The sequence below is a fragment of the Ciconia boyciana genome, chromosome 7 (genome assembly GCF_034638445.1).
Source record: "Ciconia boyciana chromosome 7, ASM3463844v1, whole genome shotgun sequence".
Taxonomy (NCBI): Eukaryota; Metazoa; Chordata; class Aves; order Ciconiiformes; family Ciconiidae; genus Ciconia; species Ciconia boyciana.
The window spans coordinates 7,690,197-7,834,375 of record NC_132940.1 but is presented as its reverse complement, the minus strand read 5'-3'; the positions used below and the strand labels follow the sequence as shown (position 1 = coordinate 7,834,375).

The following is a 144,179-nucleotide window of genomic DNA, read 5'->3' as shown; positions in this document are numbered from 1 at the left end:
AAGCAGCTGAAGTGAAAAAACATTTATGTATTTAGGAAACAGACTGTGCTTTGACACATTGCCAAATTAGATCATTCCTACAAGTGACATGAATAAGGCAGGCAGATTTCATCATGACAAAGCACCCTCACTTATAAAATAGTAGAATTAACTATTCTTAATAGAATTTTCAGTAGATTTATGCTAGTACCAAAAAAACCACTGAAGAAAAATATCTGCTATGTTGTGAGAGTACGACAAAGACTATACAACATATATGAACTTGATTTTCTTAGTGACTTGAAGTCATCTTCTTAATTACCTTAGAAATAATTAATGGAACCCAAGGGTCTGCAGACCTCAAATTAAAACAATTTCTCTCAGTGCAACGGTTTATTTTACTAAACAGAAGAGAAGCACGTCCATCTTTACCACCATCAAAACCCTAGCAGAGGTCCATATACAAACTGTCATCTTCCCACTCTCTACCCTACATACTTCTTGATCTTTCCCATCTCATTTCTTTACTGCCACTAGAAAAAAAAAGCCCTTAGAATTCCCTCTACAAATCAAAGACAACTAATACCAATTTATATCATGGTTCCAGCATCCTAAAGATCTGCTCCATTCTCATCTGCCAATAAAGATGAACAAGAGAGACTATTTCCATCTCAGGACGCTAAGATATGCAGCTCTCTGAAACACATCCAGAAGGCATGACGGACAGACCTTTCACAGTCTTGCTATTATTAAATGCACTCATCCGAGTGAACAAAGAGTAGAACTGTTAAACAGTATCACAGACATGCTAACCATTTATTTTAGCAAAGCAGACTATTACCACCTGGTTTTCTCTTATGCACTGAATTGTTTTTTAAAAAGCAGTAAGTAGCACAACTGAATCTAAGGCAACTATGACTATTCCTCCTTTACCTACCTCTGCAGGTCTACTATTTCATTGTTTAATGTATCAAGTTCTTTAATTGCAGAAAAATCTGCTACAGAATTCAGTCCTTGAGTACTCTGAAAGATAAAAAATAAATACTGTTAGTTTATAGTTTATGCTGTCCAACAACTATATTCACTTTACTTTTTGTGACAGCATGAGCTATCCTCTTGTAACCACCGCTGGTAGCACTGTATTTCAAATCTTCAATCTTAAAAAACCCAAAACAGTCCAGATGCTATATTAACAGAACACAACATATATCCAATGCATCTAGTAATTCAAGCAGAGTTTGTCTCCTGTAAACTCTTGAAGACATCTTCCACAAAAGCACAGGACCACCTGATCATACAAAAAAAAATCTAGTTCTAAAATGAGATTTATCTTTCAGTTAACATTTAGCTGGCTTCCTAGCATTCATTTAAGAGTAGTTTGGTTTGTTTACTATAATATTTATATTTCTTCACTTTGGTGATCCTCCCATTGCAGAGTATAGACACTTATTTGCAATGCTTTAAGTGATATCGAGCTAGTTTAACGTGAACCTCCAAAGTACTGAATGAAACTTTGATAATACGAAGTCATAGGTAAGTTATGCCCACGAGTTCCCATTTACTTAATGTCTTTATAATAAGACAACAACTATAACACAAATTATTTGTTTAAAAAAAGTACACATAAATGACTAGAGAACAAATGCTGAAGACACAAAGTAGCAAACACCGTAATTGTTCTACTGTGCCTTATCACAACATGAACATGTTTAGGAAGCTATAGTCACTGTAACTACCTTCTATAAATACATCAGTTCCTTCAAGTCTTGAATAAAGTCACCCAGGACAAACACAAAGTTCAGAGAAAAAGTATGTACATATAATTAAAAAAGGCAAGCAATACACCCAAAATAACACAAAAGTCTTTAAATGCTGAAGTTTTTCTAAAGATAAATCAAGATGCTATTAACTACATGTTTATTCAAGCTTATACTCTGGGGAAAAAAAAAAAAACACAACCAAAAAAAGCCAACAAGAGCCTTGAAAACACCTAAACAGTAAGTCTGAGCACACTGTGGCAGAGAATGTTATTCAGCAGAACTGTAGATTATTCATGCATATTTTACTAGAACAAATGGCATGAACCAAGAATAAAAAAACCATACAGCTATTCTTAAACTGGTTAGTGTACAGCTTCTCAAATGGGCAAAATAGCTATGAAGTTCTATCCTGTTCTAAAAGAATTACACAAGAGTTTTGCGGAGTTGCTCATGGTGTTCCAATGAGAAAGTTTTTACTTCTCCTAGGAAGGGGACAGCAGGAAAACATGGAGCTATTAGCTACAAGTACAAATTCTTTCCAGGCCTCCTCCTCTCATCTTAAAGAAATTCTGCACACTAACGCCAGGATCAAACTTGAACAAAATGTAGTTCAATCTTACTTTCAATTGTTCAGGAGAACTGGTGTGGGGGAGGAACATAAAAGCCAACATTTTTAGCTTCAATACACAAGTTAAAAAAAGATGAAAGTTAGAACTATTTGCTGCCGTTTACTACACTGCAACATGCATGCAAACAACGCTTCAAGTTTTTAACTCAAAACGGTAATAAAAGTCAATTCCTGTCAAAATTCTTTAAGAGGAACTTGCATGTAAGTTTAAGTTCTATGGCTGATAATGCAAGCACAATTTGGTGACTGCAAACAGTTCTAGGTAAACAAACACAGCAACAAGTACTAGACTGCTGCTGTGTCCCATTCGTGGGATCTGCATTCAGGCCTCGAAATTGAAATAAAAGTTGCATTACTGTGGTAATAAAATTCTGTAAGGAAACAAAACGTTAGGTAACAGCAATATCACACATACGCGTTCTGAACATCTACCAAGTAGGATCACAAGTTAACTTTCCCTAGTTTAAAAACATAATGGATTACCATTATACTTACTGATATTTCTGCTACTACCTTTATATTGGTCAAGTCAGAAGATGAAGCCTAAAGTGGGGTTTTTTTGTTGGCCAGGGGTTTTTTTTGTGTGTGTTTTTTGTTGTTCCCCCCCACCCCAATGTAAATCAACTGCACTTCAAGAAAACCAGAAAAAGCCTATTTCTGCCTACTGCTCTTATTCTTTGTGTTCAATTCTTGAGCAATAATCTTGGACAAACAGGTTCATTCATATCAACATGACAACACCTCTTTTGAAAAAGCTCAAAGTGAGCTGCATGTTCAAGTTCAATCTAGTAAAACAAATTCTTGGTAAGGATTTACAGAGCTAACTAAAGGAACTCTTACCTTCTTTCACAATATTCTTACTCTTATCATTCATGTTAGTAATGCAAAAAAAACCCCCACACTGATGTCTTTGAGAGCTCTATAAAAACAATTTACACACACAGAATAGCAGTAACCAACACAGAATAGCAGTAACCAACACAGAATAGCAGTAACCAACACTGATCTCATCTAATGTATTCTGATCACTACATTTTCTGCAATATAATCAGTAAAACCATGGGTATTAGTCCTAATGATAGCTGTCACATTGGGTTACTACTCTGTCACCACTTCCCCAGCAATTTCAACAGGATAAGACACAGCATTTTCTTTTAAGTTTAAGCAGCACATGTTACCAACAGCCACAGAGGTCTGGGTTCAAGGAAGAACCTTGGGGTTCTTCCAGATGAACAGCAATGGAAATCAGCAATAATTTGAGATCACAACATAACTGTGACACTTCAGAGAAGTGCTATGCTATTTCAATGATTATGTAAGAGTCTTAGAAGGATGTTCATTATTAAACCAACAGACAGTAAATATTAGAAAAGCAAAGATTCTCTAACCTTGAGAAAGCAGAGTTAACAAACTGACAGAATAATAAGGATGAAAAGCAGAGTGGTGCAGAATGGAAAAAACAGTCCAAACTAGAAAAGAGACATAGAAAGGAAAGCAAACATACAAAAAAGATTAGTAGAGTTGCAAATAAAGCAATTACTTTTTAAAAACAGAATGTAAAAAGAAATTAGATACCAGTTACAGAAACTCAAAAGTAGTGCCAAATTTTGAGTTTCATTTTTTCAGGTGCGAATTTTTCATCCTGTTTAAGAAAGTTGTAGAATTAGGTCAATGTTTCGCACAACCAAGAAAAGGTAACCCACATCAGACTTCGTGATGCGTAGAACAAGTAAGAATTTGTGATGACCTCTACCACTCTGATAAATACAACTTGAACTGCTGAGGTATAGTCTACTGCTGGATTAAGATAATGGCAATCAACAGACTATGAAGACATTTAAACTATCTGAAGTATAAGATGGAGGACCATTTACTTCTAAAACTTTAAATATATAATTCTAAACTTTATTTAGTTCACATTGTTTACAGACTTCTTAAAGAAATGTAAAAAAGGTAATTGTGAACACATTAGGAGAAAAACATTGAACTTGTGTATGTTATTTCAAATGCAAACTACAATTTCTTTAGACAGGTAGTAGAAAGACTATTCTTTCAAAATAGAAAATAATGCTTTCTCAACATAAGATCTCTCTGCTTGGTTGGCAGGTGTAATAAATGACAGCTTCATTTTGAAACATGAATGGAACAGTGTTTTGTCAATTCTTTGCACTTAAGACTTGTTTTCTTACTGATATTATGATAAATTTAAGGTATGCCAGTTCTTGAGGTGTTTCTCACGTACCCTTTGAAACTAACATTCTTTGTTTGAAATTCCAAACCCATCCTTACCTTCTGTAAACTGACACCCCTGTCTGAAGGTGGAATCATCTCTGGAGTCAGAGCCTGAGGTGGATCAATGCCCTTTGTTAATTTCTGATTAATTAAATAGAAAGCCAAAGCAAACTGTTCCTTTGAAAGTTTTCCGCAGTCCTTTGTGTCACAGAGAGCCCTGTACAGAGATGCACATGAAATAAATCAAATCCTCATTTCTGTAAGTATAGCCCTGTTTATTGTACTTTCTGTCATTTAAAAACGTGGAAATTGCTACTGTACCTCTCCTCTTCTAAAACAATGCAATATAGAAGTAAGGCATCGTAATAAACAGGAAACATTACTCAAACATACACAACCACCTTCTCTTTGCATCTCTGTGCAACCACAGCTCTGTTATGGTAAGTTCTGATCTGGTGAAAGGCAGAGTCAGGGCTATGAGTCACTAACACCACCTGAGGATCTGTAACTGAAGTTCCTTCTAAATTAAAGAACTTTTCACAGCCAACACAAGTTTATCTGATTTTCCTAAATTAGAGGTTATGTTAACCATACCTTGAAAAAAAACCTTTTTCCTATCAGAGTGCTCTGGGATAGCTTATAATGGGGAAAGAATTTAAAAAAGCAGTGCACGTCACTACGAGCTGTAATGAAAGACAAACAAGTTGCAGAATTAAATGGGCCATAAGTCCCACATGCTAAGAATTTTATACAGATAATTCTCATTACCAGTATATGGATAGCATCTGTGTTTAGATATATAGCAACACTATGAGGTCTTAAATACAGGGATTTAGCTGAAGTGCAGTATTTGTTTCTAACAATCTGTGTCCAGGTGCTTTACTTCCTCCTGTAGAAGAGGATGCATAGCATAAACCTTTTTTCCCCCTCCATTTCTGTCCAAAAGTAGAAGCAAGTAAGTTACCACTGCTGATACAGAGGCCATGTTATTATATACAAAAAACACTTTCACTTTCCAGAAATCTCAACATAGCACTTTTCATGAAAAGTGCTAGGAAGGAGCGAGAACCATGCTATCGTCTAAACAGCTGTAATGGAAAAAAAATCCCTACCAGATATGTGCAAGAAGAGCAGAAGGCAGTCCTGTCTTCAAGAATAGTTCTCTGGCTTCCACACCTGACACAAATCCATCCATGTCCTTGTCAGTTTTCACAAAGATCTCATCATACTTAATTTTGTCTGCAGGCGATACAACCCACTGAAGGGGGGTGGGGATGGAAGGGAAAAAAAACAAAACAAAAACAAAACCCACAATACTAAGATATAGGCTGTTCTGTTTTCAGACAGTTACTTTCAGAGTTACATAATTCAAGGATTACAGCACAGATTTTAAAAGTGATATAGATGCCTAGTTCACGAACCAGTTTTATCCTCCAAAATAGAGATGCACAGAGATCCACAAGCAACTCCAAAAGCAGAAGCAAAGTATTTACATCAGTGAAGAACCAAGGCTGGCAGATATCCCTCTGCCTCTTTGCCTATGTATTAGAAGTCTTCCCTGGAGCCCAGATCTCCTCCGAGCAGGGGCTTGTGCCCTCATCACTGTGCTCAGACACAGTCCTGCTTACTGTCTGGCTCCATCAATTTTTTTCCTCTTTACACAGCTGGAGAGCTTTAGCTGGAGGGACTGAAGACCTGCTCAAGCCCAGACTGTTAATAGTTGGCACTTTCTAAGTTGTAGAATTTACCTCCAATCAAGGTAAAGATGGGAAATTAGAGCCAATTCTCTTCAACAATTTTTCCAAACACTAAGCTACTATAAAGACTTTTTTTTTAAGTGAAAATGCTTTCAGGTGCATGGTTGTAGACGCTAATTAATTTCAGCATACAAGGACACTTAGATGAATCCCAAATGGTGCTGTACACAAAACATACACTGAAACACTCATCCAGAATGGCATTGCTTTGTAATACACACAGCAAGACTTACCAAGTAGACTGCCAGATTAAAACCTTGGCACCTCCAGAATTAAGATGCCAGTTTCTTACTGATTACTCAAATATGGGTACCCAAATGTCCAAGCAGTATCTTAGGCATTAAGTACTATGGTTCTTACTTTAGATCCCCTTCTCAGTTTTTTTTTTATTTTGCATAGAACGAGTAAGTTATAATCTACTTGGAAAGACATTTTCCCAAATTCTGCATTCTAAAATGACTAGGATTAAATAAGATGCTTGTGGGGGTGGAAAGCATCAAGCTTCTTAATAATTACATTTAAAACACCAAATCTCATGTGTTTAGGTGGATATGCCAGACCTTTTGTCTCCTTTTCCCATTGCTTGCATTTATCTATCCCATTTTCATTAATGTCTTCTTCAAATTGCAGGCATGCGTGCACATACAACTGCACACACATGCCTGCCATAATTTGTTTTATGAATTTGTCCATATTCAAGTCAGCCTTCAGCCAGACAACTTACTTCTGCAGATGTGTACCTGAACTACGTTTTTAAACTGTTTTCTTAATATTCTGACCTTTGGGTTGAGTTCAATGCCTTGAAATAATTTATTTTTAAAATATCTTCAAAATCTTTACTAAATATTATTATTTTATCCAACTGTTTATATCTGAAGGCATCTAGAAAAAGCAGAAGATAAATTTCATACCTCTCCACCTGATCTTCCCTTCAGCCTCCTCAAATTCACCAACCAATCAATAGGGCAAGAAGGAAACTAAAAACCTGCATCAAGACTCTTCATACAGGCAGTCTCCAAAGCACAGCATTAAGAGCAGAAATCTTCTAACTCCAAGTAACTTCACAACTATACCTGTGTTAATGGTGTTTTGGCAGCTAAAATGCCTACAGGTGGCAAGGACTGATGAGACTCTTTGGTAGACATTGAAGATGGAATTAATGGCATTGCTCCTGGAACACTAATAGGTTTTCTCTTGGATGGTGGCACCAAAGCTGCAGGCAAGGACATTGGCACTGGTTCTTTCTCCAAAGCACAGTACACCAAAAACATGGCCTGAACAAGAAAACAAGGTGTGTGGATGTAAATATATAAGAAATAAGTATACATATAAATTAAAGAATTAGTTAAGAAATAACTTTGTAGCATTTTTTCTATTATGTTTCTGCTTTACAAGCCCCCTCAACTGAATTGCAGCTTATTGCCTTCTGACCTGTGTTTATCATTACTACTTTCTTTTGAGGTTCAGTGCTTAGCAAATGAAGTTCAGTATCTTTTAGAACATTAAAATGATTGTCCTAAATATTACCAAGCTTTACCACCACTTGTGGAATTTTATTTGGGAGAAGACTTTAAACACTTAATTTTAATGTATTCACTGTTTTTGCAGGAGTCGCTCCACTTAATGACTATTCTTTTGTTCTGGTTGTACATTTTAATAATTTTATGACTGTTGTTCAAGACAGAACTGCATCTTAAATAAATGTTATAATACTTTACAGATGATCAACTTATCTCCAACATTTGCCTAGAGCATATCAATCCTCTGATCTCAAAACTAAAAGTCTGAAGAATTACAGCATAAACACAGGAAATCGAGTATAGTAACAGTTAACTACTAGGGCCTAAAAGGAATTGCTTTCAGAAGAAACTGAAGCATATAGGTGCCTGAAGATGACTAGAACAATATTCAAAATAAAGCAATTTTTACACTTTTATGCTTTCTCAAAAATACACGTGACAGCAGAAAAAGGTAAATTCATCTTATTTACATTACAAAAAAACCAAAGCAAGGTTTTGACGTTGTCCGTAACGTCAATTCTTGGCAATTAGACAGGTATTTTTAACTTCCTTTTTATTTTATTTTTAATTTTTACTCTGAAAGGATGAGCAATAGTTTAGTTTGTAGAAATTAAAATTAAAGGCTGGCTTTAGTACCACCTGAGGGCAGAAAGGTCACATTACTTTTCCAAGATGCTTGCAATGCAGTTAAGATATTTTGTTAGCTTTTCCAAACCTTTAAACTTAGGTTAGATATTTCTCTGCGTAAAATGAAACCCTCTACTCCAGAGTGAATGTATAATTCCTTCCTCTCCAATCCACTTACATGCAAAAACAAGCTGCAAGTTTTGAGAAAAAATTGATGCATGGTTACTATCACATTCAAGACTTACAGAGTCTTCAAAAGCAAGAGCCTTCCACTCTCTTCTCACTTGCCACCTCTTGGGGGAAGTGAAACATATTTACTGCTTCTTACATTATTTAATCAGTCCTGGCATTAAATAGTGTTAAAATTCTAACTTGCTATGAACTTTTGAAGAATGTATACATAATTTCTTTAAAATTTTCCTCAAAGGTATCTTGAGGCATTCAAGTACTATAAACACTGATGGTTAAGGTAAAACTTATTCAGTGAAATCACTCAGTCTCTCATGGGACAGCAGATCACAGGTATAAGTTTTCAATGGCTCATTTAGCCCACAAAGAAAGTTACTGCTGTGTAATGAGAGACATTCAATAAACTGACAGAAACATTACCTAGTACTAAAACTTGATTAAGGTCTCTGAAAAAAGGCAATAAATGAACGACACAAACAGTCAAAAAAATAATACATAATGCATCTATTTTAAACCTCTGCCATTAGGCTTTCAAAATCCCAAGAGGCAGAAGATACTCACAACTGCAAACTCATCTCGATCCAGCATTCCATCACGGTCAATATCACTCAGTTCCCACACCTACCAATAAAAAGCAGAATATAGGGATGTTTACCTAAACTGCAGCAGTTTCCTATTTAAAACCTCATTAAAAACAAATGCGAGAACAGCCTCCCTCCACCATATCCTAAGTTCTATTAAGATGAACAGCATTAGTTTTCAGTGAGCAACATACATTCATATAAACCATGCAAAAGAAGAGATATTCTTAAGTTGGAGACAGAGCGCACAAACAGCACCCTGCTCTACACCAACTGTTAAAGAGTACACATAACTGACACACTGTGGTGAGAGGCAATCTATCAAAATAATTTCCCCCCCAGTTTAACAGTTACACGTGTGGCCACTCCGTAAGATAGCATTTAAAAGTTAGGCTTGTTACTACAAATCTTCAAGTTGAAAACCAGATATTGCCGAGTGTAGCACAGTTACTATTTGTGAATTAACAATTAAGTAGAAAGATATTCTTACTCGTCCTAAGATATCCACTGGCAGTTTTGAGTTAAGGAGTACAGGTTTCACCTTATCACCTGACAACAGTCCATTCACAGGATTTAGGCTGTCAAAAATAGCATCATACTTAGCCTTGTCTTCCAGCTGCAGGGGCAGAAGAAAAATATTACTTATGGACATAGTCACACTCCTAGGCTAAAACACAGCAGTTCTTTCAAACATATTAACTTTTTTTTTTAAAGTTACAGTTGGAAACACACAGATTGCAGTTCCTGATGTTTAAAAGAAAATATGAAAGAGATATTATCTCTAAGTCAGCTAGAGACTCATCCAAAACCCAGTGAGATTTATTCTTCAATTATTTTCATGGCTTCAGGTAACTACTCCCAAAAAATCAAATTTCTACACACAAAGAGATTTCCCAAGGAACAAGTGTTTTTATCAAGTTAGGTCTACTAGCCCAACTACAGATTTGATATATGAATGGTAATTTATCACACTTTATAAACTATAGTTACCAGTAGCATTATATTTTTCTCAAAGCGACTTATGTTTTCTTGCAAACCACATCATAGTTCTAGGTAATAGCCTGATCTTTAGTTTACCTTAACAGCCCATGGTATATCACTTGATGCTGTTCCACTGAGCAGCAAAGGACTACTAGTATCAGTCTAAAGAAAAACAGGAAAAAAACCCACATTAAAAGAGAAATGGTTCTGACCTTGCAAAACCACTCCCTTATCTGAGAAGGTGCTCCTTCTCAAAGCCAGAACTGCATTTTAGTCACTCGTACCTTAGTTAAGGATACCAACATTTATAGCAAGAAATTTAAAATGTTTCTTCTGTTAAGGACAACACTAATAGAACAAATACCATATATATTCAAATTATACAAATTTTTATATTCAAATCCCCACTAGGACACGTAGCACCTTATTACACATTGCTTAATCTGAAAGTGATGTAGGGCAATAGGACCCTACAAAGGGGAAGATACGTCTGGTATTTATACCAAACCTTCCTAATGGTTCACTTAAAAGCAGTTCTTATTAATGAGTTGATATGTTCAATTAAAAAAAAAAAGAAGTCTTACAAATCTTGGTGGAGGAACAGGCAAATTAAGACTACTCAGGGAAACATCCAATCCATTCTGTGCACATGCTACAAGTCGTAAAGCCACAAAAAATTCCTACAGGAAAAATGAAATTTTAAAGGATTTATTACATGAAAATACTCAAATTTCAGAAGAATTATGAGCTTTTCTAGTGTTGCTATATATACAAAGGATTGCAAATGGCTTCAAAGGGGTCCACAAAGCAACAGAAAGCAGGAGTCAGCAACCGCTGAATTCCTCCAGTGAGGCAAAGTTTGTAATTACTAGCTCCAACCATTTAGTAGCTTCCTGGCTAATGTAGCCAGTTCTCAGCACTCAGTTGTTCTGCAGCAGAGCAGTGAAAATTTAAAGTAGCAATTACAGCTGTTTATCTTAGAGGAACTGAGTTGATCCTGAAGGTGGCAGTTGATGGAGGGGGAGGAAAGAAAGGTACAGTACATGAGAAAAATGAACCAAAAGGAGAAGTCTGAAAAAAAAATTTGTTTGGTAGATGCTACAAGCTCCTCCTTTTCCTACCGTGGGATGAAGCAGCTAGCTCTCCACAGGTCATTATTTAAGTAACTATACTTCAAACCAAACAGCAACAGCAACACACATTAGAGCTTTTCAGTAGCACTGCTGATGTGCAAGTCTGACTGCCATAATGCTCATCGCTACAACTTTGGAAGAACAACTCCAAACAGAATGTACCGATGTCAAGTCCGCCAAAATTAGATACATAAGAATTTTAAAGATTTTACTGGAATTTTAATTTCTGCATTGTTTCCTCCAAGATTAAGAGAAAAGGTCACCTTTGTAGTAAATACAGTACATTAACCCTTAAATTACTTCTCCGTATATTGTATTGCACAACTACACAGCAGCTCATTTTATGACTTGAAGAAAAACTGGTGAGGTAGCTGAAGGCTGCTTAATTTATTCTAGCTTACACTGAAGCAGGAAGTACATATCTAGTTCCAACTAGAAAAATCTGAAAAAAATCAGTTAGAAAAACTGCTTTCCTGAACCAGAAATCTTAACTTTTATCTTATTTCAAGGCTTGCTAATGGTTAGAGTAACCTCATGCATCATATAAATAACCATACCTGTTTGCTCAGGATACCTTTGCCATCAGTGTCAGCTAAGTCCCAAATCTAAAACATAAAAATAATAGACACAAAGTGTTCCACAGCATGGAGAGGAAGCTGGCAAGTTCTCACTCCATTTAACAATGCATTCTAGGATGAAAGTTCAGGTCTTAACTTTCATGACAGCACTTATTCGTGGTGACAAATTTAAATATTATTTTAATTTCCACCACAAACTACATACACAGTAGAATAATCAAGGATACTGAAGTTGGAAACTATTGGATAGCACAACTGAAAACACATTAGGGAAGATCACGTACTACCACTAAGTATTTTAATTTACACAGATACTAACTGAAGCAAGAGACAGGATAATTAAATAATTGCCATTAAATACCTTTCCAAGTACTAAATCTGTCAATCCAGACTTTTTCAAGAAAACAGCTGCATCAGAAGCTAACACTCTTCCAGCATGAGCAGAATCAACCTGGGGGGAGAAAAAATACTTCACATGACAAACTAGCTTTTGAATTGATGCAATCTCTTTACGCAGGCTCTCAAAAAGCCAGTAAAGAAGAACGCTCAAGTTAACATAGTCACTTTGCGAACAATCTTCAGACTTTTTTAAAAAAAGAAAAACTCCCTTTCACTAAAAATCTTGTTACATTAGAAGCAAGATATTTTGAACTAGTTGCTCCAGATTTAATATTAATAGGCAGGCTTTGGAAATTGACATCTTAAACTAACACTGCCAAATTTAAGATATATTATGCACATATATAAAAGCATCTTTCACACTCTAATATATTTTACAATGTTCCAGAAATATACACTATTATCCTCATGTGTCAGTAGGCAACTAAGACACAGCGAGAATAAGAATTTTGCCTAGATGACCCAGTCTGGGGCAGAAGCGAGGAAGGTAACCCAGGTCTCCCAAGTCACAAGCCAGCACCCCACACAAGCTTACTCTTATAGGTCATCAATGATGATTTATATTAATTCCATGTAACAACTGAGGAAAACACACATATGCAAGCAATTAAATTTCCACTGCTCTAAGTTTCTAACCACTTATTATGCCTGGATTTTAAGGTCTCCAGTAGAAAGGTTCAAGTACAAAGGCCCAAGAATTTCTCACATTATGCAGTAGATAGGGAAGCTCGTTCACATTAGGCCATCATCTGAACCTATCTAATTAGCCCTTTCTAATCACGGGATTTTCTTCTTGATGCCTGCAAAACATTTGATTTGTAATGACAAAGAAGTCCCAGAGTTCGATTACATTTAATTGTCCAGCTCTGAACTCATTACTGTTATTGTCTGAAAAAGAAGACTTTGCTTGAAGATACCTTTACCACCCTAGAAGAGTAAAATGCTTACTCCCTAAAGTGAAACTTATTTACACAATGAAGAAGTTGGTGGTAGTTTTGGCAGAATATCAACCAGCATGCATTTCTCCCCGGATCAACAAGGAGATAATTAAAATAGATTGTTATTCAAGCTCCTAAATGAAAACAGTACCTCAGCTATACCTTCAAGTAGAAGCAGCAAGCAGTAAAACTTATGTCACATACATGAGGACAAGGAAAACAGAGGAAAAGCAGTGAGTCCTTGAGAGCCTAAAGCAAAGGGATGCCTAAAAAGGGCACAGTATGAAGAAGAGGACTAAGGTATCTTCAGTTAATTCAAACTATCAGGCTTACTACATCAGACAGGTAGCTGTACAGGTCCTACCAGATCTAGAGATCAAAAAATATATTACATTTTATAGATAAAAATTATTTAATATTATCTTCAAACACAGAGTCTTCTCATCTATGATCAGCTGAGACGCCCTGAAACTGAAGAATTTGCAACATGATAAGCATTTCAAAGGATAGGAGAGAGGCAACTGAGGTCACTTACTTTCCAGCACTTCCTGGAAAGAAAGAGACAGAGAACCAAAACTGAAATCGTACAAATAAATGAGCATGCACAGAAAGAATAATTTGATGCTAGCATTAGATTTCCCAGTACCCCCTTTTGAAGATCAATGCTTTTTGAGCACTTGCTGAACACTGAATCATCATGGCTGTCTTTGAAATAGCCTGAGAATGCCTAGTGAAAACTAGTGCTTTAGACAGAACAGCAAGGTTGGGAATATACAGCAGAACACTTGATGATGATGACGCACTGCATCATTCACAGTCTCACAGCTTTGTGTTTTAACAAAGACTATACTCAATATTTTGTTTGGAATGTAAGACCAACCTTCCAAGTTCACAGGTGCAGCACACACAAGGCACTGAAAGCAAACTGCTCCCAAAGATTGGCTTAGAACTAGCTATTTATCATTTGGAAAGCATGCTGCAGCAGGTGAGGGTTGTCTTTAGACACTTCTGCTTCTAAAAGTGAACAAAAAACTCTGAAAGCAATCCCAAAAGTATAATCTAATATGAAAGTGAAAACACCTGGCATTTTCAACATAACTAATATGATATTAATTAGGAGAGGTTGTTTCCTATAACTGAGGATTCCCTGATCAGGGTAATAAAATTACAAACACTACAGACTTGTAGTTAGCCTGCTCCTCAGATTTTTAAAATATCTAATTCAGTCTGTATGGGAGAGCTGTTCATATTATGTGCAAAAAGTTGCCAAGACACTGTATCAAATCCCCTTTTCCGATAGTGGAGTCGACCTTGCACATAAGCACAGTAATCCTGGCATCCACTCAGAAAACCTCCAGCCTAGGACTTTTCTATACTTTCGGGAAAGTCACAAAGCAACACAGTATCAGCTGTGTTTATTTTTCATTTCCTCACTTCCAACCCAGAGGAAGGTGACTTCAAGGGATTTAAGCAGGATTCTTCTTTAACCTGATATGGATACAGTTTCTTTTTGTGCAACTAATTCCCCAAATTTTAGTAACTTTTTTTTTTAAAGGGCTGATTTCAATTTCTGTACCAATTACTAAGTCTTGCATGCTGGGATGGGGGTACTTACTCAGCATTAAAATAGTGCAGAAAACTGGCTTATGTTTGAGTATTGCACTGAGAAGATTACTGGTGTTTGTCAGGTATACACCAGCTTGGTAGAGGTTTTCTCTGATGTGCAAAAAGCAGTTTTCATAGCTGTATTGGCCAACAACTCACTTGTTGCAAGTTGTTTTTTGTAGGGCCAGAAATTATTAAAAGTTAAAAACATACTGATGTCATTAGGTCACAAGGTAACAGTGAGAAGTACTTCAACTCAGGATTCATCAAGAATTCATCAGCAGCTCAGGTATACTGCTTACCTGCTACCTTGCATCACATGATTAAGTAATTTCCTGTTACTTTATCACACATTTAAGTTTATCCTTTAACCTCACCCTGTTGAGAGTCAGTCTAGAAAAGGTTAATCGGAAAAACTTATAGAAAAGGTTAATCGGAAAAACTTTTATTTGAAAGAAAAGTGTCCCCATTGGAAGGTTAAGATTTCAATCGCATTCTAAGTACAAAGCCCGGGATTATACCCATTTCACAATACACATTATGAAAGATGAATTACTTTAAGTTTGTGATAGAATTGGAAGTGTACTAAGCATCAGAGCTATTTCAGGTGATGAACTGATTCTCAAGTTGCATGGAATGCTCTGAAGTGCTTCTGGTATGAAAGAATAAAAACATGCTCTAGCAGCACCATAGGACAAAGTGGGAAATGCCTTTCTAACATTTCTGTTCTGAAAGTTGACATCTCCTTATCTAAGGGAGGGAAGGAAAAAGTTATCTAGTGCAACTGAAAGTCTTTAGACACAGTACATTTGAAAGCTACTCTTTAGGACAAACACTTGCAGAAAAGAGTTTGGCTGAGCAAGTCAGAAAATTAATCCTCTGGAAAACAAATCCATTGGCACAACTTCACTAACAGTAACATCACATTTAAAGAATCCCCATTCCTGTATACGACTGAGACTGCTGGACAACAAATAGTCCTCCAATTTCACTAGGCTATATATTCCAACAAATGCAAGATGTTAAGTGACTTAGGAACCAGTATCATATTTGTGCTCAAATTAAGCTTCTTTATCCAACTTTTTGCTTCACACTTCAGTGGTTAAGCAATTGTAATCAAGAGGAAGAGACAGACGGGCATGCGGCAAAGATGATACATGACAGTGATAGCCAGTAGTATTGAGCTAGGAAACCTAACATGCAAAAGACCTAGTTCCTTGCCTTTTCTTGTGACCTTATAATGATCACCATAATATGGGATTCTCCCAAGGCTTTTAATCCAATGCCTACAGATAGACACACAGTGGATTTGTCCATCAGATTGAAGGAAAACTTTGTGAGGGTGATACTATCTCCTTCAACCTTCAGGAGCCATCTGAACTTAGATCAAGGTAAACTCCCCCTTCTTGTTTAGCAATTTCAAAATTGCTACTCTCCTGCAGTGGAGAAAAACGCTTGTTAAAGTCAAACAGAAAGCTCAGACTTTCCAGGCATCATAGCCTGATACACTGTAACTGCTGTTTTACACACTTCATAATGGGACTAATCCTCTAAGCACTATCTAAAAATAGAGCGTGGCTAGAAATCATGGTCTTCTTTCTGAGTAGATAAGCTTACCTTCTAATGTTGACACCCAAAAGAAGTTCCTAAATAAAGAGGTCATACACACTATATCCTGCCTTAGGACAAACAGACAGGAACATTACCAGTTGCACAAAGGAGAAAAAACTTCCTATAAGGTTGATTTTTACATGGTTCATCAATTACTCATCAGATCTTTATATTAAAAAAAATAATCTATTTTTGTTTTATACAATCATTCATTTAGTTTACATTTCCTTAAAAGTTTTCATATATCTGTGTTTGTATAATAATATATATTATGCACATGATACAAAATACTGCTATGCTAGAGAAGCTGAAACAGCTATTTTTCAAAAAAGCTGTATTTATAGGAATTAATACACCTTATTTTTGCTAGGCCTAAATATAAAAGACAGGTGATAAATACAATTTATATTATTATATTTTATTTTTATATATATTAAATTATTTTTACATTATAAAGTCAAAAGATTTGTATCCGTTGAGTGAAGCTGCAAGAACTACATGCATTCTTCTGGCATTCAGTGGCCAAATTTCTCTCCCTATGAGAAATCCAAATTTCTCTCCCTATGGCATCCTGTAAGAACCTCTGGGGATACTCAGAGAGATGCAAGTCTTACATAATGCTAACTGCACTACAAACACAAGAAATTCAGCTTCACTTGTAAAAAGGAACAAAGAACATATCAATACAGTATTTTGCAAGAATTTACTCCATTTCAAGAGCTAACAGTCTGTTATAACTGTAAAGTGATGTATGTCATGCATACCTGGCAGTTCCCTAGCAAATTAAATAAGTCATCTTACAACCAATATTAAATTTATGCTGATATAGCTCAGACCTAAGTGTTAGTTACTATAAAAATATATTTTAAAGCAGAATAATTTTCCTTGAACTTTTGTTGTTTACATACTGTTGGCCATGCTGAAGTCCATAGCAAAAGAATAGTCTTTCTTTTAAATACAAAATAAAGTTTGTTCTCTCAAAAAAACATACATACCTGTCGATAGAATTTCTCATACACAGGATTTGCACTCGATAGCTGTAAAAGAGAGAGAGATAAAATTAACCCTAAAGTTCCATATTTCAATTCCACTCTCCCTGCATAAAGATATAAAACACTTTTTAGTGGTCTTCAAAGAAGCATTAAGCATTTATATAATTCTATTTGTTCTGTAAAATGATGAGGACTATGACAGCTCTTCATGCTCTAACTTTTAGAAGACTAACTCTTGTTTTGAAGTCAGTGATGCTAACCACTATCAGATTAATATCAGACAGGTCACCAGGTTAGGCAGTATGAAACAAGAATTCTTAGGCAAGATCATCTACAGGCAAACGAAGAAACCTGAAATGATACAGGCTAGGAAGTGCTCTCTAATGAGTACAAAGCAATACAATTTTATTCTGTTATCCACCGCATCATTCTTTAGAATTTAGTGTCATACGCAACTAGTCTGTAAAATTTTCAGATATCCGAATTAACTCCCGGATTCACAACTAAATCCACAGCAATGGTAGCAAATTAAGAGAGTAGTATATTAATTTAGGTTTTTGTAACTTGAATCCTTGCCAGACATAACTTCTGCCTTAATTTCACTGCCATCTACCAGACATTCAGTGCTCACCTAAACTTAGGTGGACAAGGATAAAACAGCTTCTTTGGAAAAGGCCTTTTGTTTATTAATTTATTTTTAAACCATTCTTAGAAACTCTAAAAAAGCCCATGGCCTGAAACCATGCAAAACCTAATATTTTAGCCTACACCAAATACCCTTGCCCAAGAGATTCCCAAGAAGTGTATTGTTAGGGTTACCTCTCTTCCCCGACATAAAAACAGGCACAAAATCAGATACTATTTTCATGAAGTGCATGTTGCCTAAACTAGATTGTGTACGTGTTTGGGTGCATTTATGCAGAGGATAACCCTAGAATTATCGCAATGTGTTGCCCTCGCAAACCCAGCAGGAACAACTGAGCATAATACAAGTTAATTACACAATACATACTAAAAAAAACCCCAAACCACATAACTTTGAGTATCATCCAAAAATAGAATTCTCCCCCTTAAGAGGAATATGATCTTAAACCCCAGGATTTACAGACCTTTGTACAAACTGAGTCCAACAAGGTAGCTTCTTCAGCTTTAAAATTTAGAAGTTTGCATTGAAATATGGAAACCAACAGTATTCTAGATGTTGTGAATCATACAGTTGTAGAAGACACTTTACTACAGCACATATAAATGGTGACAGCTTAAATAAAACCACATACATTTTCCTATAGCAACAGCTAATACAGTTTCTCTTTTGGCTAAACACTTAAATGTTCACAGGTGCTGATTATCAAAGAATATTAAGAGGGGAAGTCTGGTAGAAATCAGGGTTTTAGTGTGATCCTGTTCAACTACAGAAAGTGTGCAGTATCACCAGAACATCCTGAAAGATAAATTATAGAGAACAGATAGAAATATCAGCAGAACTTTCATTCAGACCTTGACATCTGCTTGTTCAGCAAGTACGCTGCCCCCGAGACACTCAGTTTCTTTTAAGAGCCACATGGTATTTCTGATTCTCTAGTTGTTTGGGTTGGGGGGTTTTTTGGTGGTGGTTTTGGGGGGGGGGTTTTGTTTGTTTGTTTTTTGCAGGGGAGTGTCTGGTGTGTTTTTATTTGTTTGTTGGGGGGTGGGTGGGAAATACTTCTCACATAGCCAGACATTAAAAATTACATATGCTGGGAAACCATCATTGGTATTGACTGCAATACCTCCATTTATATAGCTTAACCTTGCTCTGACTTTGCTCTGGTACCCAAAGGCTTGTATTATTTAAGCCATGAACTAAGCAGGCATTTACACATCCCTTAAAATAGCCTGATGAAATATATTCAAGTTTTGCCAGAGCTCTGACTACCATAACACCAATATAACAAACAACACTTTCAATCACTTTCCAGCATGCTCCAAAGCATGCTATATTTTCTTAACTAAGCTTCAAATGCTATACCTACCAACCCAGCTACATTTTGAATAGCAATCTAGAGGGGTAGTTCTAAACATTCACGTATTTTACTTACCAAGTATTACTTCATTATAATGTAAAAGTATAGGCACAGAATCAAATTAAAGCTATGAGCAAAAGACTAGAACAGAGTTGGCCAGCACATACGCTAGAAGTATTAATTCTCATGCATCATCCCTCTTGCCCAATATCACCCGTTGTTCAGCCAAATGTTTCATTATTACAGCCAAACCAATCATTGTCACTCCTGGACAGGAAACATTGTGAAGTCCTGCAATGAAAACACTAAGTGCAAAACAATCTTTTCATTCAGTACTTAGAGTACAAGCCAGTAATTCTTATTTATTTCATTAGTGTTTCCAATATTCATTTTAACATCAGTATCACTGCAGTAACTGGAATTTCCTGTGATGCCAAATAGAATAATAGTAGTAAAAAAGTTTCCCAGGCTATTTTACTAGTAACAGACTTGTTTTTCCTTCAAAGTACACCCCACAACAAAACAACAGATACAAATATAGTCTAGGATGTTCTTCCGGGATAAGAAGAAAAACACTGCTACCTATCTTTCAAAGTGCTGCTGTAGAATTTACCTGGGAATTTTTTTTTAAAATGGGATTTGTAACAACCAATTGCATAGAGTAAATTCAACTTGTTTTCAGTGCAAAAAGGAGGGAGGGAGAAAAGGTCACATTCCACAGCACACAAAAATAGAAATACATTATTATGATTCCATTTAGAAGTTTACACTTCATAAGAGTAACGTCTGTTCTAGTAATTACAACCTTTGTTACAAACCTATGAACTTTAAAATACTAACCTAGGAAATAAAAAACACCTTCAGGGACATCCATCTTTTTCATCTTCTGTTGTCAATCAAGCCTTTATATCCCCATGTTTTCACCCCTCTGGCACATTCGCATTTAAGTGTAATAAGGTACTACTACCAGTCTGTCCACCCCATCCATCCACAACCTTCCTTCACACAAAAAGGTTTAAAAAACAACCAAGCAAAAAGCTGTCCATTGAGAAAAAGAAAAATAACTTTCCCTTCCAACCCAAATGAGACAGAAGGGGAGAAACAAGCTATTCTATCTTGATTAAAATCCAAAATACTGTATTGTATCATGGCGCAACACTCTAGGATTCATTTTAAGAGTTTCCAGGCCAAACGACACAATCTGGTTGTAAACGTTCTTCATGCAGCCAGACAAAAAGCAGGCAAGTTTAAGGCAAGCTGGTTTTCTTACAATGCCCTTTCCAAACAATAATCAACTTATCTCTTTTCCCTCTACTGCTTTACTGTCTGTTCTGAAGTGTTTCATGGTAAAGCTTTCTACCACTTTCCATTATATAACCAAGCACATCTCCTACAGCAATAACAAAAGTAAAGATAAGAAAATATTTATTATAAATTTATATAAAAATATTACCAAGTACTTCAAGATTCAGCACCTGCATTCCCATTGAACAGCTGAAGCAAGCACAAAAACTCTGCCGCCTTCTCTCCGCATAGATGTCTATCACTGCATAATTAAGAATGGTTCGGTTTAATTTTCAAATCGTTACAGGAAACCTCCACCATCTTCTAATCAGTACTGAACAAAGCCTGTATAAGATGAAAGAGTAGCTCCACTGCCTTTTTAGATGCAGCTATGCTCTAACATGGTTGATGCAACATCAATAAAAAAAAATTAAATTCTATCTGCTTGAGGAGCAGTCAGCCTCCTCTATACACAAGTTCAGACACACACGTATGCATACTCAGATTTCCTCATCTTTCATGGAGGACAGAAAGAGGAACAACAGATCTCTCACTCCAGTAAAAAGAACAAACTAAGATCTTAATTTTATCATTTTGTTGATCCCATTAAAAAAAAAAAATCAGAAGTTTGCCAGAGACCTCAAAAGCTTTGGCTCTACATTATATATAACATATATATTACTATGAGAATATCATTCGTACTGTAAGTATTTACCCTACTTATTCCAGTAACAAGATGTTAATCCTGGCAATGCATGCATTAGATGGATATCTATCTAGCTTAGCCTCAGTTGTAATATTCGATGCTTCCCTTCAATGACAAAGCAACAGCGTTCTGGACTCCGTGACACAATACTGAAGTCTAAACTGAGACTCGCAGCTAATTAGGATACAAATTGATATGACATGGCTTTGTCTTGTTTACCAAAGCAGCTCATAACTACTTTAAGACGACTACCACTTTTTTCACAAAAAACATTTCATTACATTAGGAAGACAAACACAAAAAGTTATCTTCCTATTCTTCCTGAATATTTCTTTACAGTCCTTCCCCGAACTGTGAGCTTCCCCCTCAATCACACGCAAGCAGTTTTTCAGAATAAACAAAGTTCAATTTCCAAGAGCAACAAGAAGTTTTTGAATGTCCATACTACACCAGCTTTCAACAAACATAGCTTCCCCACTCTCAACATGCATTTGCTGCATCTTCAGTTTTCTGTTCCTTCCTCCCTAAATTAAACAGGCCAGATAAGCAACCATCCTTGGAAGGTCAAAAATACAACTCCTCATATTGGCTATAGATTAATTTGAGTTTTCCAACAACAGATGACAATTTGCAAGATAGGAACAGTTCCTTCTCACTGATGTTGCTAGCTTATTTCCAAACTAAAGGCAACCACAACAAAACATTGACCTGGTAGAAGTTTCCTTAGAAGTTCCCTATTAAATTCACAGTTACGCTCAGATCATAACACTTAGCAAGCAAATGCAAGTGGCAACAAGATGTTGCAGAATCGGTTCAAAATGGGGAGATAAAAGATACTTCAGATTATTACTAAATTGGGGGGAGGCAGGGAAGCTAATCACCTTTGTTTTGCAACACTTTCAAGCATACTTGGTGTAATAAATTTCACTACAGCTACACGGTCCTGAAATATTTTTACTAATCGGCCAACACAATACAATTAGCACCAAAAAGTTTCAAATTACTTAAACAGAACTTTGACATTCAAATAAAGCATGCCCAGCCCTCTCAGACTGCAGCTGCAAAGTCATCTGAAAATACCCTAGTCTCATTTGGAAATACCCAACTTCCTAGCCATGTTAAATCACAGTCAAACCAAACGTGGGAAGGGGAAAAGAAACTTCAACACAATTATGAGCTTGACTGCAGGTTAATATGCCTCTTATTCTCTGCATGTGGTCTACAGCAGAAAGTACCGATCTGCATACTTTTTATTGCTGGTGCTAGTAACTGATCTAATTGCAGCCAGTAACTGTGCCCCCCACCTCCTATACCATCATTTTCACTTCCTCATGCTCATCTTAACAGATTTAGAACACTTAATAATTTGTTATGACTTTTCACAACCCTGAAATTCCAGAAGTTAGAACCTACATTGAAGAAATTATCTTTAGGCTTGCTTGACTTTCTAAGATGATTCTTAAGCAACGCAAGAAGAAAAAACAAACAAACAAAAGAAATCCCCACACAAATGCTCAACAACAGAAATAGCTTCCTCAATTTAACCACCGATGTAAGCTGTAGTCACAATGGTTTTAAGGATACTGGCCATTTTTCTGCTTCTGTCAACTTTATCCCATTTGTATTTAGTCCCCCTTCCACGTGACAAAAAAAGTAAATAAATTCTACAATGAAAGGATTACGCAGCCTGTAAGCAATAATGTATTGCTGTAGAACACACCAGAGCAGACACTCCTCCCCTCTCCCCACATAAAGAGCCAGAACAGCCCATGCCTTTAGACCAACACCATTAAGGCTGCTGGTTTGTGAAAACTTTTTTCCTCTTCAGTAAGGAGATGTTTTAAACTTTTTTCTTTTGCTTGAAGGCTGTTGAAAAAGAGACACAGAAAAGGCTAACCTAAAATTTTTTAATATTAAAGCAAGCTTTGACAGAAGGTATTATACTTCATAACTATATATCTTTAGACCTTTAAAGACACATTTATTTTCTCCATATACTTGAAGTTCATCTTTTCACTAAACTATCCTCCTTTCTTTCCTTGATATAGTTGAAGATTTTCTCAAAAGTCAACTACATAAGTGAGTAAGTGCAAATTGAGTAGCCTTGCTGCCAACTTTTTAAGTTTACTTCTATGTGCTTAAGGGATTCACGCTTATTCACCAGCTTTACTTTCTGTAAATGTGACAGTCAATTATCGGATTGAAGCATCCCAAGCAGGAGCGTGTGCACTGACAGGCCTGCCTCAGGCTTATGTCAGGTAGGAATGCAAATTTCTAATGTCACTGCTTAGTGGAAAAAAAAAAGTACCAAAAAGTGCAGTTTATTAGCTATCAAATCTCTAGGGAATAAGAGGCAATCCCAACAGTATGAAGCAATTCTACTACCATCAGGAAAAAAAAGGCAAGCAACAAAGATTTAGGCAAGGTGAGATCACCCGAGCACCAAATGGTGCCAAGATTCTCCAAGTTCATTATTAGGCACCTGTACAGGCAATATGCAAAAATGGTGTCCCCATACCATGGGGCCCACCAAAAAAAAAGAAGAAAAGAAAAAAGGTAAAATTACTTCCAAGCAATATCTGCAGAGTTAAGTTTCTGTTAAAATGAGAAATTAAGCGCTCCCTTCCAAGCTAATCTTCTTGCACACTGCCCACTAACACGTCGACGCCGTTACCTCCAGAGACCCACCGGATCCTGTCTCTCCCCACGCTGTCAGTTGCAGAGCTCCGGGAACCGAGCAGGGAGGCTGGGCCGGCGGCTGCCCGCACAGACACCGGGGCACAGTTACCTAACCCAGAGCTATCGCGTTCCAAACCCTCAGCGAACGCTCCCCTTGTCTCCGAGTTCACCACCTGCCTTCGAAATCTACGGGGCGGGTTTATTTTGTTGTTTAAACCAGACGCCTAGTGTCTTTATAGAAGACAAAAGACCAACCGCGACTACAGCCGCCGCAGCCCAGACCTCTGCGGGCTGCCGGGCGCGACCGCGGCGCTGCCCGCCCGGAGGGCCGCTCCCCAGCCGGGGGGACGCCTGCGGCCGCGCCCACGCCGCGCTCCGGCGGGCCGGGTTCGTTCCCCGTCCCGGCCCCGGGCAGAGGCACCTGCAGTCGGGCGGGATCTCGTTTCACGCCCGCGGCGCCCCCGGGTCGCGGGTCGGGGCTGCCCGCCCGCCCCCGCCCTCCCTCCCTCTCTCCCTCTCTCCCTCACACAGACACACCCCTGCCCCCCGCCGCGCCTCAGCTGCCACCTGACAGCGCCGGCGGCCGTTAGCGCGGCGGGGCAGGGCGCACAAAGCCGCGCCGCCGAGGGGCCCTGTGGGGAGCACCGAGCCACTCCCCAGTGGCGTCGAGGCGGCCCCACCACCCGCCTCAGCGCCACGGGAGCGGGTCAGCCCCAGGCCCCGCTCCTGTCCGACCCCCCCCACCCCACCCCCGGGAGGCGCCAGGCCTCGGAGCCCGCCGGCAGAGGGAGGCGAGCGGCGGGCAGGGGTGGGGAGCCCCCTCCCCGCGCGGAGGCCGGCGGGAGGTACCTGTGTCAGGGAGAGGTGGGCGGCCATGCTGCTTCCATCATGCACCGGCCGGGCCGCAGGAAGGACGCGCCGCGGCCCCAGCACTCACGGCCCAACTTCAGCAACTTCCCCAGCTGGCCCCGGCCAAAACCCGGCGCCGGATCCCCGCCCGCCCGACGGCCGGAGCCGGAGCCTCCTCCGCCAGCACACGGCAGCGGGAGCCGCAAGCAAAACCGGGCGCCGGAGCACACTCGCCGGAGCCGGAGCCCGAGCCCAATCGAGGCAGCTGCAACAAAAACGCGGAGCCGGAGTTGACGGCCTGATATGGTGGCCCAAATCCCCGCTCCCAGTTCCTAGCTTTTCCCTTCTCTATTGGCCCTGCTTCAGCTGTAGATGCTTCAAGCATTTTGAACGGTGACAGTCCCCTAGTTTAGTCATGACACAGGTGGGGGAAGTCCCAAAACAGGAGGTGCATCAGGTCTGGGCTCGGTTGCAACAGCATCGGGCACAGGGCCCGGGAGGAAGCAGTGTGTGAGCCCAGCAGGATGTGCTGAGCCGGCACGTCCTCGCCTGGCTCAGCAGCAGTGAGGGGCAGCCCTGCGCTTGGCCTCTTGCCTTTCTCTGCTCACAGGAAACTATATGCCCGCCCAGGCAACTCTTGGTTGTATCCATGCATCTCCCAGTCGGACTGTGCTTGGTGGAACAGTAAGGGGAACAGTGGGTCTTCTGCAGGGGAAGCAGAAAGGGGACGAGCAACCCTTAGGAGAGGAGAAACCGTGAGACAACATAGGCAGCAAGAGAAAGAGGAGCAAGCTGGAGTGGGAAGCCAACTGCACCACATTCTCCTAACCCGTGAGAAACAACTGTGTACAAACTGGCTGAAAGCAATATTTGTGTCACCACTTACTCTCCTGCTCTTTCTCCCGGTTAGGGCTCCAGCTTCACTCAGACAAATTTCCCTCTGCCACAACAGAGCCAGGGAACAGGAGAGCATGAACTGCTCCTCCCATACCTGCTCACACCCACACACTATCAACTACTATCATGAGCTCTTTGCACTACCACATCATACATCAGTCACCAAGGGTAGAGGGAAAACATTCCTATTTTTTTACTTTACCCCAAGATGGTTTAGGCACAAATTTAAACTTGAAATATGCATTCAGACCAATAAGAGGAAATTATCTGGAGTCATACTTGATTATTGGACAGGTTTCATAATGTGCTTTGTTTTCTTTCTCTGTTCTTAATTCTTTACCACTCTGCATTTTTTTTGCCCTCTTCAGCTGTTTCATGCTTGTGATTTCATGCTCACGCCCCACTTCTGCATCCTGTCATTCCTCAGCTGGCAGTCATTCTGAGCTGCTATTTCTCATCATCCATCATGAAACATGTGGGATCCCTCCTTCCCACCTATTCTCGAATAAAGGTTTTATAGAAGCTCTGCTTTACCGACCTGTTTCTCAGTCCTTGTTTCAGCAAGAAAAAGAAGATATGGAGGGGGAAAGTACAAAAAGCAAACAGAATAAAAATATTCACACCATTCACATAGTCACTGTCACACCTCTACTCCACCTCACACTTATTTCCTCCTAAGTAAAATCCCTAGAAAGTAGCACAGGCTATTATATTTCTAGGTTGATTTTTTCTTCTTTGATTAAAATTGGAATACTATCCCACAATAATTAATATCTGGAAATTAAACCAGATGATTGTAAAACTACAGCTGTGTCTCCTGGGGATAGCAGTATTTGAGCCCATTAGTATTTGGGAGGGGGCCCCTTGGCAGAGATTTGGAGGGCCTGGGTTTCTATTAGCTGCTGTGATCTCGCATGGATGCCCTTTGCTCTGTCAGTTGTTCTCTCCTTCTCTCAGTCTCCTCTCCCTGGGAGAGGAGAACAGCTACAGCAGACTGGTGGCCTCTCAGGAGAGAGGTTATGCCCAGGCTGATGTTCTTCTAATTTCAAATAGAAGGAAAATGCAAAACAAGTTAATGGGACCTGGCTCTGGAGTTAGACGCTTGATGTTGAGAGCTGTTGCGAGCAGGATTTTGTGGGCAGGCTATCTGACTCAGCAGCTGTGTTCTTGCTGCTGTTCCCTTTCTCTCTGCTGGGTATTGCATCAAGTGTTTCCCATCTGGTCCAGTATAGACCCACAGCTGCATCGAGGCTACTGAAATAAGGGTGTTGAGTCAAGGAACACCAGGGACTGGTACGGGTACTCACCTCTCCCAACAGAGCCCTTCATGCAGGGCAGCCTTACCCACAGCATGATTAAATGTCCCATGTCCCCTCCGAGCAGAATGCGCTGTCCAGGAGGTATGTCTGCTCTGTCCAAATGACTGCCCCTGAGGGCCTGACCTTCCTGAAGCCTCTGAGTTAGAAAATAAATGCAACAAACCCCACCATTTTGCTCCCTCAAACTGTGAAGTGCACAGCAGTCTGCTGATCCGGAGAGCCTTTTCACACTGCTGTTGAGCTCTCCTAAGCAGCAGCAGCAGCAGCAGCAGCAGCAGCCTACGAGTTGCACTTGCTGCTTAGGAACTAGCAGGCAGTGCCATATACGTGGTTACGTTCCTTCACACCCTGGCCATCCATATAGCACACTTGGCTCCTCTGAGAGGTGGATGGACTTTCAAAACCTATGGTCATCATGCATGACCACTCTGTCCACAGAGTGCAAGAATTGCTCAAGGTAACCACCGTGGCCTCAGCAAATTAAAATAATAATGAGTTCCATTCAACCAACACTGGATTGGTGTGGTCACAAAGATCTTTGCTGTTGTTGAGTGTTCCGTGACTCCCACAGACAAATATTGTCCTGGATGCCTCCAAACACCTGAGTTAAAACAACTAGCTCACAGCCTCAGACATCTCGATAATAATTACAACAGCACTTGTCAGCCTGCTGACAATGAATTATTGTACTGCAGATAAATCTAGAATCTAGAATGTCAGCTCCCAGAAGAAAATAGCTATCTGCTTCTAAGCTGGAATCGAAATGTCATCTCCTGACACAGGGTCATAAAACTGCACTTCATACTTCTTTTCTGTCAAGAAAAAAATTAGAGCCACTAAAATTTATCCAAAACCATTCGCAAGTTTGCAAAACAACGCCCTCCAACTACTTGCCTGGCTTAGGCATGAGCAGCTCACTTGGGCTTGGTTAGGGTGGAAGGGCTCCTGAAATCTGGAACTGGAGGACTTACGAAATGTACCTCTCCCTTTACTAGCTCCTTAGTGGAAACCCTGTTCTTCTGTCTCTCCCTTTGCTGACCCCATGAATCCTGGCTTTTTGCAATATCTCCTGCACTGAGAACTGTGTAGATGTGGAAGGGGTGGTGGGATTGTGTGCTGGGTTTTTGGGAAAGCTTGTTAAGAACATAAGAAAGTCAAAAGGTCAATGAACTAGGTAAAAAATTAACAGTTTCATTTTATATCTTCTCACATTCAGCAGGAATTCTCCTGCAGGAAATGTTTATCTGTAATCTGCTCTGTAATAACTGCTAGATGTTGATCTATTTGTTGTAAGATCCTCTAGTAGAGGACACTTTTGATACCAAAAGGACATGGAGAACAGTATTAGCATGCTATTATTTGTAGTTATAATAGGATTTTCTATGATTCTAAGTACTGACATTTTGGCAAATGGGTACCAGATCTCAGTGTTCTTTATTGTTTCTTTAAAAGGACAATGCACAAGGTTAAGTCTACACTGGACAAACAAGTGACTACTAATAAATCAAAACCAGCCAAATGGCTTGTGAAGAATGGGGCTTGCACCAGTGCAGCTACAATAGCAACAGCACAACCGTTTTGGTGCAAATCCCCCTTGTAAGACACGGCGTGTGTTTTATAAATCTCTTATGATCACCAAATATCTTTGTTAGTAAAGCTAATAACATTTTAATCATATCCACTGGTCTTCCTGGAAATAACATCTTAAGTGTCCATCCCTTCCTTTATTATAGCTTTGTTTACATTATGGATCAGCACACAGGAAGCCCGTTTTTTTTTTTCCCGAACAACGCATAGGCATTTAGTATGACTTGTCTTGCTTGTTCTAGGAAATGTATTATTACAACTCATGAACAGTCGGGAGGCTGACTAGAGGAATGACTCGCTCCTGCCTCCTGCATACCTGAACATGAAATGATGTATCCAGCTTTCTGGAATTTCAGTGCAAAGCAGATTAGTAGCTCCAGTATTACATATACAGAATTAAGGATCTAAATGTCAGAAGGATTAAACCATTTTGAGTTTTCCAGAACAAAAGGAACCATATGCATGAACATACAAAATTCTGGCAAAAAAAGAATTATTATTCTATGATGAAAGAATGAAATGCAAGGGAACTGGCTCACAGGTAAACAGAGACTATTTTATGTTGCACAGGTTTCAGAAAGCCAAGCAACAGCCATGCTCCTGATACAAAACAGCATTTTCCACACTTAGATTATTGAGATGCCTCCTGAGAAATGAGGAAGATCATCGTACAAAACTTTGATGACCTTTTGGACTGAAGGTACCTTTTATCAGAAATCTCAGAGTACTTTCCAGGACTAGTGACACAAGTTGTTTTAGGAAGTCACAACTCCAGGCGTGACTTTAACTAGAAATACACCCCAGGATATGCTTTATGTGCTCTATACATTTTATGCAGCTGCAAGTTTTCTAGACGTAGGGTTACTGATAGGCTGGTATGTTTTAAGGCCACAATAATACAGCCTGACCTTCTTCATCAGATCTTCCACAGAGATCTGTTAATTTTTTGCATAAAACCTGTAATGTGTGAGTCCTACAGTGTATCTTCTAGGAGGATGTCTACTTACTAGAGTATGTACACTGATCATTATGAAAACTGCAGAGGAATAATCTGCTAATTCCTCTTGTGCTGTGCTCTTGGCTCCTCATGGTGGTTTGCAGACTTTCAAAGTTATAGCTGCCTTGAAAGTGTTTTAAAGTGGGTTGTGGGATGATCAAATGTATACAAAACTGTAGCAGCATTAAAGAAGCACAAACTAGGATATTAAGCTATCTTTGCGTATTTCTTCATCTGAACAGTGTTTTCTGTTCAGATGTTCAGAAATACTTTCATATATCTGAATTTAATTTATTCATCTGGCAGTTTTATGTCACATAGAAACAGACTACAGTACAGAATAATTGTACCTCTTTGTTTTTGTAAAATGATGTCATTTATATTGCAAATATTCAGAATCCCAAAGGGCAAAACTATTTTTGAACTGTGAGAATTAGAAAGAAAAATCTTGAGTTTTTATGAAGAGATTGGAATGTTACAGTTGATAATAATCTGAATAAGGCTCGAGTGAATCTCTTCAAAACAATTAGCTTTGGTGGAAGAGTTGGCAAATTTAAAATGCAGCACTACAGACCCATCTATACCATTTAAAAATATACACAATTTATCTTTTCATTAAGACTGTAAGCATATTTTCTCCAACTAATTTGTATGAGCCAGTTTCATGGAGCTATACCTCATGCCCCAAAAGAATCAGAGAAAATGTAGATATATACAAGAGGTCAATTTTGACCTCTTTATAAACTAGACAGATGACACACAGCAGAGTGACATTTTTCACATAGGATTTAATTTTTAATTCAAGATAATATTTGAAACCCAGAAAAATCTTCAACAGGCACTAATTTGACATGATGTCCAGCTAATACAGCAGTTGGAGATTTAGTTGTTCCTTGTACAGATTAATATATGCTCTGACAGAAATAGAATAAGCAATATCACTGCTGAAACAACAACAGTCTTCATTATAAATTAAACACATCAATATTGTAATGTGTATTGTATATTCGACCAAAATGAGGGTTGAAAACTAATATGTTTACAAAGTGGTGGGCAGAAAGGCTTCTACCAACAGTTTCTTCTGTTCCCTTTTTCCCTAGGTATGTTTTCTATACTATAAATCCAAGGAATGCATGGCTCGCCTTTCTGAAACAATTTCAAGTCTACTATGTTTTAAGTAAATAGAAAATATTTAAAAACCCCTATACACTGAATTCCCAGCATTCCCCAACCTAGAACTAATTCACTCTGCACTTCACACTAAAGATTATTAATTAATTTCAGAATTATAAGATACATGAAGTAATAAGGTAAAAGACCACGTTATTGACCGTTTGAATTTTTTTCTTCTCATGAAATGGTTTGTCTTTAAGACAAACTCATGACTATTTATGGCATGATGCCATTTTTATGGCATTACTGTAAATCTTGATACTAGCAAGTGTTTCTTCTTGAGACTTTCCTTTTTTGTCCTCCTAATTCTTTTTATCTTCTTATATATTCTTACCTTCTTCTCAATTTTATTTCATTTTCATCTAGTCTTAATTACAATCATAACAATGTCAAAATGGTTTGGAAATTGTGAAAATAAAATAACACTGATGCAATACTGTTGGTCAAAAGACAAAAAAACTAACTTTCCCAAATCACAGTAACCTACTACCTGCAACCCAGTCTTCAAGCTCAGCAACGATTCAGGTATGAACACACCAAAACACTTAAAACACACGTTTAAATTCATCCTTATTCAGGACAACACAACAGTCGTGTTTCATTTTACACTAGTAGTTAAAATGTTCCTAAATTTAAATCATATTCTACTCTGTTTCAGCAATAACCTCTCTCATATATGTGAACTACAGTGACAAGACCACTGGTGACAGAACAGAGATCTCAGCTGGGTTATAGTACTGTGACTGACAAAAGTACTGTGAGGAGATGAGTCAAAAGCCTTAGCAATAGTGGAAAATCAACCTTATTTGAAAAGGTGTTAATGATTTTGCCCTCAGAGTAGACAAGGACAAAGATGATTCCACCATGTTAATTAACCATGATTAAGCCACATTTAAAACTGTGCTAACTAAAATATATGTTTTGATGCCTTTGTTACTATGGAAAAGATCACAAATTATTGACAAATATAGTGAGAAGCAAGAGCAAAGCATTACTTGCCTACATCTGTATCAGTCCTGTGTGCTGTAAGGAAGACTGCAGGTTGCACTTTGTGAAAGCTATCAGATATCATATTGCAGCGTTCTTTCTGCAGACAGAAGGAATTTGGTGTGAGTCTGTAGGAATCTCTACAGGTACTCTTTCTGCTGCACTCCCCCTTCTCAGAACCACAATCCTGCTGTGTGTCCATAAATGAGAAATCACCATATGGGATTATTTTTGATTTACAGCTCTGTAGCAGGGAGAGGAATCAATTTTGTTACTCAGCCAACTATTGCACAACACCGGCAGGCAAAATGTCCCTCTAAGCACAAAACATATAATTCCACTGGTGTCAATATTTAAGACTGAGGAATGTTGCTTTAAAACCTCTCTCTGTTTGCTGGACTTCTGAATTATCAACATGTAATTGAATTCTTTCATTCTTCTAAATCAGTTTGGTATGATCAATAATACTAATGTAACTTGATACATGAGATAGCACCTAAAATATTTTCCTTTATGAAAAAGGTTTTAAACACATACAATAAATATCACTACTAAATATCAAAGACGGAATATTATCTCATGGCTGTAAAGTATGGGTGCAGTGAATAGTTCACAATTTAACATATGGTCTTGTTTGGTTGCACCCATAATGCAATTGAAACATGAAATATCCTTAAAGATGACCAAATTATTTGCTTAATGGCTGATTTGTTTTCTTTTTTTTTTTTAATATTGAGTTGCAGAAGTAATGCAGCAGTGATTCAGCCTTGATGGATCTGTTTAAGGTGTGCACGTGACTGATCAGACGCAAAAGAGCATTAATTGAATTTGAACTCCATCAGCTGACAAGGACGGTCTTACCTCTGTGTCACCTTATGTTTCTTTCCTATTATCTGTAATAAAAGATATTTCATCAGCTTCACCTGTTGTGTTCAACTGATGCAGCTACAAAAGTCTGGTGGCCATTCATAAAAAAAGGTTCTTTAACTGAGTTTTAGTAGCAATTAAAGCAGCCATGGAAAATACTTCCAGTGTGATAATCACTGTGACTGTGAAAACTACACCATGGATTTCAGTAGTTTCACAACAGCTTTTCAATCAAACTCGCTCAGTTTACAAATAAAATTACATTTACATATATACTGGCCTTAAAAATGCACTCCAGAATCTGAAAGACAAGCTGAGTTAACTCCCGCTGTTATTGGTAATATTAATTTAAATGAGATGCACAAAAGCTGAGAAGGAATTGAAGAATGTATCGGTACATTGATATATAAATATCAATTTCAGATTATCAAAATTACTGATGATGATGCACAAGTATCAGACCAGCCAGATTTTTCAGACTCCCATGTCAGTTTAATTTGTGTAAACATGACAAACAAATTTGTCCTTCTAAAGGACAAACCCCTCAAGGTGCTCACAAGACAAATAGGTATGATGTATAAAAATGACACAAAGAACACTGCAGTCCAAAAGAGGAAAGTATTGAGGTTTTAGGTATAAGAGAGAGGAAGAAGCCATACAAGCTAGATAAGATCAGATAGCTAGATGAGTTTTGCAGAAACAGAGGATGTATTCTTCCTAAAAGAATCTCCATGATTCAAAAGGCATTCAAATTACATCCAAAACTGAAACATTCTTGACTGTCAGTCTCTTCCTGTTTACTGAAGAGATAGAATTTGTTCCTGTTCAAATCAAGTTTACCCTAGTGATTTTCCTTAGAGAAATATTTGTAAAAAATGATTTAATGAATTTCTGTCTTCCTTCCTTGTGATAGCATTAGATGATGGTAAATTACATACATACAGATGAGCATGAGAAAAAAAATACTTCAAAATCATCAGTAGAGATATTTAGTTAACTGTAAAATGAATATATAGATGAGTTACTTAATTTAACTCCAATTCTCCTAAATAGGGAATAAATCCAAGGCTAAAAATTAGCTGTGGGTCTCCTACATGGGACTACAGAACAAATCCATTAGCTAGATGGCACAACTGTCGTCCCAAAAATACAAACCATACAGGTACCTTGTAGAGATCAAGGTCAAGAAAACCTATATTATTGTATTTATAAATGCAGGTATCTGCTGTTTATTCTTGCTTTTCAGTATCCCTATTTTTGTAGTTGGGATTCTTAAGTATGCAAGATGTCTGTTAACTCTAAACAACAAAAGTTAGTGACAGGCCTGGATGATATCACAAAGTTTATTGTATTCAAATAAAAGTCAATATAATATCTAATCCTGATAATTTCAAATCTGTTCTTCCAGTGTATGGAGTTCCTACAATCGCAATTTAGTAATCTACAGTTATCCTCAATATAGGATTGAGACTTGCGTTTACAGAATAATTTAAAAGATTAAGTGAGTTACCAATATTGTCACACAGACACAGGCTTTGAAAAACCTTGGTGTGATAGATCTCTGTCTTTTGCAAAAATAAAGCGCAGGAAACAAAGCTGATATGCATGGCATCTCAGAAAGAGCAGTTACTAACTAAAAGAATGAGACAGAGGACCTGGGGGTGGTGGTGAAGGATTTTAAACTGTATTTATCATGTGCATTGGACAGCAAATTGGAGCAGATCCTACAGCCAGGCTTTTTTGCTGCCAGTGAGGCTTGAAAGGGGAAAAGTATCCAAAAATTGCTTCAGGATATGGATGAGGAAACTTTTGATCAAAGTCTCTGATAGAAGCACAGAAGCTTGGATTGCTTCTTTGGCTTTCTAAATCACTGAATAGGTATGCTTCCAGTCAGGTAATTGGGAATTACTGTATTTTTAATCTAATTCCTACTCCAAGAAATGTGGTAGAGGCAGGACAGTGGGCTTGGCCTATATAACAACTAGCACAGATGAAAGCCAGCCAGATGGCATTAGTCTAAAAGAGTTCTCTTCCCCAAAACATAGCACCTACATCCTTGGCACATTCTAAAAACAGCAGAGAATCTCTTTCTCTTCCCTTTAGCATTATCATACAGCTGACTTTTTTACATATCTGCAGTTCTGTCCCCTGCCTTTGTAGCTTTGTAATAACTTAACAAATTGTTCATATGAGAAAAGCATTTATTCTACTAGCAAGATTCAAAAAGGCAAAATTTTAATTAGACTTTTTTTGTCTTTCAGGTACCTCAGTTTTGTAACGTTGCTGAAATAATGTTCATCAATTCCTGTAGCTCTTTTCGGATTGCTAATTTAAAAAGTAATACAACTTAATACTTGAGTAAGCAATGTAATATAAAGATCTATTTTTGATCAGATGAGCAGATTAAATATATTACAAAAAGTAAAATTCCTAAAATTTTAGATGTGCAAATTGCACATATACAATTATTTGATTAAATGAATTATGTGTGCTACTTCTAGCAGGAATAAATATTTCCAAGCACCTCACTCAACCTAATGTCATAATTAGACTCTTCATGCACATTGAATAAGATCTGCCCAAACAATATAACAGATCTACATTTGGTCAACACTCTGGTCACAATTTATTATAGACTGTATTACTTAAGTCTGATCCTCATCACCAGAGGACTCAAACTTTGCTGATAATGCAAGCAATATGGGGTTTTGGCTAATGTGAAAACCTATAAAAAGGAAATATAATAATCTAGAAAGAGAATCTATGACAAAATTACATTTATCCCTCAAGTTTCCTGGCTGGTTCTAGATTTACCATTACTTCCATCACTGCATTATGTGAGCCAAATTTCCTTCTCTCATACACAACTGCACAACTGCTACCCAAGTCCATAGTTTCAGTGTATTCCATGAAGAGAAGATGGTCTTATGTCAGTATCTACTGCTTATAAAGAAATGTCTTCCATCTCCAGCCAGCATGTTATTCAATAGCCGCAACAGAGCTGCACAATGCTGATGAGAGGGAGGTAATGTGTTCCACTGAAACCCAGACAAGGAAATGCCTAAAACTGCAAGCTGACTGAAAGAGTAAAAGGAATTGAGTCAGCATTCTGGGGAAAGGAAGGAATAGGGAGGGGTGGAACAAGCAGTATATTCTTCCCAAAAAAAGTATGTTCAAAGCAGATAACATATGAAAAAGATAAGTGCTACTAGTATGCCATAAATAATACAAAATTTACCTAATGCACCATTAAAGTTTATGGATCAAATCCTCTTTCCTGGACAAGATGTACTTGCATAACAAAGGCTCTCAGAGAGTTGGTTACAGCTTTCTGATTCACTACCCAGTTCATCTCTAGCCCTGTAATGGGATCGGAGATGATTCATTAACGGAGGGAGCCAAATTGCAGTTTCTCTACCCTACAATACCTTTAAGACACTCTTTAAACAGGCTGTAAAACTGGTTACTATATCAGCTCTTAGTCCATTAAGAACTCTTCAGTCTGAAAGAGAAATTTCCTAGCTGGGGACCTTGGGTGGTTTTCTCTTAGTTTGCACTGCCTGAGCTCTGTACAAGGGACACAGGACAGTGAATATGGCCTAAGGCTTTCCACTTACAACCTTCCTCAGGTTTCTCCAGCTGTATGAATGCTTCAGTTTCTCCAAAATAAACATAATTTAGATGTATGATTGCACATCCATGTTTACAGATCGCTAAACTGCAAATCCAATTCAAATTTCTTGTGTTGGGGGGAACTGTATCCCTGGATGCAATGTGCCCTCTGAGCATGCATAATTTGAAACAGATGGCTCAACAGATGAGCTGCCAAACACACAAGGTCAATTCAAATGCCATCCAAAAGTAAAAGTTAAGTGGGATAAAAGTTCTCCTTGTCCCACTTTAGATAAACAGGGCCTATCTGCTTGGAAGATGCTCTTTTCTCATTTTCTGCCTTTCTACTTATTCTTTTCAAATATGGCATGCTCTAGAAAGCAAATTCAGTTTTACCAGCTACCAAGATTTTATAATATATTTTCCAATTTTTTGTTTGTTGTTTTAATAAAGCTCCAGCCTCTGGAGTTAAGAGCTTGCACGGGTTATTTGAGCTTTAATTAAAAAAAGCAAACAAGAAAGCAGCAAAATATAGGACCTTTCTGGCCTTCAAGGTTGCCAAGAAAAGCTTGAAAATGTGAACCCTGAAGGTTCAGAGACCAAAATTTCTTTTTAACTTACAGTTTGGTTGGCAGGGCTTAAGCACAAATAAATAATTTAAAATGCCTGGAATATGAAGTCTACTGATTTCCCATTTAAACAATCTGATATAGGAACAGCTACCAGAAAGTTCTCCCCAGCTTGTAATGCTTCCTAGCCTTTCCACAGGACCCCCTGCCAAACACTTGGTCCATGGCTTGCCTAAATGGAGGCATTGTTCCTGCTGCCATTATTATGCCTTAGGCAATGCCTTCACTGTAAAGTAAACCTGATTTAAAGCTACCATATGTCTCAATTTTCCCAGATATGCCAGTTTTTTCCATCTGGATTTTTTTTTCTGAGGACACACACACCCCCCTATGTACATCTGTATCTATGAATCTGTCCATCTCCCCAGACTCTGTATCTAGTTATCTCAATTTCTTAACATCAGGAATCCTGACACAGTGCATTCAAAAAACCCGGAGAATGGCAGATTGCATACTGCAGTGTTTCTCTGTGCATGAAAAAAATCGAACATTTCCAAGAAGTAATTACACCATCTGAGCATTCATTGTACAGAATATGCCCATGTTGCTACTGGGAACAGAAATGACAGCCGTCAGTTGAGTCAGTCAAGCACTTCTAAGATCAGTTACATTGCAGAGTGCTACCTATGCTTCACACAGTCACTGCATCAGCTGACACTGCACTGATTATCCCCAGAAATCTTTGAAGTACTACAATGCTACAATTAAGGATTTGTGGGTATACAGGCTTCAAGCTAAAAACCACAAAGAAATTGTAAGTTGAGTTAACTCTGCAGCCAAGACAAATACTCAGGGTATAAGATTGGTCCACTACCTATAAGAAAAAGAACATTGTCCTCCTCATGTTTTAGAAATTCAGTGAAATGAGTAAATTTAATGCAGCGACTCCATAGTGATTAAATGTAGGAGACATCACCCCTGATATTTAACAGATTAAATTCCCATCCAAAAGTGTAAAGCCAAGTAGATATAACATTTCACAAAATCACATAGGATTTTGTTTTGTCTAAAATTGTCAGATATGTAAAACAAAATCTAAAAGACTGATAAGACAACAGTTCAGTTGCTACTGATTTTGCTGTATTCAGAAGAGCTGCATCTTTTCTCTAGTTGGCATACTAGAAACAGCATAATTAGAACTAGTCAGCATAAACTGGAGAGTGTAATACTAATTACAAGCTCCTCTTTTCTTATGCAATATGAATAGCAGAGCTTAACTTTGGCTATTTACATGCTTTAATCTTTAAGTCAATGGGATAAATTTTGCTCTTGATTATGTACATGTAACCACATCAACACCAATGGAATACACAAGTATGAACAACTTTTGGTCTGTTTGGCCTGAACTGGAAACACCCGACTAAACTCATGCTTTCGTTTGTTCATATCTTATTTCAAAAGACTTAATGCTGCTAATCTACAAATGATATTGCAAACTTGACCAGTAAATTAAAACAAACTATCTATTGTGTATATCTCAAGTAAATACACAACTGTAAGAAACTATGAAATCGTAAACATTACCAACTTCAGCTTATGCTACGGAAATCAAAGTTTCACTGTATGCTGCAAACTATTCTTATAGTTAGATTTGCTTGTTAGTATATTCCTCACAAGTTTATTTTCAAAAATTAATTCTCTTGGGCAATGGAAAGCAAATTATTCAACTCTCAATTTTTTTACAATTGTCCAGAGAATTCGGTTAACTCCAGTAGCATTTACAGATTTTAATATTAATGTTATTGTAGCATTTGCTTGGAAGTTACATTGCAGTTACTGTTCAAATTAATTAGTTTAGCAGGGCACTGGGAAGTACGAATAAAAGACTGAACTTTTGAAACTTGGAAGCAAACAGATGCAACAAGGCCTGGATTTTCATCAAGTTCTTGGCTTACAAACTGAGTAACAGAGCTGCGCTGTGTGTGCTGCTGCCTACGAGCTGAGTAGGATTCCCTTTGTTTCAGTCCATGACATCTGGGCTTATTTCAGCAGTTCTGAGCAACTTCAGCTTCAGCAAAAGTCAGTGAAACTGCTAAAGTTAAAAAATGGGCAAAATAAGGCTCGACTACTACAATGTAAAATTAGGCTGCAACGTCATTAAAGATCCCCACAGAAATTCCACTCTTTTACTGGGAAAAAAAAAACCCAAAGCCCTTCTTGAAAGGGTACCTATAGAGTTCCTTATCTAACTCCGTGAAAATAACAACATAATGTAAGAATAGAGGTAGTGGCTCAGAAGAGAGGTCTAAATATCCCAGTGTCCTGGCTGCAGCAGTGGCAATAGCTAGTAGCTATGGAAGATGGTTGGAGTAGATAAGCATGTAGTGAGACTGGCCTCGTGTACTTCCCAAACCTCTAATAATTTACAGCTCAGAAGTCACCTGAGCTGGAGTTGTTTAATTGGTGTGAGTGGTTGTTTTAGTCTAGACAGCTGATGAATGTGTCCTGTAATATGTCCCAGACTTTTGTCTTCACACTGCTAAGGCTGGAAACCTATCCAGGGTGGGCGAGGGCTTTCCCCTGATCTTTGAACCTGGGTTTTCTTCCTGCTGATACCGAGCTGATGAAGCTGCAGGAGGTGCTGCTGTGAACCAAAGTCTCACTTCATCTGGAAATCAGATGTGGCTGCATCCTGCACATGAGTCTGCTAGTTCAGACATAGCCGGAAGAGTCTCCTGTCAGCTCCTGAGAGCTGTCCAAGTAGCAAAACACCCATCCACTCTCTAAATTGAGGTCCAAGTGCAGATCATGGTTTTTGGGGGGCAATTTGAGTTTATTCTGCCAATTCTAGTGGCTACTTATTTTTCTTCTACTAAATCAGTTCTCCGCTTCTTTCTCCATTTCTCATGGAAGAGAGAGAGTTGAGTAGGATGACAAAATAATTTCTGCATTTTCACTTCCATCAGTACAAGGAAGAAGCAAATCCTTCAGGCAGGTACCAAAAAGGATTATTTTAATTCTCAGATGAGAAGAAAAAGACTTTTCCAATTTTTGGTAGGATAAACCTTGCTCCCTTTGTCTCCCATCCTTATACAAGAAAGAGTAACCCTAAAGAAAGATCTTTTTGGCATCCCAAAATCAGGGCAGTATTAGATGAGGGATTATACTGCATATAGGGCTCCTCCTATGTACAAATCACTGGGAGTGATTCTAGATCTAAAGTAAAATGATTTGGCCTTAAATCCCAGAATGAAATGCAGAAGGAGCTGGAAATCGATTCTAAATTGACACAACTGAAACTCAGTTTTAACAGATACCCCTTTAATACTTCTAGCTATGGAAATAAAATGAATAATAGAAGCACTCATGGGATAGTGCTCATTCTGTATACTTGTGTTTTATGATTGATTGCTCAGCTCTAGGTCTCCTTGCCTTTAATTTTATCCTCCCTTTCATCTCCTTAGACTTCCCATCTAGTACCCTACAAGTTACCAGAGTCAAGATTTATGCTTAAGTCTAATACATTATTTCTGCTATTTACCTGGACAAAAAACAAAGAGAAGAAAAAAGATATTTTTCCTCCAGATTTTAATAAGACTTTGTGCCAGACAGCATGGATACTGTTCATAACAGCCTGATAATATGCATATATTTTGGAACCTCCTTGTGTATGTGTATACACTAGCTTTAAATACTAGCTTTGATACTGCTGTATCTATTAATAACAAATAAATATAGTGTATAAAGAAAAAATAAACACTTCTTACTGAAAATAAACATAGCATATAATCCTTATGATTAGGGACAATACTCTTTAAAATATTAAATCAGTTCTTACCCTTTCCCTTGCTCAATTTGCTACACATCAAACTCTACTGTAAATAGCCTAAATTTTGTGAGAAGACAATGTATCTATTGCATTCTTGCAAAACAAATTGACTGCAAAGAACAAGTAACCTTATTTGAAACATATTAATAGGCCAAACACTATGAAAAGAGGTGATGGTGGGAAAGTTTTGGGAAAAGAGATTATACTTACTTGCCTTTTTGTACCACAGCTGCAGTGAAGTAAACATTCCAGTTGAGCAGCATTCCTCTATATCTTTTCAAAGTCTCTGTGGAGACTAAAGTAGAAATCACTTATTTGTGGCTGAGAAAATAGCATGGACTTCTGCATTAAATTTTAAATAAATTCTGCCCACAGGATGATAAGATGCTTAAATCAAATGATGAGACATTACCCATCTAAGCAATGCATTAGGAGTATAAAATGTGATTCAGCATGCTATGAACGCTAAACTCTTGTACTCAGCAAAGACATCAGGCCTGTTGTTCTCAAGACTAAATTATGATGTTGTAAGTTTTATAATAAAATAATACTAAGATTACAGTGAATCATTCCCTCTGCAAAATTAATTCCAGCATTTTTCTAGTTGCTAGATTGATTTTCTGATTACCAGAGCTCAGCCTATGTGCAGATGGAAAATAGCTCATATAACTGCTTCTTCGGTATAAAGGCTAGGCACATCTTTTAATTCTTTTGGACTAGATTTATAGTATATTTAAGTTACAGATTTTGTTAGAAGGTGCTTTTCCTGTTAAATTTGTATTGCTGTTAATGCGTTCATCTCTGAACACCAAAAGATCTCAAGTGTGACCGGGATATGTGGGAGGAATTCTCTGCCCTCTGTGTAAAGGGAGTACAGAACATACCCACATTTCTAAATGGCAAAGTGCCTCAGCAAGTTCAGAAACTTACTCCTTGAAGAAATGTTGAGCCCTAAAATGTCAGTTTACATCTCTTGCAACTCCCAGATAATGTCATTATGTCAAACCGTCCTGCAAAACTGTAACCTGAATTTAATTCTTTTATGAGACCACACCAAAATTTATGTTATTGTTACAAAGCTACTCAAATTTACAATGCCCTTAAAATGTATTTCTCTGTAGACCTTGTAACAGGATTTGGTCAGTAAGTGAGTCACTTGAATTGCTTAACTGAATACCTTCGCACCCTGTTTTTAACACACACTGCAACATCTGTCAGACTTTTCCTAGTCCTGTAAAGTATTGGTGCCAGTTAGGTGAGTCAGCTGCGTCTTTGCTGCATCATCCCCCAGCAGCCTACCCATACAGCACTACTAGGGAGGATTAAATAACTACAGATAAAATAAATCTTAGCTTCAGAATTGTCTTTATCTATTTTAAATGCAAGAGAGATTCTTCAGCCCTTTCTTAAATGGTACCACATTTTGGCTGAACACATTCCATGTGTTTTGGGGAAATGGCTCGAATATCATAACACTCTTCCAGTGCAGCTCTAAACATGCCATCAAAGGATGACAATCTGGACAATAATAAGGCGGATCTTTATAATGTTCACAAAGAAAAGTCCCTTCTCTTGTGAAACCTAGTCCAAACACAGCCATAAGCTATAAGTAGAAACAGAACAGGGACTCTGAGGCCTGAGGACATTAAATCCGTACAGCCTGTGGTAGTTTGATTTTTTCTGGTGTATCCTAATATGGACTCATTTAGAAGACTCAGAAAGGTCTGCTTAGCCCTCAACGAGGTTCCTCAACCCTGTCCTAGAGGAATTTATGACAATTCATTAAGATCAGAGAAAAACTAGATTAAAATGGACAGGACTGGGAAAATGTATTGCTAATGGCTTTTATTTGCTGGGATCATACAGGAATTGGCAAGAAAGGCCCAAGACAGAATTATTTGTTTGCCTCAGAAAGACACAGAACCAACTACTGTCTTCGTTCCACTGTATTGCTGATTTTTTTTCATAAACATTTGTATTAAAAACAGTGACAGTATAATAAATCTATTCAGAAAACCTACTTACTATGGCACTTATTGGCACACTTGATTTAATTATCCTCTTTTAAGAATGACTGCTTGTAGGGCAAAGGTGATTCTCTCCCATCTATCTTCCTCTCCTTAACACCCTAAACCAAACATAATTCTGAAGAAATAAAATAAAAAATATTTAGGCTCTGACATTGTTCCTATTCTTCGTGTAGTTGGCATATGCATAGAGGGACTAGAAAATACTTTTAAAGGACAGTAGCAGGAGACTGAAGATGACACAGAAGGCTTCATCTTCTACTTGACTGTAGCATTTGTTACCCATAAAAAAATCAAATGGAGGAAATTTTTTCCTGAAGGTACAAATAAAAGACATTACTTGCTACCAACAAGCAGAAGAAGAATCATCCACCATCAGGCTAAAACATAATTTCTTAATTATGATTATTATGTTGTCAGTAGTTGACACAGTGACCTGATAGGACAAGAAATACAAAATGAAACTACCAGCCCATTTCTGAAGTGGGAAAAGAAAAGGAAACAAAATGACATTTGTTCTCTTCTCAAATGGCTTCCTTATGTTCCACAGAACACCAAGCAATTGCAGCTGTTGGGAGAAGCTAAAGCTACTTTCACTGCTGCCAGTCACACTCCCAGATACCCTTAAGGAAACCCACAAGCCACACAACTTCATCACTGAGGTTCTTCAAAGTTAGTTCTGCTACAACTTCAGGAAAATTGACAACAGAAAACCATTTTCCTCTTAAAGAATCAGACTTTCAGTATATTCCTGCTTCTCATTTACTCTATTTTGGTATTTACTCTAAATCAGCAGTACTTTCCTCTTGGCTAGAAATCATACAGATTTAAATTGTAATGGCCAAAAAACCTCAGATGTAATTTAGTGGACAAGCATGCACAAAGGAAAAGAACATAGAAGAAATTTAAAAAGTAGGGTCCAAGTTGGGATGTCCTGGTAAACACAGTAAGGACTGGGCATATCTGAGGTTTCCCCCTACATTCCTGCTGGGACAGTCTGAGTACTCCAGAGGCCACTTTATGGGCTAAACACTGTGGCTGGTCAGGAAATCTGTGTGTGGCTGGGACACTACAGCAAGATAACTTAACTGAGGCCTCTGTGTGGCAAGAGAGTGATGCTGGACAAGATTTTCAGCTGATAGAGCAGTGTAGAAAACAAAAGCAGCGCAAGGTACCTGCTGCTTTCCGCCCAGTTCTGTTGATCTCTGTAGTACGTAATTCTCTCAGATGACAGTAAGTACTCTAGTTAAAGAGGGTGACATATTAGTCTAATTTAAGTTGTGTAAAATATGGAGAACATCACAATAAAACTGTCTATAATTACAGAAAATAACAGCTCTTTGTAACTGTTCCAAATTGGATACAGACGGAACATGTTAAAGCAAACTGAATTTTTCTATTAAGGAAGTAACTTACTAACTTCTATTTCAAGTAATATTTTATTCAAAATCATTGAAGCTGATGATGTAATATACAAAGTATATAAAGGTAGGTTATATCACAGTTGTGGCCAATTGTTGTTGATCAGTTTGTTGAACTAAAATGTTTGTGCTGATCTTTCAAAACAATTTCAATGGGCACCTAGAATCTTTATCAGAAGGATCTAGCTAATTAAGCTTAATCCCTTCAACAATGCCCTCATGAACCATGTTCAATAGACACTGGAGTAATCGGATATACACATACAAAGAAGACACATCACCCTGGCATGTCAAGAAAGTACATAAAACTATGATATTGTATCTTGAATGCTGATAACAGACTATAATTCCATATGTATTTATTCCAATTTGTGTGGGTTTGTTTGAAAAACAATGATTCTCTGATCTCTGCCAAATTACCTAAAGAGAATATCCATACTACATTTCTAAAAGAAACCTCGAGATGAATTCCCCTTTAACATCTGCTAACACAACGTTTCCATTTAGTCTAGGGTTTTAAGGTTTCGCTAAATTGAGCTAACTAAAATACATGCTTTTTCTAGTGGAGACAAGTCTTTGGCACATTTCCCCTCAAAAAATTCAAAGAGAACAAAGAACTAGTAAGATATGCACTGTATGCCGAAGTTCAGCAAATTCAGCCCCTGGCAAACCAAGGTAAATAGAAATCTCTTCTGTCAAGAATTTCTCATTGAGAATGCTCTGCCTACAGACAGCTCTTTCATGGTTAAGCCAAGAGGTTTTTTGCACAAGCTCTTTGCATTGTTTCAACTCTTGTGGTATAACACAGTCAAAGTAGTGATCTGGGATAATAAAGCTCCAGTCCAACGACAGCTTTAAATGGTAGTACTAGTAATGTTCTGGCACCATCTGATGTTTTTTGTTTTGCTTGCCTGGGTATAATCTCTAGGCAGCCGCACTTTGTTTAGTCAGTGAAACTAAAGAAGAAAACAGATTACTAAGGTCATATGCAGCTTGAAAAAGAATGTTATCAAAATTAACAAGCTGGGTTTCAAGACTGAATTGTGCATTAGCTAGATTAAACTGGTAACACCATGCATAAACACAGCACCAGGTGACTCCAAGGGGTATTATAAAGTCAACGCTATAAATTCCACTTGGTAACAAACTAGTAAGCAATGTGACATGTGAAGTGGGAAGATGAATTAGAAATATGGAAGTATTTCTTATTTTCTAAAATCAAACACAGAAGCTCTGCCTTTGAGGCAGAGGGGTAACCGGGGTGATTTTTCTATTAAAATTAGCTTAACTTAGTATAAAGTTGCAATGCTTTAAGACACTAGACCTATCTCAGCCCACTATAAAGGGATTTTTATATTAAAATCATAAAGAGAAAAAACTGGTTTTAAAAGTGATTCCATGAATACTGTAAAGATTGCACGACAAACACAAACCTCATAGTAAAAGCACTATTTCTGCTGCTATATTGTTGATTCCTAGGAAGAAACACAAGTATCTCTGGGTCCTTTGAAGTTTTTATGTTAAAGTACAACTGAAGTTACGTACTTATGTCAGAGATCAGTGCCAAAGAACATGCCTTGCACTGAACAACAGATTTGCAATTGTCCATAGCTCCTGGGGAATTCATTCCACATTCTTGGATCAGACCACAGGAAAGCTGTGTCCCATTTAAATAAGCCTTACCCTTAAAAGGTTATCTCAATTCCTGAATGTTTTTATACACCCTGGACCCTGGCCATATAGCCCCTTCACGAGCAGACCCAGGCACTTGGACTCGACTGGTAAGCCCAACAGGTGCTTTGGACAGGCAAAGGGACAAGCACAACAGCGAGAGAAATGAAATGGTGCCGTGGTGCCAAGTATTTTAGGGGACAGGATAACGCCCTCCCGCCCTCACGCAACCGAAGCACCAGGGCGTCGTGCCCTCATCCCACCACTGCCACCGCGCAGCCCTCCCTCACGCCTCGCCCTCTGCCTCCCCTGAACCGTGAGGGGAAGCCCCGCCACTTCAGGGACCAGATCGCTCGGCTAACACCCACAAACCCAAGCCCCCCGACTCTCTCCGGACACCCACGCTCCTCTCGCCCCCGGCTCTCCTCACCACACACCACCTCGCCCTCGCCCCCGCCCGCCTTTCCGTTGCCTCGCCGCGCCCCGCCTCCTCTCCAGCCGTTGGGCTGCCTGCCCCTCCCCCCGCCGACGCGCGTCCCCGCTGCGCGCGCAAACCACGCCCCTTCCCCGCCCGCCCTCCGGGGAAGTGTGGCTCCTGACCCCGCCCCCTCGCTGCGTGCCCCGCCCCCTTCCCTCCTGGCGGCCGCCGTGTCTCTCCCCTGCGCCCCTCACCGAACGGGCGGTGTGTGTGTGTGGTGGTGCCGGTTCGGTGCCTAAGATGGCGTCTATCATGGAGGGCCCGCTGAGCAAATGGACCAATGTCATGAAGGGCTGGCAGTACCGCTGGTTCGTGCTGGACTATAACGCCGGGCTCCTCTCCTACTACACGGTGAGGGGCAGCGGCGGGCCGGGCGGGCGAGGAGCCGGGAGACCGGTTGAGGCGCAGGGTGGGGGTGGGGAGGGGACTCGGGGCGGTGTGAGTGCTCGAGTGGCCAATGGGGAAGGAGGAGGCGGCGGGATCAGCCAATGGGGTGGCCCTGCGGGGAGATTTATCGGTGGGGGCGAGCGGCTTTGTTATTGTTGGCGGCCGGCGCGGGGGGAGGGGGCGGCTCCGGGGCGGGGTCGTTGGGCGGGAGCGGCCGTTGCCCCCTCGCGGGGAGCTGCCCGGTGGCTCCGGAGCCGGCGTCGCCGGTAGCTTCTCGGGAGCCCTAGGTGGCTCGTGCCGCCCCAGGGGCCTCACGCTCAGCCCCGGGCGGGTGGCGATCCCTCTGCCCCGGGGGAGCGGGGCCGACCGGCCCGCTCGCTCCGGGTGGTCCGGAGCCTTGCTCGGTGATGGCCTTGGGCTCCTGGGTCCCGCTGTCTCAGCGCTCCCCTCTCTTTCCAGCGGGAACTTGCTCTCGCCCTGCTTTGGCCGCTCTGCCCGGGCGACGGGCCCCTGAGGGTGTCGCCTTCCCGGGCGGCTCGCCTCGGAAACGTCTGCTCGGAGCAGCGATGTTCTCTGTCACTTCTTACCCGGGGGTCAGGGACACGTTATGGCTGCACGTGCCGAGTTCACTACCGCAACGGCATGTTGCTTCCCAGTTGGAGATTGACTTCCCTGTTTCCGTTGAGGACTTCCTACTTTCAAGCACCAACTTTTAAAGTGCAGTGTATTAAGAAACAGGGATGTTTTTCTTGACTCCTTTTTTTTTTTTTTTTTTTTGCGTAACCACTGACTGATCCTGACTCGCTAGCTTGTTCAGCTTCTTATATTAAAATGTGAATTAAGTTACAAATATTTTAAGATTACAAATTCTTTTTTTCAAGGATATGCCTTTAAATGAGAAGGGTAACTGGCTGAACCGTATGCATGCACAGATACGTTTTCTTAGCATGGAGCAATTACTATCAGTGTGTCAGTCTGGATAAAACACATACAAATTTACCCAGTAGTAAATTGCAATAGATTTACAGCAAATAACTTAACTTGGAGCATCATGCTGTCTGTGAAGGTATATGTATACAGAAGCATTGCATATAAAAGTTTTTTTCCCTAAATCTGGATTTCCAGCCCTACTAGGAGAGAGAGCTTATCTCCCCAGACCTAGGAGTTTATAAGGCTCTCAACATAAAACAGTTACAGACTCCCAAACAATTTTGGTTCATGTAGGTTCAAAATCCCTCAGCTGGAATATGGATGGAGAAATAAAAGTGCTTTTATAGTTGCTTTTTGATAGCTGTTCAAATGTCAACTGTTTGAGATGAATTGGTAAGTGTAGTCTAAGTGGAGGTCCAAGGTGCAAAGTCATTTAATGCTCAGCTACAGAAATAGAAACATTTGCTGATGACTAGTGCGTTTAATTCTGGTTATTGCACTGACTTTCATTCTATGGGCTTCAGCTTCTTAATAAAAATCAGTTCTTATATTTCATTATTTCCTATGATTAGGTATCTCTACGTATTCATTACACTTTTATTTTGTATAATTTATTATGTTCTCTGTTATTTTAATGACTTTTAGTTCACAATTTTTAAAATCTTTTTTTAAACTACCTGTGCTAAAAAATTCAAGTTGGGTTCAAGAAATCAAATCGTGTTCTCTGCTTTGTGTGCCTTTGCCACTAAGAAATGCCTGCAGTTAACATTTACTTTAGAATGCTTTCCTTATCCATGTGCTATCTTTTCTGCACATATGTCTGTAAAGTATTTGTTATGCCATTCTCTAGACATCTGAATTCATTCTTGTACCTAAGGGTGTGTATCGTGTTGAAAGACTGGCTGCCAAAAGAACTGGTCCTTCAGCATGCACGCTTCTTCATGTAAGCTGGCATGATTACTCATAGGGCTGTAGGATCAGCTGGAGCATGGGCTTGAAAGATAATTCAGATTGAGTCCCAGTTGACCGCATGCCTCACAAGTACTAATATTAGCATTGAGAAGGTAGTGGGATACTCTTTCTTTCAGCTCTACCTTTAGTTTTAGAGTCATAACTCCTGAACTGTAGTTTGTAAGGCTGTGGTACATAAGCAACGTTAATTTGGAAGGTTAGCAGCTTTGGGGGCTTTATTTATGTGGGGAAATGGCCTGTTGTGATGCTGTATATGCAGACTTGTATTTTGAATTAAAGGTTTATCTATGTAATCAGGCTCATGTACTCCATTCCCTCTGGGCCACTTTCAGGCTGAAGCAATATAGTTGCCTTGCTCTGCTTGCATAAGTGTAACCGAATGATTTTTGAGCCTGAAACTGGCCCTTCCCTATGAGCGTAATGCATGGGTGGGGTAGGCTGAGGTTGTTCCAACCTGGCTGCGTAGACATGCAATCTGGAAACAGCTTTGCTGATAGGAGAGATTACAATTAACTGATCAGCTTTTACCTGCTCATCACCTCTTGCAGACTCCTTAGTCCATTTCAATCCAGCAAGTTGCGCATGTAGGAGGCACTTTCTCCAGTAGATCCAATAGCCAATTAACCTTTGGCAGAGGAGCTGTGGAGAACTGCAGGGTAATAACTGATGTGACTGAACTTTCCATCAGAGCTAGATCCAGAAACGTATGTCTCTTCATAGGTGTGTCCTTGCACTGTTTTATTTAGTCGTCTTTGGTAGTAACTGAAAATAGACTGCAGAAAAGTACCCTTAATGTGGAATAAATGTTCAAACAGAGTTAGTGTGCAATAGTATTGCACTTGTAAAAAAATAAAAAGCACCTAAATTAGTATGCTTTGTCTTTTGGTAAAATGAGTAGATGTTAACCTAAATATGTTTTGGCCACGTACATCAGAAGCAAATGAATTCAATTAAATTTACATTTCTGACATGATTAGAACCTTCAAGGAGCAAGGCCAAAGATTTTACATTCAGTCTGAGTCAGGAAAAAAATGAGAATTTAATGTTCACAATTATTTCTGTTTTCATTTGTGTATTCCTTCCTCTATACTTAGTTGTATTACAGGGAACACTAGTAGTACTACTTGCAAGTGTGAATGCAAATGTTTCTCACATGCATTTCCAAGTTGTCTTACAAAGGTTTTTTACAATGCCAAATTGTTTGCTTTTTTCCCACTTCTTCTGTAGTTTGTGGGTTTTTTTCTCTTTCTGAATAGAAAGGTACATCCTCAAATTTGCTTTCTAATTATGTTTGTTTAGATTTATTAATGAATTATATACTTCAGAGAGTATGATTGGGACTTGTCATCCAAATATTGTCTTTATGTGGTTTTGCTTGAATAAGTGATTGTCCAATATCAGTAAAAGGTTACTTTTTTTCTTTTTTTTGAAGAGCAAAATATGAAATAAATGACTGTGTGCCATTTTGGATCAGTTTGACCAATGGTTTGACAAATGACTTCTTTTTTCCCCTCAATATTCTTTGATTTGTGAATTCACCAATGTTTTGTCTTGAAGGTATAGCAAATGTAAGTCTACTGAAGCATTGTGGTTTTTTCAGAGTGTAGCTGGCTGCACTGACAATATTTAACAGAAAAGTCTCGAAGTGGCTCATTTGTGCCTTCTGCTGGCACAGGAAGCTCCTGTAAAGTTGTTCCGTGAGGTGGATTCCAGCTGAAAAATAACTTTCTGCTGATTTATTTTTTCAGCTGAATTTGTTCTGTCGTTTGTTTTCTGAATGTCAGTATAAAAATGTATGTTGGCATTATAGTGGAAGATAGCATGAAGACAAAGAAGTGGCTAGGGAGGAAGAGGGAGTTGAACGCAATTTGCTTTTTGTTTGTGTTTTCTGACGGAAGTGCTATCTTAAATACACATCAGCTATAGCCTTGATTACCCTTGGGAATCCTGTAGAAATAATTCAGAGAACGCCTCAAGGTTGAAAATCTGATTTAAATTCTTGTTTTAAGTGTAGCCTTTAAATAAATATTTTAATTGTATAATAAATTGAAAGCAGAACTTGCATGGCTGTGCAAACAATGCTAAAAACAGGGCCAGTAGATACGAAGGTCAGTTCCTTAAAATATTTTAAAACTCTGTGGATATTTGACATATGGTGGTGTTGAAAGCAGAACTGTTCAAAATGTTGTAGACTTAAACAGCTGCCTTGTATAGTGAATGAGGGTTGCAAGAAAAAATTGTTGTGTATGACAACTCCATCGTGTGTACCCTTGAAACAAAACTGGGTAGCCTCCCATCATCTTAATGGTTCTTGCAGCAATACATGCCTAAATAATAGATTTAAATTAAATTTAATTCAATTTAATTTTATTCTGTTGTTGTTTCATTAATCATTCCATCAAACTACTTTTAAAAACATATGCTGGTTGAATGCTTTCAGCAGCAAAATCTATGTGAAAAAGTCATTAGGAGGAAGTAGTTGTGGTGGTGTAAAAATATTTTTCTCCTCATGCTTTTTAAAGATTGCTGCTAATTAGCAACTTTAATACTGGCTGTACTTTATTGAAGAACTGCTTGTGGATTGTGCAATCCAGATATTGAGGAGGGGGACTTAAATTTTGCAGCGGTTTAATGAACCTTTGGTGGTGAACTGAAAACAAATCTTATTAACTTGATTTCAAATGATGCCTCTGAAGCTGGAGTCATGGCTCAGTGCCCCTGTGGTAGAGACTTTCATTTGAATGCGTTTTCCTGCTTCTTCCAAATACAGTTTCTCAGTCAACAGCTATGTGCAAAAATCCCAAGAAAACAGGAAAAAAAAATCTGCTTTTGCACAAACATTCCCTTTGAGGTCTCTGCTTTCCGTTCTCAGCTGAGGTTACACTTTTTCCTGTAATAACTTGATCTGTCACATGCACTGCAAACAGCTTGGTGAATCTAATAAAAACAGACAAAACTATAAGCAAACTAGGTATAATAAGAAAAAGAATTCTTAATTTATGGACACAGGATAAAAAATATTGATGGCTATTATGCAACACTAAATTGAATTTTGTACATAGTTTTAACTTTGTATCACAGGTTTTGATGCACAGAATAAATTGTTACAGGATTATAATTTAAGTAGCTGAGTAGCTGCATCCTCTTTAGTAGTTAAGTTATAGGTCTGGTTTTAGGTCTCCCAATACTTGATGATCACTTTGCAGTGCATGTCATTGGCATTTCTCATCCAATATAAACATATTGTGCTTGTTCAGATTTGTTAAAAAATATTTGATGGGTTAATTTTGTACTGGCACTCTGAACTGCGTGTCGTCTGTCCTCTCAAAGCCAGCCATGTTGTCTGCTCCATTAATTTCATGAAGTGTAGTTGGGTGCTCATGTAGGATCTGGATCAAGATGGGTACAGTTTGGCAAATCAGAAGAGTACAGATCATGTGCTAACTGTGGATCCAAAGAAAACCAGTTCAGTACTAAATCTGTTCACTTACCTGCAAAATCTCATCTACTGCATGTTTTTTATATTTTCTTTATTAGGTGTGCAAAATAAAACCAGTAGCAATCTAGGGGATCAATTTTTGTTGTTGTTGTTAGATTACAACTTAGTTTAAGGTTTCTAGCTATTTAAAAGTCTTTCCTCCATGCAGGTTGGGAATGGATCAGTTAAGCTGAATCTAATGAGCTAATGAATTGTCAGGTGACAGAGACAATTTAATGAATAAGCTTTATTTAAAATAACTGAGAATTATACAGTATGACCTTTTAATAGCAATTACAGTATGTAGAAATTTGAAAAGATCAACATGGTGATCAGATACCCAGTCCTGTTGCAGATATAGGCTGTTTAGTCTGTAGCTGTGCTTCTTGGGGAAGAGGCTGAAGGGAGGGTCCTGTGATTGTGCTGTATCTTTTACACCTTGATCTAGTCAAGGCCTTTATTATTAATGTATTAATTTCTTGTAGGATTCCGTAAGCAGTGTAATGCTTTCTATGTCAGGAACCATAAATTGTTGCCTTACCTTTTTCAGGTATACATGGCATCTATTGGGGTTAAATGAGCCCCAGTGGCATCCTTTGTTATTGTTGCAGTGTTTTGGTTCCTGCTTTATGGCTGCATCCACAAAAGTCAAAGCTTTAGCTACAGAAACAACATGGCTGTTAGATGTTGTCCCTATACTCGAGGAGATCCTCTTCTGAGACTGGGGTGTGCCTTGCAACGGAGCTAGAAGAATGGTGGGCTTACCAAAAATTAACAGCATGTTAAGTTTTTAAATTGTTGGCTTTTATTACTGCTTGAAAAATAAGGGTTGCCTTAGCATTTGATGAGAACAATGACTATTATGGAAAGTGGTCCAAACTAAAGCTTCTCCTGTAGATGTAGTTAAACTGCAAACATCACTGTTTATAAATAAAGCTTGTTCCAGCTTCTTCATCCCTAACGGGAAATAAATGTCATAAGTGGTTTTGCTCATCTGTGTACTTATGTTAGAGATTTCCTTGACAGCACTGTGTGAGTCAAAAATGTACCTCTTCAAGTTCTGTGCACTTCTGCACAAGCAGAACTTGTGCTTGAGAAGTTTTGGAGGCAGACAGCAGCTGGGTTTTATATTGAAATCTTAAACTTCCAATGCAACAGCTAAAACTCAAATTAAATAGTAGTAGTTCTAAGGATGAAGGAGGGCTGGGGGGCCTTTGGGGGGTTAGGATTTTAATTTTGTTTTGTTTTGTTTTTTTAAATAGACCCAGGCATTATTTTCATTTCTCGAAGAAGTTGTAGGTTACCTGAAATGCCTTATGTTAGATCAGTTCTGTATTTGATCAACTTCGCTGTGTGGATGTAGAAAAGAAACCAATAAAGGCCATATTTTTTTGGGAGATACCTCCATTCCCCCTGCAGTAATACTGTATAGCTTTGTTCATCTTTACAAATTTTTGAGTTTCAGCTGAAATTTATCTTGTGTTGCTGTCTGCTTGTAACCTATTCAAGTTCATTATCATCAAAATCAGTACACTGTGTATTGAAAGTTTATGGAAAATGTCATTTTGTCTGGTTATAAAACTGATCACTGAAAAAAGACAGCTGCATATTAAAACTTTAAATATAAAAAGAAAGTAAAATGTGACTTTTTTACTAGCCATTCAGAGATGTCTTTCTGCTGTATGAGATTTTGTTCGGTGAAATGGAACCATTCCTCAAAACAGTTACAGGATGGCTTTATTTATCCAAGAATACTTGACCAAGTATAGGACATATTGGATACCCATGCCTAATTTCAACCAAAGGGTAAAACATAATGCTCTAAGGGGAAGCTGAAGCTGTCTGAGTTGTATTTTTTATAAAAGCTTACTTTTGGAGGGGGGGGTGCAAATCTAAAATGTCAGCTGAGTTATGTTTTAAAGTCCTCTCCTGCAGCAATCTGTACGAGATTTGCTGTATTCCAATGAGAGAATACAGTACTATGTGCCATGATAGCTGCATGCTTTAGTGCACAAGGAGTTCAGATATTGGAATGATAGGCGCTTTATTCCACTTAGGTAGAATGAATTAGATTTACTGCTTCATTATAATTGGTATTAACCAATTAAAGCTCTGTCTGAAGATGGCGAAATTGTAAGTGTATAGGACCACACTCTGAACCTGTGATTTATCTTGTGAATCTTTTTGCAGACTAAGAACATTATAATGTTTAAACTTAATTTCCATTCCATTAAAATGTGGTGTACAAGAAAACAGACGGCTTTTACAGTATCTTTTGCAGTTGAGGTGATAGTCATTCCGCACAGTGGAAATCAGGGTTGTTGGGATTCTGCCCTCCCTTGCATTAGGACTAGCTCTCATCTTCCCTGCACTTAGCTGGTTGAGGGGTCTAAACCAAACCAAACCAAATGTCTCTTCTGCTACCTTTGCTTTTTGTCTGATTTGGTTCCCTGCCTGTGCTCAGTACAGCAAGCTGGGAGGGCTTTGCCTGGCATGCCAGAGGGCCTGGAGTGTGTGATCTGGAAAGTCAGACCTGACAGGTTTCTTTCAGCTGCTGCAGAGTTGCATCCTCAGTCCAGGTTATTTTCTTTCCTGCTAAGACAATGCCAATATTTCTTCTTGAAACCACCAGAGGGAGTAATAAGCTCTCAGTAGTGTCCTCCCATTTTAGGCGAACACTCAAGGCAGTGAATATAAAAAATAAAAGTGTACTCTAGTGAGATGTGTCCCAAGTATATACAATTTCTGATAGAAAATTATTGGAGTAACTTTGTTTCTAGATTCTTTAGTGGTTTTGAACTTTAAAAAAAAAAACCCACCTTCAAAAAAATCTTCCCTACGTAGAAGTTTTCATTCAGGAAATCTACAAAGAAACTGTATATCTGTAGAATACATTATGGATGCACTGCTTGTCTTTACATCCATTCCATTTTGACCAGCTAACATATATTGATGTGAAAACAAATAGATTAATACTGATGGTTTCTAACATTCAGAAGTCAACTCTGACAAATTAGAGAGTGAATTGAGTGAGAGATCAGCAAAAACGTAACTTTATTTGAAGCTGTGACTGCTATATTTTTAAATTATCTTTAGTGAATAGGACTTGCTGTGACTCCTTCATGCTTTCCTTGTAGCTATATCTCAACTATGTAGCAGATGGAAAATAATTTGTTGCTGTTAAGACTGATAGTTCTGGTTCCTGTCTTTTTTCTCACTGATATCAATAAGATTTCATTGTCTAATGGCCTCAGGGAAAATAGGGCTGGTCATAATCACATCGATATATTGTCTAGATGGAATTGTTAAGATACTGTTGGAAAGAAGTGGCTATTTCAGAAGATGACAGCAAGAGAACCAGTTCATGAGACACCAGTGATAGCTGTGTTTTCATGACCTGAAATAATATAGTTTGAATATTTGGATGGTAAGAGAGATGATAAGATAAGAGAGGATGATAAGAGAGGATGGTAAGACTACGTTTGCAGATAAGGCTACAATGGCATGTAATTTATCATTTAAAAAACAGAAAGTGTGTGTGTGGGTAGTTAAAAACGAGAAGATGTTTTCCATCTATCAGAAAACTGAGTATTTAGGATGTCCAAAATGTTTTCTTTTTTTCTTTATCTGAAAGAGTTTGTATGTGTGCTACTTGGGCTTGCAGATATTGCCCAATAACACTTACGACATTGGCAGAAAGTTACTGACAAATCTACCTGAGTCAGTGCTGGGAATAGCTGAAAGTTCAAGGTATCACAATTTCAAGCTAGAAGTGAGTTGGCTGTTTAGAATTGCCTGTTGGGGGGGGGTGTGAGTTTTTTTTTTCCCTGGAATTCCCTTGTCAGAGCTTCAAACAGATACTAAAGAAGAGATTCACTAATTTAGCTGCAAGGTGAGCTGGTCTACAGGTTTGGGCACTGGTTATGGACATAGGAATCCTGTTTTCTGATCTGGGCTCTTACTGCTTAAATGGCTATAAAAATAACTTTTCTAACTGTTGTAATGAAAGCAGGCTGTACTATCTAGGAAGTAGACATAGAAACCTGTCTAATGTTTCTGATGAAATTTATATCTATATGAAAAGGGGTATGAATCTGGGAAACTTGCTGGCAGAAATATTTCATTTGTACAATTCTGCCTGCACAGCTGGGTTTTGTTATATGGATACTTTTCTGAGAGTAGGAGAGAAAGGAGGAATATGTAAATTAGCGTACTGCCACTTTTTAATATTCCTTAATTCCTTTTTTCTTCACTTCTTACTTTCTGTAAAGGGGTAGACTGCATCTTCTAAGTATTTCTTCAAGGTATCTACAAAACTTCTTGAAGTGGGATATTGTATTCTTATTTTTTTGAAGGATTACTTGTTTGATACCATGGTGGTGTACTTTCTTTTGTGTGAGACCTAACATATTCTGTAACAGAAGTTGCATCTCATTTAGTCAGTCAATAAAACATACAAAAATGCTTTATTCGTTTCTCAGTTGCTTTGAATAACTAACTTTCTCCTTGCAGTTCTTACTGTATTTGTTAATCCAGTGATCTGGTTTTTTTCTGTTTCAGTCAAAAGACAAAATGATGAGAGGATCACGCCGAGGGTGTGTTAGACTCAGGGTAAGTGTTGTTTTATTCAGTACTTAATGACCTACTGTGTATAATATGGCTTAATGGAGAGAACTGCAAGGAGACTTTTGAGGTTTGGGCTCTATTCCTAACTCAGCAAAATACTGAAATAGTGAAAGTATTTAAAGAAAGAAAACATTAGAGGTCAAGTGGCATGCTGGGCTAATTACATTCTATAATTTTATACATTGTATAAAAACATTATATGACAGAGTAAGATGGGTTAGTAGTAGTATGCTATGAAAAAGTTGCTGTTTGCAGTTCTCGCTTCTTTGTGTGTGGAGGTATGTATGTATATACATATATGTTCTGTACCTACAGAAATCATTGCAAAACTGTTTCCTTCTGTCCTTCTGATTTGCCTTTATTCTCTTATGGTGTCCTCTGTTCTGCCAGTTTGGACACTCTTTAGGCCTGCCACTTGACTGTGCTTGAGCTAAGTAAAACAAAGGAGGACTGGAAAGGGAAGGAAGAACATAGCAGGCAAAGTTTTTGAAATATCATCTGAGGGGGGCATGCGAATTGGGGAAACAGTGATAAGAAGATGCAGAGTGGGAAAGCTGAGTGTTACCTGTTTGAGGGACTCCGACTTGGGACAGTTAACCTTGAATGCTGCTGTTGTAGCTTGAAGTGACAGTACTGAAGTGAGCTGGGAATGCTGGGATGTCTTTGCACATGCCCAGTTTCTACCTTGTGGTCGTGCACTTACCAAAAATATTTCTTGCACAAGCCCGTTTTCTATTTTTTTTCCCATCCTCATAGAATCTCTGGTTCCAGTATGCAGTAGTCTTGTGAAGAGCTGATGTAAATAGGGGGAAGGGGTCAGGAGGATAATGAGTGTGCATGGGAGCATTTTGAGTCTTGAAGTAAGAGAAGTGTAGGGAAGGTGATCTGTGGTCTGACACTCAATGTGATGAGTGTTGCAGCAGAACTCTGCTTCTCCCAGTTATTCCTTCCTTCTGTTGTTACTCCTTTCTAGTCTTTCTGTGGGCCTAATAAAGGGGTACCAATAACCTTTTGAGATTCATACAGAGAAACTCCATTCATCTGGATTCCTGATTACTTTTTTGCACTTTCCCCTGTTTAATGTATTGGTATCTTAATTTAGAATTTCTTTAAGGGTAACGTAAACTCAAACCGCTGTCTAGAACATTACATTCCCAAAGATTCATGAGGACTTTTTTTGCATTGTGTAGAAAAATTTAGTGTGAAAAACTATGCCTGCTTTAATACTGTTGTGAGCCTGTTAATGTGGAGGTTGGTCTCAGCCTGTCAGTTTAGGAAATATTAAAAGTGAACAATCTGTTTGATATTGCATGATCCATTTTTATATGTATTTAACGTAAAACAATCCCTTTCTCTTCCCCCATCTGCCAGTCTCCCACCCAAAATTACTCTTTGGAGTTTTCTGAAGATTTGCTGACTCCTCCATCCTTTCTCTGAATATGTGTGGGTTTTGTTTTTTTTTTGTGAGGGAGAAAGGAATCTTTCTTTTTTCTACTTTTGTAAAGCATCTCTTCTGGCAGATGACAGTGATACTGATAGCTGAACAGATGGGCTTCTGCAGCCTGAAATTCTATCAAAGAGGTTTTCTGTTTAGAGTCATTGTTGATTTGTAATTGTAGGTGTGAACATAAACAAACATGTAATTTAAGCAATTTGGCTAAAATAATTCTTTTTTTCTTGAATGGATTTTTAAAAGCTTGTTCCTCACCTTTTTGCTCTTGATACACGTTTCATAGGCCTGAAGTTTCATCTTCAAATTCTTTTGTTGACTGTCATAGTGTGTTTAGGAAGGTGTGTTCGTAGAGGAATCTGTGTCATCTATACTATGCTTAGGTCCTGCTTAAGTTGTCTGGAATATACACTTAAACTTTGGCACTTTAGTTTTTCTTTTACTTGTCCATATGTATTATCTACATGACAACAAAAGCATCTTCTATGCTTACGCTCAGACCCTTTGCCTCAGCATTGCAGTTAGTGTGTGCACTTTATGCAGCTTTGTGCTGAGATCACAGACAGTGGTGTGCTCTTCCTCCTCCTCAGTTTCCTCCCACCACGCAGGATGGAGGCAGGATTTAGCTGTCCTAGTCTGACCTTTTTAGCTTTACATTAGTTTTACCTGTATTCTGTGGGGAGAATATCTTGGTCATGTTCTTTGTGTGTGACTTACAGATTTTTGGTATAGCTGGTGAGGAGAATGATATTGTACAACTTGCGGTGATCTTCTGATTTGTTGTGTAGCAAACCGTGTACTTAAAGTGCCAGACATTTTTTATCTATTGGTCTATTTTAAAAAAACCCAAAACATTCTGGCAAAATGAATCTAGCTCATCATGTCAAGTCACTGGCACACTGCATGATTACCAGATAGTCTCCAAATGTAATGACTAGTCATCTGGTTGTTGTTATGTCCTGGCACTGAAAGTATTCAGAATTATACTGGCTTGGGTACACTTTTTAGGTGCTTCTTTTATTGTGATCACAAAGCTGTCCTTGAAAAGCCTATATGGAAGGTACTCCTTTGGAGAAGTTAAGTGGTACATTTTTGTCAGTGGAGGGAAAAAAAACAGTTTGAGCTATCCTTTCCTGCTGTATAGCCTTGAATTACCTATGGTTGGTGCTATTCTTAAATAGGACCTCTTCCTTCCACTGAGTCTTGTGGTGCCTGTGATAGTCCCAGCCATACGTGAGCTGCTACCATTGACCAGAAGCCTCATATAGGGGCTATGAAGAATGTGTGTGAATAAGATTGATTCAGATGCCCCTGCCTCTAAGTCTGTACCAAAACAATTCTTATGTTTTGGGCAGCCTGATATTTACCTAACCCCCTACTCTGCAGTTGTTGTATGATACTTGGCTGAATGAAATGAAGCACTTGTTGGAATTGTCTCACAGGTGCTCGTACTACTGTTGCTTGCTGTTTACTTGGACAGCAAGGACAGAATTTACCTTTTAAATATGTGGACCTTCCAGTGATGGATGTCTGTTTTGTGGGAGGGGGAAGGATAAAACAGATCCAGATCCTGTGTCTCCCGGAGAAGAGAAACTGAGTAAATCCATTGGTGATTTTTTAAGTATTTTGAACTAAATGTTATAATTTATTGGAGTTGGCAGAGGCCTGGAATGATTTGTTTTCAGCATCTTCTCCTCCTGGGTGAAAAACTCTGTTAGTTATTAAGTGATTGGGGGGGGACAGGAATAAAGATGATGTGGATAGATTTGTAAATAGCTGAGCACAGATGGCCTTTAACTGTATAATTTATTTGAATTTCCTTCTAATAATTCATGAGGAATTAGAAGACAAAGCTAGCTGCTTTTGATATAGCTAGCTGCTGTTGACTTACTGATAATATTTACTTAGGGACTGAAAACTAGATCATGCAGTATAGCAGTGACATGACATGATGGGCCAAATTAATTTTGCTGGAATGTTTTATTTTTTTTATAGACTGGTAGATAAAATCAGGTCAAGAGCTTCTTTTTGTAGAGTATCTATGAATTAGTGTTTTTGTACATGGAAAGTACTACAAAGCAATATAAAATATTGCTCCCCACTCTTCTTTAAAATATAAGTTGTAATGTAGTAGAAAACTGTTTACTATAATGCTGCTGTAGCGTAAAGCCACTTCCATTACAAAAATAAAAGATGCATATTATTATCCAGAAAATAACAGTTTTACAAATAATTACTGTTCTTTTCTGCAACTAAAAATTTGTTATTTTAAAAAAATGACTTGCATCCTATGACTAAACAGAGAATCTTTCTGCTCTTTACTGTATTCAATTTGCTTCTAATTTGTCAATGCTTTTTAAATTCCAGTGGTGTAGTGATAGAGTGTATGCTGCTGATGTCACTGCTTGCCTTATCAGGATTTTGTTCTTTGTTTCACAGGGAGCTGTGATTGGTATAGACGATGAGGACGACAGCACCTTCACAATAACTGTTGATCAGAAAACCTTCCATTTTCAGGGTGAGCTGAAAGAAGAGATTGTTTTTTTTTTCTTATAATAGATTCCACTTGTATTTGATGGATGATTTTAAATGTTTGGCAACAGAACAGCATGAATGAGCACACTGAGAACATTCTGGATCCAGGGGTGCTGCAGGTTAGACAGGGATTTACATCTGCAGTGGATACATATGTGCTAGAAAGAGACTGTAGCTCTGTCAGGATTTGGAGATTAAAAATGTAAAGAATAAATCACTCAAGGGGAGAAAGTAATGGGCTTCTGATTATGGGTTTCGCTTACAAAACGTTTCTGATCTTCGTTATCAAGATACAATTATGCATTTCTGTATGAAGAGAATCAAGACTGGTCTGAAGGTTGCAATTTGTATCCAAATAGAACTTAATGCTCAATTATGAGGAGACTAGAGGCAACATTTGGCTTAAAGGTGGAGCTTTGCTTCAAGATTTACCAGCTTGCATTCATTTCATCTACATTTCTGTGTCTTGTCTGCCAGTCACCATTTCTCTGCTATTATCCTTTTATTCACATTTACTAACACCAATGCCATCTGCCACTGCTATGTTTCGTCATTGCATGCTATGGTTCACCGGTAGAAAGGGTAAGGTACTATATAATTGTTATGTACTCCTTAAATTATTTTATCTGCAGCAGTAGGACAAAATACTGTGATAATATTGACTAGAGAACTTCTTTTTTCTGAATGTTAAAATCCTAGGGAAGTGTGATGAAAATATTTTTCAACTAACATTTGTTAGTCCTTTTGCTTTTCCTCTAAAATGTAGTGACTAAGTCATTTAATTGCTTTGCGTAGAGCTAGAAACTGTAAATATCCAAGAGGCACATTTGCATGTAAGCAGTCATATTAATTTATATAAACTGGAATAATTCTATAATCTATATTGTACTGTACATATTTTTAAATCAGTGATTTGGAAATGGGAGTTATCATTAATACTGCTGTGTTTGTGACAATATTTCTAGTGATAAATATTAAATGTACACCTTATTGTCACTGGTATCTGTATTCCTTGAGCTACAGTTCCTCCTAAATGCTGCTGCTGTACCCTGGCTTTTCACTGCATTAAGCCTCATAAACATACCTTCATAATGCTGAGCTCACAGTAATACTTAAATCTACTGTTCCCAAGGATAACTGATAAAATGCAAGCTAATTGCTAATGCAGTAATGCAATGCCGTACTGTGGCAGTCTTTCAGTACTATGAAGCTAAATACTGCTGAATATTTGAGAACTTGATACAGGTAAATCTAGAAATCTCTCATCTTTAGTTACTAAGATATACTTTTTTTAACACGTCTTACTTGCACTGATTTCTTATATGCTATATTCTTTTTTGGGTAGTCAGATAGTAGAAGACTGACAGTATTTGATACAAGTAATGTTCTGCTCTAAGTAATATTGATAATTTTTGAATACCAGTTTTGTCACATAACATTTCATGCTTTATAATCTCAGTTTCTGTGCATTTCATATCAGGTCCAGGAGTTGTGTATGCTCCTTTGGTGTAGGACTAAGATCTTGTACACTATTTTCTGTATTATGCTTTTTCTATTAGCATATTATGAACATAACATCCCTGATATCTAGCAAATTGTACTGATACAAGGACAGTATTAGAATATGTGGCTATAAAGCAAAAATGTAAAAAGACAGGTAAGATATTAATGCTGGGATATTTCAGTATACAACAGTTCTGTGGAACTATATCTGTAGAGCTTATGGTCACTATAAATGTATTCTCACCTCATGCAACCCTTATGTCATACATATATAAAATGTTTGTTCATTATATTAAATTAATTCAGTATTACACAGGCTTAAATTTATGTGAAATATAGGTCACTCTCTGTCATGAATGGTGAATAGGTAATAATGTAAATACTACAATATGTATTCTGAGACTACATAGGATATGTAGAACAGATTCTGGGAATAATCCAAGAAAACATACAGTATTCCTAACAATTTCTTTCTAAGATTTTTTTTATACATGATCCAGGTAGAGCTTTTGTTCTGCGAGATAGTCATAGCTATATATACATTCACCCTTTATAAAAGAAGTCTTGTACAAGAAAAGACTGCTTCAGAAATGGCAACTTTTTAAAAGATACAATCTCTTCCTTCCTTCTTACGGCCTTCCATCATTCTCAAAGACAGCCAGGGATCCAAACAACTGGGAGCCTAGTTGGGAAAATGACAGAACTTTAAAAATACCAAGATTTCAAAGATCTGCTGACCTGTGTGTAAGTTAGGGTCCCATCTGCAGTTTCTTGTTCAGGCTCTAGAAGAAAAATGTTTTCTTGTACTTAGACTTTAAGTACTGATTGGTGAAGGCTTGAATCTTCTTTGGCCTCAGTGAAATTTTGCTGACAGGCAGTGATAGAATTTGAATTTGGGAAAATAAGGAAAAACTTCATACTGGATTCATTAATTATTTCTTAATGTCAGTTGCTCAAGGGCAAATAAGATGAAGGGCAAATAAGTAATTTAAAGATGTCTGATCAACTTCTCACAGGGATGTTGTTTCCATATGTGTGTGTAACTGAATTTCTGAAGCACTAAACCTCCAATGTCTTCCACTAAGATTTGCCTGTCACTGGATCTTGGGAAATTCTGAGTCTTTCCAGTGTGTGGTTCATATTTTGTTGCTGCCTGTGATGATCTCCCTCTATTCTGTTTGCAGCTGTGCTTCCTAGTAGCCATCTCTGTATTGAACATTAGTAAAAGTTAAAAAGTTTTTATTACAAAGAAAGTGTAGGCTTTGAATGATGACTGCATAAATATCAAATGGTATCCATATACTTACTACCTGGGTATAAAGTAAATAAGTGAATTTAATAAATATGGGCAATAAAACAAACAGCATGTTTTGGTTTTACTGTCAGCTTAACTTTAGCTCTGCTAGAGTGCCCAGCAGATTTTTTCCCTTCATTTTATTGTTACGTACGACTGTATTTATACCTGTTCATACTGGAGGGGGAAGGGAAAGATAGAATGTCCACAGAAATTTTAAAATATATTTAAAAGTAATCATCATCTCCTGATTGGTCCTTCTTTGGTCATACTGTATATCCAGTTTCATGGCTTGATTCTAAGGCTTCTGAATTAGGTAGATCTCAAAGCACTTCCTCATGGGTTTGTTCAGATTAGATGCAAAAATCCATTCAAGTTGCTGCAAGACATTTGGGGTAATATTCTTAGTCTAATGTACCTTCTTGTCAGGAAGCTCTTTCTTGATAATATATATTTTCTTGCTGTAGTACATGTACCTGTTCTAAATGTTCCATAACCTTCAAACACTGTGGGAGGGTTTTGTTTTTGTTTTTTTTTTCTTTTAACATCTTCTTATCATCACCTAGATATAAGCTCTTTCCATTTGGAAAGTCAGTTCTTCTGTCTTTCATATCACTTAGCTGCTCTTTCTGCTCACTTGGATGCTGGTGGCTTAAATTCATGAGTGTGGGAACATGATACTCAAGATAGTCCGTCAAGGGTATTGTTGCTTTATTGATATTTGAATTGCTGTCTAAGCTGAAGCTTTTATTTGGACTGAAATACTTCACTAAACACACATTATATGCAGAAACAAGAATTCAGATTTTTAAACTCCTACCTGAAAACCCAGCTCTTCTTTTTACAGCTTGCAGCACAGTTCCTTGGAAGGCAAATCGGTCCTGTCTCCACTGTTTTGTGTAATAAAGGATTGAAAGATTGGAAGCAGTCCAGTGCATTGATCTGACATGATTTTGCTTTAGCTTTTGTCTTTCCTTTCCTATTCCTGCCACAAATGTATCTGAGAAATGAAGCATGAATGTTGCTGTGCAACTTATTCTCCTGTTACATGAAAGCTGTCAGCTGGTAACGGTAGATTTCTCCTTCTTCCCAATTCTGCCCCAGTTACTAGCTTGATTTGTGACTGCCTACCATCCCAGCTGAGAAAAGAGGGAGATAGGCACAGCAAGAGGTTGCCTTAATGCTATAAAAGCAGGGAAATTTTGTTAATGTGGGACACAGCTATTACTAAGGATATACCGGGGTCCACAAAGGCCTTAGTTGCTGAGCAGTATCAGAATTTGAGATTTTAAGTATTTGTATTAAGTATCAAAGTTAAGTATAATGGCTTTAGACCTGCATTTCACCACTACTTGGGGAAATAGTCAATATTTATACTCTTCTATAAAACCTTAGCATTGTCCACTAAATAGATGACAGGAAGCTGATTGCCCTTGTGGTATAAAGAGGCACTTTAGTCTATCAGATTACCCAATTTAAATAAAAATTCATAAATTGCAGCCTTTTTCCCGAAAAGTTTCGAGAGCTTTTTTAATTTGATATTGAAAAATGCCTAGAAAGAGATTTTGGTGTGAAATCTTGATCTGTGCTGGTTTCCTCAATGATGTTTATAACTGCTGTGACTGCATTGTTTGCCCTAAGCTAACATTTTTCAGGGCCCTTTGGGGTTCTGGTAATGCTGAAACAGTGAATTCCTCTATGCGGTGCTTTTATATTGCAGAGGAGAATGAGCAGCTATGTAAATCTTCCAGCCTTGTCTCTTCATACATTTCCATCAGAGCTGTGCTACCTGTCCTCCTCCCTTTTCGTAAGAGAAATGTAACTTCTGCTTTGTAATCCTGACCAGATCTGTGCTGCACAAAGTTCTGGGCTGCATCTTATCCTCTCCCGACTGGCAAAACTGCAAAAATTCCTCTGCAAACCAGAACTAGGTTTAGCATTTGCAGTATGATTTTTCTGTCTTCCTCTCTCTGCAATCTACCTGCTTTTTGCTACTAATGTATTATACTAATATTTTGAGCAGTTGGAACTTGTGACCAGAGCGCAGACAATGGCGTGTGGTTGTGCTTTTACAGTTTCATACAGTTCCTTCTTGCATCCACAGCATCCTGTGTTATAAGTGTCTATTTTCTAATCATACTATGAGTATGCCATTTTTAATGGGGCTATCTGCACTCAATTTTTGTGGTCATATATAAACACCTCTTGGTTTTCCTTTTCTTGAGGTTGAAGTAGCAGATTTCGAAATGTATGTTAAACTTGAGATTAGCAAAGAAAATAATACCTTGAAACTGTATGTGTGATGTGTCCAGTTGTTTTCTTTTTTCCTTCCTCTGGAAGAAACAGCATATTTATTGCTTGTTACTTTTGGCATCAATATGAATCTATTCTCTCAACTGTATATATGATACCTGGCAACTATTTTGGAAAGACGAGCTTTCTCAGTGTGAGAAAAAGGTATCCTGAAAGGGAAGAAATGGTCAGGAAAGGTCTCACTATAAGGAGAGGAGGAATACTGAGAAGTTCAACACTCTTTTCCTTCTGTTTTAACAAGGAATTCCAAGTAGCAATAAGCTTGAGTTTGACCTGTTAAATTGAGAACTATATTATTGGCTAAGGAAAATGGTTAGATTTTTGTTCTTCTATTTTTTTGTGTGTTTTTTTTTTTTTTAGTTCAAGCCAAAATATGGTTTCTACCTTAAACTAGTAGTTTCTGGGGTAGTTCAGTGTGATCTGCAAAGGCTTTTAGATGCAAACATACCTTGAAAGCCATTTCCACAGAATATACTATATAAAGTATTATTTAGTGTTACTACAATTATTAATATTTAAATATTGACGTTCTCTAGTGAAACCCCAGATACTTGCAGATTGTCCCACATTCAAAAATGTTTAATTACTAAATTACACATTGTGTATGAATTCCCAGAGAGAACTAATAGCATCTGGTTCGTGTATTTCCTTCGTCACACAAGTTTCCACCTGAAGGTATGTTTATGGGCTGATTATAAAGCTTGCTAAAAAAGCTTTTGAGCTTAGGTAACAGTGAAACAGCAGTTTAGTTGGTTTCTCAAGATCACAGATTAATCTTACTAATACATTGTACCCAGGAGACCATTTGATGCTTTTCCTTTGGACAAGATTAGACTTTCTCTTTCTCTCTTCTGACTGCACTGGAGTCTTCAGTAGGTACAGAGAGAGCAGACTGGTCGAACACCTGCAGGACAAAATGAGGGTTGATTTATATGTGTGGGTGGAGAATGGCATCAGGAGGAAGATTAGTAGAAGGGAAGATAATGATTGTGACAACTCCAAGATTATGATACAGAGGAAATAAGGTACTGAAATTGTGTTCAACCTACTGACAGATGTGGAGCTGCAATGTGGCAGAAGGGTATTTGTAAGCAATGAAACTATAGTATTTTGGTAGGCTTGTATGAAACCATGCTTCATCTTGCATGTTTTTCTATGGTTTGAAAAGCTTTCAGTGACTTTAAAAAGACATTTATTTAGCCACGGAACAGCCCATTGATGTGTGAATTTTCCACTTTATTGGGCACTACTGATAAAATCTCTCTCCATTGAGATTAGTGGCAAAAATCCTATCGATCTCAATATAGTCAGAATTTCACCTCTATCATCTGGTTATCTGTGTGTAAAGATACTACATTAGTTCTGCACTTGGCTGAGAAAATACAGGAATTTTGCGTAAAAATCAGTGGAAGTTTTGTCAGAATGAAGGCTGCATAATTGACTCTATTGACTCTGTGGGTGTAATAGACTTTTTTTACTGAGTTCTGCCTGTAAGTAGGTCACAGTGAATGAAAATAAAATATGCATTTCACTTTGTGACAGTATGGTGTATTTATAAGTAATCTAGTGATTTTTTTTAACTAATTATTGAGGTTTTTCTTTCATCCTGATGCCCATGTAGATGCACACAGAAAAAAAAAAGCAACAGTATTCTAATTCTGAAGTGATATGTTTTGTATATTCTGTCTTCCAAGTACTGCTGTGCATGACCTAGAAATGCTAGTGGTAAACGCTGTATCGTGGAGCAGAGTTGTTAAACTTGTTTATATCTAATCTTTAGATGCTATCAAGCTTAGGCTAGAAAAAGTAATCTGTTTTATGCTGTACTTTAACATTTGGTATACATTATATAAACATGTATAATCTCTTCACAACAAAGTAAATAGTATAGAAACTCTAAATTACAAAATTTATTCTCTGTTTGGGAAATTAATAGAGGCTGAGAACATTTAATGTAGTTGCATTTCATTTGCCATCTTATCCTCATAGAATAGAACTTTTTAAAATCCCTGCCATACCTGACTTGGCAGTTTGGGAAATTCAGAGCTAAGGGACTATTTTAGGAGTTGTAAAACATCATTTTTCTGAATTACAGAAATTACTCAGTAGAAGCAATGATTCTTGTCTTTAGTACTTTTTTCATTCTATAATTTTCTCCTTGGTAAAATAATTGCTTTTCTTTCTTTGTCCCTCCTCTAGGAAAGAGTTCAGAAATTTTTTTAGTAAAAAATGGATGTTAAAATATCTTATGAATAAGCTCAACCAGACAGATCACAAAAATTGCTCATCTTTAAAAATATTATAATTATATTAAATCTCACTGTAATACAGTTACATACTTTTCAAGTGTGCTTCTCTGAACTAGTCATAAATAGGACTGTGATTGTGTTAAGTACCCTGTGATCATCTCAGACATGCCTGGGATGTCACAATAAATTATACAGGTACCTTTCGAAGGATGCGCTATAGACACAGGGGAGTGAAAGGTTAAGCATAGGAGAACAAATTGTAATCTAGCTCATAAATACTAGTTCTACTAGAAAGATGTAACGGTAGCTTAACTGACATAATCATGGTAAATTTGCAATGTTTCAGCCATTAATCATAGAATCATAGAATCATTAAGGTTGGAAAAGACCTCTAGGATCATCTGGTCCAACCATTTGATGATTCCAGCCTCTTGCATACAGCAGTGAATATATAGCTCTGTGTGGATTTAGCTGGTTCCATGTGTAAATGTTCACTGGTAAATTGCAGTAAAAACTGAGTTAATGATTCTGGCACTTAAAATAGAGAAAAGCACAGGGACTGTTACTGTTCTCTCAACTGCAGACGGTATTCATATTTTTGTGGATAGTTGATGCCCTAGTACAATTTGAATTTCAGCTGACAAGGTGACTATCACATTAACCCATGGTGACTATTAGCATTAATCAGACTAAGAACCACAGTGAATATTCATGTAGTGTAGTGGGCTCCTCTATTTAATTTCTTTTTCTAATTAAAGACATTTGAATCACTTATAAACAGCTGAAGTAACACCTTTATGTTTAAATGCCAGGTATTTCTCATGTAGATGTCTCAGTGTTTCTTATTTGTTTTTCTTAATACTGTTATTCTAGAGTCAGTCTAGGAAAATGTAACTTGTCTCTCTCTCTTGCCCCCTACCCTTCTTCTCTTTCTAGCAGTTTTGTGTCAGGAGGGACCAGATACCATTCTTCCATTTTTATATAAGCACAGATACTAGTGAAATTCCTTGGAATAGATAATAATTGCCTTATCCCAAATAAGTTGTTAGAAAGAAATTCTGGAGTAGCTTTCCCATAGGGATTAGGGGTGGAGTTTTAAAATGGAGCATGATCAAATCGTGAAAAAGGTTGGAGTGATTTCAGGGTACTTGAGACAGGAACACAGGACTAATGAGCAAGGCATTCTTGTCCCCTATCTGCTGAAGAAAGGCTCCAGCATTTGCTGATACAGAGTGGATATTATGTAGTATGCATCACAAACTTTTTAGCTGAAAAGATATTAGAGCTTTTTCTTTGGCCAAAGTTGCCCTCTTTAAATGAAAAATGGCTTGGATATCTAGCTTTCCCTACAGATGGGTGGATAATGATCTCTGACCATTGTGTGTAGATTTTTCTCATAAATTGTTTCTGAGTGTGTTGGCTAATCTCTTTTTTGAATGTTCCCATTGATTTTTTTTCATCAGTGATCTTTTGGCAGCTGTTCAGTTCTAAATTGCTTTTACCATTAGAGAGCTTTTAGTTGCACCTAATCTCACAGCAGCCATTTTGATTAGATTTAATATAACTTTTCTCACCGCTTGCTTTACTAAAAACTTCATCCTACTGTTTTCTCCATGGTTTTCTTAAAAGAGTGTATGGAGGAGAGCCGGGAGGATCTGCCGTTGATGATAGATGGTCTGAAAGTTAAACCACTGTCCTGAACAGAGAGTGCTTAAAAGGTTACAATGCTGTGTGTTTCTGTGCAGTAAGGAGTCTTCTCATGGCAGTGTTCCTGGATTTATCATGGCCGAGACTTTGTCTGAGTAGCAGGGTTGATGAGATTCATGTGTTCTACCTAAGGATTGATCATGCTGTGCCAGGAGTTTGCAATGTCTAGTATATGAGGAAAAAATACAGCTTTTTTCCTTCTGCTGAACCCTGGTAGAGCGAGCTATAAAAAGGGCTATTGGAGGAATAGAAGCTTCAAAAGTTTAGTTTATTTATGAGCATGGGAAAGCCAGTTTGGCTTTTGAACTGTACTGATTGGTTGGTTTCTAGGTCTTCCCTGTTGCTGTAAGCCTTCTCTGTTCTGTTCGTGCTTCATATACAAGTCTTAATGTGATAACCTTTATTAATGGGCTACTGTATATTGAGATTAGTATTTAACTAATACAGTGACCTCTTTTTGCTGGCAATATGGAAGGTCGTAGGAAGTCTGTTGCAATACAAGGATTAATTCACTGGTCTGCAGCTTGATTGTTCATTTTTTAGTTTAAATAATCATAGGCAAAAAACTTGAATACAGGATTTTGTATCCTGTGAATTACTTACTAGCTCCTCAGTGACTTGTACCCCAGTTCCTCAGTAAGATATTCTCTGGGACTGGGAGATGGTTGATTAAAATACCACAGAAAAACAGAAAACAAACCCAAGAAACCTTACACACATTGAAATATGTTAACCACTGCCACTTCGAACACACACTTGAAAAGTTGAAGTATTGATACTTTTGAAGTACTGATAGATTAATGACACATATAAAGGTGAACATATAAAGGTAACTTTATATGTTCACTGTTCAGTGGTGACTGGTCTAAGAAGCATAACCTTGATTAATATGTCTGTAAGGACTGGGCAAAGAGGCCTGTTCTTGATAAGCAGAGCCAAAGAAGCTAATAAGCATTAAAATTACTGTCAGAGGAAAATATGCCTGATTCTAATTGACTAATTCAGTAATTGAAATTACTGTTATAGTGTAAGCTATGCTGTGAAAAAGAACAGGGTGTTTTTGTATGTGCATGTGTGTACGTAATGTGAAAAGAAAAATTATAATTTGCACATTGCATAATATATTTGGCTTAATGCAGTCATCTGAGCAGAGTTCGTAGGGTTTCTGTCCCTTCATCCGGTCTAGTTTCACTGCATTATAAACTTGTCCTTCAGCTTTTCAATTAAAATACAGAGAACTAGTAGGAGGAACCCCTGTACGTTCGAAGTTCTTTGTAATGAGTTTTTGAGAGTATTACAGATGGCAAAATCCAGCTTTTTAATAGTTGCTGCAGTTCCTGCAGGAAAGTTATTTACCTGCTGTTCCAAGTCACATTTAATTACTTTAACTTCTTCCTACAGGCTTCCTTTGTGCATATGAGAGCACTTTGGGTAGTTACTTTCCCTTATGTGTAGTTTTTATTTGTGCAGGTTAATGGTATCATTACCAGAATACCTGTGGCAATTGATCACGCTTTACTATTTTAAAAGAACAATGAATAGGGATTCACTTGTAGTAACTGGGAAAATATGTATTTTTAAAAAAACTAGCTAGATTTCAAACTAGGATTTTACTTTTACCTTGCGTGTAATGGAAGTTTTGCCCTGCTACTTTGTGAGGCCACCTCATCAGTTAGACTCGGAGCAAGTTTCTATGTTAAAAAGACATTTTTACATATTTCTCACAAACACATAAATTGTCAATCCTTTCCTGATGGTTTTGTTAATTTGACATAATTAGTGTATATATACTGAAGTAAACAATGCAGTATGTTTATCTTGATATTGATAGGGTTTTCTTTGGGGAATCTAGAAAAATCTACAGCTTCCTCCTCCTAAAGGCAGGTGGCCATAAGAGAGAGATTCTTCTGTGGATTTCTGATTCTCCTTCCCTCATCCCTTCCTCTGGCCAATTAAATACCCTTTATAGGAATGGATGTGTGAAAAAGTAATAAATAATTTCCTAAAGGAGGGTTTATTTAACATATTTTGAAGACCTGTGGTGGTTTTGAGTACGGATGGGTTTGGGCTGCAGAATTCCAAAGAATAAAAGCAATGGAAACATCAGGGTGAGAAAGGGAACATTGAAAACAAAGCATTTTGAGGCTGTACATTTCAGTATAATAACTTACAGATATTTCCTCTGAACTCCATAACAAATAAGTCAGATAGGAATCTTAGTTCTCTGATTCATAATAGGTGCTAGCTCACTTAAGCTTTCCTTGCTTTTAGCAGGCTTCCTGTTTCTTTTAAATACCTTCCACTTGAATGAGGAACTAGAAACAATTGTCAATAACTATTCTAAATCTGTATATGGCCCAGTTTGTTTACAGTCTATTTAATGACTGTGGATTTTTCTCTTCTTTCTTCACCTGGAGTCCACTGACTCTGCTCCTGTGGGTTTTAAACACTTAGAGCACAGCAAGGAACTCTTTCAAACTAGCAAAGTAAAGGTGGCGTGTCTGTACCGGGGTAGCGGGGGAAGAAAAGCAGTATCAGGGGGGGAAAAAAAAAAAAAAAAAGAAGTGATGATAGTCTATTTTGATCTGTTCTTCATGCTCCTTCTCCAGCTCCTCTTCTCTTCCTTGTCCCCCCAGTCTTGAAAGCCATCCACTGCCTCCTTTAATCATCACTTAATATATTGCTTTCTTAACTATCACCATCTGCAACTGAGAGGCATAATCATCTTCTCTTGTCATTACTTCCTGACTTAGATTCTTATTTAAAACTGTATGGTGGTCTGTTGCAGAAGTATGAAAATATTATTGTGTGTGTTGTTGTTAACATAGGATTCAAGTTCTATTTAGTTTTAGAGTAGGATAGTCTGGAGTTTAAAAAATGTTTATTATATATTTCAGATTATTCTCTGTGCTTCATTATTCACACTGGTGACTTGTTAGAGTTGGTGTTTGTCCTGGCTTATGAATCCATACCTGAAAGGCTAACTTATTCAATGTTACTATGTCCACACTGAAGTAGAATTACTGGATAATTTGTTACATGTTGAACAGCTTCTCATAACTAAGAAAATTTTAAAATTACTTAATGAATTAAGTGAGGAATGTCTGTGCAAACACTCTTCTCATGTATTCCCCTAAAGACAGACAAGGGACAAATAATCACAAATAGCAATAATGCAGAACTCTTCTTATATTTATCATATTCTTATATTTATTTTTTTAATTTGACATATATGGTACAGAGTCATTAGTAGAATAAAATTTCTATCAAAGCATAAAAGCTTTTTGCATGCATGTTTATTTAAAACATCTCTCCAGTACCATAGAGTAGGTTAACACAATACTGTTACAGAGCTGTAACCACAGAGAAATAAACAGGATATTAAGACAACTGTGGAATTATGTCCTTGGTGACTTAACAAAGATAGTATGGTTTAATTTCCATATTTAGGGAGGACATCAGATCTGTTTGCTTATGGCTTTTAGTATGCTGCATATAATTTAACAATATCTTTTGAATACTTTTTCAGCTCGAGATGCTGATGAGAGAGAGAAGTGGATTCATGCTTTAGAGGACACCATTCTCCGCCATACCCTCCAGCTTCAGGCAAGTTTCACTTTTAACTTGTTTTACTTTCTTTTATTCAAAGCAATGAAATACAATGGCATGACTGCTAATATCAAACATACCTTGTATATACAACATCTGGCTGTTCTATGGCCTATACAGTCAGATACAGTATGACACAGTATAAGTACCAGAGATTAGGTTTGAGTCTTTGTGTTACTATTTTCTTGTCTTACCATCATGAAAAGTCAGAATATGACTTCTTCTTATTAACTCATATTTTTAATTGGTGGTTCCAGACTGATCGTTGCACATTTAGGTTTTTGTGGGGTTTTGTGGTGTTTGTGGGTGGTGTTGGGTTTTTTTTTTTTTTTTTGTGTGTGTGTGTGTTAAACTGGGAGTTAGTCCTTTTTGGGTCAAGCAGAATGAGACATCTGGAAGCCCGTTGTGTGCTTGTACACCACCTAATTTTGAAATTAAAATGAGATAGCAGCATGGAACGTCTTTCTGGATGACAAAAATGGTAAATAGCTTATGTTCGAATCCACTGTGTAAGCTGGATATTGGTAGTTTCCTGGTTCTGAAAATAGATGGTTGGACTGAGGATGGTTCTTAGCACTAGTTATCTAAGATCAGTTTCTGGCAATGTTCTGGACTTGGACATGACTATAAGGCTTACTAATCCTTTATTTTTGCTTTGGAGAGAAACCCAAATTCTTCCTGAAAGGGATTTTCTCATACTCGATTTGTACCACAAAGGCATCTGATGACAGTGTAGAAATCTTAAAACCAGGTGTTCATTATTTGTGTTGAGTAAAGGTTTTGTATGCTTTTGGAGTATGGCAAGAGAATTAGGTCTCTTAACGATTGACACTGTGTAAAAAAGATACATTAAAATGCCTAATATCACAGAAAGAGAAGAAGCTTATAAAGACTGATTTAGATGACATTTGCCCCATCTAAAGAGTTAGAACAAGCCTGAGTTTATCCCATCCAACTTTAGGCACTTGTGCTCTCTCGGTCAATTTACTTTAATTTCCTGCTAAACAGTGGTTTTCAACCTTTTTTGACTTCTTAAAGACCACTACAAATTTTCTAGTGGACAGCAGATCCCTGGATAAAAATTCAAGTTTGACAATCAGCTTTGTATCCCTAGTAACACGTCATGGATATTTTAGAAGTAATCTCTCCATCTGGACATGGTAGCTGACTGCAGACTGGAAAACTCTGCTCTGCAATGAGTGTGAGGAGACAGAGCTTATCTCGAGGACAACATATGGATTTAGAAGGGCTGAGCTGCCTCCCAAGGGATGCCTCTTTCCCCATCCTCTCCTTGGAGGCAGAAAGTGAATAGGTTAATGTAAGCAGTCCTATTTAGGGTATGAAATGAAGTAAAAGTAATCTGTGCAGTTTTCTCCACCTGGAAGACTTCTTATGGATTGGAGATAGAGAGTACAGAAATAAAACACCAGAATATACTGCGGTTTTATCAAAACGTACGCTTCCATGCTCTCTAGAAATTGTGATCGTAGTTTTATTGGCAGACATAGATTTCATGATTGCAGCTAATAATGGAACTGTTTCCTGTTACATAACCTGTTCATGTTCCAGGAGTTTTTCAAGTAAGTAAGGCATATTTAGGCAAAAAACCCTAAGTTAGTAATTTACCTAGTAGTGTTTGAGGGAATAATTAAAAATCTAGAACTGATTACTAAGAAACATATCCTTATCCCTCTTAAATATGTTCAGCATGGAGCGTAACACCTTGTGGGCCACTGGTGTGTGCTCACCATTCATTTTCAAGAACTGCTTTCAATGTGCTGGTCATACAAGCTTTTTGTTTCTGAGGCCCTTAATTTTAGACTAGCTGGAATACTGTTCACTTACACACCAGTTCAGGAACTGGCAAGGCTTGCAGTCTTCGTTGACACGAGCTGCTGAGCAGAGACTGATTTAACAATGGAACAAGACTATGCAAAATATCTTTCTTTGATGAGTTAGGAAGAGCCGTCTCGATAACTGTTCACCTGCCCAGCACTTGTGCCTCACTCATGGGATGTGCAGGCGGAACGAAGCAGCTCTGTTGAGCCTGGGCAGAAGTTACGGAGGCTGCCTGCAGGGCCGAGCACCGGCTGTCTCTCCAAGCAGAAACCCCTCAGTTACCCCTCAGACCCAGCTGGGTCCTGTTGGGCCTTATGAGCGTGCTCTCGACTCGGCCGCTGCTGAAGCCAGCGGTGCCTTTGACGGAGTGACCCCGAAGCCGCCTCCCGGGCACTCCGGGCCAGCGCGGAGCGCAGCGCCGCCCCGCCGGTTGGCCGAGGGGCCTCGCCCGCTCCGCACGGCGGCTTTTGTTCAGTGACGGGACGCGCGGCGCTGAGCCCGCCCTCGCCCCGGCCGGCCTGCCTTCACGGCGGGGCCGCCGCTCCCGGGCTGTCCCCTCTCCCGGCGACCGCCATTCTCCGGAGGGAGGGGCGCGCCCCGCTCGCCCACCAATCGGGGGCCGCCTTACTCGTGATGCGAGCGGCGGGGCCGTGGCTGCAGCCGGCGGGGTGCCCTTCCCTTCCCCGCCCCGCCGCCGTTGCTCCCCCCGCCGGAGGCGGAGCGGCCGGGGCCCGGCGGGCGGCCAGCCAGCCAGCCCCGCCGCTCCGCGCGGAGGAATGGCCGGCGTGAGTACGGGGCAGGGAAGGACGGGGGGGGGCAGGTGTCAGGGCTGCCGGGTGCCCCCTCCGGGGCAGGTCCCCAACCCGCCGCAGCCCCGCGGCGCCTCCCTGACTGGAAGCCGAGCGCTGCCTCCTCCCTGCGGCGGCCGAGCGGCTCTGGCCGCTGCCCTGCCCCTCCCGGGAGGCCGCTCGGGGCAGCCCCGGGGAAGAGGCAGCAGAGATCGGCGGTAGGCAGCCGCCCGGGGAGCGGAGCTCGGCAGGGAAGGCGGGCACGGGCTTCCTGCGCAGGGCGACTCGCGGAGTCTCCGGGAATGGCTTTGATTCCTTACCGGAGTGCCGCCGAGTTTCCGTGCGCCCTGCGTGCTTGGAGGGATGTTTTCATCCGGTTACAAGAGCCCGTTGTATACAAACACGCCTTGGCTTCAGTTAACATTTAAAACAAAACGCCACTTCATGCACCATGCACTTGATGTTCTTTTGCTTTCCTTTTTATCTGGACAATAAAGTCAAATGAGTTCTTTGGGAGGATTATTGGCTCAACGGGTATGGATGGGGGTTTGAGTGCTGTGGTTGAGATTATTTTCTGTAGGGGTATTTTCTTAGGTTCTTAGTTTCTGTTGCAAACAGAAACGTGGTTATCTGTCATGTAAAACCTTTATCCATCTGTTTTTGTCCAAAATGATACATCTTTTCTGAGTGTTTTTTTCAGATTTTCATGCTGCTTTCAGTCTGCCTGTTCTGTTACTGGAGCGTTCAGGTTTGGAAAATCAGACTTTGGTTAAGTTTTCTTCATAGTGTCAAACACACATCTGTTAGACATGAGAAGGTATACTGAAACCTAGGTAGTTCGTGTGTTGTGTGAACCAAATCAGAAAGGATAAGGAATCAATGCGAGGTGGAGAGGTGAAGTGGTGTCTGGGTGTCCTCTAGTCTGATTAGTCTTGCCAATTTTATTTTTGCCTAAATGTCCAACTGTGTTCTCCTTCAGTCTTTATAATGGAAGTGTTTTTGAAACACTTAAAAATAATTAAACACACCTTCCCCCAGCCTCTGCGCGCCCCACCCCCACCCCCCCAACTTGCAAGAATGAGCTACAGTCAAGGAACTGAGGAATAACTGAGTCATAAATATATAGAGTGAGTAAAGGGGCTGTACCCCCTAGCTGTCCAGAGGGCTGACAATTAGTAATGTTGTATTCAAATGAAATAAGAATAGGGTGGAAACATTTCAGATATGCCTGTAATCTAATTTCTCTGAATTTTGAAACTGAAATCTCTTCTTTTGATTCCTGTGTTTTTGTATGTTCTTATATAAAGGCATTACTAAAAATATGCGTAGTTCTTCTATTATTAGCTTTGTCTGTTGAAAAGCCCTTGAACAGTAGATGGTGCGATCGTATTGGAAGTACCATTCTGAATCCACCAGTGTTTTTCCCCTTACCCCTCCCAAGACACTATTGTTGTGGCATTACCAGGATAGTGGCTTTGCAGTGGTAGCACACCAGTTGCTTCATACTCACAAGAGATAAGTGGAAGGGTGTGCATGGCGCAAAGGGATATTGTGGCTTGGGTTTCTCATTTGTCTGGGCAGAGGTAGGAGGGTGATAAGTTATCTCAAATTTTCTTTTGTTCCTCACCGGCATCTTATGTCAACCAGCAACCCCATTCAGACAGGAAGTGCTTCTAGTCGTCTTGTTTAGCATAAATGCCCTGCTTTCCTCCTCTGTCGTTCAAGGGGCACCCTAGTGCTGTATGTACTTTTTGGCTCTGGAATTCTCCCATGTGAAAACGCCTCAAAGGTAACTCATGTCTTTTAGGACCCCAGTAACACAGTAACTTTCTTCTTTGATCTGAAAAGTGTAGGACCACTGTTAAAATATGAATGTACCTAAAAACCACCAGTAACTATAATCTTCTCATGCCTTAAGGGAATTCAGTAAAAAACAGAATAAACTTTACAATTCTAAATGGCTGAATGTATGCATGTATTCTGGTAGTGTTAGGATCCTATCTGTAGGAGTCATGCTCACCCTGAGCTGGAGGGATGAGCTTTGCCTTTTTTTTTTTTTTTCTTTTCTTTCCCCCTCCTCCTTCCTCCTGTTAGCTGAAGCTTTCACACTCATTCTTGCCTTAAATCCCATGTCTTGAAATGTACTTTTCCCCTCTGCTGTTCTAGTGCTGTTAGAGCAAAGATGTCTTTCATGCTTTCTGAGTAGATATGACAGTGATAATCCACATTAGAGAGTCTTTAAATACTTGCAGGCTACAAAGGATTTCCTACCCAAACTTATGAAAACCCTTCAGGTAATGCTCCAAACTATTTCAGCCTCTAAGTGGATTCATTGTAGAGACAAAGGAACTGAAATCACTGTCAGTAAAAAGGTGGGCCTTTTCTTACCACCATAAAAGTGAAAGGAATTTAAAAAAAAAAATTGCTCTGTAGCTTGATACCTCTGTAATTTAAACAAGATGCTTACTTCATAAATAGCAAATAGTAGGGTAAGAAGACTATATTCTAAGAAGTGAATCTGGGATGGTTGCTGTGAAGAGTGATACAATGGCTTAAACATTAAGAGTTACATCATGGCTTCACCAATACTTAAGAGTTGGTACTGCTGCTGGAAGCAGTCCTGTCTCGCTTCTCCTAGCAAAAGGGAAGAGGCAGTGCGGCAAGAATAGCTGAATTTGGAACTGGATTCAGAACTGGCCCAAATTAAAACTACTTTTCCTGCTGCCCTCCCTTTCCGAGTTTAGTTTTAACCCGGATTAGTTTCCACATTGCGTTGATTATGTGGCAAGGTAAATGTTTATGCTGACTCAAAAGAAAGAGTGGAGTTAGAGTGAGAACAAACAACAGGGGAACTGATTGGTTTCTCTTTACTTATGCTGGTGTAAAGTGTTTGTGAAACTGTGTTGCTAGTAGCGGTTCACTTAGTGTCACATTAACCAGGATTTTTGATGACCTTTCTAAAGCTGCAAACAAAAATAAAAGATAGAGTAAAACTTTCTTGTATGTTTCTTTTAAGTATATTATATTGTTACTCACTGGCTTTCCAACGCTGTTTCTAGTGTGAGTCAAGAATGTTTGCATAAAACTAAGAACAGCTTCTTTTAGGTTAAGAATATATTCAATATAGATGTGTTTCAAGTGCTGCTGGAAGGTCATAGAGTTAACAGGCATGCTGCCCTTTTTCAAATTTTCCTAACAAAGTAACTATGATAGTGAATAAGCATGTTAGCATGTGTGCATTATCTACATTCATCATAAATTATGTAGGTAAATGAATGGGACTGTAGGATATACTTAGTATTTGTGAGGTTTCAGAATTGTAACCTATGCTTTAGAGAGAATTTTACATCAGTATGTAAATACTTCTGTTTTTTGAACTCTGTTTTCCTAGAAGACCTGATAATATCTATAGCTACACAGTCTTTGCTAAGCATTTGGTGTTTTGCAAAGCAGAAATACTTTTTTTTTTTTTCCTTTTTTAGAAGTGCAATACTCTGACTGTTTGGAAGACTCGTATGCCTTCCAGAACTCACACATTTGTTTTTAAATTTATTTTGAGACATTTACATTCTGAGCTTTAAATATTGCTTAAAAATCTAGCAGAGGAAAAAAATATGGTTGTCTTTGCCACAAATAAAAAGACAAGAAGGTGCCATTGTTTAGTGGCTTACTAGTCAATTTGTTGTTTTTCTTCAGTTTTCTGTCAGTGATTCTTATAGGCAATGTCCCACTCGACAAAATCAGACATGCTGTAGCAGGGGATATGTTTCTGATGAGGTATTGTGGATGGAGGGGAAACACTTTTATTTGCTTCTTTAAACTAACTTCCACAAGATTTTTTTGTTGGACTTGGAATCCTAATTAGATGAAGAATATAGCATAAGTATCTTCAAAAAGATAAGAAAGTCTGCTCTGTACAGCTTTCTCTTTTCCTCCCCCAGTAAAGCTATTCTACAAGGACAGCTCTTGTCAAGTCTTTGCTGTTGCCTATATCTTTTTCTTTGTTTTCCTGCCTTCATTACTGTTCATTTTCCACAGAGGTTGTTACTGTAATGCTTTTATTTGAGAAATATGTTTGAATTTTTCTGGTGTGCTTCTTCTAAAGATGATGCAATCTTTTCATCCCATCCGGCTTTGAAAGAACTAGTTTAAATTAGGCTGGAATTACTTCTCAGCATGGACAAGTTTTGAATACAAATGCATTAGTGATATGCGTGACTTCTAATTTGGAGGACAAAGAAACAATATATAAACTCCCTTAGTGCTAGCAGTTCTGTAATGGAAATAAGGCTCATAATATGTATTTTTAATTGGGTTATATTTTGTTGTTGCCCTCCTGTTTACTGCCTCCAAAAAAAGGGTCGTGTATGAAGAGAATAATTTTGCAGGACTCCTAGCGTGAGAGTTCTTTACTCAACCCCAGACCAACATGTAAACCCTTTCCTAGGATTACCATCCTGTCTGCTCACTCCAAGTTACTGGGCATCATGCAGATCACACTGGGAGACCACTGACTGGGTAGGTCAGTGTGCTGCTGGGCCCCGCTTTCTCCTTTCTACTTACAAACATTAGGATTGGCATGTGCCCTATAGAGTCTGGTCTTTAAGCTTTTGATACGTCCTGAAGGGGGCATCCCAGGAGTTGTAGGAGGGAGGGAGGGATGAGGGAAAGAATGCTATGTTACCTTTTTCTCTTTTCTCTAGAGTTGTTATCAATACAGGTTTCTTTGTGGAGAGGAGTCAGATACCAAATGTACTGTTTTGGGAGGTGGTGGGCAGACTAGAAGTTATATAAATTACTTGCTTCTGCAGCTATTTCATCTGGTAATATAGCTGTTAATTCCTTAAAACCTACATGAACGCAGAGTAGTCATTATTTGAGGGGAATAAAATGCACTTACAGATAGATCTAGTTATTCAATGGCAAAACAGGTTATATTACTTTGGATTGGTACAGACAGCAAGAAAGAATCAGTGTATTTCTGAAGATCTAAAATAGTCTGGGTTCCTATTCTTTTTCGTAATTTGAAGATACTTATTTTAGAATCACAGCATAACTTCAGCTGGAGAAGACCTCTGGAAGTCACCTGGTCCGAGCCCCTTCTCATTGTGAGACCAACTTCTACGTTAGATCAGGTTGTCTGGGGTCAAATCCAGTTGAGTCTTGAACTCTGTCCTCCAAGGGTTGGCAGTTCAACAATATCTGCAGGCAACCTCTTTTGTCAGTTTATGAATAGGTGAGCAGCATATAATACAAGTTTTTCATAAAAATTTGATTACTAGTTCAGATGTGCAGTTTCCTAATTTACATGTTCAACAAGCTATTAAATGCCATTCTGTTGACTCTGTTCACCTGTTTCTTTTGAAGCCTCGTTTCCTATGTGGCAGGGGAGGGAAGAATGAGAAAGGGTCCCCTTTTTTCCTCTACTGTGTCTTTGGGTGACCAGATAATGAAGAAGTTAAGGATTTGTTATGCAAATCTGCACTTTGTGTATCTCCTTGTTCTAAATTACTGCTGAGTTTGAAATACTGATTGATTTTGTTTCCTATTTATACACTGTTTTTTTCTGTGCTATTGCTAATCTTGATATTTTTAACTTTCCAATTATCTTTTGGTTTTCAATTTTCAAACTATGTGAGAACTTACAATTATGAATCTAATCTCATATAACACAGACTAGTGTTTTTACTAGCACTTTTTTTAGTGCTAGTAAACACAGACTAGTAAATTTGCTCAGTAGGTTACCAAATTTCATCTAAACTGTCTTTGTACAAACCAAGAGCAAACTAGTGAAGTGCTACAGCTTTAAGTACCTGTGCTTCTTTTCAAAATTATTTTCATGTTTCATCTCTGTGCTATGTCAGCTTGACACTATACTTGGTTTTATGGCTTTCTCTTTACATTGATTGAAATTTTAACTTTCTAGTAGATCTTTTTAGGTCACAATTTTCACTCTGTGTTTGATGTGGATGTCTGCTCAGTTGTAACACTAAATGTTTTCATCAGCTTTTCCCTTAGTGCTAAGAGGCTGAAATTTAAGAATGGCATTTTATCTTTAAGCCACCACTAAAAATACCAGATTGTTACATATTAGTAATCATAGACTGATGACGGAAATAAAAATCAGCATTTTGATGCAGCATACAGATAGCTTGCACCATAAACTATATTTCTGTGTATAGTATCTATAGCAGAAATTTTCTGTGTAGTTCATGCAGTTTTGGTATATGAAACCAGATCTCCAGAATTTTTTTAACTGAGCATGCTAGACCATTTGCTGAAATGATGGTGTTGGTTGCTAGCTGTACAGACAATTCTGTATTCAACAAGGAAATAGAATACTAATTTCATATAGTTTCAGATCTACTTTCAGTGTAATTTAAACTTGACTAGTTTGAGGGAGTGTCAAAAGTTTCTTTATTGAGAGGACTTTCCCTTCTGCCTATTAGTGTCTTTTTGATAACTTGTTACACTGAGTGATTTTTGTCTCTTCTTAATTTCTTGGCATAGTCAAAATAGTTGCTTTCTTTTCTTCTCCTCCCTCCTCCTTGTTTCAAAACACTATTTCTAAATTTGTCTGGTGTGGACTGTCTAAAACAGGGTGAAGTATCTTTTTTTTTAATGCTGGTTTACAAACTAATCTGTATGGATAGATTTACTCACGTAGAACTGTTGTCAGTGGGTGTTAGTCTGTAGCACAGTTTAAGATTTGGCAAATGAATAAAGAATAATATCTTCTACAGTCAGTAGATGGCTTTGTGTTTTAGGGCGTGCATGATACTGTGCACACAGCTTGACAGGTATAAGAGCAAGTCATTCCTCTATTGCACGCAAGTGTTCACGTCTCTAAAGAGCCAGCAATAAAGCTCTTAATATGATGGCCCATCACCATACAAAAATAAACTATCTATATGGACAGAGCAAACAATGTCAAAGAAAATGTTATAGAATTTTACAAATATGGATTGCCCATCTTCCCCCATACAAAAGGTTTTTTCCCCACTGGCTGATCTTTACATATTCAGACTCTTGAGATTCTCAGCAGTCAAGACAGCACAGTTGATAGTTTCATAAGAGTTTGAAGTGAAGATGTCATATTTTAGATCAATGTGAATACAGGTGAAAGTATTTAGGCTAGTAGGAAAGTCTTGTGACTGCTGCGATGTTCTCAGGATTATGTTTCTGTTATAACTGATGTTTGGTTCTGTATCGGTCATGTTTTTTTCCTCATATATTTAACTTGCATTGTACAATTTTTCTAAGCTGGGAGTGCTTTAATATTTGTTTTGCAGTTCCATTTGCATTAAAGGTATTATATAAATAAACCTTAAATGTGTTTACATAGTGTATGTGCATGAAGTCAGAAGTAATCAATTTCAAGAATCCTCTCTTTTCTTTCCTGTAATTAAAGATGTGGTAACCCAGTGGGAGTTTGTTCAGGTCTTTAAATACATGGTTTATCAGTTTAAAGGTTGGGATTATGTTACATGCAGAAGCGTGCTTTGAATCTTATGTTATTAAAGGAAACAAATTTGCAAGCAAGAAAATATAAAAGTAATCATTCTCCTGGCACTAATAGTTCGTCCTTGTTGGCATATGTGTAACAAAATGTAAGAAATCAGATATAGTGACAGGGATGCAAATTACTATAGCTGTAAAGGAACTAGGGCAACCAGAATAATAATTTAGAATTTTTCAGCTCAAAGGTGGGTCCATATTTAAGAAGAGATTTAGCACTCATTAGTTCAGTTCTTGCCTACGAAGCTGTGAGTTGAGCAATATTGTCTGAAGTGTGAAAAGTGCAGTCATCCAATTTGGTATGGTTTTGTCTTCCTTAACTGAAATGTAAGAATATGGAATCATAAGACAGTCTTCAGAAAAACTTGAGTTCTCCATTATATTTTCCAAAGAAAAGTTAATTACTGTAATGTAAGGGGATTTGTTCAATCATAAGTAATGAAATACTCTGGTGTGTGATGATTATACCCCCACTGAAAATGTGTAGCAATTTACTGTTACTGATTTAGCTGCAAATAGAAGACAAATGTGTTCAGCTGTGTGCCTCTGTTTGCACATGGCAGGATGAGAAGCAAGGCAACATTTTATCAGTCAGTTGGCAGGCAAAACCATATTTTTGTTATCTTTTTTCCTCCTCTGATACTCTAATTATATTTGATTTTTTAAAAATTATTTATTTATATCTAGGGTGTGGATTCAGGATTTGTTCCCAGTGTTCATGATTTTGACAAGAAACTTACCGAGGCTGACGCTTACTTACAGATCTTGATAGACCAATTGAAGGTATGGTAACTAACTGGTGTATTTACTGTATTGAGAGTCTGCTTGTCAGTATGGTTTTCAAGGTCTGGTTGAAAGGAAGCTCAACAGAGGGAGAAAGTCATGTCTTATGCTTGGCCCGTGTTCTGGTCAATGTGGAGGCAGAGCGAGCTCATCTGGCTGAGTTGACCATGAACTGGAGAAAACATACCTTTTTTATATATGAAGTATGCTGATGATAGAATTTTATTTTCTCTTTCCCCCTAGCTTAGGATGTTACATAAGTTCTAACTACTTCTGAAATAAAGAGATTTTTACTAGAAATATAAAAATTAAAAGTTATAAGCTAAGGGCTGAAATAAGCTGAAAATGGCTTTCTCTTAGAATGGATCTTGGGATTGCTAAAATGAGTTAGAAAGTTAGAATAACTCAAACAGATTTGATAGAATGGATTACAATGGCTGAAACATTCTTTTGTATATATAGCTTCATGGAAATGGCAGAGATTACTTAAGTTTAATTTTAAAACACAATTAAATCATTGTATTGTTCATAGCATTTTAGAATTTATCTTGAGAGAATTTTATCAAGTAATATGTAACTACAGTTGTAGATAGTTTCAGACTGTTGCAGTAGGGATAGATAATCTGTTCTTTGTCCTTGAGTGAAAACATTCTCTAGAAATTTTGTACAAATACAGTTCTTTTACACTTTGTACATATATTTTAAGAGTAGGTGGGAAGGTGAGGAATTATGAGGTCATATCTCTCAGTACTCACCTTATTGAGAAAAACAGTTTTTGCTGCTGGTTAGGACACTTTTTCCTGTGACTCAGCAGGTTGAAATTGCTGTTAAGATTGCTTCAGTTCTGCTGGTTCGGATTTTATTTTTCCTGATACAATGGGCAAGTATTGCATGTGGGATATTCAGCAAAAATTCAGTTGCAGGGGAGGGTGGAGAGGGGGAGGAGCATACCAACAAAAATGGAGGTAGGCAAAAGAGATGCAAACAAAATTCAAAGCTAAACTGCAAAGACTTGATCAGGAATTAGCTTTGTCTCCCACTCTGGAGCTGTCTAGTGCTTCACTGAAGGAAGGTATTTAAATTTTTACACCTTCTAATTGTTATTTCAGGCCACCGGGGGGGGGTGGGGTGGGAATTAGTTAATGAAAGAAGAGTGAATTTGAGGATGGACAGAGACCAAGACTACAGTCTTTTTTTTAGAACCAGAAATCAGCCCTCAAGGGAAAGGGAGCACATGAGTAGGTTTTAGGTAGGCAGATGAGTGAAGAACTGTAGCTCACCTACTAAAAATTACAGTCTCTTGTCTGAGCAAGGGTGGATGTGATGAACTTTTGAGCATTACCCTTAATCTTTTTTCTTCCTTGGACAACTTGTATTTAATGGTTATTTGTATGTGCACCTTGGAGTGCTCTTGGAGGCAACTTTTAACTGTTTCAGCTCAGCTTGTGTTAAATACACATACAAACTTTTCAGTAAGAATTTGTTTCACTTTGCTTAGGTGCATCTCATAGTCCACTTTTAAGAAAATAAATAGAAGTTAATGCTGGGAAATCACTACATATCATTGCAAAAGAAGTGCTTACAAATCTTAGATGATTTGAATCATGTACCTGAATAACAAGGTACCTGGAAGGGTTGATAAGGGTTGAGGCTGTTTTGGTAAGCACTCTATATGCCCCAAAGCTCTTTGCTGAAATAAGAGAAAGGCAGTTTGAGTTGTTCTGATGAGTGTCACTTTTGTCACTTAACCTCACCTTTTTGTTAAAACCATGGCAGAACCATGCCAGACTGAGCTGTGGAACTAGCTGGGATCTGAGATTTGGTCTCTTGCAGGATGGGATAATGTGAGAAATTAGTTACAAATTTTTAAAATCACAAATGCTGTAAAGAAATGTTAGGCAAAAACTGCTTTGGGTCATAATACCAAGATTATATAACTTAAGTACTTATTAAATGCTTTTGGTTTTGAAATTTCAGTGTTTGTGGCTGATATTATATAAAAAAATAACACTTTCAGTATTTTCACAAGTATCTCTTTCTTTTAGCTCTTCGATGAAAAACTCCAGAACTGCAAAGATGATGAACAGAGAAAAGCAAGTACATTTTGTCTTAAATATTGCTGATTTTGCTTAATCAGATGGTTTTGTGCATCAATTTGCTATAGTCTATAGAAATTTAAAGTACAGTTCAAATTCATCAAGTTGTCAAAATCACTTAAAGCAATTTGAATAACTGATAATATTCTTTGTGTTGTGAATAGGTTGCAAACAGAATTTTTAGTAATACTGGGTGTCATAACATTAAAAAAGGTTTCAGTCTGTAGGAAATGATTACTTCTCTGTTATCCAACCGTCGAAAGCATTTTTAATTTAAAGTTACTATTTTCTAATCTTTAACAAGGATGAGTGTTTAATGTTTGTAGGAATAGCAAAGCTATTCTGAAGGGGAAAAAATACTAAGAATCATGTATTTCACAATCAGTCTGCATCCTGTGTAGTTCTGTGACTAGCATGCCACATGTTGGAAGTCTGAGAAAACCATAATTTTTAGGTGAGGATGCCAAAAATGTAACTTGCTATGTGGGGAGCACTACTTTTTTAGCAAGGCTGTAGTTCACTTAAGTGTTGAGTATTTTTTTTGCATCCCCTCCTATTCCGTTTCAAAGTCAAGTTTGTAGGTCAGAGTTCAATCACTATGTTTAAGAAAGGCTAGCACATACTTTGGTGGTGTGGGTTTGGCATGCTGGTTTTGTATGTTAATTTGTGCAGTGTGCAGGAGGGATTTAACAATTCCTTATGAAGGGTTTATTACTGAAGAGTTGCTTTTGTTTTCAGCAAATGCAGTAATTTCAATATCATAAAGTAGCGGTGTATTTCATCCTAGTTCTCTCCTTCTCCCAGATTTCACTTGTCCTTGTTTTCATAAACAAGCTTATGTTCTCTTGGTGTTTGGTTTCAGTTTTGAAAACAGTTTGATGCTTTCTGTGATAGTTTACTTCTTTATAACAGTTGTGACCTTTCAGGTGTTATCCGTCTTGTTTGATGTGTTATGTGGTGTCTTAGGGACTTCACAAGTGATGGTCTTTCTGGAGTTCTTTTGCATGTACAGGCTTTTAAAATAACTGAAGTACAAGTGTTCTCTGTGTAAGCATGTTTAATCTGTAGACAACTGACCAAAAGAGTAAGATGTAAAGATTTTGTATTTCTCCTTCAGTGCATCTTACTGGGAAGAGTTCTCCTTCAATTTTGACCTCCCTCCAGATGCTACTTTGCAGATCAGGCAGTACTTTCTTTTTCCTTGTGACAGTGCTTCTAATCCCTGGAGACTTTCTGCATGTTGTGCTGATTTCTTTCTTTATCTCGGCAAGGTATCTGTGGAACAGACGGATTGACTTTCTAGAGAAAGCAGGAGGCTTGTTTAGAAGAGGTCAGCTTCCTCTGTTTTAAATCTTGATGAGTGTTGCTATTACTATAGATTCCATTTATTGTCTATTAAAAATAAAAAAGAATTGGCAAAGCACTTTTTTGATCATGTCTCTTCCTGTACTAAAGCAGCTAAGAGGTTTTTTGATACTGTATTTAGCAGTTTTCCTATTTGTTTATGGAAATATGGTTCAGCTATCAGACTATGAGCTGAGCGTAACCTGCAGGATACTTCCACCCAACCCATATTTTTTTTCCTTGGAGGAAAGAAGATTTGGTTATTTGAGTGTTAGGTGCTTCCCAACTAGCTGAGTGCTGTTTTCTGCAACTGTTTATGGCCAGGCATTTAAAACCTGAGCTATTGTTTTTGCAAGTGTACAGAGCATTGGATGAGCTGGTTTCTATTTACAGAATATTTGGTCTTTTGAAGATAATGGTATAGGTGTTCCAAGATGCTTCAAGGTCTCTTGGATGTCTTCTTTCTGAGACATGGTAATGTGTTGAACTTGGAAAGATACAGTGCAGATGTAGACTTGATGAATTTTGAAGACTGAGAAATATTGTGATTATCATGAATTCTCTGTGTTATATCCATAGTCCTAGCAGAAGTACAACTAGCACTGTATAGTGGGATCATACCGTCTTGCAAACATACTATAACTAGCAGTGCTGCCAGTGTTGCTGAATCTGCTGATGGAATACAATGTATATATCTGATTACATAGGAGGTAAAGAAAGGTGCGTGATCTGAGGGTACTGGCATTTCAAGGTGAAGACAAGATAGGACCTTGCTTTCTTACAGTGTTAGCAATATTATTGGTGAGAACTCAAAGTAAACTTTTCTGTTCAGTTTTGTGAAACTATCTTGACCACACATATCAGGGAGAATAAAACTGTAAGCATTCAAAAGCGTCAGAGCAGCAAAGAGGTGTATATTTGGCAGGCTGGAACAAAGCTGACATTACTTAAGATTTTGGAGGGAAGTGTAGCCTGCTTAAGCTGTTTGGTTCACAACAAGTACTTTTTGTGAAGTAAATCCAAGGCTGAGCACACGGATTCAGGTTGCACCTTACCGATTCTGACCACTCGTCAGCTACCCCTATATGCCTCTGCTGCCTCTCTTTGCTGGACGAGCTGATCCCTCTATAGTCGCATGATTGTTGAATGAGGCAAAAATCATGTTCAATGAAATAAAATTAGCTTTCTATTGGATCATCAGTGGCTTCATAAAAAATCAGATGTCAAGGAGGTGCAACAAGCAGCAAGTAGATGGAGTAGTTTCAGCAGGAGCCTGCAATTTGATTAGATTAGATATGGCATGTGGCTGCATTCTGCAAATGTAAGTCTGCAGGAAATTTATGTTTCATTTGAAAATATGTGTATTCATTACCTAAAACTAGGGAAACTGTCTTACTAAAATTTTATCTTCATCGGTTTTCAAAGAGTAGGGATGTCAAAGAGAGAGATTTGTGATAACTTTTAGTAGTGAATTTTATTCTTTGATTTTATTTTTATTGGTAACCTTTTTTATCTTCAACATACCTCTTTTTACCTCCTTATGATTTTTGTTACAATTTTGTATTTTCTAAATTATCTATATTACTTACTTTAATGCAAGTTTAAACAAAAGAGAATAAAAATAAAGTTACAAGGATTGTAGCAGCATGTATACATAGCAGTGTAGTTCTGTACACTTGAGATACAAGCATTCTCCTAACTTCTCCAAACCATCCACTCTTGTAAGCATGGTGGTTTTGTTCCTAGTGATCATCTGCTTGTTTTTCTCTACCCAGTGTCATGTCTGTAGTGAGTTTGTATAAGATGTTACAGGGGGAGCATTCACATACTTTATTTTATGCCTGCTTACATCACTGTTTGAGAATAACACATTGCTCATGAAAATCCAGAGACTTCCATATCAATGTTTGCTTAGCCTTAAAGAATGGGGCCGGTGCTCTTTAGAAGGGTCTTCCCAGGAACTGAGTCTGTCTGACTTGCCTGCATTGTTCTCATAATTTTGAGAACATATGAGTACATATGAAGAAGATAATATTCCTATTCCGTGTGCTGTATTCTTGCAAGGTAGCCATACAGCACAAATGTGAAAAGTACTGGATTATTGCATACTATTACTACTTAAGTTGGCCAGCTCACAAAGAATTCATTTCCGTAGACGAAAAAAATTATGATTGTATAATTTGTGGATAGGCCTTGGAAACCAGGTGTCCTGAGGTTTTTCCCATCTTGGATCTTCTGTGTGATCTTGGACCAATTACCCTTTTGTCTGTACTTATGTGTAAGAATAACAATGTCTTAGTCTGTTGTTTGGAAAATTACAAATGGGTAGGGGGAAAAACGGTGTGACTGAATTACTTTATATGGCTTGACATCACTTTCAGATTTTCAGCAAAGGTGGTATCAGTGAAGGGAATGAGATACCAGTTTATTTGGTGTGTAAATACTCTGTAACATGTTGGGGAAAAAATAGGTAAAGAATAATCAAAACTGCTGACGGCTGCCTACAGTTGGCTATAAAGCTTTGAGACTGAGTGATTTATTTCAGATGCATAATCTTTCATCTGACAAGATCTGTATGTTTGGGTACATTGCCTATTCTATTTTGGTGCTAAAAGGCTCAAAACTTCACTGCTGTCATATTTAAAATGCCTTTTTCAATATGTGTTGATAAAGTTTGGACTGGAAGTATAGTAGAGACATGAAAAACAAAAACAAAACAAAGGAATTTTTAGCTGTTGGCATATTTCTATGCTAGCAGCAGAAGTAAATATAATATAACTTTGTGATATAACATCCCTGATATGCTATTTCCTAGATCAGTATGGTCCAGTCTTTCCAGTGGAAAAGGCTGAGGCCGAGTGCTCTTTGACCACCTCTTGCCAATTAATCATGAAGAAAATGTATAGCATCCTTATGAATAGTATATAGAACAGAGTATAACTGAAAAAATTTTCCCCAGGTATTGGCTGGGAAGCCGTCACTGCATTTATTTTCTTTTTAATCCACAAGATGAGACTATTAATTCCTGTAGATTTATAGATGCATGTTGCTCTCTTATGGTGTAGAATTTGGCTTGCAGTGCTGTGTGGGGAAAAAAAATTCTTTACACACTTTGATTATTCAAGAATCAAAAAGACTGTGACTCAAGTCATGTGAGACACTAATATTAATCAAAACAAAGAGGTCCTGTAATTGAATTAGTAGAGGTTCAGTGCCGAGTCCAATTTAATAATTTTGCCTTCTGTAGACAGACCCAAGGACATCAACAGGATGCATATGCTTCTTAGATAGGTCATGCTTATGTGTAAAATGGCATGCAGATGCCTTTTGCGTGCATGAAGTGCAATTCCACACAGGAAATCTTAATGAACCAGTGTTTCTAGATAAAATTAAGTAGGCAGATTTCCAGATGGACTTTTACTGGAGGCTTAGAAAGAGCAAGAACATGTGTGCACTGTTATTTTCCGTGATTTTTTAAAACTGTGCTTAACTGCATATGTTTATTATACTTGAATGATGGAAATTTCAAGTAATATTGATCATTGGAATATGCTACCATTCGGTATGCTATATAAGTATACAAACTGACCTTAGAGTGAATCTTCATATTGCATTTCATTTTTGTTGATACTATGGAAGACTGAAGTGTAGACTTTGATGGGTGAATATGTATAATGTCACTTCTCAGAAATTCCTAACTTTGTCATCTTTAAGCTTTAATTATCAGTTTGACTTCTGTCTTGTCAATTACAAAATGAAAATTTTGTCTATATACAGAAATAGTCTTTAACATGTTGGTTGCTTTTTTCTTCCCCCACTTTAAGATTAAAATATAGTATTTGTACAGTATTTAGGTCAAAATAGATGCTGGAAATTCTGTCTTTGACCACACTACTTTGATTTTTCTTTTGCAGAAAATTGAAAGTCTCAAAGAAACAACCAGTGTAAGTTTCTTTAATTTTTATATCTATTATATATAGATTCTGAAATTCACCTTATTTTCTTGGGAAAGTTTTTAAGGCTTTTTACAGAAAAGTGGGAATCCATATTAGGTCCAACAGTGTGATGGCAGAGGCAGCCTGGTTCTGGTGCTGTATTCAGATTTATGTTTAGCACCTTAGAATCATAAAATCATAGAATAGTTGAGGTTGGAAGGGACCTCTGTAAGTCTGTAGTCCAACCCCATGCTCAGAGCACAATCAGCTAGAGCAGGTTGCCCAGGACCAGATCTAGTTGAGTTTTGAGTACCTCCAAGGATGGAGGCTCTACAACCTCTCTGGGCATCCTGTTCCAGTGTTTGATCACCTCTAGAGTACAAAAGTGTTTTCTTATGTTTAAGGTGAATTTTCTGTATTTCGATTTGTGGCCATTGCCTGTTGTCCTGTCACTGGGCATCACTGAGACGAGTCTAGCTCCGTCTTTACACCCTGCCATCCCAATCAGATACTGGTGCCCATTGATAAGGTCTCCCCTGAGCCTTTTCTTCTCTGGGTTAAACAATCCCAGCTCTCTCAGCCTCTCTTCACATGACAGTTTACCTGCTTGCAGCACTCCAAAATTTTGAAGCTGACCTCCATTTCACCCTGACAACCTGTGTTGTTTGTGGCTTTTGGAAACTTCAGTTTTCTACTGCTATGCTTTTGTTTCTGGAAAAAAAAAGGGGAAGGGAAAGTAGGGGTTCTACGGAAGTGAGTGCCATTTAGTTCTCACCCAATATTTTAGTTAATATTCTGTGTAACTAATAAAAATACCTGTAAATACAAAATATTATAGGATAGTAATAAAAGTTTTTTTCTCTCTGTTATTTTTGTTTTCCTAGAGCATGGTAGAATCAATAAAACACTGCATTGTGTTGCTACAGATTGCTAAAGTAAGTACGCTATAAAGTATTTCGAATTTTAATTATACAGCATTAATCTGTGTGAAAACAATTGAAATCTGTGTGAAAACAATTGAAATCTAAAAGTGTCTTCTATATGATCTAGGATATATATATATAAAAATTGGTATAAGTTGATTTGTGCTACTATTTTAATGAAGTTTCTGAAATACTGAGTTCCATAGCAGACAGTCCTGTTAATGTTCATGGTAAGAGTCATGTTGATGAGAAAGCTTTTCTTGTGAGATAAACTTTCTTTTGCAGAGTTTGCTATTAGACTAAATAAGAACTTCAACAAACACAAGGGTGACAGAATAGAAACTTAACAAAACTCCTCTTTTTGTTTCTTTTAAGAATGTGACTAACATTTAATAGAGAAAGGGAAAATCGTGATGTTAATAATCTAAACTGGTTTGGCAAGGTTTTTAGTAAGTCTGAAGTTCATGATGTTGGAACTTTTTGAAGTACAAATTGTATTATTTGAGAATGCAATGCGGGTAATGCACTTATGCTTTTCACTTAAATGTTTTGTTACTTTTTAAAATTTAGTGAGATTTTTTTTTTTTTTGGTCAAGTTCTGCTCTTACAGGCCTTCACATACTGTAATTAGGATATGTTAATTATGAGCTGCTGATTTATATCTTGCGACCAAAGTGAAGGAAGACAGTGTTTTGCAAAGAAATTAATTTATGGTATTTTCAGAATTTAAGGCTGAATTTAATCTGAACACATTCTGATTTATTCAGAAATAGGCATAGGCTCTTCAATTTTTTTCTTCTGTAGTCTAGATCAGCTTTTTTTTTTTTTGTAGTTTTCTAACACAATACTGTTGTTTGTCTTCATTCTAGATGCCAGACACATTGTACAAAATTTTGAGGCCAGTGAAAATTGAAGTATTTAGAACCTTGCAGGATCAGAAGTCATTCACTAAAAGGACCAGTGCATATTTTGTGAAATTCAGATTTCATATCGATAGCTTAAAAATTCTGAAGAAAAGGTTTGTTAGTTAACAGGTTTATACAAAACCAAAAATATTTTACAAGTAGTAGGGTACATTGAAATACTTTTGTGCCACATTAATCTAGAGCTAGAACAGTCTATTTAACATACAGTGATACTATTTGAATCCTTCACTGCAGTGATAGCAAAAAAAGCCTTGTCAGCACTTAATAATTTGCAGTTATTTAGTACTGGGTATGTTTAGAATTGTTTTAGTACAGTGAAACCAGTAGACTGGTATGTCATTCTTTGGGGATTTGGTGGAGTCAATTATAGATAGGTTAGATGGCAGTATGGTAGTTTTCTTACATATCTATTTGTGACTTGCCATATTAAGGTAGCTGTTGAGAAACTGTGTGCAACAAATGACTTGCTCGTTTTTTTAATTACTATAGAACTGTATTTAATAGTTGTTATTTTCACAGAGGTTCAATTCCTATGAAATTTTGCTCTTTCTTAAAAAACTCTGCTATGCAATTAGCAAATCCAAAAGAGCAGAATTACAATGTGCTTTTCAGGTTCTTGATCAAAGCTGTTAATAGGTGGCCGAGTTAGCTTTCTTGTTTCTATTGAATATCAAATTCCATTTCTGCTATGGGTAAATTTATTGGGAGATAGACAAATATGATTGCTTATCTTGCACTGATGCTAAGCATGTTTTGAAGTTGGTTAGGTGGCTTGCTGATAAGGGACAAAACTGAACTTGTAGTGGCAGTTGCAGTCATTTTTGATCAGGTTCAGTGCTTTACTGCTCCAGCTACCATATAAGTGTAAAGGTAGGTGGAATTTGGGTCCCCCAAACATGCTAAGACTTGCTTTCTGTTACACTAAATCAGACCTTGAAGTCCTCCTTTCAGTACCAGTAAATATTAACCAGTGTAAATAGATGGGTTTATCCATTGGGGAGTGGAGGGGTTTTATTTGGTTTTTTGCTAAACCATATCTAAAGCTCTTGTAGAGCTATCAAAGATAAGGTGGCTTAAATGAGTGGTTTATGCACAGCTAATTGGAAGAAGTTGATCCACATATAGTGAAAATACCCTCTATAAATCTTCCCTCTATTTTAATAACCTTTATTCTGCTTCATCTCTTCATCTTCTTCCTCTCTCACTTAGGCAGCTATACTTGGTGACTACATGGCAATTCTGTTTCCCCCCCACCCCCCCTCCCTTTTCCATAAACTGTGTTGGTATCCTGATTTCTTACTACTGTAGGAAATTAAGAATACAGGGGGGGTTGGTTTGTTTTTACAGTTCTGTAAGTTGCATGTGTATGAAACATTATACATGTAAAAATGGATTGTGTCTGATAGCTTTCTGGTCTCCAGTATAGAACCTTTTAAGATTCTGCAAGTGTTTTTCACAAAGCTGTAAGGCAAGTAGGGTTGCTGACTTACACTACTGAAAATAAATCATATTAACACCACCTCTGCCCCCCATTTTTACTTCTGCAGTGCCTTTCTCATTAGGAGACAGATTTCACGATTACCTTCTGGTTGTTTGCATACCTTGAAAGTTGTTATTACTTCTCCATATACTCAGAACATCTCTCTTGTTTCAAACACACAGCCATTTATTATTTGGATGATTTTGGGACATTGAGGCAAACCTGGTGTTTTGGGGGTTGTTTTTGGGTTTTTTTTTTTTTTTTTTTTTTTTTAATTGTGTGTTTAAGTTGAGCTGTTTCATGGACTCTTAAAACAACCTGCCTTAGGACTTGGACAGTTACATTTTCATTAAACCTACGGGTAAATCAAGTGTGTAATCATGCTACTTGTACTGTACGTGACCGAAGGCATTTTCAAAAAAATGAAGTAAATACCAGCTAAATAGGAATATGTTATAATACATACATTGCTTATCAAAAAGCAATCCACATAAACTAACTGGCATGGGTAGGTGGAGCATTTGGCTTGTGGTGTCCCCTTTGCATGTATGACAGTTGAAGATGTCCATCTTTGCTGATGTGTATGTTGTAAAATATATATAATGGTCTGTCAGAGAGTTTGTAAATGACAGTCTTAGAAATATGTATGTTGTATGTTTTATGGAGTAGCTTTTATAATTTAGATATTTGCTTTTGCATCTTTGCCTTCCCTTTTTCACTCCATCGTTTCTGGTCAGTCTTGCCTGCCTAGTTTTGTGGCATTTCTGCCTTCCTTATCTCATCAACATGCCACATTGCTGATTGTGCATTACCGAGATAGGATAGCAAGCTTCAATACAAATGCAGCATCTTTGTGTTTTATTTCTTAGGTCTTAGAGATGATAGCATAACATGGAAATTTTGTATGTTAAAAAAAAAATAATGTATTTGGACTCCAGTGTTGTTCTTTCTTCTTTGTAAGTTTGCAACCCAATGGAACTCATTGCCATTAGTGTCATTTTTGTCATGGAAAGCCTTGCTTAAGAGACGTCAACTAGCAGACGTGAAATTTGAGCAGCCTATTGCCAACTATATAAGCTAAGGAAGAATGTATTAAAGTATCAAAACATAAGTATGTGCCAGCTTCCTTAATACTATTTACAGCTTTTTTTTTTTTCCAGTTGTTCCTCTTAACTTTAACAACTGGAAATCTGGGGAAATACTCTGCAGACAAGTCTTAAGGCTTACATCAAAGTTATGGATTGATGTACTGGTAATATGAACTTTGCAGCAGAAATGAAGAGATTTGGCTTAGTGTTCAGTAAAATTTATACTGTTGCTGGTACAGTGTTATGCTATGCTAACTGTAGATTGGCATTAACTTGTCTGTTGCTAGTGTAATTTCCCCTGATGACAGTTTCATTCCATGCATTGCCTGCTCTTTCACATATACTTCTAGGCAAAAACCCCAAAATCCTAGATTGTAAATAATCTAAAAACATTTTAAAATCTAGTGGATACCAAAAAGCAAAAGTTAAAAACATTTAACTTACAAACACACTTCTGCCTTTGAAAAGCACTTTTGAAAACTTGACCTGTATGCTAATTGCAGTTCTTCAGAAACTGGGAACTTCATGTCTTTTGGTTTTCAGGGACTCATTGGTGCTGCAGCCCATGTTTTGTGGGGCTCTTAGCTATTTGGAAAGAACCTGCGTTGTAAAGCATAATTGTATTCTGCAGTGCAGAAAGGATGTTTTTTAAAAATTGTTCAAACTTGTGTGGACAGATCCTTGGAAAACTCTAATCTTCAGAGGTGCAGTGACTACGTATAGAACTGTTTCGTCTAAGTTTAGTTACCATATCACAGGATGAGGAACATTTTATGGCTGAAAATTTAAACATTCGTGAGAGAAACTTGCTGTTCTCACTTAACACAGAACTGATAAGTAATACAAGATTGTTATGTTGATATTTTTAACATTTTTTCCTTAAGGACCAAAATAATGAGGAGAAGCACGCAGATGGACTTATAGTAAGTTTAAATCTAATCTTTATCTCCCTTTATTTCTGCAGAACATGTGAACAGAGACCTGAATTTCCACTCATTTTACAACATACGTCTTCCTTTCTCTAATTTACTGCTTCAAATGTCTTGTTAAAATTACTGTTGAGTCATTAGCTTCTGAGGTTGGCTAACACCCTTGCCTTTAGAAAAATATAGTGATCACTTTTATACTGAATGTCTTAAATGGCAGTGTTATGACTGAACACTTAGATAATCATCTGCCATGTGAACAGACGAAAGGGAAATCATTGGCATAGAAATAGTTTTGTTTTCCATCTGAAGTATCTTTATGTATGAAATAGATCAGCTATCCGTGTGCTTCAAGTAGTTTGTCTTTTCTACAGCGCTGCTCATTTGACGCAAAGTTGTATTATGTCTGTTTAAGCAATGTTTCTTCTTTAATATAACGTCTGCATTTTTAATGTAACTTCTGTCATCTTTGGTTTCGGTCTGTGTGACTTCTCTTTCTTCGTTCTCTTTTTGTCACTTGAGTACATTTCAGATACTTTTAATAGGAGATTGGTTTCAGTAATACATAACTCTAAAAATCATAGTGTGTTTTAATTACAGCTGACAATAATTCCCAAGCTTTATTTGTCTTTCCATTATATACAGCTTTAGCAGTATGATTTTCTAGTATGAACTTTGGAGTAAAGATGCACATATAGATTTTGGTTTCACCCTTATCGTAAATAAGATGAACGATTATCCTGTGGATAGTCATGTAATTCAGGTCTTAGTGTAATGGAATAGGTTCTGTTACATGCCCTGGAAAAGAGATGTTATGCAGCTAGACACTACCACAGGCAGAGGTGGTATGCACATTAGATCTGCAACTCAGAAATGTCATATAGATATTACAGCTTACTGTAGTCTGAATTTGATTAGCCACTATTCTGATTATCTGTGGGCTGGCTTATATGGGGGAGGAAAAAAAAAGTCTTTCTGTAAGAATATATTAACTGATGCATCAGTGATTGTGAATACTGAAATTTTGATGCTGTTGAGGTCGTTAGCTTGGGCTAAAGGTCAGGATTTCACTTTAAACTTAGGCAGGAATATGACCAATGTTTGATACCATGGTGGGATAATGGTCTTGTTGTTTCTGCGTAGTTGTTTTTAAGTTGTTGTTAAACTCTGAGTAGGAAACTTTCAGGTCTGCCTTCATCTGTTTCTAAACCACGCAGTCGTACCCCAAAATAGCTAACAAGAAACTCCAGTTCATGTTGCAGTGTGGAGAATTGTTCAAGGATAAGGTTACAATCCTGCATACAAATTCAAAGTTACTTGGTTTTTTTTTTTTTCCTTTATCATACCAGTGTTCTGTATCATATATATTATTAGTTTCCCTAAAGACTAGGGGAGATAGAGATAGCAATAGCATCCTGTGTATCATAGGACCGTCTTGATTTTTAAGTTTCTTAATTTGAAAATGGGATCATGAGTTTAAACTGAGATATGTGAGAGAGGGACCTACCTGTGTTGCATGCATAATTGTACAAGCAGTTGAAGTAACTGTAAGGGATGTTGATTTTATGCTGGAATACAGTGGAGTAACAGTATATGTACTGGATTATTTATTTGTATATTAGTAACACCAACAAAAATGTAGAAAGCAATTTTTATGCCTTTTTAAAAAAAACTGGAGGTTTTTTAAAGATAAACAGGGAATAGTAGTTTTCTTTTCAATTACATAAATCCTGTGCTATTAAAAAAAAAAAAAAATCTTCACTGCTTCACTGATTTTTAATGTAGGAAAAAGTTCAGAATTACAGTTAACCAGGAAAGGAGGCAAGAAAGAAGTCTTCCTTTTGTAGGAAAATGGGAGGAGGAAGGTTAAAATGATCCTGTTTCCCTCAGTCTGCATGCAAATAGAAATTAATAGAATAAAAGGAGGAAAGAACAGTTGGAGACTCTCTTCTGTTTTAAATATCGATCTAAAAAGAGGATAGGAATGAACATACTGACTAAATTTAAAGGCAAAGCTCATCTACCTTTTTTAAAAGCAGAACTTTTTTTCAAGTAGAACTTCATATTGTATGACCTTCCTGTGCTTGATATTCTTCAACTTAAGCACAGTAGCAAGATTTCCTAGCAAATTGAGGCAAAGATTTTCACAGTTCTGACATCGATCAATGGTTTTAAATTGCAAGATGTTTGAAAAAGGGTTTTATGTGCCTTTTATCCAATTAACAACCCAGAACAACATAGACGTTCTGGTTGTTGTATGTAAACATATATAACCAACAATGCTTAGATGATAACAAAATTACAGTCCAGTGAAGCAAGGCAAAATCATGCTAGTTTGGATTAAAAGACATAGCAATTTAGATTTCCAAGAGGCTTGTTGTATAAAAGCCAAGAACATATACTGAAGTCAGTGACTTTTATGGGTGTCGAGTTGAATTGGTGCTTCATTTTCAAAGTGCCCACGTTGATCAGTAGATTGAAACGTCCTCTACTGGAGACGCACTGAAAACTGTCAGCTTGCATTGGAAAGAGTTTTGGCAACAAAGCCTTCTCATGGCTGTAAGCATGCTGATGATTCCTGTTTTAATTTACTATGGTCTGGACAAATTAATTTTTGGAAAAAAATGGTTTTAAAAGTACAGATTACCTATCCTAATTTTTGCCAGATAATTTGCGTTTAACTTTCCCCTCTTTGCATGCAATATTTATTAATGGACATTGGAAGGAATACCAGAAGCTAGAACTTGAAATAAGAATTCTTTGTAGGACAATTCAAATCTGTAGCAAATTCAGTTTAGTGTAAAATCTGTGTAAAGAATTAAAGTATTACCACTTTGAAAGTATTCCTCATGTCCTCAACTGTCAATTTGTGTTTTACTTTCTCTCTCTCAGGAATTTGCTATCTTGCATTTGGGCATTTCTTGTGCTCACAATGTTCTTGCTATCTGTGCTTTTTTTTTTTTTTTAAACTGAGAAAAAATGCACTTTTCTTTCTTTTCTCTCAGAGCACTATAAACCCGGTTGACGCAGTGTATCAGCCCAGTCCTTTGGAACAGTCGGTGATCAGCACAATGCCTTCCCAAGCAGTTATACCTCCAGGTATGGTGTACAGAAAGAACCTCAGTAGAAATATTCATGAGCAGAACAGGATGCAGCTGCAGTCTAGATGGAGGGGCTGCGTAATGGTGGATAGCTTCTGTGTCACATATGCCATACAGGTGCACACTGCACTTAGTGGTGCACACTCACCACAGTGGTGCAAAGGAAGGGGAAGGAGCAGGAGGCATGGAGCTTCCTCAGCCATCAGGTAAATCTGCCTCTAGTTCTGTGGATAAGCTGATATATTTTGCTTGCTCTAAGTTACTAGCTTACATTTCTAATATACTTTCCTAAAATAAATGAAACTGTAAGTTTCAGAAAAGATAAATGCTTTCTAGCTAAATAACTGCAATTTTTTTTAAATGCCATCTTTGCTTAATAATAAAAAAGAGCTAGAGAACAGAGATGGAAATATGTTTTTCTCTCTGAATGGCTTTTATAGAAAAGGATTTCATTTTTGAAGGTGAGGTGAAATAATGTGGAATCTCCTTCCCAACAAAAGTATAATTCTCCTATTTAAATGTGAATTTTTGGTTTAACATATCAAAATATCCCCTAGAACCTGCTCAGTTGTGCAAGTCAGAGCAGCGACCCTCATCTTTGCCAGTGGGACCTGTAGTAGCATCGCTTGGAAATCAGACTCCAACACCAAATAGTACAGGTACAGTTCTGTGTAACTGTCTTATTGAAGTACAAGAAACAAAACCTGAATATATACTGTCTGTAACCTAATGTAATTAGCTATTAAGATAACATTGTATTGGCCTACATCTTGCTTTTAATCAACACATATTTCAGTGTTGTGCTAAAATCAATTATTCTGCTCTTTCCTCCCCCCCCCCGTATAGATAATACATAGGAGTATTACCAGCTTGCCTTCTTGTCTCCGTCATTGCAGTCTTGCAGTAATCAGCACAAGAACTTTGCAGTTAATACATCGTCTGTGGCCTTTGGATTTTTTAAATTCACTGATTCCCTCCTCTCCCCCTTAAATAATAGCATTAATTGGGCTTTTTAAAACTACAATAGATGCTTTGAAGCAAAAGTTGCTATAATATATATTAAGTTGCTATAATTATCTCTTTACAATTCCTGTAATATTTTTAAGGCTTTTTTAAAACCATAGCTACATACTTAACGTATTTTTAATTATCTGTCTACATTGACTGTTACTTCCTGATCAGTTGTATTGATTATATTGTCCAATCACGCTAAAACTCTCTCAGTTCCCTCCCAAGTTTTTTTCTAAGCTTGTGTGTAAATGATTTGTTGTTACTTTATTGCTACCTTTCCTTCCCAGAACAACAATATGTGTGTTAAACAGTATTTGCCCCAATCTGAAAAATGAAGGATACCACTGCTGCCTCTTTCTCCTGCCAGAAAGTTCCTTTTTTTAGTCTTACTCTATGCATCTCATCTTCTAGTTAGTTTCTGATGATTGTTGTTTGTGTAAATACCTTAGCTTGCTTAGTAACCTCTGTTGTGACTTAGGCTTCCACAAAAGGTCTGTGTCAGTGTTAACCTGGTTTGTCTTTATTGCTATGACTCTTTTGAACAACGGCGAGCTAGTGGTGAGACAGGATTCCTGTAATCCAATTTAGAAACTGTATTCATTAGATTCTTGTCACAAGTACATTTGTAGTTAAATTGGAAAAAGAGGTTTTAGGTAAGTAGAATACAAGTTGAGTGAAAACCGGCTGGACTGCCAGGCCTGAGGCTTGCGATCAGCTGTATGAGGTTCAAATGGCAACCAAGTGACTACTGGTGTTTCTCTGGGTTGATACTGGGTCCAATACTGCTTAACATCTCAGATAACCTAGACAAGGACCTTGCCAAATTGTGGAGAACAATGGATAGGACAGGGCTGCCGTTCAGAGGGGCTGTGGCTGGCTGGGGAAGTACACTGACAGAAACCTCATGAAGTTTGAAGGCAAATGCAAAGTCCTCCACCCACCTAGGATGGGCATAGCCCTCAGCCTGCCCTGTTGCATGGGGTTAACTGCAGCTTGGCAGAAGAGGAGCCAGGGGCCCTGGTGAGCAACAAGGGGAACACGAGTCAGCAGCATGCCCTTGTGGTGATGAAGGTTTTGCTGCATTCCGGGCTGGATTAGTGAGAGTGTAAGGAGCAGATTAAGAGAAGTGATTGTTCCTGTCTGCTTAGGATCTGAGAGACCACATCTTGAGTACTGTGTATAGTTTTGGGTTCCACAGTACAAAGACATGGACCACCAAGATTAGGAAGCTGAGGCCCATGACGTACTTAGAGGCTCACAGAACTGGGTTTGTTCAGCCTTAGGAAGATCAAGCTGAAGAGGGATGTTATTGCTGTCTTCTGCCAGCTATTGGGAGGGTATAAAGAAGATAGCACTGGGCTCTTCTTGGAGATGCACAGCTAAAGGATGAGGCAATCAACACAAGTTGTAGGAAAGGAAATTCCAAGGAGGTATTAGAAAATGTTTCGGTTTTATAATGAGGTGGTTCAAGCTTTGGAATAGGTTCCCCAGAAAGACTATGGAATCTTCATCTTGAGAGATATTTAAAACCTGTCTAGACGTGATCTTGAACAAACCGGTTGAATTGTGAAGTTGTCTGGGTCTTGAGTGGGGAGTAGACCAGATGACTTCCAGAGATCCCTTCCAACATAAATCATACTATGAATCTACATAAGTTTTCAGTACTGTTGTTTTGCCTTTAATTGACAACTTTGAGGAAAACATGTCCTTATGCTTTACTGTTGTTCTGTGTTCTTGATTTTCCTTGTGACCTTTCTTTTGTAATCTGTTAAATGAAACTTGGTATGAACCTGACTAATTATTGCTTCTAATTTTGTAAGATACCATACCTTCTGAGTTTGCATTAGTCTTTATTGATTTGAACAACCCTACTCATAAGTTAGAACTGGTGGATTTTGAAGCAATTTGTTTGGTTTTATTAAGTCTGTAATTTTTAACACTCCATAGGAAGTGGGCAGTCAGCACCTAGCAGCAGTCTCACCTCTCCAAGCCATGTCAACCTGTCTCCAAATACAGTCCCAGATTTTTCTTACTCAAGCAGTGAGGATGAGTTCTATGATGCTGATGAATTCTATCAGAGCAGTTCTTCCCCAAAGCGATGTATGGAGTAAGTAGCTGAAAGTATGCAGTGTGTGCTGAATACAGTTTTTATGTACAAGGGCATGGCTTGTCTGCTTGTAGAAGTTAGTTAAGCTAAATAAACAAATAAGCAACATTGGCTTTAAAAAAAAAAAAAGGCAGGGGAGACAAAAAAGCCACTCTGTGTAACAGAATAAGATTACCCCCTCCCTCAGCACAGTTGTCTGTGAGGGATGCAGTTTCCTCCTCTGGTCCTTCCCATTCCATCAGGTGTATACATTGACAAAACTCTTAACATAAACCAAACTTGGGAAGCCACCAGCTCAGAGGTATAATCTGAGACCATGGTGTGTTTCACATGCATTCATTGCAGCCTGTGGTAAATAGCCAATTTCATCTCACATTTACTGAAAGAAATTTTTTTGAAGTTGACTGCCTTTCCCCAAAATCTCTATTTACTCTTCTTATTTAAGAATCAGAAAATTAATTTTAAGAGGTGCTATACATTTCAACGAGGAGTTAGTCAGCTGTTTTATGCCTTCAGGTGTTGTTATCTTAGACTGCAGGCTTTCCCATTCGTTCAGCTACCGTCCATTTTAAGTTTTCTGTGAATTAGCATGCAGCACATATACTAACGTGTATCAGTAAACTCCTTGTCTATGTATATCAAATTATAATAATTTGGTCTGAATTAGTTCATTGTGAACTGTGAGAATTTATTACTCTTCTTTAGTTCTTCAGGGTCTGCTGCAGTCCTGACTCTGAGTAGCACAGGAAGTAGTCTGAAACGTCCGGATACCACAGAGTCCCTCAATTCTTCCATGTCTAATGGGACAAATGATGCTGGTAAGTGGACTGCATGAACTTTCAGTAAGGACGTCTTGGTTGTTAATCTGTTTGTAAACTGTGTCACAAATATATGTATGATCATGTATATATGGCAAGGTACTTAGGGAAAATGGTTTATCTACTGTTTCTTTACTAATGGAAGATTGTTGAATTGTAGGATTTAAAAACCTTAGTTTTATGAATAAGACCTTTTTGACAGCTAATATATATGCTAATTAAATACAGTCTGTCTTTGAAGGTTTAGAGAAAAACAAAGCCAATTTGGTCTTTCTAGATCTCTTCGATCCTCCTGATGATCGAGATGATGATGGGGAAGGAGAATCAGTGGAAGAACATAAGAGTGTTATTATGCATCTATTGTCACAAGTTAGATTAGGAATGGATCTAACAAAGGTAAACTTGCTGATCGTTCATGGGGAAGGGAGGGAGAGTAAACCGTGAATTCTGTGTAAATCAGTTCAACGTTAAACTAATAATTTAACTGTATATTTGCTCTAAGAGCTAGTTAAACTATAATCTCTTTAGCATAGTATTTTTTTTTAATTTGAGTTGTTACTGGGATGGGAAATAAATATATCCAACTGCTAAAATCCATTTGGGAAAATAGTTTGCTATGGAAAGTAGCTGTTTGTTCTCTTTGAACCTGATCCTTGGAGTGCTGGTGAAGCTCTGGGATAAGAGGAACGCTTTATGCAGTAGTAATGTTTCTCCTGTCTTTAGCTTCCTAGAACAAAGATCTCCAAGATCCCAGTGTATGGTGACATTCAGTAAGACATAAATAAAATAAAAGGGGGAATTAAGCATATTGTGAAATGCTTTGCTTAATTGGGATCTTGAGTAAGTTGCTTGTGTATTTTAAAATGCTACATGTAGGTCTGGCAAGTAAAGAGTTGGACTTTTCGTGAATGTGATTCATGTTGGTGTCTGTCTTAAGGTTGAATGAACAGCATTCTGAAGGTGTTGATCTTTCTAGGCAGCTTGGTTAAACTTAAACAATTCCAGACTGAAAAAGAGTAGGAGAGATCAATCCTATCATTAGCTTCCTTAAGTGGATGATTTTAACTGCCCAGTCTGGAACTCACAATAGACAATTAAAAGATAAAATTAAAACTTTTCTGGAGAAATAGCCAGCAGCTCACAAGCAAACTATGGAAGGTTTCTGGCAGTTCTGAATAGGAATTGATGCAAAATGTGTCTGTTTTGGGAACTCCTGGAATAGTTGAAAACTACTGATCTCAAATTAAGCTGCCAAGAAGCATCATGAGCATGTACCTTGGCTGTGTCACTTTAAAGTCAACAACAGCAGTCACCAGTGCTTCCAGCAGACAGCAGATCCACAAGAATGGAACCTGCAAATGTTGTTGGGGAAGAAGAGTGCTAGGGAAGAGATTAACCTTCATCTTGATAAAGAGGCACATAAGAGGATGTGACTACATGGAATGAGATCTTGACTGGAAATTGCCAGTGTACGTATAGATGAAATTAAATAATCAGTGTTACTGTAATTAAGAACAGCTTTTGATAAGCTCAGCCATGTAGGTGCATATGCTCTAAGTGGGACTAGGGTATACGTAAGACAAGAGACAGTTCTCTTAAATCTTTGGTTTTATAGAAGATGCCAACTGACCTGCATGTGTCAGAACTCATTGGTAAGTTTGAGAACACAATCAGCTTACAGGCACACGAAGCCTTGGGTGCTTTGTGTGCTATTTACAGTTAGTACTTAGAATGCTTTTGTGCAGGATGTTAAAAGTATCTTGATCTGTAAGGGTTGTTTTTCTTCACCCAGGTGGTTCTTCCAACTTTCATCCTGGAAAGAAGATCACTGTTGGAAATGTATGCTGACTTTTTTGCACATCCGGACTTATTTGTCAGGTATTTGATTTTTAAAGTAGAGCATTAACTGGTTCTGATATTGCTTATGGCCCTTGTGGGCTGCGAAAAGTAAATTGATAGTTTTGAAGAATATTGCTTGGGTTTTGATCTAAACTTGAAAAATAGTCAAAGTAGTCAAACTTCTAGTTGTAAAACAACCAAACATCCAGAAAGCTTTCCTGTATTTGAGGCACTTGCTTGTATTTCATTTTGCCTGTCCTTCTTTTCTCTCTTTTGGCCCATGTAGCATTAGTGACCAGAAGGATCCAAAGGAACGAATGGTTCAAGTGGTTAAATGGTACCTCTCAGCTTTTCATGCAGGAAGAAAAGGGTCAGTTGCTAAAAAGCCTTACAATCCCATTTTGGGTGAGATCTTCCGATGTCATTGGGTATTACCAGGCACTGAAGGTGAAGATGATACGGTTAGTTTCTCGTGGTGTGTTTTTTGGTGTCTAGGATGCATGCGAGTAATTCCCAAAGCTTTATTAATTTACTGACTGAAATGGCTTATGCTATGTTTAAGTAGCAAAATTGGCAAACTGTGGCAATTTCTTAACTGATTTCCCCCGCTTCCTTCCTCCTTTTCTTTGGACAGAAGTTTAAAAAATCTTGCATAACAAAATTTGAGCTATTAGTTTTTTTAAGAACTATTTGACATGTTGAAGACGTTCTCTTTTTTCCTGAACTGTTTCATAGCACTGAGTAAGAATTACTTTCTTTCCAAAGTTCTGATTTTTTTTTTTAATCATTTCTCTAAACCCTTGTGTTTTTCACAATGGGGTTTCTTTTCCTCACTTACAACCTAGAAAGCAGTGCAGTTTCTCCAGTATATTTAATTCTCCTTTTAAAATCTTCTAGTAGACTTCTGAAGTTTGGATTCTGAGCTTGGATATTTTAGTTGTACATCTGTGTCTGGCCACTACTCTTCCTTTGTACTTTATGGCAGTATGTCTGATAAAGTGAAGGACACAGTAACAGTAGTGACACTCTTGTAATCCGAAATCATCTACCAGTGTATGAGCTTTTCTCTTATTTGCCCAAGTTTCAGTGAGACTCAAGGATTAATCAGACTTATGCACGTGAACCGTAGTCAGTATAGTGCCCCGCTGATTCTAGAGAAAAGCTCTAGCACTTGCAGTGCAGCCTGGTGCGGGGTTTGTTGTTATTGGTCGGGTTTTTGGTATGTTTTTGGTGTTTTTTAAATACCTCATTTAGGCTTCTCACCTTGGGAAGTTACAAATTATGATGTGGGAAGTGCTGTTGTGAGATGCTTCATGTAGCCTCAGTGTAGTATATCTAAACGCGTGATTGTTTAGATATAAACCATGTATTTTTCCCATTCAATTTGTGCCCCCCCCCCCATTAGTTTGCTCAAATCTTTCTCTTGTTTCTGAGGTGAATGTTTGGACTCCTGTTTGCTGGCATAAAGACAATATTGTATTTGTGCTTCCATTGCTTCTAATGATGAATTACATTTTTCATGATTTGCCACAGGAAATGAATGCTGTTTTATGGCTTTGTGATACATATGCTCTGATCATTATTAATATGCATATCAGACTTTATCAGAAGCAAAAATGAAAACTATTTCTGCCACCCATTTCTTATGAGTTAATAAGAGATTAAGTGGATTTAAATATTACTTTGTAATTGGGTTTATACATGACTCTTTCAGTTTAACTGTTGTCTTTGGGGGCATCTCCCCAAATACATTTACACTTAAATACAAGAGGGTAGAAGCTGCATGTTCTTTAGAAAGCATCGTAGTTTCAGGAGTAAGGAGTTATTCCCCATCAAATTAGCAAACTGACAAATACGTTAAAATCACTGCTATACATTTTTAGAAGCCTTTAAACATGGAAGCAACTTCTCTCGGAAGCATCCAGTGTTTTGTAAACATTGTCAGTGATGAAAATCCTCTCTACTATCATGCAGGAGCCAGTTTCAGAAGGACCAGTTCCTTGGGTCAGTAAAAGCAGCGTAACGTTTGTGGCAGAGCAGGTCTCTCATCATCCTCCAAGTAAGTTGACGATAACTTTGCTAATAGAGATGGCATCTGGACAGGGGCAACAGTAATGTCAGCTCTTGGTTTAAATCTTGGATTTACATTTTCTCTCCAAATTTAAAAGCTGAAGGTTTTCTCTATGAACTGTTTTTGTGAGAAACAAATTGCAAACTCTGTTCCACATAAGTATGAGGCACTTCGAGATATTTCCTGATGAATGAATTTGGAAACAATACTATTAATGTCTTGTGCTGCTATTTTTAATACCTTTTTCTTCAGTTTCAGCATTTTATGCAGAGTGTTTTAGCAAGAGGATACAGTTCAATGCTCACATATGGACCAAGTCAAAATTCTTAGGAATGTCTATTGGGGTTCATAACATCGGGCAAGGTATGCATGCGTAAATTTAACAACAGAAGAGAAATTTACATTCTGCAACTAGAATTTTTGCAGAAATTATTTAAAGTCATCCTGTTAAACATAAGGAATGTTTTATTTTATGTAATTTGCGCTTATGTATGTAGGAATCAGTGATTCCTTCTGCACGCTTTGTGTGCTGAAATCATGTAGGGCCCAGATTTTCATGTAAACACAACTCTCCCTGCTTTCTCTAGAAGCTAGGCATTCTCACCATCTAAATAAAGCTCTTCCCCTTTCCTTTTTATGGCACATGTTTTTAGTGAATTATTTCAGGAGAACTGTATGAAAAGTTTTGTAGAGATTTTGCTGGAGGTTTTTTAAATCCATTTTTATTTTTCTTTGATAGGGTGTGTCACATGCCTAGATTACGATGAACACTATATTTTGACCTTTCCTAATGGTTACGGAAGGCAAGTAAATGCTCTGTTTGGTATTTTCATTTTTAATGCCTTGTAATATTTCATGCTTATCAGTTAAAAGGTTATAAATCTATACATATATTTATAATTGCAGGTCTATTCTCACTGTGCCATGGATAGAACTTGGTGGAGAATGCAGTATTAATTGCTCAAAGACAGGTTATAATGCTTCCATCGTCTTCCACACAAAACCATTTTATGGAGGAAAGAAGCACAGAATTACAGCTGAAATTTTGTAAGCAAGTTTCGTCAGCTAATCTCACTTTTTCTCTACTTCAGTGCTGACAGTGTTTTTTCAAGACAGTCACGAGTGTAAAATACTGGAAGAGCTACACCCAATAACTTAGCTCATGATTACCTGTCACGGGATGCCATTTTATAGCCAAGATTTGTGAGAGGAAACCTGCATAGGCCTGCATCCTTCCTTGTCCTGCTCTAAAACATTCTCAGCTGTTAACTAAAAGGAATTTAAATTTTCACTCCTGAATTATCCAAAATTTCTTCATCATTATTTCTCCTAAAAATAAAAATACTGAAGCAAGCCTTGTAATGCTGCTGTTTGTATTGTGTCATTAAAACTCTGCTGCAGACTTTTACGTATTTATTTATACCTGTGATTTTGGTTAGACCCTGTGCACATACCCAGAGCAGTGAATTCAGTGGAGATTCTCATCTCATTTGGAGATCTGCTGTGATGTCAGTAAGTGATGCTGACAAAATGAGGTCCATAACTTGGTTTTAAATCACTTCTTGACGCACATTGATAGATGTCATTTGTGAACTAGTGTTTGTTCCCCAGTAGGCTGGGGAAGAAGCTTTGAGTTTGTGAAACCTTTTAAGCTTAAATTTATCACTCTAAATCTGTTTTGAAAGCCTGTGACTAGTTTCCTAAACTCCAAATGCAGACACAGCCCTAAGGCAAGACCTGTCTCATCCTGGAACAGCACTTCCTTTTAAGGTTTATTCAGTTGAACTAATTCATGCAAAACTTTTCACTTGTAAACAGAACCCTCATCTTTTCTGTATCGGTGGTGGACATCTTAAGGGCTGATATAAATCAGACCGTACAGCAACTAGGATAAAGCTTTGATCCTTTAGGGTCTTTCAGTTACTGTAATACAACTGAGAAATGACTGTTTCTTTCTATTTAGTTCTCCTAATGACAAGAAACCCTTCTGCTCAATTGAAGGAGAATGGAATGGTGTCATGTATGCAAAATACACAACAGGGGTAAAGTGGCTTTTCTTCCCCCCCCCTCCCCCCCCCGAAATGGAATTTCATGCTTAAAAAGTTTTCTTGGGTTTTGTTGTTGGTGGGGTTTTTTAAAAACAAACAGTAATAGTTGGGAACTCCTGTGAAGCTGCCCAAAAGATCACAAGAATGCTGAATCCAAGATAAAAGTCCCGAATTTACTTTGTTAATTTAATTTATTCTTAAGGTAACCTGATTCTTATAGCAAGGAAAGAATCTGAAGAATGATGTTTTTTCATGTATTTCCTGACAACCACTGTATGAGAGTGTGAGGGTCTATATATCTTAAGTCTAGATAAAGAACTGATTTTTTTTTTTTTTTTTTTTTTTTTAAATCTCACTCTCCAGGAGAATGCTGTCTTTATAGATACCAAGAAAATGCCTACAATTAAGAAGAAGGTAAGGAAATTGGAGGACCAAGACGACTTTGAGTCTCGCTGGTAAGAACTTCAGTTAAATGGGCAAATTAAGACTTTTTTTTAGGTAGACTCAAGTTTGCAGTACACAGTCTGACTAATGGTACACTTAATCCGTTCATTGCATGGACAAACTGTGCTCTTCATTAGCCTTTGCTGCACGACAGAGCCAAGGTACAAGCAGGTCGGGTTTTTAAGGGGGAAGAGGAGACCTGTAGTTCTCGGTCACACACTCATCGGGACCAAATGTTCCAGGGAGGTCCAGAGAGCTTCACTGCAGCCTCCTCACTCCTGGCAATAGACAGTGCACTTGTGGTTTAATATGTATCAGGTTTTTTCTGCCCTTTCGATAAAGTGAGACCTACCTTAATTCAAACCAATACCAATGACTAATAGCCAGTAATGTGTTTCTACAATCTTGTAGCACTTTTTGCTTCTATAAAGCAGTCTCCATTCAAATTTCTTTTTTTAAGCTTATGGAAGGATGTAACCTACAACTTAAAAATTAGAGACATTGATGCAGCCACAGCTGCAAAGCATGCGCTTGAAGAAAGACAAAGAGCTGAAGCCAGAGCCAGAAAGGAGAACGAGACCTCATGGGAAACAAGGGTGAGCTTTATTTGAACGGTGTAAACGCCCTCTAACCTGTAGCATTTGTTCCTTTCCAATTGAGACATAAACAGCTTACATCTGATTATTCCTTTTTTTCTAGTTATTCCATGAAGATGGAGAATGCTGGGTTTATGATGAGCCGCTATTGAAACGACTTGCTGCCAGTAAACATTAAGTGGGTTATAAAACCAGAAAACATTCAAGCCTTGGCTTAGCAAAGTTTACATCTGATACCAAGCTAGTCATCAGTTATCACGTACGTACCGTTTGGAGAACCTGACCCCTCCAGCTACAGTGGTTCCTATCTCAGGGATACTGGACTTACTGATGCAGATAAGCAATTAAATGAAACAAGAAACGTCTTGGCTGTGCAGTAACTTATATTGGACTTCGCTATACTGATAGTGTATTCAGGCTTCCAAGGCGCTGCTGGAGCCCTGTTACTGATGCTTCTAAAGCACGGAGGATCTGGGCCGTGAAGCATATACACTTTGTATAACCACTGTGAAGGCCATGGCATTGGTATCAGTTGCATAATTATTCCTGGGTCCTACATATTTAAAAAACAAGAAACAAAATGCAAGATGGCATTTAAATCTAGCTAATGTTTGCAAGGTGTAAATATGAGGATTCCTTTGATGGGACAATTTGTTAGAAAAACGCTACGTAAATGTTATCTTCCACCTGTATGATAATCAAATCTTTGGCATTTCAGTGTCTTGCCCAAAATAACTTTGTGTTATTTTGAGATTAAAATGTAACCATAGATAATTCTACTCAACGCATCTTAAAGCTTCATAAAATAGATTTTTCAAACTTCTCTTATGGACTTTTTATTTATTTCATAATAAACCTTTGCAGCAAGACTCTTTTTTCAGCTGAGTGATGATCAATTGTTTTATGTGAAATGTATTAGTATTATCTTTTCCCACCGGAATCCTTGCAGCTAAACCTACTTCTTAAAGTAGGCAATGAACTAGCAAAAGGAGCAGAATTTGTAGACTTTTTCTGGAATCTACATCCAGCCTTGTGTCTCTACTAGCTCGCCAGCACTTTAACAATCTTTGCATTTCTGTGCTTTTGCTTGAAGTTAAATAATGGCTAAGTCAGTAGCTATATGTAGCAATCAAACTATGTTTCTTTCCACAGTTAAATCTAGCTTTTATTTGATTTCATCTCAATTTTGTCTATGTTGCACATACAGAATAACTAAAAAAAGCAGTGTGAGATTGAAGCCTGAGGCTTTTTTTTTTCCCCTCCCACCCACTCCGTAACTCCTCCAGGAGAACTGCAAAATACTTTCTTTGAGGAGCTGTAACTGCGATTAAGCAACTGCTCCAGCACTACAGGAATGATGCACAAGACACTCTGACCCCAAAAGGCACAGCCCACCCCTTCGGGCAGCTGGGGAGGAGAAGGTGGCATCTTTCTGGCGGTGGGGGAAACTCTCCCTTCATTCCAGCTCGAAGTCAGGGCTGTGCCTATTCTTAATGAACTTGGAAGATGAGTGAGAAAGGTTGGCTGGAAACTTACTTGAGGAAAGCTACCTCAGTGGCTGAATGGACATCTTCACCCCCAGCTACCACTACAGCCCTGTTGTAATAAAAGTAGGTTTGTAATGTTTATGTTGCAGAAAGCACCTGTATTACACATTACTGCAGGGCAAGATGTCAATTTTATTTTAATATTTTATGGTAAGGGAGAACATTCAGAGTTGATGTGTAAGCTTTGATGTCCTTGATGGAAGTTACATTAGTCATCAAAGAAGACGGGGGCAAGAAAATAAGATGAGGTATTTCACCAGATGAAGAATTCTGTGCTTCCGAGACAGCTGTAACCTCTGAGTCCCCTTCATGTTTTCCATATCCAACCACCTGGAAAAAAGGTACCAAAAAAAGAAATTTGGCTCATTCCATGTTCATTGCCCTGGCAATTAAATACAGCTACTTCAATGCAATTCAAACGACAATAATAATAATAATAATAATTAGAAACATAGAAAATACGAACGGTAATGTGGATAACCACCACATTAAAAGTTAGATTACAGAGCTCTTCTACCACACCCTCACTGGGCTCTATAAGGTTATGAAAATTTGGCACCACGGAGCTGACAACCACTCACGTGTACGCTGAGCACTTTCTTCTTGTTGCTTCTGTGAGCTTGGAACCAGGTGACCAGGTCTGATTTTGTAACAGACTTCAGAGCTTCAATCTGAAACCCACAGGAATGAGGTTTAAGTAGCACAGGGGTGATGTAAGTAATTTTAAACAAAAGTGGTTTCTCTACAAACTATATCCCATTAGATAAAAGAACCTTTTTAAAATAGCATGGAGTTTTAGAATCCGTGTGTTACTAGTAGCATAAATCCCCCTATTTATGCTTTGCTTTTAAAACTGCTGCAAAAGGTGACGTGCAAGTGTTCCACTCGGCATCACTTAACAAGAATGAGGGACCACCAACCTCCCGGGCAAGCCTGTCAAAGAGATACTGCTGCGTCACAACTTCATTCCAGTTCCTGTCTACTTCTTCGCCAAGATGGGAGTCTTCACATTCTTTAAGTTTTATCAAAGCTGTAACCTACATTTGAAAGAGACAAAAATTTGTTTCAAAGGGTTTAAAATTCCCTTAATTTACCATCACATTCACTGAAGTTGAAAGAAATCCCAAGTTATGTTAACAAGGTAGTTCATTGCTTTCAAGCATAACTGTAAAGGGCCAGAGAGCAAATGTTTAGAGAATGACTGCAGAACGGAGTAAGAGGCAGGATTTAAAAGGGATTCCTTTGTCCAGAAAACCTCAGAAATACGCCAGATAGATGTAACCAAATCCTCCAGTTCAGGTGTCATTTAGCAGTTCAAGGAAGAGTTTTTCAAGATCAAGTTTTACCTGGGTGCTAAAAGCATCTTCAGTTAAATGCTTGATTTTCTCTTCAAAGCAAGAAAGAAACTCCTCTATTTTCTTGTCAACCAATTCAGAACTGAAAGAGAGTTAAATAATTAAATTGGGCAGGAAGAAGAAAACAATACTGAGGGGTAAAGTAGAACCACCCCCAACTGACGAGGGAATGTTTGGGATAGGCTCGCTTCCCTCTTCCCCTGAGAAGCTCACACACCTGTGAACACAGTCTCTTCTATCCTCCCTAGTAGCAGGGAATAAAGCCAGTGCTTTGCTCTTTAAGCTACATTAAGTATCGTTCAAACACAAGGACTTCAGATAGCCAAGCAGCAAGAAGAGGTGCCGCTGTGATGCCACCAGGGACCTAAGCTGTGGTATACCCAACAGCAGCACTCACTAGAGCGTGCTGTATCAGGAACCCCAACCGCAGCCCTGAGCCCTGACACAGATAGTGATGTTCTACTGGATTAAGACAAAAAGAAAGAAAAATAGTGAGATGTGAGGTTTCTGAAACATTAAAACATTCACAGATGACACAGACCTCAGTAATGGAAGTGTCATCCAAATGTATAAATTAGAGGCAGCAGTACTCTGTGCTAATTAAATTTTCACTGACACAGTATTATTTTTCATGAGTTGCATGTTTTTCATATACCCCTGCAACTCTGGCAGGCCAAATACCTGTAGTTAGCTCCAGCATTGAACAAGACCGTAATATTGTTCTGTCTGCTGAAATGGAGCCAGAAGAACAGCTACACAGGCTTTACTTAGCAACAGATTTCGCTCTCCTGGCAGAATATCTTCAAAAGGGCAGTGGGATATTTTACTTAGTCTTGGGATTACTTTTCCCTATTCAAGTCAGGACTGCTGCAGTTTTAAGAGGCTTAAGGCTATTGCTGTATTTAGGCATTGTCTTTCAGTCACTATGTCGCAACTGTCAGCAGTGTCACAACTGAGGCCAGGGCTACTCTTTTGACAGTCCCTTTGGGCTCTTACATAACCCCCCTCATAGAATAAAAACAAAAAACCAAAACCCTCCATGGCCTGAAACAGGTGTGAACTCTTAGATGAGAGCAGGGGCACAGAAAAGCTCAAGCAAAAGCAAACTGAAGTCAGCTGTGACCTGATCTAACAGAATAAGGAGGAGATTCAGTGAAACTCTCTCAGTAATAATTCTTCAGCTGGATGTTGGGTAAATACACCACTGACACAAAATACCACACGTAAATGTGGTCACATAGTTTGATACCTCACTATATCCCACAAGGCTCAGATGTTCAGTGCCTGAATACATGCAAGGTCCACTGGCCACCTTGTTAAGCTTGACTTTCCTAAAACCAGTTGCCGTAAATTTCCTGTGCTGAAGTCCTTCTTACTCAGGCGACAGCAGCAACAGCTGCTATTTACAGAGATGCTTTGCACAGCAAAATACAGCGAGGAACAGCCAGCTGATTCCTTGAGTCCCAGGCTGGCAGACCCACGAGACACCTCCTCGAGCAGAGCCGGTCTGCATCAGCCAGGCCCCGCTGCCTGAGCCTCTGCCGGGAGGACGTGGTGGACACGGTGCAGTACGGTCACCAGAAATGGGCGCTGGCAGCTCAGGGGCGACTCCCACGGCCCAAGCCTGGGAGTGGTGACAAATATTAACCACAGAGCACTTACTTGTATTTAGTTGCCTGGGTTGCTACTGTGACCGAGAAGCCAAGAATCCCAGAAGTATTCCTGCAGGTAGGGTACACATGGTAGCTTAAAAAGAAAAAAAAAAGGGGGGGAAACAAAGTCATTGCACAAGCACAATTAAATTTTCATTTACAGGACATGCTACAAGTTAAAATAGTGTTGGTACTTTAGAAAGAAAAATCTCAGATATAAGTTCTCAATAGTCGTATTTCCTGCACTTCAGTGTTTTCTCATTTTTAGGAAATCCTTTTAAGCTTGGCAGAGTATCTGTGTTTGTGTTCCTGCAAACTAATTCATCAGAGTGACAGACCCATAGCTGTGAAAAGCTTGTTCCAGTTTCCTGAGGTAGAAGGGTGCCTCTGAGGGAGGCTGCGACGCACCACAGAGCCGATGTGAAAACAGCCCTGGGGAATGGGGAGCTGATTTAGGAAGTAAAAGGAACAACTTGATGCTGAATAATTCTGAGTTAACACACTGGTAATAGATGCAATTCTTACAGGACTCAAAAGCAACTTGGTTGCAGCTTGTATCAATGGCTGCTCTTGGTTTTGATGTGTTTATGTTGCTGTTTCCATTACAATAATTGAGGAATTAGCCACTGTGCTGGAAGGGTTTCTGGAGTAAAAATACTAGGGAACAGCAAAAGCAGGTGCGTAGGAGCTATCCTCTACAGTGAACTCACCCAAGGGTCTGCTTGGTTCTCAGGAAGTCAAAGCAAGGCTCTTCCATGTGCATCTGAAACAGAACACAAATGCATTACAGCAGAAGCAGTGCTCCCCTGCAACCAGCCCTCGGGCTCCACACAGAAACAGGACCACAACATGTGGAAACAACTGAAGTGCTGCCTTTCCAACTACACGCACTGAATTGAGAGAGGTCTCAGTCTTCTGGGCCGGTAGCTAAGAGAACAGTCTTCCATACTGTCCATCACTGCAGCAGGCTGGGGATCCTGTCCCAACCACTGAGAAGTTTAATCAGAGTGAGCAATAGATACATGCTGTCCCTGTTGTACCATTTAGCCCCATGGCCTTATCTTAGCTCCAAGCACTGTTTTCAGGGAAGACACTTCGGTGAGTTAGGAGACACAAACACTAACTTACCACGAGCAGCTCCATGAGGGTATATTCCCTTAGGTTCCTGGCACCTGACTAGAAAGAAAATGAAGAATTTAGGGTGATTTTGTGGAGTTAAATGCTATAGTTCAGACCAAGGTGACACTTGTGGCACACACCTCAGCCTGGACTGCAGCACTAAATTACAATTCACAGCAGGGACAGCTGGAAAGTTCTTCTTTTCTGTGAGGGCCTCAATATGGCCTTCAGAAGAGAGGGGGAGGGCTCAGCCCAGGACCATAAGATCACTGGTGACACCAGGAAATCACCAAGGCACAAACTCAGCTACTAGCACTAGCACAGGCCAGGAGGGGAAGATGCCGGTTTCAGAGAACACCACACACTGCGAGAGCCCACCTGGTTTAGCCTCTTAGGCCAAGGGCATGTGCTTACGTGAGGTTTCAGTGCACCCTCTGTAACAACCCTGTCCAGAGACTGCTCTCAAAGCTGTGACATAAGTAGAACCGTAGCATCAGCAGCTACCAGAGGGAATAGACCAGTACGTACCAAGCTAACATGTTACCTGGTAATAGACTGTCACTTCAGAGTTGGCATCACCTTTGTTGAGAGTTTTCACCTTACAGAGCAGATGCGTATTTGGCAAATCCACCACCCGGAACTGAACAGGGCAGGGATGGGCCAGAGGAGCGAACTGGAGCTTTCTGAAGGGAGCACAGACAGCAAAGTGTCAAACCCGCTCACATCTTAGCCAAAACCAGTACAACACCCAGGCATTTAACACTCAGGCTGACATTATTTTCCCCTTCCCCAAACCAGAACAATGCCCTGCTTGAACTGCCATGATGAACGGTCACCTCCCACAAGCAAACACCGGCAGCACTGTATCCAGGAGGGGAGAAGGGAATTTCTGCATCGCTCCCACCCTGGCCCCTTCCTCCAGAAAAGAATCTTAACTTGATTATAGTTTCCACAGAATGAGTGGTGCAAGAGTCAAGAGATACTCACTGAACAACATAATTCAGAAAATCCTTTGCTTCCTAGGACAGAAAGCACAAACATAAGTTTTATTTAGCAGAGAATTATTACCCCAATTCACAGCCACACACCACAGTGCATCGCTTGAGAAAGTGACCCCCCGAGAAAAGAACAGCCAAGCTCTGTCGTGCCATCTACGTCCCTGCCCCCTCGCCTTATCCCAAACCCCTCCGGACACCGCTGCACCAAGCTGCAAAGCAAACAGAGTCTCCAGGCAGTTTCTTGCACTGTAACTTCTCCAGAAGGAGAACGCAGAAGCCAGAGAAATGGCCCCAGCCGTCACAACAGCAAAGGGTGCACACAGGAGATAAGGCCCCTCTCTTGTGCATGAAGGTGGAGCTCTGGAAAGGAAACTCTTGGGCTTAAGTGGAAGAAATGGGACGAAGTAAGAGAAATGGTAAAACTGATGTAGGAATTACAGGGTTGCACATGCCATGCTGTGAAAGGAGCTTAGCTCACACAGAGGCTGCAGCAATAAAAGCATTTTGAATGAAGGTTCTTGGCAAATCATGATTAGATTCTCAGGCCTCCTTCTGCTCCACAGCTCGGGAGGGGACAGCCGATGTTACAAGAATCTGCCCTCCCAAAGGACATTAGCACGTTTTCTTTAGGAGGCTTTAAACAGTTTGAGGACAAACACCACCAGCTAAGACAAACTTCTTGGCACAAATCGTAATTGCAGAAGGTTTCTCTCCCATGCCACGCACAGGCACTCAATGACACTCGAAACATAGAGCTAAGCCCCATTACAACCCTATTTTAAAAAGCCTGACAGGACTATGTGTGACCTAGTCCCAGGGTAGACGACTTCAACAAATACTGCAGGTGTTTAACAAGACTGAAGATGCCTGGACCTCAGTGAGGTTTGATCAAACCATGCAGGCAATCACATTTCCAGGAGAAATGTACTTTGAGGGAAGCCTCCTCCTGTGGCAACACCATGGTGATTTCTCAATATCAAATATGTCCATACAGCAAACAATATAAAAAGCAGGGGCAACAGGTGTATTTTCACCACATTTTCCCCTCTCTGCAGTTTAAATCCAAATTCCTGAAAAAAATCCCTCTGTTCAAATTGGCAGCTATGGACTCCCCGGAGGCTTACCCAGATGAGCACTCCTGAGTTGTTAGACGTGAAGCTGCCCTGTACCAGCGAGCCTCCAGATAGCCAGTACAGAAGAGGCAGTCAGCTGGCAGGTGAGTGCTGGAGTTGTGGCAACTGTGTTAAAGCACGTGTTAAGAACAAGTTTCAATGCGTGTCAGCTGCTAAAGCTATACTTACTCTGCTTGTGAAGTTTCCTTGTACGAGACCCTCTACAAAGAGCTGTGATTTGAAAGCCTTAACAAAGGATGAGAGAGACTCAATGGAAAGGCCATTCATCAGTGTCTGGTATTTATCTATCATGGACCACCTGCCGTGTTCTAAAATCAGGAGACGCACATCCCTGCAATGCAAGAAGGAAAACAAAACCACAGGCCGTCAAGAGCTGTTTAATCTAAGAGATCCTATTTCTGACTCAGGATCATACTGGAGACAGGAAGATGGTCCCCAGGAGCATTGCTGTGGGCTGATCCTGCACCATCAGCACCTGCTGTTGGCTACAGGTCGCTTCAGAACAGCAGCTACCTGCATGTCCAAGCTGACCCACATGTTTGATACGCTGGTTGCAGAGCTGCTTGAGCTCTCTAAGCCACAAGCTAACCCTGGAACAAGCCTCCATGAGCACAGATCAGCAATTTCTGAGCTCTTCAGCTCAACATCAACACTTACTGTGCAGCCACTTTTTTGCCCTCCCCCAGAACTCACTTGGCCAGAGTCTCAGGTTTGATGAGGATGTTGAAGTATGTTTTCTTCAGCTGCTCTGTTATCATTTCAAAAACTGCTGGAGTAAAGCTGAAGTCAGACAAGTAATCAATGATGAGCTGAAATAGAAGCTGTAAAGAAAACAGTTTCAAGTCAGGGTTTTTTATTTTTGTTGGGGTTTGGTTTTTTGGTTTGTTTTTTTTTAAAGAACCAATTAAATTTAATCCTATATAATAATAAGAAACCCCCATCATTATTTGGTCAACATAAGAGATGTGCAGGGTTACTAAAGGACATTCCTCAATTCTGTTACATGTTCTTCACTAAACAATTCTATAGCAAATTACAGTCAGTTTCAAAAGGAGTGCATTTTTAGAAAGTGAATGAAATAAGCTCAATATCCCAAATCAATAGGAGTTTCCACATTCTATTGAAACAAACCTAACCAACCTGTAACTCCAACATTTCTGTATTAGATATTCCAGTTTTTCCTTTTACAGCTGACCAGCACAATGACATCACAACAGAGCAAAATTCATGATTAAAAAAGAATATTTAGACCATGCTATTTGCACCTCTGGCTTTTTCTGTTAAACCTCACATTAATAAGCCTGACAGATGATTGACAGTCTTGTTAAAGCTCCAGCCAAGCTCTTGCAATGAAAGTCTAAGGCAGCTTGGCAGTTCTCTCCTCTTCGATCATGACGTCCTCTCTGTTTCTGCTTGCCATGTCTTACATGTCCAGCATTTAGAGAATGGGAACAGGGATCCCCCAATCCTCGTAAGGTAAGCTCTTAGCTACCCAACAAAGAAAAACTGCACCTGAAATTAGTATGTTCAGAAGCTGTATCTCCAAAGTCAAATTGTAAACAAAACCTATTTTCAGACATACTTCTCCAGACAGCTTGCAAATAGCCTTAGCTTACAGATGGAGAGGCTCTAACACTCTAAAGGGACATGGGAGACTCACTGCTCTTTTTAAAGGAAAAGCTGTTAAAGTCTTAATGGAGATACAGTTATTAATTAAAGGAAGATTTCTCTTAAGTCAGCCTAAGGTCAGTAATTTGAGCTTACTTAAGTGAATAAAACTACAACTTTATATACATAAGCACATGAAAAAGCATTTGCTCCGTTATCCTGTATCTGAACAAAGACACAAACTTTCCAATTTAAAATACCCCATATCTAAACATTTAAAGCTCCATCCAGCTAGGCTACAGCTGCTAGGACAAAAAGCACATACACGGAAAAGCAGCATGCATAAATGTATTTAGAAGATCAGCAGTACTCACAGGTAGTTTATGATTGAATCCTTTCACACGAATGACTAAGCCATGCTCTCCAGCTACTAGCTTGTACTCCAACTGAGCAACATCTGCTTCGTAAGCGGGTTCACCAAGATTGTGGGAAAGGATGTTTACAAATGTATCAAACAAAACTATGCTGGATGGAGAAAAGGGCAGAGGGTTAAAAAGAAAGAAAAAAAAGGAAGGAATAGAAGAAAGATAAAAATCAAGCCCAATGAGTTTGATGGTACACACAAGAAGTTGTCCAACAGAAATGAATACTTGAGTAAAACGAGATTCAAAAATAAATTTTCAACAAACCTGGAAATACAGAATGCAAGTTTCCCTTTGTCCAGAAAGCACACAATGCTACTTAACAATTATTTTAACATTCAACTATTCTTTGCAATGAATAAGACTCCAGCTTCACATAATTTAAGATTTCAAGGTAGGAATGCACATTGTAACATGCCAGTGCTCAAAACATTGAATAATCACAGAAAATGAGATGATTACACTTTGTGTAAAGGAATGGGGGATGGATGGACTCAGTTATGCTGAAGACTTGAGTATCTGGATGACTATTTATCAAGATAAAAAAATAGTAATAAGCTATAGCAAATCAGGCTACACAATGTGGAAATTGCAGTCCATGTTTTCAGATTTTTGTTATTGCCTGGATTCCAATTCAAAGTTCAAACTAACAGAGATGAACATGGATTTATAAAGGCTTTCCCAAATTTGTGCAGGTCTCAGCAGGCTTGTGATAAAAGCACTATGAAATTTTTTACAAATGGCAATGCTAGCCTAAGACTAGCAGAAGTGCAGCACGTGCAGAGCTATAACCTTGAGGTCTGTCTAACAAACAGCTGGCTTCTAAATGCTGCTGATAGCCTCTTCACCTGCTCCTACAGGCTCCCAAGTTGCTGGTTCAGGGCATGACTGTGGACTGCTCTTTTCAGGACCAACTCCCTTCCTTCTGATATGTGCACTGCTGCTGTTACATTTTTTTTTAAAACTTGCACTGGGGAATAACACACCGTGAAACTCCTATGCATCTGTTTGCTACAGTAACGACCTGCTGCAGAACCACCCTCGCCAAACTACAGATAAAACCACGAGGAAAGTGTAAGATCAAGAGAAAAGGAAGCCTTATTCTATTCCAGTTTAAAACTAATCTCTCTTCATGGTTTTTCACTAGGTATGGTAATTTAGTTACTCTGCAAGATAAGCATAAATAATGTAATCCTTACTTCTCTGCAGACTGCTGTATCAATGGAGAGATCAGATGGAATCGAACATAACCTGGTAGGGAAAAAGAAACTTAAATGAGAAATTGTAGAAAAAGTGACAGCTTTCTGGAGTCAAATATACTTCCATCAGGTTGTTCTTTGGTCACAATTTGAATCTAATGAAAATGGTCATTCAGCTATGAGAATATATTTTTCCTTATATTAAGTCATCATCAAACATCTTCTCTTTTTCACTCCAAAATCTTCCCTTAAAAATACCAAATATTAGAAAACACAAAGCTGTGCTTTGCAGAATACTAACTCACATGGTGTGACCAGTATAAATAAAAAAAGAAAACTCCACAAAACATCTAACAGACACTAAAAATTGCAACATTCTGCTTGAAATCAGCAATGTATTTTCCACATTTGTCTCAGATCCAGGCTATATTCTTCTCTTTCTGTAGAACAGACTATAGTCTCTTCTAATGGACGTGTTCCTTCATTTTCAAGCCCTTGTCTCAGTATCATATTCTGTCTGCCAAATTCTGTCCATAGTCAGACACATTCAGAAGTCAGTGTATTTCAGTGATTCCACTTTTTAACCTGAGGTATCAGCAGGGTTTCTTTGTTGCAAGGTAGTTTACCTGCTTCTCTTTCATTGTAGCTAATAAACATATCAAAAGGATCATGGAAGAACTGACAATACACACTGAGTTAAGTGGTGAACACTATCACGGGTTATTTGCCTTGCTGGTAAAAACAGGGATGTCCTATTCTTTGGAAAGCCCTAAGGCGTTTACCTTTTGGGATTTTGAATTTATCATCCTTCCTGTACCAGAGAGCGCCTTGTTGTGTGCTTAGTGTTTTGACTGGATATTCTGTCTCAGGGCAGTCAGCAACTTTCAAAGCAAAGTCAGTGGCTAACAAAAAGAAAAACCAAACCAAACCCAGAAGTTAGTAGGTTTCACAGACACAGCCAGGCTACATGCATTAAAGTCTTCAAAATTATCAACAAAATACATTTTTCCCCTCCCAGTTTGCTAAATTATACATGATAATGCTTCCCTGGACCCAAAGAACATTTATTTTTCAGTTTCACATCAGAATAGTGGCTCAGAAGCAGTGCAGAAATGGTGATGTTGCATTCCATCCAGGATACAAGTTATGGGTTTATTTTCATTTGGTTTTGGCAACAAAGCCAGATGGTATTTAGATGCTTTCAAAAACAGCAGGATTAAGGAAATAAAATTGCTCTTCTCGGGTGTCTGGAGCTCTGTGTTAACTCTCACTGCTTGTGTGAGGCCTGCTCTGTTATGGCTACATGATCTATAAGTCTACACCTTAGAAAAACCTCAGTTCTTATAAGTACAAGAATATTAAATAAAATTCAGGTGAACAGAGCTCCCATACTTTTTAAACGGCAAACCCAGGTTCATGTTCAGATGGAAGCTAAAGATTGTTTCTAAACCACAGAAAATTCTCAAATAAATTACTGGGGGAAGATTTCACTCATGCTCAGGTGCCTTACCTATGTATTTGTTTTCTTCTGGAAGGTGTAAATCCTGATTTAACTCAAAGTCACTGGCCCATAAATCACTCCAGTACTTGTCAATATCTATTAAAAAAGATGAAATGCATTTAGTTCAACAGGAAGGTAATATCCTATTTCCTAGACCAGTCATCTCATGTCTTAGTTATCTCCATGAAGATTTGCAGTACAATACTGGTTCATCATGAATCTTTCTAAATCCCTTCCTACGAACTGCCCTGGAGCAGGACTGAAGCACTCCTATTAAAAAGTAAATCAAGCCTGCCTGCATTAGTAATCCAGCTACCAACACGCCCTGTCCTTCATTGTTTGTGTTCTTTTCCCTGTTCAGGACTTGAATGGCAGCCAAGCTGAGGGCTCGCTGGGATTCTGGCCTCCTCAAACAATTGTAAACTAGGGAGCGGGAATCAACTGATACCAAAGAACAATAATTCCTGAGTAGGACAGAGTATTTGACCAATGATGAGGTCAGTTTAGCACTGAGGATTCATTTTCCTACTTCTCTGTGGTTGTATTTTGTGTTGTCACCCTTTTAATATCTCTACTGCATGAATCAGACATTCTCTAAGTTTCTGCCGTTGTTTTACCTTCCACACTGTATTGCGTTCCAAACCACCTCTCTTTTAGATGACATTGGCCTTCATTGGCAGCAGACAGCAAAACGAGGTTGGCTCTCTGAGGACTGAGCTGGTTAAGGGCATCAGCAATGATCTACAAGTTCAAGACAATACTTCAGTTCAAACGCAACTCTGGCTCTGCCTGACCCAGCAAAGATTTCTCAGTCTGAACACAGGAAGAACAAGACATAACAAGCTCACAAAAAAGGAGATTTGCTTTCTGAATATAAAGAGAGTGTTTCAATTAATACAAAACCTCTGCCTATATTATGCCTAATTATAAATGCCTATATACATGCTTATATTATACAGTATGCCCATATCTTCCTTACATCAAAACATGTAATCAGAGTTCAAAGAGTATTTACCTCAGGCTTGTATTCAAACAAGAGCTGGTCTCCTGTCAGAAAATCCTCCTTCTGAAACAACTGCATGTTCTCACAAAGGCTTTCCACATAGTCAACTGGATCTGTCTGTAAGCAAATGAAGCAAGCTATTTTTCACATAATCAGAAAACTAAAATATCAATTTTCTGTTCTGAGAAGAGCTTGACTGGTCAGGTATGTTGAGCATGAGTTGCATGCTGCGCTCGTTACAGCATTTAGTTTCAGTTATTAAAACAAATCTATTTCATAACCATATCTAATGCTCAGGACTCCTCTGAGAATCCTGAAATATCAGACACATCATCTGTGTAGAAGAAACCTTGAGCATGCAGTTTACAGTCATTAAACCTACCACGTTAAAGACCCAGTAGAATGCACTCCTTGCCTCCAAGAAACACAAGCAGAGTCCTGCAATTCAAGATTTAAGTAATCTGGAACCTGGAAAGAGCAAGCCAAGGAACCGCTGCTGCTGCGTGAGTATCTCTCATTCTGCTCCTTTCCCAAGTTCTCTGCCATGATGTACAATGTGAAGAGGAAGAGATTCTCCTATTCGGATATGAAAGTACAGACTGCCTTTTAACGGTGTAAGATTGCCTAGTGGAGAGCTTCTTGCTGAGTGCTTTTGGGTTTTTTTGAACAAGCCAGCATCATGCTGTAAAGATTCTGGGTCCAGATACAGACCACAGTTCACCTGAAAAGAAGTGAGTTTGACACATCTGTGTCTTATGTGTGTAGTGGAAAACATGACCAAGAATTTCTTAAGGCACTGTACACCTGAGGAAACATTAAACCTCTCTTGGGGCACATAACCACTTATTCCAAAACCATGCCTCTGTGAACATTATTCTTTAGGACGGCCACGTACCAGCTCTTTCCATCAACAAGAAGAGTGGGGTGCCATGACTAAGTCACTAATCTGTCCCTAAGATACACAACCCTGTCACAAAAGCACATACATATCTCTGTTCCTTGCTTTTGGAGTTGAATCCCTGCACTGTCAGTAACCTCTTAACGGTCACTCAAAATCAACTGGCCAAAAAGGCAGGACTCTTAACAGTAGATATTTCCCTAGTGTAAACTTGGGTCCTTTCTATCTGCACCTGGCTTAATATTGGGAAGTATATAGTCTATTAGAACAGTAACAGTTTTGGAGAACATAAAATTCTAGCTGGGAGTACTAAAAAGAACCAAGAAGACTAATAAGAACCTTTCAGGACTAAATAGCTTCACTTTGATGAAAAAGTCAGACTTCAAACTGGACAACCTCTGTCGACAATGATTAAAGACAGAATCATAAAACTGTACGTAGGGCAACAGACATTCATTCCTGTTATGTCCAATACACTAAAAAGCCATCCTTCACAGATTTTTAGTTCTTCTCTATTGTTCTGGGGAAAGCTTTTTTTAAGGGAAAAAAGTCGTAAAAAAAAGCTGTCTGTTGTAATCTTGTAATAGTTGAATTTTGCTAACAAATTCATAAAAGTTGTATTCCACTAAAAAAAACACCACATGGCATTTTAAAAAATGTACTTGTAAATAAGTGTAAACTTGTTCCTACCAAAGAAATCCACTGCTCTGTTATCTGTCACTTGGGGTTCTTGGCAGCAGTCCTTGCTGTCTGTATCACTTGCAAATACCACTTCCGCTATTCAAAGGCCACTCAAGACACTCAATATCCTCCATATGCTATTTTGAAGGCAGAGCTACAGATGCAAGGATTTGCTAAAAATGACATTTCTAACATCCTGATGCTCTCAGCAGACTGGTGGGTCTTAAGAGTGTCTGAAAATACTTGGAGCATCTGGAAAGAAAAAAACTCCAGTATTTCCTAGTCTTTTTTTTTCCTCCTTCCTGCATCTGTGTACCTTAAAGAAACCAACAAACTTCAGTGATGCTTTCAAGCCATATATGTAGTATATGGATCTGTTTTCCCAAAAGGAAATTTTACTGCTATTCAAAAAAACCAAGTTACCTAATAAAAAACAGAACATGGCTAAATGTAGCGAGAGTAGGAAACTCAATGAAGTGAGACTTCTCAAATTATCTCAATTGTGTTCCCTTCCTTTTCTTTATCTTTAATGAAAACAAGTAAGATTTTTGCTAATTCCTATTTCAGTAAGCCAAGGAAGACTTGACACAAAATCACACTTAACTGTGTAATGTTGTAACAGCAGACAGGGGGTCATTAGCACCCTAGCCTTTGTGAGGCCAGGTCACCAGCAAGCCACACCTTTCACACACCACTGCTTTTCTATTCCCAGAAATCAGCAGTGCCAAAATAGCTTAAAAGAAGTTAAACTGGCAAAAATACTGAAAAACCCCAAACAATTTGAAGAGTGCTATTAATGGGCACAGAACTCCACACACAAGGGCCTAATGATTAGAACTGAAAAGGAGCCTACCCACCAGGTAGAGAATGAAAAAAGCAACATTTAATTCTGAGAAGGAAAAAGTCACAATATTTCCCTGTGTAGAACACAAATTCTTTCAGCAAAATACAGCCTCATTAAGTGCATAATCCGTTTCTGGTTGAATAGAACTTTGAAAATGTGTTTCAAGATTAAAAATAAATCCTTTTCATGCTTTATGTATATCAACACAAACTGGATGAATACCTGTTCCTGGTAGTGAAATTCATTAGCTTCAATCTTCTGGATTTCTTCCCATATTCTGTAAAGGAGGGAGGAGAGAATAAAAGTGGATTTCCTCCATTATTCCACAACATTTATCGAGAATCTGAAAAAAAGCAGTCTTCTAGCAGTCTTCTAGTCATCAAGGGTGAGTTCAGGTTCGAGACACAGACACTTCCCTTCCATCCAAAAGAGCACTTCTCAATTGGCAGAAAGTTCTGCTATTTTCCAAAGAGGAAGAGACTTAACTACAAAGAGTTAAAATCTGATACTAAGTTATCATAAAGGCTAACACTAGAACACCACAGTCCTGACTTCCACAGATTTGGCTCAAGAAATTTATTTAAATAAGTGCAAAACTGCACCTTACATCTACACTAGTTCAGCTTATTAAAATTAGAAATCGGATCACAATAAATCTAACTAAAAGCACCAAGAAACAAGCATAAACATTGAGAAAATTAATTTTTAAACTTTTTTAAACTGATACGTTTCCCACACAGACAAGCTTTACTACTGACTCACCGTTCACGCTCTAGTAACTCCACAAGAAGTGCAAACGCTACAAATAAAAGGTTAATGGAGAAGGACAGTCTCGCAAATGTTTGATATAGTGGCAAACACTTGCCTTTTATCTGGCCCTCTTTTCTGCAGCATCTTCACATACTGAAATACAACATGGGCTACCTGCAGACAGAAAGGAACAAATTAATTTTTTCAAACATTAGGAAAACAACAAAAAAATCAAGCTGCAGTAAACCATACCTCATAGAAGTGCTTGTAACCTTCATCAGTCAAAGTCACAGAAATGCTGAAGATGGAGTAAGTGGAGTTCTGTTCAAATCCTGTCTCACCATTTCCTCCATATAATGCAAGAGCCCAAAATCTATGGAGGAGTTAAAGGTACTTATTAATTACTCATTTTGGCTTTATTGAGCTTAGTTACAATTAGCATATCATAGCTTTACTTCAATGGCTTTCAATCTGTTTACAGCTTACACAAAGCTTTTCCAACATAAGAACCTCAGGATACAGAATTTAAGAAAAACAGTGAAAAAGCTAAGTTACCTTTTCGAGATCTCTTAAAGATCAGTCACAGATACTGCTGATCCATGGATCACAGACCAAAACCCACTTATTTCTTACTTGGGTCTATCATCAATTTAAAGAATATCACTACAAAACACTGATACAAAAAGGCAGAATTGGCCTGCTTTTATATATATAGAAAATATATATACGCAAAATAGAGTTTGCCTTTATTTTAATGATAGCAAAGCATTTAATAACTATGCTTAAAATATACATACTTTTTCCTAAGGAAAGAAAGAACACTGCCTTTGCCTTCATGTCCCACCAACCAGGAAATATAATGAAGAGGCTTCACCCTGAAAGAAAATTTGAAGCACATGAAATGCCAGGAGGTAATATGTTTCACAGAAAGAACTCAAATCACTATACAAATGACTAAAATATACACTGTCTGCTTCTTCATAGCAAGTTCTGCATTTTCAGGCAGCATTAGGATAATAAGGTAAAAACGTGGGAGTTCAGAACATAATAACTGATCTGAGTCAGTGAGGAATTACGTTAAATCAGCTGTGTACCAATGCCACTCAATTTATAAAAACAACCATAACTACATCGGTTTAATTAATTTAAAAAATGTTCCCCTAGCTGAACCAAAGTAATCTCCAACACAAATCAATGAGATTCTTTGGTTTGTTGTGAAAGTCAATAAATTATTCACAACATAAACATGATAGAAGTAAAATGCAGCACCACCATACCTGTAATACTGTTCTTGTGGGGGAAGTGCCCAAGTGATACTCAATGAATGAACTTTCCTGATTGGAACAACTGAACACAAATAAATTTATTGAATATAAATATACATGATTAGACATAGATAAGAAATTTTACATAATGCAGAAAGAATGGTTAAAATTCATTCAGAACCACACAGAATTATTCTACAAAGTATCCAGATCACACAGAGGAAATATGAAGCTATGTATTCAAAACATTTAAACAAATCTGTTTTACCTACCTCTGTAAAGCTTGTGAAATTCTGGTGTGTCAAATGGCTGAGTCAGATGGCCAAAGCTGGGTTTGGGTAAACCACTTAAAAGTAAAATTAAAGTGTGATGTTACTGGCAAAGATTCAAGGCTACACTGAGATAATCACAAGACGTTAGCATCCATAGCTCTGACGTGACAGAGGCGGTACACCAGACAACCAGAAAATAGCCCTTAACAAAGGGTGCAGCCCAGGATCCACCCAGCCCAAAGTGGAAGGCAACGTGGCATTCACTTGCACTCTGCCCACACAAGAGAGTCATTACCCAAGATTTAGATACCCCATCAACTCCTCCCTCTCCTTCTGTCCAAGGCAGTAACAATAAAAAGCTTGCTTTCCTAACAGGGGAAAGGAAAGGAAAGCCAAGCACAGTAAACAACTTCCAGAGTTGGCCCTGGATTCACAGAATCCTGATGGATTGTCTTGTGGGGAAGGAAGAATGAGAAGGACGGGGTCGGGAGAGACAAATGTGTCTCTGGATGGCATTAGACTTTCACAAGCGCATTTCCATGCACCACAGAAATAAACATCTTGCAAAAGCAGAAAATGAAAGGGGAAATAAAGTGCTTTTCAAGTTAGTAAAACTTTTGCAGAACCCCCTTTTTAGACAGCACATTGGAATGAATTATTAAAAAAAAGATCAAGTTCTAACCAGTTGCCACCCTAAGGATGGCACTTAAATTCAAGATATGGTCTTAATTTATCTTGCTACTAATTATTTTTGACATAAAGCAAAGACAAGAAATGTAAAATGATAATCTAGGTTTGAATGATTTATCATAAAATCAAGGTATCAGTACATATTAATAAAACACTGCTACAAGTTAGCACCACACAACTTCCAGGCTAAATAATTGTTAAGCATAAACAAAGTCTTCCTGAAACAATTAATGCCAGTCTTTAATTTCCAAAGCTGCCCATTTTTTTCTGGATAAGGACGTTAGCTAACAAATGTTAATTTCCTTAGCTTCCCCAGTAAGGGATGTTTTTTGAAAATTGTAATTTTAAGAACAGATAATTTTATAATTCATAATGCCTTTATGGATCAAAAGAATCTTACTTATTTGGGATCTCAGAGAAGATTTCTGTCACCCACTTTTCCAACGTATCCAGTGTTTCTAATAAGGAGAGAAAAAAAGAAAGCCAGAAATGTAATTTCCTGAAGATCTAAGACAGATTCTTTATCTTATCTCACCAGTTCAGTTATTTTAAAGAGCTGCAAGTCAGTATATTTTAAAATTGCGAAGTTCTAAATTATAAGCTTCAAAGCTGTTGGTTTGAGCCAATTCTTAATATTCACTGAACTATATCTTTGGTCATAGCTCTGGTTTTGTATATACTACTGAAATCTCAGGCTGATACAACTGGGATTTAAAGTTCAGTACTATCTGGTGTGACTGTCAAAAGCAATTACCAACTTAGGGATCTACAAAATCACCAGTACTTGCTAGACTCATTCCATCCCTCTATCTCCAGAACACACACAGCCGTTTTCCACCTACACGCAGTCCTACAGTGCTAAGAATTCCTTCTCCCCATCCTCTTTCCTAAAGGAAATGTGTCAAGAACCAGAAGTTTAATTTTTTTTAAATGACCCATTGGAGACTGCTTGTTTAAGCAAGCATTCTGTATTCCAAAAGTGATGCGGTATATGCTAAACAACAACAACAAAAATGTAAGGGGGACACACTCACAGTTTCTTTTGTTTTAACAGAGATAGAAATACAAAGTTGACCTGGCTGGCTATCGGTCCCCATGCTTTTCTTCCCAATCACCAAAAGAAACAACATTACAATCCATCGCTACGTAAATGATTATTCAAGAGGTAGTCAATGACCCAAGAATTTTACAGTCTAGACAGAAAAGAAAAGCATAGGGGAAGAAAAGAATTACCACCTCTATTACTACCATCTCCATTTTACAGATGGGAATTGCAATCAGTTTTAGCATTCAACAAAACCCCTAAGCACAAACCTAACTTGAATGCACACAATTTATTTTCAGCACAGGTCTCTACTACACGCTTAACTTCTAAGAAATTTCTTTCTTTTATTCTCAGCAGAAATGACACATAGGTCTGAAGTTCTTTGCTGAAATCAAACTCAATTCCATTTGCAGAGAATTTTTCAGTCTGTGGGGAAAAAACTTAGAATCTCTATTCGTTCTAGAGAAATAGGATGAGAGGAACAAGGACGAGAGGAAATGGCCTCAAGTTGAGCCACAGTAGGTTTAGACTGGAGATTAGGAAATTTTACTTCACTGAAAGTGTTATCAAGCATTGGAACAGGCTGCCCAGGGAAGTGGTTGAGTCGCCATCCCTGGAAGTATTTAAAAGACGTTTGGATGAGGTGCTTAGGGACATGGTATAGTGGTGGTCTTGGTAGTGTTACATTTACGATTGGACTCGATGATCTTAAAGGTCTTTTCCAACCTATACGATTCTGTGATTCTGTGAAATGTGTTTTATTTTAAGACCTCTTTTGAGAGAGCCCGAAACAGAACAAGACAACTGAGAGACCCAGTCTCAGTCTCCCCATTATTTTCTGTGAAGGTTCACTGTTGATGGCAGAGAAACCAGCAGCATTAAGTCATTTAAGTGGTCTGACTCTACATTCCTACAAGATTCTTTTTTAAATATATCTTTGAGATTTTACATTCTATGTTCATCTGGAACCTATTCAACAGTTTCAGTTAAAAAGTTTCTCAAGAAGTGGCAGGATGACAATAACACAGCATGACTGCTCAAGTTTCATTTGGAAACCAGGCTAAAATCTACATATAAATACCTCCTGCAGGACCGGACAACCCACTAAAACGGCTTGGGCTACAGCTAAACTGGTGTCGAAAGCACTACACCAACAGCAGCAATGAGCCTGTTTTTAAGGAACAACTGATGTTACCTTTAGATTGGACAACTAGAGTCATATAGTGAGCAGAGTAATGGCGCTGCCAGAAGTCCCTCAGTCTGGTGTAGGTATCAATATTATTCATTTTAGGCTCATGTTTGAGCGTATCCGCATTACCTGTAAACATTAAAAGGTACTTAGTTATCTAGACATTGGTTACGTCAAGACCAGATAAACCGAGAATTTCTTTTCCTCCCCTGGCACTGAGTCTAGTCATGGTAAACACATTAAAAATACCTAATAGAAATTTGGAGTTAAAGGCATGTTAACTGAAATTTAGTATCTTCCAATTTCTAGTTCCTATTATAAGGACAGTTGATATTTCCATGACAAGAGAGGACAGAGTCCTCTTGCATTATCAGATCACCCATACCGTGTACTGCACAGCTCACTGTGTGTTGCCAGCTATTCCCTCACCAACGGAACTTGCAGAACAGGGGAGGGGAAAAGAGAGGAAAATATGATGTTCAGTATGTGTCACTACAGAACTTCATAAAAATTAGCTACATTTCAAAGCTGGCTAACTCTATTACCCATCACACTGCAATTTACATGCTCACCAGCATCACAAGGGTGAGGGAGCTAGGACTCTGTATTGTCCAGGAGAGGAAGGACAAATTTTCCTTCTGCTCCACTCACATGGCTGTGAAGGTCTACTTCTGCAAGTTCAACAGTGAATTATTTACTTTGAAAAGCCTCCTCAGACACAAATCCAGAAATACTTTCTTTTTCCAGGAAATTTTAATAGCAAAAAACAAGCTTAAGCAAGACAGAGATGACTCAGAGAGCACCACCTTTACATTAACAGAAAGTTACATGATTATACACCTAGGGCAAACCTAGCTTTAACATCAGCAAAAAGCAGTACCAGAATGAGAAGTATCTTCAGAAGCAGACAGCTGCTTTTATTCCCAAACATTTTACTGTAAAATGAATAATTGCTCTAATACTTCTGAGCAAGGCTAGCGTTTGCTGTGATAAGATAGCTCATGTTAGTGCATCTTTTAGGTGGTTAAAAGTTTAAGTATTATCATCACTTTATAACATAAATTCAGAACTTACCCCAAAAAAATTTCTTCATAGGATGTCCAGGCCTGGCAAGACTCCCAAACAGCATCTCCTTTCTGTTTGCATCAGAGGGTCTTGCTAGTTGATACTCTGTTAAAGAATTTGCAGTGGCACGCATCAAAATTTGAGGTCATGTTCCCACAAAACAAAACAAAGCAAAAACCCCAACCAAAGTGAAAAAGAGACATACCGCACAGATGTAGACTGAAATAGTTTTGTTTTAATGTATGATGTCGTAGTGAAATAGGATAAGAAACAGGACTTGCTAGCAGTAATGAATATAAATCAAGAGAAGAGGAAAACTGTAGCTCATTGCTGAGAAGTACAGAAAGGGATAAGGAAGGGAAGCATGTAAAGCCCCAACCTGTCCCATCTGAATGTTCTCAATCTGATAAATTTAATGGGAACACAAGGCCATCAATATTCTAGAGTCAGGCCCTGCAGAAAGGGCCAGAGAACAATTACAAACCTGCTTCTCCCATATATCACATAGAACAACTGCTAGCCTAATAATGAAATAAGAAATTGAAAGTTGAGCAAGATCGTTTCCAGAAATGCAGTTTTACAATCAGTTTACACTAATCCAAATATGGGATTCTGCCAAAATCAAGAGTTCACCCTCTCGAACTGCATTTTCCTGTTCCTGTTTTTGCTGGTAATAAGAAACATGCACAGGAGAGCTGTAAAATAATTATTTTGGCTGGGTTAGTCTGCAGCCAGTTCATCAAGCTGACACAGTTTACTGGGCAGCTCATTACTACAGTGTCAGTACAAGGGAAGGAGTGGATCTGCATGATGAAGGCAGTGCAAGTGAAGGCATAAGTTGGCTTAAGCTGTTGAAGAAACCACATCTTAACTCTAAGACGGGTCCTTGTTTATACTGACACTTAAATAAATTCAAAGATCAAATTGCTCAGTTTTCCTTGTCAGAGGACAGATGAAGACGACTTGGAATACATATTTGAACCAGTTAGTACATCTGCCAATAACATTTTTGTTAACTAACAAAGTTTTATAGGCAGCCTGGAAGTATTCATAATATACTAGAAAATTAAGTGAACACTCCACTCACTTCTATGTCAGGTTCAATTTCCTTCTGTGAAGCAAATTTGTAGTTATTAAGGTGTCAGAATAAGGAGACAAGCACAATGACCTCAACTTATTATATTTACTCCACGGAGGACTGGAGAGAGCACTGGGGCTATGCTGGAGCTACAGGCATGTTGTTCACTGTTTATTTCTTTAAGAAGATGGGCTAAACACACAGAAAAAGATACCTTACCACTGTCTACAGCCTCGACTTCTCGGTCTATTGCATCCCTGATCATTAGCGGGTGAATGAAGAATTGTGCCCACCTACGAAACAGAAGAATTCATATACTTTTCTTCAGTGGCTATTAAGCTAGGGCAAAACCCCAACAATTAACACCAACATCCACTGTTTGTCGTTTATAACGTTGCTTGTCTTACTACAAATTATGTTATTCTTGACTGTACTGTCATAAGGAAAGATAAAAGCCAGTTTTGTAATAGCATCAAAAACCAAAGGGCAGGGCTCCCATGCTCCATAGAGTAGGAACGAATTGGTTGGACACAGTAGGGTATGACCCTAATGGATGCAGGAGTATCTGCCTTTACATCCTAAGAATGATCATACCAGATCAGACAAGTGACCCATCTAGTCTCGTTCCTGGCTTTAACAGGGACCAGTACCAGATGCCTCAGAGGAAATCCTTGGTTGTTCATTAGGAACATCATGATCATAGGGAAAGTGTCTTCCTAACTCCAGGCAACAAATTGTTGATTTATGTCCTGAAACATAAGTTTTTATATCCATTACAATTTTATTATCTACTATGAAAGTCAGTGTTGTCATCCAGATACATATCTTCTCCTGTACCCATAGAGAGCAGAGCAATGGAAAGGGACAAATCTCCAATGAATGGGGACTCTGCAGAAGGCTGCCAGAGAATCTAATATTTCTATTTTATTTGTTGAGGTTTTTATAATGATGCACTGAACTTGTTGAAGCAAAAGGTTAACAGTAATACATTGTTGACAGAGTTCTATGGCTATAGGACCCATTAAGCTAAAGACTATTGAAATGTGATGTCTTCCCATTTCTTTAGATCCACAAGTGTATGAATGAACAGAAATCATCAGCAGCATCCACTTATCTCCTTTGTATGAGATTCTGTTCTACAGAACTCATAATTTCTGTGGTTCCCCTCCACTAAGCAAGCTGTTGTGACAGATTGCAATTATATTTTTTGATTCTTTTGCACTTCCAAACATCTAAAAGCTGGACTAACCTGCAAATGAAAGCTGAATTTGGCCCAGTAAAGTAAAATTTAGGCAATACTTTGTAAAATGTGCAAACACTTGTTCTTGGCGTCATCACAGGAATGTATTTTGATCAAAGTAAGTTCACAGTGGAGTCTACGTTCCTCCTGAGATATTTTATAGCATCAAGAATACTCAGTTGACATGCCCCTATGAACAAGTAATTTCCTCTCACTGAAGGAAACCATGCCAACAGGTGGAGCTCAGTTGTACTAACATATCCCACAGCACAAAGAGCAAGTTAAATACTTTCTGGCAAAAGATACATACTTGACTGAATAACCTGGACTGGATTAAACGTATCCTTCTGAGGCACACATTGTACCATAACTTTCAAGGCTGCCTTTCCACCCACTTTGATGAATTAGACTTGGAACCAAAAAAAAAAAAAATTTAAAAAACCCACTAACTCTACCAGAACAGATATTTCAAAGGATGAATCACTGGGATTCTGGGAGTACTTCCCCTCTGAAGAGTTGCCACACCGCCTAAAATTTCTCCTGTCATCAGTGGTACTAGTTTAAGGGTGGTAAAACAATCAAAAAGCTACGTCCATTAAGACTTACAGGTGGATCCTAAGTAATCACACAGCAGCTACACAGGCACTATCTCAAAAACCAGCAAGACATCCAAAGGGAAATCATATTTCCTTATATTCAATAACCCTGTGGTAGCAGGAGTGCCTATGGAAGTTCAGCAACAGCCTTAATCACCCCAAAATGAAGAACTGGACAGCTACACACCCAACCTCTTGAGGCACATACAAATATTTGTTAACACCTAATCATCATTTATATGAAGTTACCTATCAAGCGCTTCTTTGAAGTACTTCCTCTGCACATCAAACTGGAAGACTGTCCGCTCACAGTCAGTCGAAGCATTGTCACTGCCCCCATGTTTCTTCAGAAACGCATCAAACCCATTCTCATCTGGGTACTTCAAACTCCCCATAAAAACCACTGGAACAAAAATCAGCAAAATTACCAAGGTGACATGAATGTGATGACATTAACTGCAGCTATAGCAACCCCTCTTCAGCACAGTGTTACCTACAACTGACCCACAGCTCACATGCAGAGACTAACTACTAAATAGCAACAGACCGTGTAATCTGCCTAATAATTAGTGTAATCTGCCTTTAGCAGAAGGCCCAAATAGACTGGAAATAACAGTGCCTTTCTAGGCATGATTGGCCTCAATTAGTCAAGAGCAGCATTTTAAGATACATCTGGTCAGAAACTTCATGTGCTTTCTGTGCCTGTATTACTAATTCATCATCCTTTACTAGAGAGATAGAAGTCTGTAGCTCCAGCCTAGTTTATAAAAACATAGGTAACATGCTTCCCACCACTTTTAATGGATAACAGAAAAGTGTGCCTTAATGCATAGCCTGCCAAAGAGTATGAGACGCCTTCTCCCATATTAAGAGTTCCTTACTAAATTAGTATTTTTATAAAAACACAAATTTATTTAACTAATGAAAATAAATTCTGGGGTAGCTGAAATAAGAAATAATAACTAAAATACTACACAAATTCAGAGCTAGGTAGCAGTCATTTTGCACTGAAGTTGGAGAAGATGAAATAGGAGCAGATACATACTATGTTCCAGGAAGTGGGCTAATCCAGGCAGATCTTCGGGATCAGAGAAGCTGCCAACAGCAACGCAGAGGGCTGCTGCAGACTAGAGAAAATACAACACTCTCAGTAAAAGCTGCTTCAAGAAACACTTCAGGAAAATGACAGAAGTATAAGATAAATCAATCAGGACAGGCACAATAAAAAGAAAGTCTAGTCTGAATGACTAATCACAAGGTTTCAGAGCACAAGAAAGCTCACTATGTATTTTTTCACCCTACATTTTTAAGTACATACCTGCTTTTCTGTACAGCCTCTCTTTCTTGTCTCTTCCTTTTCAGCTAGCTCTTCTAATTCACTGTCATCAGGATCATTGAAATCATCATTATCTCCATCATTGTCCTCATCCTCATCCCCCTCATCACAGTCCTCATCATCAAAACCTTCTCTACCATCTTCAATCTCAGCTCCAGAGTCGTCATCTTCATCACTTTCCTCTTCAGATTCATCATCATCGTTGTCTTCCTCCTCCTCCTCTGAAGATAAAGCAGCTGGGGCACCATCCAAGTAATTCAAATCCGAAATCAAAAGTGCACATAAGCCATTTTGCAGTTTGATATACCTGAAAGGATAATTGTTTGCAATTAATACACTCATTTCCCAAATCTGAATTTTCAGAATTGCAAAAATTTCTGTATTTCCCACAATAGTTTTGTGCTCTTCAACTGAGATTTCCTAATGAAAATCTAATGGTAGCTAAGAAGGTGAGCAGTTTTATAGTGGGAAAGTAAAAACGCTCTTCTGCTATTCAACAGCTATAAGAATAAGAAAGAAGCAATTCAAGGTAGTAGCAGAAGCCCTTCTCCCCATAAGGTCAGGGACACTGATTTGGGCTTTTATTTCTCTCTCTGTGAAATATTTAAGCTACTAGCACCCACTCAGAGAAGACTTCAAGTACTCAGAATAGTCAAACGCAAACTTCAATAGCTTTTATATGTCTCAGGCTCTTGGAAACATATGTTATGTGACAGAATTAAGATCTTAGTCTTTGCCTCTAAGCAGGCTCCAGAGACTCCATTTTATTTGATTTTATCAATGCTTTCTATTAAATGGGGTCCACAGATGTAGCAGGCATGTGTTAGGACAGATCTCCTCCGCAGGCTTAATAAAATAAGTCACAGTGGGTTGGTTGCTTCTGCCAAGAAGCAATATACACAGAGTTCTCTGTGTGTATACATACACAGAATTTTTTATATATGTGTGTGCATATATATATAAACCCACAAGCCCTCTGTCCAGCACCATTCTACAACTTTTCAGACTGAGGACTGCAAGCATCAATGCTCTGCACTACAAGATCTCTCAGCATTATTTGTTTCCCATGAGATCCAGCACAGACAGTCACAATTCGTCACATTAGCCAGAGCACCTCTCCCAGGGCTTGCACTGGCTAGTACATCTGCTGCAGAAAGGAAGGAATGCTGGATCCAGAAAATACTTGATCCAACTTAAGAACTAGTGTGATAGAGACAGGTAGTATCTGATCCAGAAAAAAAAAAAACAAAAAACACAAAAAAACCCCCACCCCTAGTATAAAACAAACCCATGGTCACATCACACACTCTCAGAAAAATCTGAGTTACAGAGCATAGAATCATGGAATACTTTGGGTTGGAAGGGACCTTTAAAAGTCATCTAGTCCAAGTTTATACCAGATCAGAACTTTGCAATGTGGCCACTGTTGTAATTAGGTAGCAGAAATTTCAAGGCAGATTTCCAGCTCAAGCTACATGGTAAGTACCCAAAAGAAAAAGGAAAGGTACATTGTGTGTTTTTGAACTCCATGGTTCCCAAAGTTTCTCACATTTCATTCATGGTTATCATTATGCAATTTCAAAATTTCCCAGCAATAAAGGCATGTGTTATTATCAATATTCCAATTCAAAATATGAAGATACCGTAAGTTTCACTTTTTATTAGAGCTGCGGGCCACCTGCTATGGCTCTGCGAACTACAGAAACAAATTACTGGAAGTAACTTCTCTCCCAACTGAATTTCATGGGGACATATTTGGAGGAAAGGGGTAAAGGGGATATTGTGGCAAGAGTTAAGCAGCTCTGAGACAAAGGAAAAAAAACACACTTCTTAGGCTACCAAGTCTATCAAAAAAGCTAAAGAACAAATGTTTAATAATTGTGTTAAGTTCATGAATTATGACCACTCATCCAACAGGAATTGATAGCACTTACTCTGGGCCAGGGTTTCATAATCATTAACACACCCATTTTGCTTGCTGCAGGACCATTGAGCAGTACAAATTTATTCTAATCAAAAGCACAAGTGCATTTTTGCTCATTCAAACTACAGCACATAGCGTATAACTTGCAGAGATGCTATGACTAACTGCAGGAGGTACAGATAGTACTAGATCTACGCTAATGCCTGGGTACAAAGTTAATCATCCATACAATTCTGAAAGCCTGGGAACAGTTACGTGTGTTTGTGCCATATACATACGTTGCATTACACACGCAGCTGCAGCACTTCTGAATGCACAACAGGGGTCCTAAAAACAGATATACAGTACACTTGGGCACTTCAGCCCCTGGAGAGCTCAGAGCAAGAGCCCCAGATAGTGACAAGTCAACGTTGCTACAGCATGTTTTCCAGCACAACCATCGTCTTCACCTCTGCATACAACTGTCTTCTTCAGGTTTTCACGGCCCATAAAGAATACTAGCTTCCCAGTGATCAATAGTCAGTCATGGAAAGCAGAGAACAGAATAGTGCTATTCTTCCAGAAGAATGATTCGCCATAAAGCTGTTTAGCCAGGTGTAGCTCTTGTTGATCCTTTCCACATACCTCCATTAAACTAATGGAGCAGATGACAGTAATTTTACATTACTCATCTTCAGGCTTGTGGGTGTTACATACTAGGACACAAAGCACCCAGTAGCAAGGCAACAACTGAACTAAGCCGCTATTGAAGGCTATCAGATTTCACTTTAGGAGAATCTAGAACTTTATAGGTTATACTGAGCAGAGGCACCGACATAGGTGTTCTTTACTTTTTCCATGTTTCTGTCCAATGGAAAAGGACAAGTATAATCAATACATAAGTATCAATTAGTATGCAAAATACAGGACAAAAAAATGCAATCACTTAATGTAGCAACAAAAGCAAGCGTAGTCCAATTGCTTTTTTGAAGGACTGTACAGGCATTGATACAAATAAGACTTAAATATAAAATAAAATTCAAATTCTTAAAGCTACTGTTTAAACATCCTGGACAAGTTTAAACAGGATTGTTCTCACACCAAGGTTTTTTCTTATATCAATGATAATTGTTTAGCAGTTAAGTAAATACTAAATACATATCAATGTACAGTAAACACTTAGAGAAATGTTTTAATTTCCAGAATTACCCAAAACAAGCAATGCGAGCCCACGAAATTCCATATATGAATGAATTTAAATAAAACATACATTTTGGTAAAGATAACTACCCACCCACAGCTCTAATGAACAAAACCAACTTTGATTATGACAATAATTTTTGTCCCAGCAAACTCACTTTTGAAAATACATTCTGCAATCTGTCAAAACTCTTTTGTTTTTATGATGATTATATTTGAGAAGATAAAATATAACATTTTCCACCAAGTTAAGACTGATGTCACTAGACAGACACATTAAGCCCACTGTGACTGGTCTGCAGTATACATCCTCACTGATGCATGAACAGAGGAGAAAGCGTATATGCATCATCAAATCACCTGCCATTAAATTTACTTAGGAGGTTTGGTATATAGTCAGCGGACATAGGCATGCTTTACTGTCAGCCACACTTTAGTTCTCCTTCCCTGTGTCTGTTCCGTGCAAGGCTCACTTCCTGCAAATGGAAATCAGTCTGACAAGATGCAACACCCTGCTTCCAACGGAAAAAAATCTGTGAAGCTTGGAGAGTAGGATTTCTGAAAGGTATTGGTATTAGTTTATTCTATGGTATAAGCAAACACACTCTCCAATTCTCTACATGCAGAGGAGGTTCCTGAGTCTCTAAATAGATAGCCAGTGACAGTTTTCAATGGATTTCCCAAGCTTCATCACTGTGCTGCTTCAGGTAGTAAAGGCAGAAGTTTCCTAAACTGACAGACTCTGTAACTATGAACTCTGCGGGAAGATGAGCCTCCTGCAAAGCAGCATGCGTAAGAATGCCAGCAGGAGACACAGGCAGAGATCCAGAGGAAGCAGCAAGGAAGTAGGGCAAGAAGAGAGGGAGCAAGTTTCTCCCTAAGCCTATGGGCACAGTCCTCTTCACGCAGCCAGCAGGGAATTTCACTGTCAAACAATGTCACTGCAAATTCAAAATTCAGTTCCAGGCTTAGGCTTAGGCAGATTCTCTACTCGCTGCACAGATTAGACACCAAGAAGAGTAAAGATAAATAAAAGCACCTCTAACAAGGGCTGAATAATCTTCTGCCTAACAGAAAGAAGTTATAATAGTGTCCCTTCAAGAATGACTGCCATCCAAAAAGCTCAACATCCACTGGCCATTCTCAGCTGAGTCTCTCACTGTGAGAAGGCCACAGATGCTGTGGGCTGTGCTCGGGAAAGGTGATCTTTTTTAGCACTTTCAGGGGTATTACTCAGAAATATACAAACGAAAACACAAGAAAAATGGCAGCATAAAAGTAATTTTTGTTTCAACTCACAGACATATTTGTGTTAAAACCCGGAAGCTCATCTAAAATGGGAAGAGTAACAGACTTTTTTTAAGTTGGTATCTACTCTGTAATACTTCAACTGCATTTCACACTTTCAGCATGGAGCTGCCTGGACAAGGGCTGCAAACTAACAATTCAATATTGCTGTGCCTTGAAAACGTAGCGTCACAGCAGAGTCTTTGAACAAGTACTGTTTTTTTTTTTTCTGTGGAAACCCCAAGCCTATTACTGTATACAAACCAGACAGCCCATCTTCAGAATAAATACACCGGTGAACCCCCAGTCTCCATTTTTCACTGAGAGACCCCTAACTCCCCTGGCCACCCAGATGACTTCAAGCACCTGAGGTTACAGCCATGCTGGAGTGCCCGCTGTGCTCGGGACGCGGGGCAGGCTGGCTCCCAGCCCCGCACGCTCCCGCACCCACCTCCTCCCTCCGGCCGGGGCTGGTTTTCCGCGGGCAGGCGGGGAGGGGAGGCCCCAGGGTACCCCACAGACCAGCCGGGTCCTCCCCCTACCCCCCCTTAAGCCTTCCCGGGCCAACGGCCTCCGGGGGGAGGTTCGACGCCGCCGACGACCCTCACCGGTACTGCTTGGGGTCGCTGGGAGACTTGACGATGTCGGGGTCGCCGAGGTTAGCGCCGGGACCGATGCCCCCGCGGTCCTCCTCTTCCCCGTGAGGCGAGCGGCCTCTGGCGTCGCGGCCGCCCTCCCCGGCCTGCTGCCCCACCGTCAGCTCCGGGCAGCTGTAGCTGGACGTCGCCTTGTTCCTACCGGGCATGGCGGCAGCCGCACCACACCACTGCGGCTGGGCAACGGCACGCACCGGCCGGCCGCGCCCCGCCAGGCCGCGGGCCGCCACCGCCGCCCCCACCCGCACCGCCCGACCCCTCCGTGCGAAGGCGGCCACGAGAGTGCGCATGCGCCGCCACCGGCGGCCGCCCCCGCCCCACCGCGAGCCGGCCAGCTTCCGCCGCACGAGGAAGTAGCGGTGACGGTTGCGAGAGCGCCGGACCGCACCAGTCAGCGCCCGCCGCGGTGCCAGGTGGAGAAAACGGACCAATCCCAGGCCCTCACTTGGTCGGGGGGGGGACTCTGATTGGTGGAAAGCATGCTGGTGGCGTGGGGGGGCGGAACCATAGTTGGGGAAGAGAGACGGAGGGAAAGGCAGCCCCTTTGCAGAAATCAGACCGAGAGGACAGAGAACTCAGAGGGAGGAGGGAAAGACAGAAGAATAGAGCCAGATCCCGGGAACTCCTCTCTATGCCGTCACGGGCCGGCATTTATGCCCGGCTGCCGTGTTAGCTGTCCCCCCTGCTCTTGCGTTGGAATAGTCCAACCGCCGGTTGGTGGACGCCAGACTCCTCCTCTAATTTCTTTCAACTATTGGTCCAAGTAGCTGTCGCTCACTCCTGATAGACCAAATCAGCTCGCGCAAGCTGCCCGAGGAGGCGTGTCAGGCGCAGTCCTCTCAGCGTAGGGGGGGGCTGCGCCGGGCTGCTCGCTTTGGTGGCTGAGGCGCGACCGGTCCTTCTCACCGGCGGTTGCTTGAGAACGAGCCCGTGAAGTCCACGGCCAAAGGGTCCGTCTGCGAGCCCAGCGCCCCAGCGGGCATCGCCGGCAGCAGCTCCGAGACCGGCGGTGAAATCCGGCGGTTGGGTCGAGCCAAACGCGGTGAACTCGAGACTGAAACTTGGCACGAAGTAAACAGGATCGTAGTCATCAGCGTCCCTCAAGCGGTCATTAGAAAAGCCAAACTACATTGAATCAATTCAAATAAATGTGACTAGTCTTAGGGTTCAAAACGCCTGACCACACTGTTGATTTGATAAACTAGCTTTCAGTTGGTATTTTTCAACACTTAATGAGCTAGAGTTAAGTTTGCAATTTTATTTTAACCAGCAGTACCACTTGTCTCTGGAGAGATCCAGTACGTACTTAGTGTTAACTGCTGATTTTTTTAAAATGTTTCTGTACCCCTAATGGTATGCTTAATAGCTTAAAGTTTGTACCCATGGCTGTTTAACAGAAAAGACTGCTTATTCTTGATCTAGCCTAGTCTTCGCAGTTCAGTAGGTCT

General features: G+C 38.7%; 3 protein-coding genes and 1 long non-coding RNA gene across 9 annotated transcripts in view; 1 reads left to right on the top strand and 3 right to left on the bottom strand.

Annotated features, from left to right (window-relative positions):
• EPS15 (epidermal growth factor receptor pathway substrate 15) overlaps nucleotides 1-25,216 on the bottom strand; it is a 52,305-nt gene extending 27,089 nt beyond the window's left edge. For 2 of the 4 annotated variants that reach the window (XM_072867652.1, XM_072867655.1), the window contains exons 1-12: nucleotides 25,032-25,216; nucleotides 17,514-17,555; nucleotides 12,327-12,416; nucleotides 11,945-11,992; nucleotides 10,839-10,934; nucleotides 10,351-10,416; nucleotides 9,764-9,889; nucleotides 9,254-9,313; nucleotides 7,430-7,630; nucleotides 5,712-5,857; nucleotides 4,657-4,816; nucleotides 917-1,002 (exon numbers count right to left, since the gene is read on the bottom strand). In XM_072867652.1, the coding sequence (XP_072723753.1) occupies nucleotides 917-1,002; nucleotides 4,657-4,816; nucleotides 5,712-5,857; nucleotides 7,430-7,630; nucleotides 9,254-9,313; nucleotides 9,764-9,889; nucleotides 10,351-10,416; nucleotides 10,839-10,934; nucleotides 11,945-11,992; nucleotides 12,327-12,416; nucleotides 17,514-17,555; nucleotides 25,032-25,058 (1,148 nt within the window). In that variant the 5' untranslated portion in view covers nucleotides 25,059-25,216. The remainder of the gene's footprint in view (nucleotides 1-916; nucleotides 1,003-4,656; nucleotides 4,817-5,711; nucleotides 5,858-7,429; nucleotides 7,631-9,253; nucleotides 9,314-9,763; nucleotides 9,890-10,350; nucleotides 10,417-10,838; nucleotides 10,935-11,944; nucleotides 11,993-12,326; nucleotides 12,417-17,513; nucleotides 17,556-25,031) is intronic. The other 2 variants (XM_072867654.1, XM_072867653.1) reach the window with 2 other exon arrangements.
• A 15,669-nt stretch (nucleotides 25,217-40,885) lies between these two features.
• Nucleotides 40,886-46,802, bottom strand: LOC140653830 (uncharacterized). The gene is made up of 4 exons (XR_012043242.1): nucleotides 46,660-46,802; nucleotides 45,750-45,791; nucleotides 44,071-44,137; nucleotides 40,886-41,163 (listed from the first exon to the last, which is right to left on the bottom strand). It is a non-coding gene; the product is annotated as an uncharacterized lncRNA (long non-coding RNA).
• On the top strand, nucleotides 46,616-111,978 carry OSBPL9 (oxysterol binding protein like 9). Of its 3 annotated transcripts, XM_072866387.1 has the most exons (24): nucleotides 46,616-46,816; nucleotides 56,793-56,843; nucleotides 60,748-60,826; nucleotides 73,439-73,515; nucleotides 84,351-84,446; nucleotides 86,492-86,539; nucleotides 91,801-91,830; nucleotides 92,706-92,756; nucleotides 97,123-97,161; nucleotides 100,170-100,263; nucleotides 100,823-100,924; nucleotides 103,224-103,383; nucleotides 104,089-104,201; nucleotides 104,479-104,597; nucleotides 105,994-106,079; nucleotides 106,327-106,501; nucleotides 108,015-108,099; nucleotides 108,364-108,474; nucleotides 108,851-108,914; nucleotides 109,018-109,158; nucleotides 110,075-110,153; nucleotides 110,523-110,614; nucleotides 111,064-111,199; nucleotides 111,303-111,978. In XM_072866387.1, the coding sequence occupies exons 1-24, from the start codon at nucleotides 46,706-46,708 to the stop codon at nucleotides 111,375-111,377; spliced, it is 2,214 nt and encodes a 737-aa protein (XP_072722488.1). In that variant the 5' UTR covers nucleotides 46,616-46,705; the 3' UTR covers nucleotides 111,378-111,978. The 3 variants fall into 3 exon arrangements, with proteins under 3 accessions (XP_072722488.1, XP_072722489.1, XP_072722490.1); XM_072866388.1 differs by lacking the exon at nucleotides 97,123-97,161; XM_072866389.1 differs by lacking the exons at nucleotides 46,616-46,816; nucleotides 56,793-56,843; nucleotides 60,748-60,826; nucleotides 73,439-73,515 and adding an exon at nucleotides 75,974-76,142.
• Nucleotides 111,979-112,858: 880 nt separating this feature from the next.
• On the bottom strand, nucleotides 112,859-143,006 carry NRDC (nardilysin convertase). Its single transcript, XM_072866386.1, has 31 exons — nucleotides 142,684-143,006; nucleotides 137,668-137,992; nucleotides 137,395-137,476; nucleotides 136,599-136,752; nucleotides 134,733-134,806; nucleotides 133,445-133,540; nucleotides 132,377-132,499; nucleotides 130,537-130,594; nucleotides 129,447-129,520; nucleotides 129,187-129,256; nucleotides 128,707-128,784; nucleotides 128,162-128,282; nucleotides 128,025-128,083; nucleotides 127,382-127,436; nucleotides 124,749-124,853; nucleotides 124,351-124,474; nucleotides 123,743-123,829; nucleotides 123,015-123,134; nucleotides 122,233-122,284; nucleotides 120,986-121,136; nucleotides 119,697-119,824; nucleotides 119,172-119,334; nucleotides 117,860-117,891; nucleotides 117,417-117,555; nucleotides 116,882-116,929; nucleotides 116,464-116,516; nucleotides 115,764-115,847; nucleotides 114,093-114,183; nucleotides 113,667-113,783; nucleotides 113,328-113,417; nucleotides 112,859-113,076 (listed from the first exon to the last, which is right to left on the bottom strand). Exons 1-31 carry the CDS (start codon nucleotides 142,878-142,880, stop codon nucleotides 112,879-112,881), a joined length of 3,348 nt encoding a protein of 1,115 aa, XP_072722487.1. The 5' UTR covers nucleotides 142,881-143,006; the 3' UTR covers nucleotides 112,859-112,878.
• Between the last annotated feature and the right edge of the window lie 1,173 nt (nucleotides 143,007-144,179).

Excerpts from the sequence above, each read along its gene's own strand:
- NRDC (XM_072866386.1), bottom strand. The coding sequence starts at position 142,880 with ATGCCCGGTAGGAACAAGGCGACGTCCAGCTACAGCTGCCCGGAGCTG. Across the intron at positions 132,500-133,444 it reads TATGAAGAAATTTTTTTGGG|GTAATGCGGATACGCTCAAA; the intron begins GTAAGTTCTGAA and ends TAATGTTTACAG. Across the intron at positions 129,257-129,446 it reads ATTTCACAAGCTTTACAGAG|TTGTTCCAATCAGGAAAGTT; the intron begins GTAGGTAAAACA and ends ATTTGTGTTCAG.
- OSBPL9 (XM_072866387.1), top strand. The coding sequence starts at position 46,706 with ATGGCGTCTATCATGGAGGGCCCGCTGAGCAAATGGACCAATGTCATG. Across the intron at positions 100,264-100,822 it reads CCAAGCAGTTATACCTCCAG|AACCTGCTCAGTTGTGCAAG; the intron begins GTATGGTGTACA and ends AATATCCCCTAG. Across the intron at positions 103,384-104,088 it reads TCCCCAAAGCGATGTATGGA|TTCTTCAGGGTCTGCTGCAG; the intron begins GTAAGTAGCTGA and ends ACTCTTCTTTAG.